This window comes from Chiloscyllium plagiosum, unplaced genomic scaffold (genome assembly GCF_037043375.1).
Source record: "Chiloscyllium plagiosum isolate Xiang-an unplaced genomic scaffold, Cpla_swu_hap1 HiC_scaffold_13, whole genome shotgun sequence".
Classification (NCBI taxonomy): Eukaryota; Metazoa; Chordata; class Chondrichthyes; order Orectolobiformes; family Hemiscylliidae; genus Chiloscyllium; species Chiloscyllium plagiosum.
Window position 1 is genome coordinate 48831824 of NW_028270151.1, and position 144179 is coordinate 48976002.

Sequence of the window (144179 nt, forward strand, 5' to 3'; positions counted from 1 at the left end):
CAAGAAATCCTTGACCTGGCACCTGGAAGGCAACCTACCATCCCGGAGTCTCATTTGTGGTCTCAAAAACGTCTCTATTCCCCTTACAATTGAATCCCCAATTCCTATAACCTCCCTACATTTATTCTACCCCTCAGGTGCAGCAGAAGCAACTGTGGTGCTACTTTTCTGAGACCATCGCACCATCCACTCCATAGTATCCAAAACAGAAGATTTGTTTTTCAGGGGAATAGTTACAGAAGTCTCCTTCACTGACTGCCTTCCTCTACTCTGCATGGTGGTCACCCACCACATTCCATTTGTTGACTATTTACCGGAGGTGAGACCACATTATTGAATCTGCTGACCACTGTAACCTCTGAATTATGGATGTTCCACAAGTCAGTCTAGCAACTCCACTCCAAAACACGGTTAGCTAACTCTACAATTGAGTCAGAGCTGTATGGCAAGGAAACAGACCCTTCCATCCCACCTGTGCACGTCAACCAGACATCCCAATCTGACCTAACCCCATTTGCTAGTATTTGGCCAATATCCCTCTAAACCCATCTATTCATGTACCTATTCAGCTTTGCAGGTACTTGCGATTGATAGCAGCACTGTAGTAGCATAGCAGTGATGATGAACTCCACTGAGTTTTTTTGGGCTGGTGACAAATCTACTTTGTTCAGACATTTTTCAAAACTACAAAAGAGAATATGTTACTACCAGTCTTCCCATTTAATTTTCCTCGAGGAAAATTAAGGGCTTTCACTGAAATGTTAAACCAAAGCAAAGCAGCAAATAGATTATCAGATCACATGCACACACATATACCATGTCATCAGTATACCATGGACAATCTAGTTAAACTGTACTGAACAAACTGATGGAAATAGTCAAATTTAGTTTGTAATTTTGTACTGTTTGCTTTTAATACCATGCATGCTTTCCAAGACCCCTCTGCTGTGAAGTTGTGTTTGTGCAGACTGAACACTTCAGGCATTGCCATTTGCACTTCATAATAAATTAAAGAAAATGCTATTATCAGAATTTAAAATTCATCTGTAAAGTATTCTAATCTCAACCTGGGTTAAATTTTTATCTGCAGAGAATGTTTCAATGCGTCAGGGATGGGCAGAATCCTTCCATACGAAGCTGTTTTTAGTTGACACAATTTAACATTCTGTTCCAATCTGCTTTTGATACTGAAGTCCTATTCAAATCTAAGCAAAATAACCCTATCAGTTTAATCTCGGTGATTCCCCTTGATGTTTGAAAATAGTCGTATTGGTAGTGGTGGTGGGTGGAGAGGGGTAATAAAATTGGGGGATAAAAGTCTAAATAAAGGACAAGCCATTTATGATCGAGATGAAGAGGAACTTATTCAGAGGGTCATGAATCTTTGGAATATTTTACCTCAGAAGACTGTGGAAGCTTAGTTATTAGTATCCATGAATTATTCATTCTCATGTGTGGCACACCAATTTCAGACTTTACACAAATTTGGAGGATTTTCTATAATCTTATGCAATGTCCACCATAAATACACAAATGACACCAAGCCTATCATCTAACATTTTCAGAAAGGCATGACTATCCCATTCTTAGCTTCGCATGCCTTCCAAATAATATTTTCTCCACCAACCCAGCAAGAATAATTTGCAATTATTATGTGTCTGGTTTCCTGGAAGCAGTCCTTCATTTGAAACTCCTTGGAATCGAAACATACCAGAATCTTCAATTATACTTGCGAAGAGGGTTACAATTCCTGCCTCTGATAACAAATTGAGACAACGTAGCTCAAATAATTTATTTGTACATTTAAATTGTACAGTTGTTTAAATATACATGCTGAAAGATCATCAACTTGGCTAATCCTTCACAAATGGATAAATCTAGTAACAGGGAACGCAGACAAGAAATTCAGGAAAACAGTCCAAAGAGTAGAAAATTTCATTTAAGATCAAATCCAGCTATGTACAACATGCGTTCATCAATGTCTGTCTAGTAAGCATCTTCCCATCTCTCTTCCATTTAATATAAATCAATGTGAAACCCTTTAAATGCAAATAATCTTGGTTAATTATTTTGCAAAGGCAGGACATACTGTGTAAATATTTCACACTGCTAAAATGGAAAATTTAAGGTTTAATTTATAAATTAAAAAGGATAGAATTTTCAAAATATTTCATGGAAATTCATGGTATAAAAATCCACTTACATCGTTTCTTTGTGCTTAGGTTGGAGTAACCTCAATGGAAATTACTGGTGCAACTCGGTTTAATCAATGAGTTGTTTGCTGATCAGGACATCTCTCAAAGTAGCTGGTCTATATTTTAGTGATTACTTTTAGAAACAAAAGTAGTCTTTTGAATACATTTTAAATATGTGCAGGTAAACCTCAAAAATATTATGGATCCATTCAACAAAAAAAAAACTGACTACTAAATTTAAATATCTGGAATCAATAACTCACTGTAGTTATTGCCTTAAATTTTATTCTTTAGTCTGTCCAGTAAACTGGTCTGATACCATGCCAGTTCTGCAACAAGCAACCAACATTTATGATTCACATTTATGCCGACTGTGATGTATTAAGCAAGTCTAAAGAACTGAACTTTTAAAGGACATTTCTAAATTATTTAAACTGTCTCAAAAATATTGTTTCTGTTAATCTATGGGCAATGTTGCAATTTGACTTGTAATCTGAAGTGGCAAAGCTGTACATGTGAAATTTAGACTCCAGTATTATGCTCTTGTTCAGCTTTAACTGAACATCATCAAAAGTTTCAATGAAGCGTTCTTAATGAGAATGATACGTGAGTCTGTATGTGGACTTCATGAAAACAGTTTGCAAATGCACTCAAAGTTGTTTCCAGTACTTGATTAAATTTTCTTTTGATCTCACTTACAAATTATATTAACATATTTACAATATTAGGAAAAGGCATTTGCAGCGTCTTGGGAATCCCTCAAATAATAATATTCTGGTTTCCATGCTGTCAAAACCAACTATACAGGATTTACTTTAATCTTATTGCTTTGCTTCCTTTATGTCCTTGCCCTATGTAATAATGACCAGTCATTTCGTACAAGATTAATTGTATGAAGTCCCATTCATACAAATTGTACTTGCAGGAAAGAGAAACATGAAACTTTTTATTTTGTACTGATTAAAGAAGGCAAATTTTCAAATGTCACAACAATTTATAGTGCGGGAGAGAAATGGTAACTGACAAGTACGTCACATATATCTACTTAATTCATAGGAGGTCCAAGGCTCAAATGTTTTTGTTTGCAGAGAATTGTCTCTGCACAATACATCTCACTTCTATCAAGTGTTAATAAGCCACCTTATGAGCTTGAATGATTACTTAAAATTGATTCTGCAGCAGTTAATGTACTCTGGATCGTTCACCAGTCGATATTTTGGATTTTGAAAGTGCGGTTGGTTGACCATGGTCTGTACTCTGCCAGCATGCTACTTCTGTGTTCATAATTGTTTGAGCACTGCCTACCTGTGCTTCCAAAACAAACTGTCTATTAAATCTCATCCTGTGATTGGGCAGCACTTGCTGAACAAACCAGAATGTATTAGCAGCTACAGTAATAACCAATTTAAAGTAAACAGTTTAGCTTGCAATGTGGCTCAATTGCATTTGATAGCAGTAAAACCCATTCATGTGCAGGAACTCACTCAATGCAACCAAAAGCCTATACAGTTTTAGAATTTTACAGGAGCTTGGGAAGCCCATTGCTCTTTCATGGGTTTGCCACCCTTAATCAGAGTCAACTTGCCAACCAATAAGCAATCTTTTCTCTTGCAGGATAATTGTTGCGTCTATTTGAAATTTGGCATTCTTGCAGTTGTCATAACTACAAATATAAAGCTTTGCTAACACTTCTCAGCAACATCTTTTTCCATGTATCAAAAATGTTTATATTAACCCAGTTATCTCAAGTGCTAATTTTGGCAGAAGGGAAAGCTTGCAAAATCATGATAAAACAAATACATGTAAATTTGCATAAGTGAGAATTTAAGGGTTCACATAGGTCAAATCTTTGTGACTAAAGGTTCCTGTGTTTTGATTAGGTTGTATATCCGCAATGGTAGATGCCTCTACAGCTTACCAACATGTTAACAATGTGTTTAGATAATGAACATGAAATGTACATTTTATCATACGATACTGTGTTAAGTAACAATATTTATTTTATTCCCTTTCTAGGTACACAGCAAATAGTTAATTACCTGTTCTTTTAAATGATCCACGTTAAGAAATTAATTTTCAACTGAAACAATTGTCAGATTCACAATCTGATATCAAACAATGCTCATCAATTACACTCCCTGGTATTTATCACAATGGCATTTACATCCTCTGCTAAATTATGATGCTGAATGTTTAAATTTTCTCACCATATTAAACACATCTATCAAGACATGGATAATCCCAGTCATCAATACCTTATTTTTAAGTAGGTGAATTTAAATGAATAGTGTGCGTCCTAATCTATATCTGGTAAGATTTCTGGAGGATTGAAAAAAGGATCCTGGAAAAATATTATTGTACATAGAGGGACTGGAAGTTTGTATTTTCCACACAGCACTGTGACAACATTAGTGACAATCCCCATCAGTGACGTTATGTGACTCATTTAGACTTTAAGTTTAGCAAATTTTCACTGGTTGGCTGCAGGTACTGCTTTGTAAATATGTCCAGTTCATTTTCCAGCCACGTTGCTTTGTTTCTGCAAACAAAAAAGTTAAATTAAAAACTCTCTCATTTAGATATGAATTAATTTTATGACACTATCTACTGGCTCCATCTTAAAACAAATAAAAATACAAATTGCCTACAATGTGAAATTACTAAAATAAACAAGTGCCTTTACTGTAAAAATATTTGTGCATTACAGGAATACTGCTATGCAAAATTAGAGATATTTGACCAAGATTTTAGTAATTTGTCCTAAGAGGTAGCCTTTCAGGTGCATTTTAAAGGAGGAAAGAGATGGAAAGAAGAAATTTAGGGAGAGAATTCCAGATCTTAGGGACCTAGAGAGGGGAAATATATAAAAGAGACCTAAGGGATCCTAACCCTAACCCTAACCTAGACATTATAACCATAATCTCAACATTTTTATGTATTAGTGATTTTTGAGAAGATTTGTAGCTCAGGTTGATGATAAGATCTTAGCAGATAAGGTCAAGCACCTCTGCCAGACCATCAGATTATGATTAAATTACATTAAATTAAAATTAATATTAATTCACTATCAACATCTAGCTGCCCATGCCTCAAAAATGTGATACTGTGGGTTTGCACATATAAAATCAAGATATTGTGTTTGACTTGTAAGGCTGAAAACACACTTCAGGTATACAGAAATTCCAGAAAATCGCTCTGGATTCTGTGTGTTCAGATTTTTCAGGAATTTATACAACTAGTTTATGTATTGGCCCAGGCCTTAGTGCATAGCCCTTACAAGAACCATGTATGCTTGATAAATGCAATTGAATATTATTTGCAATTTGAGAGATTCAGAGAAAGGGGATTTGTGAATTGCTTTCAGCAATTCTAATATTAAATGCCTTTGAATTCAGTATGCCAGTCTAAAATTATCATGCTAAGAATCATATTCCTTACTTCTATAAATTAATGGAAAAAGTGTTTCAGGGATTTGAATCTCCATCAGGACATTCATGATTCTGAAAAGTCCATAAAGTTTACATGACCAGTGATTTGGACAAAGTGTTTTGCAACTCCAAGACAGATTAGGGTTTCATGTTTGCATTTTTCAGAGGCATGAAATGGATGCTTGAGAGGGAGGTTCAAGCACTGCCAACAGGGACTGTTTAACAGCAGTTACCGAACAGATTATTTACTTCCCCAAAATAAATGTCCCAAGCTTCTTACGAGGTATTTGAATTATTATAAGTTTAATCAAAAGTATTGCAATGACAACATTTCATTGCAGGTGATACCTTTTTACTTGAGAATCAGAATACAAATAAGTCGTCTTGCCACTGGTTTTGATGAAATTCAACACTGACAAAACTCAGGCTATATTTATTATTCATCAGATCACCAACATACATTCTTGTCAGTACTATCAGGCAGTGTCAAAGTTTAAGGAATTGCCTTTGAATACCTAGCAAATTTGAGGGGTTGTTAATGGGTTTTCTTAGGTCCTGTTTCTGGTGTGAACTATCTTACCTATAATAGAGATTTCAGTAAATGTACTAAGTTCCAGTGTCATGTTCTCACAATGGGATTTTGTCCAACTGCAGGTGGCAGCAATTGTGATTATTGATTTTGTTTTGTAAAAGCCTTTGGTAGATGCTACAACTTTTAAATACTTTTTTTTGATGCAGTAGGAAACTCGCTGGAACATTGATAGCAGCTCATCCATGGCTTACAGTAAGTCCAGAGAGTAAATCAATTTTTTTTTTTAAAAAGAGGGCTGATACAGCCAAAAGTAGCTAAGGATTTTAATAATGGGCCTGTCGAGAGGAAGAGGATATCAGAACAGAACTTGAAGTGTCAAAGAAACTTCAAACAGACATCACTGTGATTTCGTATGACTACAAACCATTGCAAATACATCCCAGACTGTATACACATTTTATATATTTCCACAAATCCAGAGAGATTTTTTAAAAAGCTTTTAATTTTTTGGACTTATCTTCTGCAGGTAGTTCTTCTCTAACAATGTAGTTACGTTGCAGCCAAACCTCACTTAATAGAAAATGGCTTAATAGAAAAAAAGGGGGGCCTATGGGAAACATGGGGTTAGGGACAGAGCAGCAAAAAATATCACTCACGATTGCTCAAAATTCACCCAAAATTCTAATACAGCACAGCCTGAATGAAGGTTGAAATCATACTTATTATCAAAACAAAAGTAAATTTAATACAGTACATTTTTAAAAATGTCAGAACCTGCTCTCGGTACACTATCTCTGTCAGCAGCTGACATTGGTGCACGTGCAGAACGGCAGGAAGACTGATATTGCACATATGTACAATGGCACAGAGACTGTGGCGCTGACAGTGCACATGCGGAGAACAGCACATAAACATTGATAAAAATCACACAACACCAGGTTATAGTCCAACAGGTTTAATTGGAAGCACACCAGCTTTCGGAGCGACGCTCCTTCATTAGGTGATAGTGGAGGGCTCGATCGTAACACAGAATTTATAGCAAAAATTTGCAAAAATCTCCAAATCATAAACATTGATGCACTGCAGAATGGCAAGAAGACCGGCGCAGAACAGCACAGAAATTTCAGATCGCACGTCAGCGCATGTGCAGAATGAAGCACACAACAGATGCCTGCTGGAATCGCACTACTGCCAACGGAGGTAAGCTTTCTCCAAAATAGTGTTCCCTAATTCTTCAGTGACGTTATAGCCAAATCACACTGCCAAAATGCATGTTATCCCAGAACTACCTGTATTTAGACTGTGTCTGTGTGTTGCATTAGCATTTCTTCTCAAGCACAGTAATTAGTTAACTCTTTGTTAATTTAGGAAAGCCTGATTGAATTGGATCTTTTTAAAACATGAATTCATTTGGGTCTGGGAGAATGATAGCCACAAGAGATGGGATATGTTTAAAATTAATCTTGTTGCAACCAACCAAAGGGAATCAGTTCATCGGTCCACATCAGGAAGCTTAACAGTTTGGGACATGCCATCTGAAACTGAAATGAATTGGGAAACTTTGCCCTGGGTCAGATCCTAACACAGATTGCCAACAGAAATGGTTCAACAGAAAGAAACAATCAATAGACAATACAGGAGAGTATGACAGCAGAATGCACACCTAAAAACAAGATGTCAACCTTGCAAAGCTGCAACACAGGGCTACTTGTATGCCAAACCACGAAAGCAGCAGACAAGGGAAGGAGCTAAGCAATCCCATAACCAATATAAACTTCTGCAATCCTATCATATCCCACTGTAAATTGATATGACAAAGGCTTTAGGCCCTGCCAATATTCTGGGTAATAGTACGGTAGACATGTGCTTGAGAACTAGTCACAATCCTAAACTATTCCAGTACAGCACAGATACTGCCATCTAACTTATACAGTAGAAACTTGATTATCCGAACGAGATGGGTGGGCAGTATTTTGTTCGGATAATCGATTATTTGGAAAATCGATTAAATGCCTTTCCTCTGGGGCTCGGAATTTTAAAGTCTGCTCTCCATTCAGGAGATTACCAGCAGCACACAGCGCGAGCCCCCGCCCGCCCCCGCACAACCCACTGCACCCCCAGGTCCAACACTGCCCCCGCCCGCCCACCAACCCAGTCCAACACCCCCCCCCCGTCCTCCAACACTGTCCAACACCGCCGCCTGCTCCCCAACCTGGTCCAACTTCCACAAAGTGCGGGAGCCCCCACTTCCAACACAGTCCCCCCGCACCCACTCTCCGGGACAGCCAGACTGTACACAACGATAAGACTGCTGCTACTGCAGCTGCCTTTGTGGGATAAGTCTCCAAATAGCGCATGGACACAGCCACAGCCACACACACAAGTTTTTACAGCAAATTTATGACAGGTTCCGCATTTGCCCTACACAAGACAATGTTGGAGAGATTATTCCTGGAAAGCGGGGGGGGAAAGAGGTTACAGTACACCCCTCCAAGTAGGCAGCTCACCACCATCTTCTCAAGGTCAACAAAGAACAACAAATGCTGGCCTCACCAACAATATCCATATCCAGGAATAAATAAAAGAAAACTGATTTTCAATGTGTTTCTCAGACATTTACCCCAACAACAATCACTGAAGAAGTGCAGATACTTCACTGGATATTCATCCATTATTCTTCCTAAATTTCTAGATATTAAAAGAAATCTCAGATTGATTAAATTTAAAGAAAAAATATATTTACAATACAAAAGAACTGTTAATGAAATGTACATTTATATAATGACATAGAACCTTATCCCAATTTTGGTTATGGAAGAAGAAAGAAAAGCAGCAAGTGTAGGGGAGAAGATATTATTTGCAATATAGTTCAGGCACATGCAGCAGATGACAAATGCGGCAGTCATTACATTTTCATGTGTGTGTGAACTATGGGATTTTCACCACAAAGCGTGTTAAGCTAGCGTTTGTCACATATGCTTGCACTTTCATATTAATTAGGATCAACCAATTGTTAACTGTGATTTATTACAGGCTTTAGTAGGCTAATCCTGTATTTTCTGGATCAGATAAGCTTTTAAGCAAAGCAGAAAGGTTATAATAATTTATGCTAAAAATTGGATAAAATTAGAGATAATGGAATAAACTTGCTTGACAATAAAATCAGTTCAGAAATTAAGTAGTACAAGGGAAGTATGAAAAATATTTTACCTCAGCAGCTTTGATCGGTTTTGCGTAGATTCTAAGAGTTCAATCTTTTTGTTAAGGCTGGATATTGCTTCTTCTAAGTTTTTCTCAGTAACATCTACCTGCTGGCATAGTCGAGCAAAGGTACTGGACAGTTCCCTTCAGGAAAATGCAAAGGAGAAAAGGTCAAGTGTTATGATCCCAGCTGATGCTAACAAGTCAGATTCCAGAGTGAAACCTAGCTTGGGAAGGACATAAGTTTAATTTTCCTTTTGTTTACTGTGAGATCAGTCTCTGGCATATTCTTGTGGAAATATTCAATGTCCTTTGAACAAAATAAAACAAATTATTATACATAATACGAAGATGAACCATATTTTGCTCGACAAGAAAAACTAGAAGGATTCATTTCTTTTATCCCAACAATATACTTACATACATTCAAATGTTGGTGAAGATTTGAATGAACATGTAGGCCACACCAGATAAGGATGTCAGATTTCTTCCCCTCAAGGAATTAGCACAGCTGATGGGTTTGCATAGTTACCATTTTCAATTCCAGATTCTATTAATTCAATGTAAACTCCACCCAGTTGCCATGGTGATGTTTGAACTAGTGTCCCTAGCATTCCAGCCCGTGACTTCTGGATTACTCATCCAGTCAGAACATCAATGCATCCCTGTTTCTCCTTTAGTTTGGCATGTCTAATACATCATATCACTAAACTTCCAATTATTATTTTGTAGGTCCCCAAGAAATCTCAAATTACTTGCTAGGAGCCAGTACAGAAACCGTAGCTGTTGTTCATGTGCCTTAGCAACCAGTGAAGAGCTGCAGTGATGATGGCCAAGAAACAGAAACATTATTCCCTTTTGCTACACAGCTTAAGAGAGGACTCTAGTATGAGGCCTCTGGTTTGCGAGAGGCTATTTATTTGCATTGCAACACCACAGAGAGCACTTCCAGCACATGTGCAGCTGCAGTGTCAACATGTGAATGTATAAAGTGAGAGATATTTTTAAATGCAACTCTGCTTTGTTATTGAAATATGCATTGTTTAGTCAGTTTGTCCCTTTACAATTAAGACAGGCCTTATTTTGGATGGACCTTTATTTATGATGCAGAGTTTTACTTCAGGAAAAGCTTACAAATTATGCATTAAAGCAATACTGTTTCTCTTGTAGTCAATACAAGATGCCTGAGTGACAGGTAGATATTTAACCCCAGCAATTCATTAACAACTTAAAAGCATAAGATATTCTTAAAATGTTCAAGAAAAAAAATCAGGAACGCCTGTCCTGAAATCACAAACCTGGTATTATGAGTCTCATTATATATCAAGTGAACTCAGCTGTGAACAAACTGAAAAAGACAAACATCACATCTTGACTGTATCACTATATTTTGTTTTTTTTTTGGACAGAGTACATTTGTAAACACATCAGGTCACTTGGAATTTCTCAGCAATCTTGAAGTGCCACATAACATGAATTTGGGGTGGCCCCTATTTAGCTTGTCATTATTTTACTATATTTCCTTTTACTTACTGAAACAAATTCAAGCGGTCCAAGGTAAATCATGAAAGAACATCAAATAACTAAGCATGAAAATCTGAGAACTAAGAAAAAAGCTGCTTTAAGAGGCATACTTAATCCATTTAGCAAATCGTACATTCACTGAAATCAAGATGAAATAGAGCATTCATTTACAAACAAAATTAAAAATAACATCTACCCATTATTAGTTTAGGGGATAATTAGAATTTGCCTCAAGACCACATCTTCAAAAAAAAGGTGTTCCCTATGTTTTTAATCTGAAATTACAACACAAATCCCAGTATTTACTGAAACGTTTAGATTTTGAAAATGACTCAAGTAAATGGTCATACAAAGCTAATTAGACAGGTACAGACAAGCTGTCCATTGAGCCTATTGTAGTTTTGTTTTCATTCATGATCACCAACACTTTAAAACACCAGCAGCTAAGTAATCTTTTGGCAAATTCCAGCCTGAAAGCAATGTAAGGCAAAAGCAAAAGATACTTACTGATTTACTTGATGGCTACAATTTGCACTTGTAAAACTAACAACCATCTGTAATTTCTCTGTAGCATAGTCCACAAACTGATGCTTGAAAGCTCTCTCCTTTGCTTTTGTTGTCCATGTTAAACGCTCATACATGTACAATATACTGTACAGACTTAGAGCAATAGCTATAAGCCTCCAACCCACAGCTCTGAAAATCTATAGCAAGAACCATGAGAAAACATTAATTTAAAATAACAGTATTAAATAAAAACTACTGTAAATCTGGTAAGGTGCTCCTGCACCCAGAAATGAGGGACTGACTTGAATTTTGTCTGCTACATAGAGTAAAAGTTTGGGGTAAATCCTGTGCATTGTCTTTCTCATAACTTTTCATTAAATATTTCTGATTTTTGAAGTAGTCTCATCAAGGGCAACAACTATTAGCAACATCTTTCTGCACTGTTACAGTATAAATGGATAAATTGAGATATAACTGTTAACTCAATAGTTGCTACCAAATGTTGCAAAATGTAAACAGACAGAGATTGTGTTCGTCACAAATAAATACTAATTGAGGGAAAAAGTGTCAGGCCCATCTTGAGCTGAAACTTTTTTTTTCCCAGTCCTAATCTTGTTATATCCCCTGTAGGAGTTCTGTAAGGGCAAATTGTATCAATGGCAAAATGAAGCCAAAATGACTATTCCCACATCTTTGGAATGCAACTTGAAACATTCTGTGGCTTTGTTGGTAAATACAAATGCTCAAGGTACCAGCTCTCAATTTTCTTGAAGTTAATATGGGTGTGATGGACAATTTTATGAAGAAAGGTTAAACAAGAGGGACCTATACTTATTAGACTTTAGCAGAAAGAGAAATGCTCTGATTGAAGTTCACAAAAGCTTCTGAGGGGCTTGCCAGATACATGCTGAGAGTATTGTGATACTGTAAACTTCAGAATTTTAATAGCTGTTCATTGATCACAAGAATCAGCAATAACTCTTTATGGCATAATCTGTTAAGGGACAAGGACAAACTGTTATACAGGAATTGAAAGCAATTATATGTGCTTGGGAAAAGAAGGAGCCAAAGCTACGTAAACACAACTGTTTTAAGACTCTGTTGGTTGGAATTTTGGTAAATTCCATCATTAATCAGGTAATAGCCAAGTAGAGTTGTTAGGCTTAACTTGCTTACTTGAGGGGTCTTATTTTTGGTTGTGCTATGCAATAAAGTTTAAATGGGAGAAAGTGAGGGCTGCAGATGCTGGAGATCAGAGCTGAAAATGTGTTGCTGGAAAAGCGCAGCAGGTCAGGCAGCATCCAAGGAACAGGAGAATCGACGTTTCGGGCATAAGCCTGAATTCCTGAAGAAGGGCTTATGCCCGAAACGTCGATTCTCCTGTTCCTTGGATGCTGCCTGACCTGCTGCGCTTTTCCAGCAATACATTTTCAGCAATAAAGTTTAAATGTCTGTTTCAGGATTCGATTGTGAGATTTCTTAATAAGTAGTCAGATCAAAAAGTACTTTGTTGGGGGGGGGGGGGGGGGGGGGGGAGTCGAGGACTGGGAACACAGTTTGAAAATGAGGAGTCTCCCATTTAAGACAAAAACGAAGAGAAATTTCTCTAAGAGGGTTGCTGGTCTTTTGAATTCTCTTCTACAGAAAGCAGTGACTATATTCAAGGCTGAGTTAGATCAACAAGGCACTCACGAGTTATTGGAGAGTGGACGTGAGGGGTTTGATTAGATTACTTACAGTGTGGAAACAGGCCCTTTGGCCCAACAAGTCCACACCGACCCGCCGAAGCGCACCCACCCAGACCCATTCCCCGACATTTACCCTTGCACCTAACACTACGGGCAATTTAGCATGGCCAATTCACCTAACCCGCACATTTCTGGACTGTGGGAGGAAACCGGAGCACCCGAAGGAAACCCACGCAAACACGGGTAGAATGTGCAAACTCCACACAGTCAGTCGCCTGAGGTCTCTGGCGCTATGAGGCAGCAGTGCTAACCACTGTGCCACCCACATGTAGTCAGTTAAGGGGAGTTATGGCTACAATCAGATCGGCTATGCTGCAGCAGTTTGGAGAAGTTGAATTGCCTACTTCTGCTAATATTTCTGATAATTTTATAAAGAAGCAATCAAATTGCAAAGTTATGATATAAAAAACAGAGCTTGTGCAAATAATTTGGAATAATTACTAGTGCAGATACTGTCGAATGATACAGCACAAAAGGAAGCCAATAGGCCATCGCACCTGTGTCCATAATAAAAGACTGTTCTAATCTGTGATATTAGCTCAATTTTAGGAATATTCAAGAAACTACTTACCACTCCTCCAATAATGACAACGCCCACTGAAGTCCTAGATGTCAGAGAAGCTAATCCAGTGACTAGAGAGAGCATGAGTTCTTCCTGTGCCATGTTTTCTTGGGCAAGTGCAGGTGCATTCGTCACTGGTGGTGTTGTAGATAAAGGCCGAGGGATCTATAGTACAAGATTGCACAAGATGTAAATTTGCATTGTACATTGTGTAAAAATGAGTAAATACAGGAGTGTTGTAGACTATTTAGCTCCAAATGAAACATTCTGAACAGGAGATGAAGTGTTAGTGTTAGCACTATCAGCATTACAGGATGAATCTCTGAAAGTTGGCCTTACAAGATTGTTAAGGAGGTTAGGAAAGAGACTTAACTAGTAGATAATCCAGAAGTGCACCCACTACCCCCATTCCAAACTATAGCATAAATACTGTCCTCCACTTCAGCTCTGAAGAAGAGTCATTTAGACTCGAAACATTAGCTTGCTCTCTCTCCATGGATGCTGTCTGACCCGCTGTGATCTCCAGCATTTGTTGTTTCCAGTAGAATTTTGTTTTGTTCACTCTCAAGTATCTGATCAGTAAATTAATGAACTTTTTTGTTTCAGCCAATCACATTTGATTTCCTACAGCTGCGTTATTCCTTCTGCTGGGACATCTTTGAGAAATGACAAGTTACTAGATGTGCATTAAATACAACACTTACAATTTGTTGGATAAGTGTTGTCTTGATTTCAGCTGTTTAGTTACATTTAGAACTGAAATACAAAGACCTAAATCAACAGGATTGTAAATTACTAATGGCCAATTAGTTGTGCAAAGATGCATACTTGAATATGTTTGCCTGAATTGTAGTTGGTTCACAGCCAAGAGAAAAAGAAAAAAATCGACATACAGAGGAAAATGGAAATAAAACTAAATATACTGATCATGTATCCTCCAAAACTATTTTCTATGGCTTCTGAATGCAACAGTGTATTCATTAGGATGTCTTCTGAAAATAACTTATTTAAAATTACTCCTGTCACTTTTACAAAATTAAACCTTTGAATCACCAGCTGAAAAGTTATCAAAGAGTATTACATTTATAACATAAACCACAGTTCAGTGTACCTGAAAAGTTGGGTCACTAAGTCCCAGTAGAGCTCTACGGGCGGCCTTGGGTCCTAGGAAACGATTGACCAGTGAAGTCCAACCAAGGGAAAAATGGAATTCAACATTTTCTTGGAAATCTGCACATATTTTGTCACAATTCAGGTCATAGCTGAGGTCAAATTTATGGTATGGGAGCAGTGCATTGACTTGATTCTGAACATTTAGTGGAAGCAAAGGCTTGAGGTTCCCTGGAAAAGATATAGAATCTGATCAAGTGTCTGTGCCTAAATTAAGTAATAATTTTAAACAGAAATAGCTTCTCAGTATGAGGTGCACTAGGCGTGTTAATGTTGTCCCTCTTTGATCTATAAACTATAAATTTTGTTTGTACCATAGCATTAAAAATTTAAAAATAACTATTTTTAGGTTTGATGTTTATGCTTCCAAAAAAGTTTAAAAACGTTTTCCATAATTCTGAACAGGAGAGATTATCAAGACAATTTTAGTCGACCCAGATTGCTCAGCTTCTTTCCGCAATGTTTCAGAACACCAACTGTATGTTTACATTTCCTCAAATTCTTATAATCTGTCAAGTTACTTTTCAACCCTCAAGCTCAATCAGCATGTACATCAGCACTGTATTCCCTGATTTAAAAAAACCCAAAAGAACTGCATATGCTGGAAGTCAGAAACAAAAACAAAATTTGATCGAAAAGCTCAGCAGGTCTAACAGCCTCTGTGGAGAGAAATGTTTTGGGTTAGAACAAATGTATGCCCTGACGCTAATTTCAATTTAGGCATGCTTTCTCTGGTCCTTCCACCCAGGAACCAAAAAAAACCACATTCTTTTAACACACTTCATATTTTCAGATTTGTCTTTCTCTTCTTCCATCGGAAGAACTAAATTTAAGACACAAGTAAATACAATTTTACACTAAAGTAAATATGCGATATACTTTCACAAAAGCAAATCAAGTTTGTTATGGAATACTCTTCACTTGCTTGGATGGCTGTTCCAACATCACTCAAGAAGCTCAACACCATTTAGGACAAAGCAGTCTACTTGCTAGCCCTTCATCCAATAGCCTAAATATTCAATAGCATAACATAGTTAGAGTGAATAATATCTACAGGATACACTTAGCATCAGAGGTCTGGATGGAGTAGAATTTGTACGAAGCGTCCAGAAGAGTTTTCTGGAGCAGTATGTCAATAGTCTGATGAGGCAATGGGCCATTTTGGATCTGGTGCTGGGGAACGAGCCAGGACAAGTGGTAGAAGTTGTGGTTGGGGATTCTTTTGGGAACGGTGACCACAATTCTGTAAGTTTTAGAATGCTCGTAGATAAAGAAGAGAGTGGTCCTAAGGGAAGAGTACTAAAGTGGACCAAGGCCAATTATATCACTGGGAAATATGGATTGGACACAGCTATTTGAAGAGAAGTCCACATTTGAGATGTGGGAGGCTTTCAAAGATAGGTTAACGGTAGTGCAGGATAGGCAGTCCCGTTGAAGGCAAAGGACAGGAAGGGCAAGATTCATGAACCGTGGATGAGAGGAGAAATTGTGCGACTAGCCAAGAGGAAAAAGGAAGCGTACATAAGGTCTAGGCAGCTAAGATCAGAACGGGCTCTGGAGGAATATCGGAAGAGTAGGACAAGTCTTAAACAAGGAATCAAGTGGGCTAAAAGGGGTCATGAGATAGCTTTAGCGAGCAGAATTAAGGAAAATCCCAAAGCATTTCATTCTTATATAAGAAGCAAACGGGTAACTAGAGAAAGGATTGGTCCACTAAAAGATAATGAAGGAAGGCTGTGTGCCGATCCTGAGAGAATGGGTGAGATTCTAAATGATTACTTTGCATCAGTGTTCACTGAGGAGAGGAACATGATTAATGTTGAGATTAGAGAGAGAAGTTTGATTAGTCTGAATCACTTTGGCATAAGTAGGGAAGATGGGTATGTGTATGGATTGATCTGCCCGATGATGTGGTGGAGGCTGGTACAATTGCATCATTTAAGAGGCATTTGGATGGGTATATGAATAGGAAGGGATATGGGCCGGGTGCTGGCAGGTGGGACTAGGTTGGGTTGGGATATCTGTTCGGCATGGACGGGTTGGACCAAAGCGTCTGTTTTCATGCTGTACATCTCTATGACTCTATGTGTTGGGTATGCTAGAGGTTATTAAGGTGGACAAATTCCCAGGACCGGATGGGATCTATCCCAGATTGCTGATGGAGGCGAGAGAGGAAATAGCTGGGGCCCTGACAGATGTCTTTGTGGCATCCTTAAATACAGGTGAGGTGCTGGAGGACTGGAGGTTGCTCATGTTGTCCCTCTGTACAAGAAGGGTTGTAGGGATATTCCGGTAACTACAGACCAGTGAGCCTGACGTCAGAGGTGGGGGAAGTTGCTGGAGAGGTTACTGAGAGATGGGATCTATTCATATTTAGAAAAGAATGAGCTTATCAGCGATAGGCAACATGGTTTTGTGCGGGGGAGATCGTGCCTTACCAACTTAGTAGAGTTCTTTGAGGAAGTGATCAAGTTGTTAGATGAAGGAAGGGCTGTTGATGTCATATACGTGGACTTTAGTAAGGCGTTTGATAAGGCTCCCCATTGTAGACTAGGGGGGAAAGTGAAGTCACATGGTGTGCAGGGTGTTCTAGCTAGGTGGATAAAGAACTGGTTGAGCAACAGGAGACAGAGAGTAGTAATTGAAGGGAGTTTCTCGAAATGGAGAAAGGTGACCAGTGGTGTTCCACAGGGGTCAGTATTGAGGTCACTGTAGTTTGTAATATACATTAATGATCTAGAAGAGGGCACTGTTGGTATGATCAGCAAGTTTGCAGATGATCCAAAGATTGGTGGAGTAGCAGAAAGCATAAGGGACTGTCAGAGAATACATGAGGATATAGATAGACTGGAGAGTTGGGTGGAAAAGTGGCAGATGGCTTTCAATCCAGACAAATGTGAGGTGATGCATTTAGGCAAGTCCAATTCTAGAGCGAATTATACAATGAATGGAAGAGACTTGGGAAAAGTTGATGGGCAGAGAGATCTGGGAGTGCAGGTCCATTGTACCCTGAAGGTTGCTACATAGGTGGATAGAGTGGTCAAGAAGGCATATAGAATGCTTGCCTTCATTGGACGGGATTTTGAGTATAGGAGCTGGCAAGTCATGTTAAAATGTACAAGACATTGGTTTGGCTGCATTTAGAATACTATGTACAGTTCTGGTCGCCACATTACCAAAAAGGATGTGGACACTTTGGAGAGGGTACAGAGAAGGTTTACGAGGATGTTGCCTGGTATGGAAGGTGCTAGCTATGAAGAAAGGTTGAGTAGGTTAGATTTATTTTCACAGGAAAAAAAAGGAGATTGAGGGGGAACCTGAGTGAGGTTTACAAAATCATGAAGGGTATAGACAGGGTGGATAGAGACAAGCTTTTTCCCAGGATGAAGGATTCAATAACGAGAGGTCATGCTTTCAAGGTGAGAGATGGAAAGTTTAAGGGGGACACACGCGGCAAGTACCTCACACAGAGGGTGGTGGACGTTTGGAACACGTTGCCAGCAGTGATAGTAGAGGCAGGCACGGTAGATTCATTTAAGATGTGTCTGGACAGATGCATGAGTAGGTGGGGAGCAGAAGGATGCAAATGCTTAGGAATTGACAGACAGATTTAGACAATACATTTGGATCGGCTCAGGCTTGGAGGGCCGAAGGGCCTGTTCCTGGGCTGTAAATTTTCTTTGTTCTCTTGTACTTTGCAGGATCTCTGACTCTCAGAACCATAATGTAAAATCAAAGATTTTTCTGGTTCTACATATTTTTATGTAACAATTATCGATGGTACCAAAATAGGAGATAGAGCAAATAGAGGAACAAATCAAATCAGACCCAGGTTGGATTGAATCGTTATGTAACATCCAACAGATGGCTGATATTATCCAATGTGAAGCATAATAATAAGGGAACAAGGTAGGGAGCATGTAATATATGTTGTGGTTCTGTTCGCTGAGCTGGGAATGTGTGTTGCAGATGTTTCGTCCCCTGTCTAGGTGACATCCTCAGTGCTTGGGAGCCTCCTGTGAAGCACTTCTGTGATGTTTCCTCCAGCATTTATAGTGATTTGTATCTGCCGCTTCCGGTTGTCAGTTTCAGCTGTCCGCTGCAGTGACCGGTATATTGGGTCCAGGTCGATGGGCTTATTGATTGAATCTGTGGATGAGTGCCATGCCTCTAGGAATTCCATGGCTGTTCTCTGTTTGGCTTATCCTATAATAGTAGCGTTGTCCCAGTTGAACTCATGTTGTTTGTCATCTGTGTGTGTAGCTACTAAAGATAGCTAGTCATGTCGTTTCATGGCTAGTTGGTGTTCATGGATGCGGATCGTTAGCTGTCTTCCTGTTTGTCCTATGTAGTGTTTTGTGCAGTCCTTGCATGGGATTTTGTACACTTCGTTGGTTTTGCTCATGTTGGGTATCGGGTCCTTCGTCCTGGTGAGTTGTTGCCTGAGAGTGGCTGTTGGTTTGTGTGCTGTTATGAGTCCTAGTGGTCGCAGTAGTCTGGCTGTCAGTTCAGAAATGTTTTTGATGTATGGTAGTGTGGCTAGTCCTTTGGGTTGTGGCATGTCCTCATTCCGTTGTCTTTCCCTTAGGCATCTGTTGATGAAACTGCGGGGGTATCTGTTTTTGGCAAATACATTGTGTAAGTGTTCTTCTTCCTCTTTTTGCAGTTCTGGTGTACTGCAGTGTGTTGTGGCCCTTTTGAACAGTGTCTTGATACAACTTCTTTTGTGTGTGTTGGGGTGGTTGCTTTCGTAGTTTAGGACTTGATCTGTGTGTGTGGCTTTCCTGTATACCTTTGTGGTGAATTCTCCATTCGGTGTTCTCCGTACCATCACGTCTAGGAATGGGAGTTGGTTGTCCTTTTCTTCCTCTCTAGTGAATCAGATTCCTGTGAGTGTGGCGTTGATGATCCGGTGTGTGTTCTCTATTTCTGTGTTTTTAATGATTACAAAGGTATCATCTACATATCTGACACCAGGACGAAGGACCCGATACCCAACATGAGCAAAACCAATGTAGTGTACAAAATCCCTTGCAAGGACTGCACAAAACACTACATAGAACAAACAGGAAGACAGCTAACGATCCGCATCCATGAACACCAACTAGCCATGAAACGACATGACCAGCTATCTTTAGTAGCTACACACGCAGATGACAAGCAATGCGAGTTCGACTGGGACAACACTACTATTATAGGACAAGCCAAACAGAGAACAGCCAGGGAATTCCTAGAGGCATGGCACTCATCCACAGATTCAATCAATAAGCACATCAACCTGGACCCAATATACCGGCCACTGCAGCGGACAGCTGGAACTGACAACCGGAAGCGGCAGATACAAATCACTATAAATGCCGGAGGAAACATCACAGAAGCGCTTCACAGGAGGCTCCCAAGCACTGAGGATGTCACCTAGACAGGGGACGAAACATCTGCAACACAAATTCCCAGCTCGGCGAACAGAACCACAACAACGGGCACCCGAGCTACAAATCTTCTCCCAAACTCTGAGCATGTAATGTATGTTAACTAGGAAAGAGAACCAAGGGTTACAAGAGCTATTGTGCAAAATGGTAGTGTCCCTACCCGAGTCGGGAGGCCTGGGTACTCTGAACAGGCTGATTAGAAAATATTTAAAAAGGGCTACAGCTGATCAACACTGGTCCTTAGAGGCAATCCAAGAAGGTCCTTTTTGGTGCAAATACAATTAAACAAAGTGATATTGTTGCTGCAATATTCAAACCACTTTAGGAGACCAGACAGTAATCAGGAGGGGGATCATCAGAGAAAGGATTGGGAAGAGACTAAGTGGAGTCTGATGACTGCCTTTTGCATTCCAGTGGTGTAAGGACAACATCCTGTGGGACTTCACTGTTTGTCACATTGATTAAGTTTCAAGATACAAACACTGACTACTTTTGATACATCCTGGGGAAAGGTGAGAAGGTCCAACAAATATATACAAATTCTTTCTTTAAACAGTTTTTTTTGCCTATTTTTTCTCATCACTTTAGAACAAAATCAGACTCGAAAGGGTATATTTAACTTGTATCTAATCAGTACATTTTAAAAAATTTTAAGATGTAGACATTTCTAATAAGGACACAATTTATTGATAAATTTTCAATGGTGATTGCAGAATGTCTACGGCGGTCAGTATGGTGAGCTATTAGTGGTGCTTTCCAGAGTTGAATCTAGCATTAAGGATTTGAGTTGTGACTTGGAAGGAAACTTAGAAGAAATGCTGTTTATATGCATATGGTGCCTTTGTCTTTCTAGCTGAGTGTGGTCATTGGTTTGAGAGGTGCTGCCAAAGTAGAGGGGAAAGATTTTAAAAGGACCCAAGGTGGTGTGAGTATGGTACGAGCTACGAAGTGGAGGAGGCGGGTATAATTACAACATTTAAAAGACTTCTGGATAAGTTTATGAAGCATTTAGAGGGATATGGGCCAAATATTGGCAAATGGGACTAGGTCAGACTGGGATGTCTGGTCGGCATAAATGGATTAGACTGAAGGGTCTGTTTCTGTGCTATGGTCTTAGGGGATTGCTGCAGTGTATCCTATAGTAAGCATCCACTCTAAACTAAGCTATTAGATATTTAGACTAACAGGTGAAGGACTAATCAAGTAGACTGCTTTCTCTTGAATAATGTTAAGTTTCTAGAGTGTTTTTAGAACACTCACCCAAGCAAGTCATGAGTATTCCATTAAACACTTGACCTGAGTGCTACAGTTGGTGTCAGAGAGTTCAAAGATAAGCTATGCTCAATGAAATGTCTCATTATGATTATGTCAAAAGCTAAATCAGATGTTTCTAAATAATATGCATAAATGTAAGCAAGAATCTCCAACTTTAAAAACATTAACAATGTTTCATTCGTCCCAAAATATGTTCACCTTTCCCCTCTCCCTATTTATTTTCTTCACAAAACTGCAATTGCTAGAAATCTTGAATTCAAGTGTGTCAAAATCAAATCACCAGGCATATGAACTTATTTACCTGAACGTGCATTTCAGTTTTGTGAGCAAAAACACCAATGCAACTGATAACCCAAGATACAGTACAAATACTTAAATTTAATAACAGAACATTTTATAAATGGCAAGTTTATTTTGTCTAGGTCCATTTGGTATTACAAGGATTCAATGCCGGATAGCTCGGATTTTGCAGCAACAATGCCATTATTATCGAGGAAAACTGTAATATCCTTCAGTGGTGATTATATGGGTAGGTAGATATAGAACTCAAAATGTTACTGTCTGAATTGCCCTGCTCCTCTTCAAACTTTGCTACACAAGCTGTCCAAGAAACCTGTCATTTAAACACGTGAAGGACAAAAAGTTGTGGGACATACCTGCTACCCACTATGTATGCAATCATAAATTAGGGCTTTTCCATTTAAGTGTAAAACTGCATTCTTAGTAACATGAAAAATTATTTTCTGCTACATACCTTTTCTAATGTTAAAAATGATTTTTAAGTGCATTTTTAAAATATTTTAATTATTGTAAATGAAGAAAGGTTTTACTTTATCTCTTTTACCATATCTTATCTTTCAAAGCCATATTTCTTTTTCTCTCTAATCTGTTTTCTGTACATAATTCAAAGATGGAATTAAACATCATTATATACATTTCCTTTTAATTCTGTGCATCTCCATAAGGATATTTTATCATGATTGCCTCAGGAGTCACATCACTGCTTTCCTGGCTCACGAAGTGCCAGCTCCCCAGTAGAGGGTGCTGCACTGTTGTGATTAATAACCATAAACTGCAAAGTAAATGACAGAGAAATTCCATGTGGAAACAATGGAGTAATAAGTAATGAGACCACTCATTTGTTGTGTACTGCGAGATTCTGGCTGTTGTCTACCACTTCGGTAGTATTACCTAACGGCAAAAGACCATTCCAAAATTTGATTTGCTTTACAGATCTTAACTTTGTAAGAAAAGCTTTTAATGTGTCTGGAAGGGTTTTATTAAATCTGGATTCCCTAACTTCAGACTGGAGAACAGTCACATGGAGCTTGATGACATGTGTAAGACTGCAATTCTGTACTCTAAAATACAAGTATGCATTCCTCATAATTAAATCTTGCAACACAGTAGTTTTATTTTGTTAATTCCTAGATTTTTGTTGGGATTCAATTCCTGCTTTCCTAAAACCTTCATTAGATACTTATTAGGAGAAATATTTACTGAACAGCAGGATAGGTCTCAGTTTGAAAACTGAAATCAGATTTGAGAAAGTTTCTACTCTAGAATAAAACAAATTACCCCAATCTTATATCTTGGCATACTAACCTATCATTTGAAGCTGTGCTGTCTGCAATGCAGCATGGACTGCACTGGAACAGCGTTCAGCCAAGTTTCTCCCTAGTCCTTCTTCAATGTGTTTGTGCAGATCCTGTATAGAAATGTAATATATAAAATGTTAAAGATATCAATAAACTATTCCCTTTTCAATTATTAATATACTAAAAAAAGGAACTTTTCCTCACATTTTTATAAAACTTTAAAACTGCAGGGGAAGGATGGAAATCTCCATGAAATTCATCAACCAATATAGAAAGGCGGCAGATTTCATCAGTCATTGCAGCAGAAACCTGAAATACCAGTTCATGATGAAAAACGTTAAGCAGTTGCAACTAAATCACAGTTACAATATCTTTCAATTATATAATGCTTCAGAGATAATTTATTCAATTCATTGCAATGTATCTATGGGTAAGGATAGATAAATCTAACAATATTAAAGAAAATAAATTAAACCACAAGTTGAAGTATATAGCTCTAACCATGGCAAAGAAGGTTTTATAACTAGATTGTTCTTCTCAGAATGCTACTACTGACTTGATGCCGTGGGGGCAAGAATGTCCTCTCTGGTAATTTATGAAATAAAGTGAATTCAGGAATCAAATAAAAGCATGAATAAATTCATCATGCTCAAAGTCAAAATGACTAAGAGACCTGTTTCTATAAAATACCTAATGTCTCTCAAGACTCCATTTGCAATGAATGAGCCAACCTGACAATCTATAAAATCCTAGAAATAACGAAAAACTGATTGAGTAGCGAGTTCCAAAAATAGTCAAAGGAAAACTTTAGGTGGGGAAACTGGTCATACTGTCTATGAAGTATAGTATTCACCTGACAGATTCATGATCCATCTGAATCCAACAGATCCAAAGTGTCTCAGTCTTTAGTGTTAACCCTTATTTGCATCCATAGGTCATCAGAGAAACCATGTCTGTTTGTAAACCTTTTGATCCAAGGAAGAAATCTAGCATCCGAACTTAGAATAAAATGTCATTATAGCAGCCCAAATCTCTCTTTAGAGGATAACTTCATCTTCCTTTGAACTATGTTTGCATTTTGTTATGACAATTATTACTGTTTCTTTTGCCTAAAGTTATGAATTTTCAGACAAATATATTTAAAATTCTGAAGAAACTTTCTACTGAAGGATAATCAATGCTGTGACCATCAATTCCAGCAGCAGAACAATGGTAATTATTTGTTGTGAAAAAAACTTAATGTCAAATAATTTTTAATCTGTCAAGAATGAACTGGCTTTTCCCTCAGACTCAGAAACCTCACTCAACTATGTGCATGAGAACAAAAAGAAAAGCTGCTCCTCCATTTACAGGCTATTCCTCTCCAGTGAACTAATCAGCAACAAGCCTCAGAAGATGAGAATTAAGTTTCAAGGAGGGTTGGGATAAAAGAGAGAGAAAGAGAAACAATGAAGATGGGAAGAGAAGGCAGGTGAGTGGGAAAGAAAGGGAAAACATGAGGGGAAGAGAGAGAGAAAAGATTGAGGCTGCAGGTAGAGAGAGATGGAAGACGGAGGGGGGCAGGGGCAAGACAGAGGCAGCAATGGGAGGTTTGCAAGACATCAACACAAGGAATCTGGAATTAATCCTTCATTTGTTTACGTATTTTATAACAAATGCTCTATCTTTCTATGCAACGTTTACTTTCAATACAAAGACTTGAATCATAAAATTGTTTTAACCACTTTGTAACAAGTTTACTTGTTGATGGGAGGTAATGTTGCAGCTGTACAGGACATTGGTTAGGCCACTTTTGGAAGATATTGTGCAATTCTGATCTCTCTCCTACAGGAAGGATGTTGCGAAACTTGAACGGGTTCAGAAAAGATTTACAAGGATATTGGCAGGATTGGAGGGTTTCAGCTATAGGGAAGGTCTGAATAGGTCAGGGCTGTTTTCCCTGGAGCGTCAGAGGCTGAGGGGTGACCTTATAGAGGTTTACAAAGTCATGAGGGGCAGGGATAGGGTAAATGGACAAGGTGGAGACAGTGAGGTCTGCAGTTGCTGGAAACCATTCCTAATGAAGGGCTCCGGCCCGAATCATCGATTTTCCTGTTCCTCGGATGCTGCCTGACCTGCTGTGCTTTTCCAGCAACTCACTCTCAACACTAAATAGACAAGATCTTCTCTCTGCTGTGGGAGAGTCCAGAACTAGAAGGCATAGATTTGGGGTGAGAGGGGAAAGATATAAAAGAGGCCTAAGGGACAACTTTTTCATGCAAAGAGTGGAATGAGCTGCCAGAGGAAGTGGAGGAGGCTGGTACAATTACAATATCTAAAAGGAATCTGGATGGGTGCATGAATAGGGAAGATTTAAAGGGATATGGGCCAAATGCTGGCAAATGGAATTAGATTAATTTAGGATATCTGTTAGTAATGGGTGAGTTTGACCAAAGGGTCTGTTTCCATGATGTACATTTCTACGACTCTATGACTGGTTAGAGCTCTTGAACATTCTTTATTTTGTAATCTAAATTTTGTAATCCATAAGTCAAACGTAGCAAAGTTTGAAAACTCAAATTTATTTTCTTTCCACTTCCCTTAGGAAGACAATAAATTACACAGCCTCCCCCCAGTGCTTATGAGGAATTTTTGATTTATTTATTCTTTCATAAGATACAGGCATTGTGGGCAAGGCTAACAGTTGATATCCACCCCAAATTGCCCTTGAACTACTCAGCAATTTCACAAGATAGTTTTTAAAGATCACTGCCATGTGGTTGGAATCACATGGAGATCAGATTATACAAGGATAACAAATTTCCTTCCCTCACTGGTGAGCCAGATGGGGTTTTACAAACAATCAAAGTTTCAGGGTAATTTATTAATTAAATGAATTTAAATTTCACTAGTTCCCTTGTCCACAGGATTCTGGATTACAAATTCGATAACAGTCATACCATGCCACGGTCTTACTCCAAAATAATCGGAATCTAATTAATACAACTACCACAAACAGTTCACATCTCTTTTTGAAATCAATGACAAAGAATTTAGTATTATAAAGCTCATATGCATGAATCAGGCATTGCATTAATGCAATATTTTATCAGTTGAAGGCCAGCTGAATGACAAGAGTAGATCATGTGAAATTTCATGAGGGAAGGTCAGCCTATACAGCATAAAGTTTTCCTAAATAAGATTGACATCTCCCATTTGATTGGTTGTCTTATCACAGGGATAAATAAGAAAAATAAAAAATGTTATAATAAGACAAAAATGCTGGAAATACCCAGCAGACATGATAATGCTTCAATCCAATTTGCTACCTAAATTTTGTATTTTGCTTCCCTTAGTAGTGGCAACAATAAACCGAAAGCTACATGTTAAAAGCAAGCAATTTCTACGTGAAGAGGGCTACAACACTCACCTTGGCTTCTACTTCTTCGGTTACGAGTTTTATGCTTTTCTTACAGTCCTCGGTTAGCAAAGTTAACTGACTGCGTACAAACTCCAATCGATCAAGGTGGTCCTCCCGTTCCTCCAAGGAAAGAACTCTTGAGAGCAAAAAAGGCAAGTTTTATTCCAATGTTTACACATTGAGTGCATATTATATTGCATCTTTCACATATTACTGAAAATTGCTCACACGAAATTAAAAATAGCTTTCGTCATTCTTTAGGTAAAGGCTGAATAATATGTTATTCTGGCCATTAGCAAGTAAGGGAACTTTAGTTTTATATTCTGATTCTTCCACACTCAATTGTATATAAAGTCTCACACTGATGCAGTAATCTCCTGAGGAAAAAGCTTTCACCATGCACGCATCAACAACTGAAGATGACCTCCTTTAAGAAGCTTCTCTATATTGTGGAACTGAGTGTACGGCGGCACTGACTATTTAATCTAAAATACAACCAAAAATTTATTTGATGTAGCATCTCTAATACAGTAAAGGACCCCAAGACATTTAATAGAGCATTAACAGAGTTTAACAGACACAGAAAGAGGTATCAACAGATGACCTGAAGCATGGTCAAAAAGATACTTTTTAAATGTTATCTTAAAGGAAGAGAGTTAAGCACTTTTACAAAGGAATTCAAAACCTCACAGTCAAGGCAGCTTAATACACCCACCAATGGTGGAATGATGTATGATCAGGGACAAACAAGATGGTGGAACTAGTGGGGTATAGTGACATCAAGGTTTGTATTTTTGGTAGAATTTGCAGAGACATGGGCGAGTCTATGGTGGGATTTGAAAACAAGGTTAAAAATGATTGAAATTGAGGTTTGGTGAAAGATTAAACAATATGGGTCAGTGAACCAAAGAAGCAATGACTAGAATGGGACTTGGTGTGAATGAAGATACAGATAGGGTTTAGGCATTTACAAGATAGTAGAGGGTGGAAGATGGGAGTCAGTTGGGAGATCACTGGTAACTCCAATCTTGACTGTCCCAAAGGCATAAATATACTAAATGGTAAATAAACTAAATGTAATAAAATGATAAAAATGAAACTAGCATATAAAATACTCTTGAATGATTTCTGTTGCTGCAAAGGCAAATCTACCACTATGTTCCACCTAGAGGATGATGATTTTCCAGTCTCAAATTAGAAAAAAAGAGTCAAAGATTCGTTATGCTAGGTTTCCAAACCCTGTACATCACAAGTACTTCTTGGGTAACGCTCCCAAAGAATGTGCTCAAATATCCATTGTAAACGAGGAGGAAAATGCCAATTAAGGACAACAGACAAGAGTGTTGCTAGGACACATCCCTCCATTTCCCTGGCAGAGGCAAAAATGCTAAAATCTACAGGAAGTATATCACTGATTGGAGGATCGAACTTGGTCAAAATCTTACCTCCAAACAGCTTTTTAAAAAAATTTTTCAGGATGATAAATGAAGATTAGCTATTATCCCTAGATAGCAGCCAGAAGGATTTAAAAGGCATTGGCCAAATAACAGCTGCAGAGCTTAGAACTGCAACAGCTTTGCAGTTTTCTCAGATAATTCTACGCACGTTCTTGTCCCAAGGAGCATGATTGAGCTCAGGAAATAGTCAGCCATAGTAACTAATGCAAACCAGAGATACCCAATAATACAAGAGGAAATAATGGTGCAGTGATAATGTCACTAGCTAATTCTGTGACGTAGGTTCAAATCCGACCATAGCAAGCTGCCAGAATTTGAATTCAATTAATAAAATCCAGAATTGAAAGCTAGTCTCAGGAACAGTAACCATAGAACGATTGTTGATTGTCATAAAAACTCATCTGGTTTACTACTGATCTTTACAGAGGGAAACCTGCTGTCTTTATCTGGTTTTGCCTGCATTTAACTCAAACTCTCAGCAATATGGCTACGCTTAATTGGTCTCTGAAATGATGATGTGGCAAGCCAATCAGTTCAACAGCAACTAGGGATGGGCCAATATTCCATGAAATAATTTTTAAAAAATTTCCTTCTTAGGATATACCATAGTGTATTACTCAAAAGCTTCCTGGCTGAGGGAAGTGCAAAATAGAAGACAAGTTTTGTCTTTTATACTCAACAAAAGATTATTGCTATTACTAAGTTTTGTTTGATTTGGTAAAGTTTACTAGCATTATTAAGGTTTAATTAATTCATTGGTGGAGGAATGGCAGGGCTGCTCCAACCTCCGAATGTACATCCTGTACCATGTGGGAAAGAATCTTCCTGTGTCCTAGATAACCACTTGTGCAGGAAATGCCATCTGTTGCAGCAGCTTGAATTCAGGGTTTCAGAGCATCTAAATAGAGCTGAGGGTAAATTATTTCCAGGGCATGCTAATCCTATTAAACTAACTTGCAGGCGGTTAGGGAACTAGGAGATAATATCAGAGAGTAATGCTAAGGATCCAGAAGACAGAGATGGATAACATTTGAGTGGTTAAGTAAGTTAGAAACAGTTATAAGATCAGTGAGTTACAGATACTGATTGCTATATGGAAGTAGGATGGTGCAGCTATAATCGAGATCTGGCTTAAAGGAGGCCAAGATCAAATGTTCCTGGATGCAAGGAATTCAGGAAAGGTAGAAAAGAAAAAAAAGTGTGGGGTGGCACTATTGGTTAAGGAAATCAATGTAGTGTTGGAGACAGATGTCCTGGAAGGGTCAATGACAGAATCTGTTTAGCTAGAGCTAAGGAGTAGAAAAGGTGCAAGTACTTTGCTCAGTATAATCTATGCGCTGCCAGCCAGTGGACATTCAAAGAAGTTACAAAGATGTGCATGTATTATAGAGTATTATAAGGGGGAACTTCAATTATCTGAATATAGACTGAGATAGCATCGTAAAGGACAGATTGGGTCAAAAGTCCTGAAAGCATGCTCAGGAAAATTTTCAACATCAGTATAATTCCAGTGGAATGAGAAGGAAAACTTTGCTAGATCTGATACTTGGGAAGGTAGATCAAGTATCAGAAGCAGAACATTTAGGGGAGTGTTCATTGTGATAAGGTTTAAGTTGATTATGGAAAAGGACAAAGAACAGTTCAGAATAAGAATAATTAACTGAGAGAAAGCCATCTTCAATGGTAAAGGAGGATCTGTGTCATATAAATTAGAATCAAATGTTACCTTTAAAGAAGGGACAGTTCAGGTACAGCCAAGATATATTCCTATGAAGGTAAAAAGTAGGGCAATCAAAGCCTTAGCTCCATGGAAATAAATTGTATAGATGATATAAAGCTGATTAGAGACAAAGAAAAAGGATTTGTGCTTGGATATTACGGGCATGGCTGAGGTACTAAATACATCTTTTAAACCTATCTTTACCAAGGAAGAAGCTGCTGCCTCGGTCATGGTGAAAGAGAAGGTAATTCGGATTCAAGGGTTTAAAATTGATAGGACAATGATAGATAGCTGTATTAACTTAAAAGGTGATAAGGAATCAGGACCAGGTGGATACGGGGCCTGGGGGAAGTTAGTGTGGAACTTATGGAGGCATTGGTCATCTTCCTTCAATTTAGGAGTGGTGTCAGAGGCCTGGAGAATTGGAAATGTTACACCCTTGTTCAAAAGAGTGTGTCAAGATGAGCACAACAGCACAACAGCTACAGGTCTATCAGTTTAACCTCAGTGGTGGTGGTGGTGAAGCTTCCAGAAGCAAGGATTTGGAACAAAATTAGTATTCACTTGGGCAAAAATCAGGCTCATTAAAGAAAGAGATTAGTTTGGATTTTTTAGAAGAGGTAACAGAGAGGCTGAATGAGGACAATTTGGTGATGCGATGCACCTAGATTTCTAAAAGCCATTTGATAAAGTGTTGCACATGACCAACAAACAAAGTTATAGCTCATGGAATAGAAGTGACAGTAGCAACATGGATCAGAATTAGCTGAGGGATAGGGAATTGAAATAGAAACAACAGTTAATAAATGTTTAAACTGGAGGAAGGTTTGTAATGAGGTTCTTCAGCATCGTTGTTGGAACCCTTGCTCTTCCTGATATGTTACTTCCTTAGAGCTTGGTGCACAGGACAAATTTTCAAAATTTGCAGACAATGCAAAATTTATGAGCATTTTGAACTTTGGGGATGAAAATGTATAACTACAAAAGGATAAAGACAACTTGGAGGAATGTGCAGACCAGTGTCAGAATAAGTTCAATATGGATAAATCTTAATTGATTCATTTTGGTAGGAAGAACATTGAGAAACAATAAAGGGTACAATATAAGGGTGAGGGTGGATCAAAGAGTAGAGGGACCTGGATGTTTATGTTGTATAAATCATTGAAGGTGACAGGTCAAGTTGAGAGCAGTTAACAAAACATACACTCTTTATGAATAGAAGCATAAGATCAAGAAAGTTACGTTCAAAATAATATAACCACAACTGGAGCATACACCAAGGTAAGGGCATTACACTTTAGGAAGGATATGAAGATTTGACATTGTTTAGAAAATATTTTTAAAATGATTCCAGAGATGTGGTACTCATGCTACATGGATGGATTGGAAAAGAGGGGATTGTTTTACTGGAGATTTATAAGAGGTATTCAAAATAATTAGTGGTATGTATAACGTAGATAGAGAAAAACCGTTCCTACTGGTGGAAGGATCAAGAAAGAGACAGTACACATTTAATTACAAAAGCAACAACAGAGACAGGAAGAGAAACGTTTTGATGGAGTGAGAGGTTAAGATCTGGAATTCACTGTCAGTAGTAGTGGAGACAATTTCAATTAAGGTGTTCAAGAGAGAACTATATTATTATCTGAAAAGAAAGAATGCGCAGAGTCACGAGGAGAAGGTGTGGAAATGTGCTGAGTTACTCATTCCACAAACATAATCAACTGAATAGCTGCCTTCTGTGCTGAAACAGTTCTGAGATGCTGTAAAGTTAGTATAGGGTTAAGAAAGTTGCCTTCATTGTGCCTGGAGAATAAATATGAACTTTTCATTGTTCCAACACAATTCTTGACATAATTCAAGTTTCATAACATTTAAGCACAGTTTTTTTTTAAAAGAATCAAATCACACTTTAACTATCATTTGAACATATCTACTTGAAGCCATAAGCAACAACAAAGCTGACACTTTGTTAAAGATTCAACTTTGCCAACTGCTGCCTCGTATATGAATTAAGTCACTGAAGATTTTTCTTACCTTTTTTCTGCTGCAACCACATTGATGGATTCCATGATTTTTTTCACAGTGTCTATGATCTGTTTAGCTCTGATAGTGTGTTGTTCAAATTTTGTTTTCACTGCTGACTGCGAGATACACTCCTGCGAGGCCCAAGCAGTAACACATTACTGTGAAACTTTATATTGTTTACATTGGACAAATGTATGTTCAGATACAGGCTTGCTGCTGGTTCTAAATAAATATACAGAAACCTTAACAAACATAAATATAAACAGAATTTATAATGAACAAAAGTATAAAAACAGCAGCAAGGCAGTGTCTTGAATGAGAGATTTTTATTCACAGTAATGTGTCAACTTATAAAAATAAAATTATACATATGTATAAAATAATACAAAACATACTATTTTTCACTGCACATGTGGGCATAAACTATGTAAGGTTTATCTGTTGTGACTTATCAAATTATTTCCATGTGTTAAGTACAAAAACAATGAATGAAAGTGGCCTCAAGACACTGAAGATCTGACGTCAGCTGTCATAGCTTTTGGAAGGGCGTTAAGAAAAGCTGTGTTGAATATGTACTGCACTTCCTTTCTATTGCCTACTAATTTCCTTTTGACACAAATTTGCCAAACTTCTTCCGCATTATAATTTTCTATTCCAATATTTACAGAATCTGACTTGATGGCTTTGACTTCAATCTGAAAGGGTCTCTGTTGTTTCAACAAAATTTCAGGGCCTCTGAACACCAGCTTATTTTCTTGCAGGTGCAACCACTGACTTGTAGTTTAACTTTATGTTTGGAAAACAGATGATAGGAGAAAGACTATGATTCCCTTTGAACTACATATTCTTCTGTTCCCTCCTGTTTGCATTCCATCCCTACCATGTAACTCAAACTTCAAAAAACACTCAACTATAAAATGAAATGTGCAAGGACATATATATGAGCAGACAAGCAGCACATGGGATTTAGTACACAAAAGTGACAGAGGCAGTATGGAGAGGCAAGTGTATAGACGCAAATGGAAGCATGTCTGCATAAATCTCTGGAGGTGGTAGGACATATCGAGACAGGTGATTAACAAAACTTTGGAATGTTGCACTTCATTAAGAGACATTGAAAACAAAAGCAGTTGTTACACTGAACCCTGTATAAAACTCTAATTTGGCCACAACTCGAATACGGAATCCAGGATGTGAAGACTCTCAAGATTATGCAAATGAGATTTACCAAAACAATTCCAGTGATAGATGATTTTAGCTGCAAGGTTACTTTGGAGAAACAAAACCAGAAATGGCTGTAACTGTTCTGAAGAAGGGTCACTGGACCCGATACATTAACCTTTCTTTCTCCCCACAGGTATTGCCAGACCTGCTGAGTTTTTCCAGCAATTTATGTTTTTGTTTCTGATTTCCAACATTCACAGTCTTCGGTCTTTTTAGTTTAAAGAAGCTGGGCTTGCTCCATTTGGTCAAGAGATCTGATAGACGTTTACAAGGATATTACAGTTTAAGATAATGGTAGGGAAGGAAAAGAAAACTGTACACATTAGCTGATCATACAAGGTCCAAAGAACAAAGTTTTGGGAAAGAGTAATACAACTAGTGGCAATGAACTAGAACTTGCTGCCTATGAGGGTTGCATAAGTACCACAATCACTACTTTACAAAGAAAATTTTTGGAAACTTGAAAGGAAAAAGACTTACAGGGCTAAAGAAGCGATCGGGTAGGCAAAAATGACTGAAATAGTCTATGGAGACCTGGCAAGGACTCATCAGGTCAAATGAGCTTATTTTGCACCCTAAATGACTTTAATTTTAAATGGCATCATAGGAAATACAATTCAGAAACTGCTTTCAAGGGATGCTTTCTACTGGGCTGGACTATTTATAATTATTAAAATCTCCTTAATTTTGGTGAAAGAAGTAAACAGAAATAGAGCTGCAGGAAATACACAGAGCTGGGTGGAAGAGTACAGCTCAGGAAATGCAGTGGTATGTCATTTACTTTTGGGGACAAAAGAGGACAAAGATGGAATGAGATGCACAGAGCAGGAAGTGGGGTGAATATAGTAGGTTTTGGGGAAATCAATGCTATCAGAGGAAAGTTGAGAGTTGATTGGGTGGTGGGTACCTACTATTAGGAACTGTATGCAAAGTGCTGAAATTGAAGAGGGAGAAATCATATTTAAAAAAAAACTTTCAATAACCTAGCTTATAATTATTTAAGAGACTCTAGCAGAAGTGATTTCATTATTAATCTTATTTTTAAGTGGCAAAGTTTATTGGATTATATGGTTTAAATTAGAACAGTAAAGGATAGTGAGAAGAGAACTTAATTTTGATTAAGTATTAAACAATACACTTAATTGAAACACAATAAAGATAGCTGGGCAACAGATGTGCTGTGCTTCTTGACACCACAGTAATCCAAGACAAACACATATGCAGTTCAAGCATGCTTGGTCCAGGCTTTATGAGTTGATGACCAAACCACAGAAACTGACAACAGGGAATTAGGAATTTACCCAGATACTTTATTGCAGAATGTGGTTCCACCCATTCGGACAGGATCTTCTCATTTGGTCATTAGTCTAGGAAAGGCGGATGTGACTGTGAGTGAGACAGATAAGGGTACCCAGAGGGAAGGAGCCTCAGTCTTTGCTATTGTCCAACAGAATTGTTGTTCCTGTCCAATAATAAATACTCAAATTGATATATTAATAACAAAAGTACCCATCATGTGTCATCAGGAGAATTACTAAGATGCTGCCTGGACTGGAGGGCATGTTTTATGAAGAAAGGTTGAGTGAGTTAAGGCTTTTCTCAGTGGAGCCAAGAAGGGTGAGAGGTGACTTGATTGAGGTGTACAGGTTGACGAGAAGCATAGAGAGAATAATCAGAGACTTTTCTCCCAGAGCACAAATGGCTATCACAAGGGGGCATAATTTTAAGGCGACTGGAGGAAGGTTTAGGGGAGATGTCAGAGGTCGGTTCTTTACACAGAGTGGCAGGTGCGTGGAATGCACTGTCAGCAGTGGTAGTAGAGTTAGAAACATTAGGGACATTTAAGTAATTGTTGAATAGGTACATGGATGATAGTAAAATGCAGGATATGTTACTTTGATCTTAGAATGGGATAAAAAGTCAGCACAACATCAAGGGTGTTGTATTGTTCCATGATCTATGTTCCCCCAGCTTGTTTGCATGAGAGTGAGGGCTGCAGGGTAGAGAAGCTAACTGATCATGGCACTGTGATGCAGGAAGCCATTCAAGTTGCTAAAGCAAAAAATAATGTATTAGCAATCGGGGACAGTACAGTGAGTGGAATTAATACTGTTCTCTGCAGCAAACAGCGAGAGTCTAGAAGGCGTTGCAGGACATTAGCTTAGGAATGAAGAGCAACTTACAATGGGAGGGGGAGATCTAGTCATTGTGAACTACCAATGACATGGGAGGACAAAGAAGGACATTCTGCAGAATTAGGCACCATAATTAAGCAGAACATCAAAGTAATAACCTTTGGATTCATGCAAGCTAGTATAGGGCAAATGATATTACAGAAATCAATTAGTGGCTCAAAGACTGGTGCAGCAGCAGTGGATTCCTGCTCATGCAGCAGTGGAATCAGTAAAGGGAAAGTGGAGACAGTACTATTGAGCAGGTCTGCACCAGAACCATACTGGGATGACAATTCTGGTGAGCTGCACAACTAGGGAAGGAGCTAGGGCTTTAAATGAACTGTGGGGGCAAGGAATCAAATGTGGGAAATCAGAAGAGTAGAGTAGAGCCAAAGCAAGATAGAAAAGTATTGATATGGGAATTCATAAAGACACAGTGAAAAGAAGAGACAGATTGTACAAATCTAAGAGTAAATTAATAGATAAGGTTAGAGGCTACAAAATTAATTATAGGATACAAGTAAATGTGATTCTGTATCAGTGGATGTGGTGCATTTGGATTTTCAGCGAGCCTTTGATCAAGAGTTTAGCATACAAAATCAAAGCACATGGGATGACTGGTAACACACTAGCCAGTTGATGATCAGGTCGGAAACAGAGTAGGAATGACTGGGTTGTTTTTGGACTGATGGGTGATGGTGACATGGGGTATATCAGGGATTGGTGATTGGACCCAAGCTATTCACAGTATATTAAAGATTTGAATGAGAATTCAAATGTAATATTTCAAAATTTGCTGATGACACAAAACCAGTCGAGATTGTAAATGGTAAGGAGGATGTAACTGAGCTAGACAAATTGAGCGAAGGGGAAAATGGATGGCAGGTAAAACATCTTCACCAATCTGCCAAGATTGTATCAGGAGTAACTAATTCTCAGTTCTTGTGGAGACAAAGTCCCGTTTTCACATTGAGGATACTCTCCCTTATGTGTGGCATTATCACTGTGCTAAATGGGACAAACTTTGAACAAATCAAATAACTGAAAATGGGGCACCCATCAAGCATTCTGAATCATCATCAGTAGCAGAATTCTATTCAAACATAATTCAAAATCTTATGGCCCAGCATATCCCTTAATCTACCATTGTTATCAAGCCAAACAATAAACCCTGGCTCAATGAAGGGCTAAGGTGGCCATGACATCAGTATAACCAGGCAAGCCTAAAACTGATGTCAGTCAGTTTGAAGCTACAAAACAGAACTGCCTGCATGCCAAACAGCAAATGACAGACGAGGGCTAAGTGAGTCTAGAACCAATGGGCCAGTTCGAATCTCTGTACTTCTGACAACTCTATTCCTGAATGGTGGAGGGCAATTGGAGGTGGGGGCTCCGCAAATATTCCCATTCTCAATAATGGAAGAGCCCAGCATATCAATACAAAAGATAAGGCACAAAACATTTGCAACAATCTTCAGTTGGAAGCCTTGAGTGAACGATCCATCTCAGCTGCCTCCAGGGATCCACAGCATTACAGATAAATCTGTAATGTAATCTGTAAGTCTAAATCTAATTCAACTCTCTCGACGTGATATCGGGAAATGGCTGGAGGCACTGGATATAACAAAGTTATAAGGCTTGACAACATTGTGGCAATAATACTGACAGCATGTGCTCCAAGACTTGGTATGGCCAAGCTGTTCCAGTACAGATAATTGCTCATGTATGTTTTGCCATGGTTGTGGGTATGCTCGCTGAGCTGGCAAGTTGATCTGCAGATGTTTTGACCCCTGTCTAGTTGACATCTTCAGTGCTTTGGAGTCTCCTGTGAAGCACTGAAGACGTGACCTAGAGAGGGAACGAAATGTCTGCAAGTCAACTTTCCAGCTCGGTGAAATTACCCACAACCACGGCAATCAGCACCTGAGCTACAAATCTTTATGCAAACCTTGAACAGCTAATGATGAGACATGCGTGTCTTATACACAAATCAAGACAAATCTAAACTAGCCAAGTACCCCCCCCCCCATTATTACATACTCTATCATCAACTATGATCAAAACATGCTGGGAATTCTTTATTTGAAAACCTCGGGACCAAGTGTTTTATGGATAAAGGATATTTCCTGTTTTTGGATACACTTACTTTTAGGTCTGTTCAGGGCCTTTGTAAACAAAAGCTTCATTTGGCCTGAATGGACTGGAACAAACCTGCAGAGACACATGGAGTATGGGCCTTTGGAAAAGGACTTTGCATTAGGCACATTTGAGCTAAGCAAAGCGTTTTCTAAAGGGCTTGAGCTAAATATGTCTATAGGTATGCTAAGGTCCGCATTTGAAAAGACCTTTGGTTTTCAGACACGCAGATAAAGGACCCCTTATCTGTACTATTAAGCAGAACTTAACAGCCTGAATCTATTCACTGATGCCCATTTTTTGTTCTGCCAAAGTGGCACAGCTTCTGACCTCATTAGACCATTGGTTTAAACATGGACTAAAGTGCTCAGTTTCAGAAGTGAGGTGAGGTGAGAAGTGAGAGTGACTGCCCTTAACATAAAGGCTGCAGTTGACCAATGTAGCCTCAAGAAGCCCTTTTACAATTGTTTTCCTTTCAATTAATCAAAAGATTATGGGATATATTTTGTTTTAAATAAGTCATTGTTTGTACGAATTATAGAACAGGTGGATTCATTTTTAAGCATTTCTACACTAGAACTCCAAAAACAAAAACAAGATGAGAGAACTGAACCAAAGCAATCACCAACATATTTTCTGTCTATCCTGGTTTGAAGCAGCTAAAATATAACTATGCCCTATAGCATATAGAAAATGTGCTTTTCTAGTAATATTTAAATAGACTGTTTCTATTCCTATAAGGAAGTGGCATGGGGAACTAGTAGATGCCAAATATAATTGTCCATTTCAATTTCTGAATAAATACACAACAAAAATTTTAAAAGGAATTAAACAAGAATGATAACAGAACAGCAAAGTGTTAGTACACTAGAATAGTACTTGTAGCAGCACCTCGCCGAAGCAGGTCTAGATTTCAGCAATGAACACAAAAGATTGACTATTAATAGAACACACATTCAGAAATGTTAGGGTACAGCTATCGGAGAGAAGAAGCATCTCAAAGAGAAACTGAGACACAGTTAGGTAAAACGCTAATCAACTTTTTAACATTGCAGAGTTTAAGAAAAATGAAAGTTCAAGATAATATATTCCATCTCAAGCCCTATGTGTCATATTTACAAGTTAAAGAATAATTTTCTGAGCACAATTCTGAACAAATTCTATTGCAAACAGAAGACGAATATCACAGTCTATTGGTGAATAAAAACATTTGTAAATGTTTTCACAAAATTAACTGATTTTTTTTAAATTAAGTATGGAAACAATACTTTTAACCCTTGGACAGTATAGGCTGAGAATTATATTTTCTTGGCAAATCAGGGTAATAGAGTAATTGCATGTGACTAACCCTGAAAGGCTGTTTAGTCCTGTTAGTTGGAATTTTCATATGCTATATTTATATGCCTGCTACCTAAGAATGCAATCTCTCAAATTCAACAACTGAGGAAAATTGAAATGTCCCACCTGCCATTTAAACTACAAGATTTTCACCTGAAACAAATTAGTGGCTTTGGTCGAACGATTTCTAGAAAACAAAGGCCCAGCTTTTCTTTTCTCAATAATGACAAATTTCTGTGTTTGCTATCATTGAGGGGTGCAATAACAATGTAACCTCCAGGAAGTTCACTAACACAAAAATCCAGAAGTTGCAGCTACCACACCATTTTGGTGATCCTGCTTTTCCTAGTCACAGAGTCATGGAGTCATACAGCATGGAAACATCCTTCGTTCTAACCTGTCCATGCCAACCAGATTTCCCAAACTGAACTAGTCCCACTTGCCTGCTTTGGGCCCATATTCCCGAAACTTTGCCTATTCATATATCTATCCAAATGTCTTTTAAATATTATAACTGTACTTGCATCTACCACTTTCTCTGGCAGTTCATTCCACATACTTACCACCTTCTGCATGAAAACATTGCTCTTCCGATCTCAAATTTTTCTCCTCTCACCTTAAACCTATGCCCTCTAGTTTTGTACTGCCCTACCCTAGAGACCTTTGCTATTCACCTTATTTATGCCCCTCATGAATGATTTGCACTAACAAAAATGTTCAGGCCAAGGTGTCTCACTGCATACCATCAAATTTCACGATATTCTGCTGAACTGCAAGAAGAGAGGGAGAGATAGCCATCCTTGAACAATGAGATCACCTGCCACAGGAATCACTGGTGCTGACAGAAGATAACGGAAAACTGCTGCCTGCTCTACACAGAGACTGTGGATCCAAGTGCGCAAGAAAACTAAATCTGAAGACAGGAGAAAGTGAGGACTGCAGATGTGGGAGATCAGAGTCAAAAAGTGTGGTGGTGGAAAAGCACAGCCAGTCAGGCAGCACTCAAGGAGCAGAGTCGATGTTTCGAGCATAAGCCCTTTATCAGGAATTTGGAGGGGGAGGGGGGGGGTGGAGAGGAGACCAAGAGGGCTTAGAGATAAATGGGAATGGGGTGGGGTGGGGGAAGGTAGCTGGGAATGCACTAGTCAGGTGGAGATGGAGGATGATGGTGATAGTTTAGAGCCGAGGGTGGAGTGGATAGGTGAGAAGGAAGATGGACAGGTAGGACAGTTCAAGAGGGCGGTGCTGAGTTGGTTGGTTTGACTGAGAAAACTGGTGAAATCGACATTGACCCCATGTGATTGGAGGGTCCCATGGCAGAAGATGAGATGTTCTTCCTCCAGACGTCGGGTAGCTAAAATTTGGCAGTAGAGGTGGCCCAGGCCTTGCATGTCCTTGGCAGAGTGGGAGGGGGAAGTTGAATTGTTCGGCCACCGGATGGTGCAGTTGGCAGTGCATGTGCCAGAGATGTTCTCGAAAACTTCTGCAAATTGCCAGCCCCCAATGTAGAGGAGACCACATAGAGAGCAACAGACACAGTAGATGATGCATGTGGAGGTGCTCATCTTGCACCTTGGAACCCTCAAACCACACGGGATCAATGTCGATTTGACCAGTTTCCTCATCTCCCCTTCCCTGACCTTATCCCTGATCCAACCCTCCAACTCGGCACCACCTCTTGAACTATCCTACCTGTCAATCTTCCCTTTCACCAATCCCCTCCACACTATCACTATCACCCTCACCTTCATCTCCCTATCGGATTCCCAGCCACCTTCTCCCCCAGCCCCATCCCTCCCATTTATCTCTCAGACCAATTGGCCTCCCTTCACATTCCTGAAGAGCTTATGCTTGAAATGTCGACTCTCCTGTTCCTTGGATGCTGACTGACTGGCTGTGCTTTTCCAGCACCACACTTAAATCTGGAAGACAGCTAACTAAAGTAGGCAAACTCAGCACAAGGCATTCTCTCAGAATTCCTGCTACTCATCTAGAGTATTCAACAATTTTACAGCTTTTGAAAGCTAACATTGCATACTGTACAGAGAAAAAACAGATGTACATGTTTCAACCATGACCTGAAATCAAAACTGATGAATTTTCATGACCTGAAATGTTCACTGTTCCTTTTTGCACAGTTAAGACCAGACCAGATATTTCCAGAGTCTAATATCTGCTGTATTTCACTTGGTACTAAAATCTGAAACAGTTGTCACCCTGAACTTTGAAATCAAAGAAGTGTTTCACATCAAAATCTTGCTAACAATCTAAATGCATAATTCAGGTTACTGACACATAGGGTAGAGGTTACTATTTCAAGTTACAACACACTGTGAAGAGAAAATTGTGCAGGGTAGAGATATCACTTCTTTGCCTACTCCTAGTGATTACATAACGCTTTTTCCATTTTTTTGGAAAGGTAAATGTGTCTTTCAGATGTTTTGTGGTCTACGACTAGACGATATATGAATCCTCTCTGCTTCACATTTCATCTGCTCCCCTGAAGGTGCACATTTTGCATCAGCAAAGTGAAGCTTATATGATGTGTTAGGACCCTTTATTTAGGACATATAAGGAGAAAATGGGACCTGTGGAAGACGACGGAGAACAAAACATGGAGAGGGTAGGACAGTGACAAGAGAGTGAGAGGAGAGGAGAAATAGAATGGAATGTAAAAAAGGAGGGGAAGAAGAAGGAACATGAAGGGGAATGGAACAAGGGAGAGAAGAGGGACAATGAAGGAGGGCAGAATAGGACCAGTGAAGGTAGAATGAAAATAGGACCAGAGGGAGCTGAATGGTGTATGATGGCTTACTGGTTAGCATTGCCTCCCCACAGCGCCAGGGACGGATTCCAACCTCGGGCGACTGTGTCGACTTTGCACATTCTCCCTGTGTCTGTGTGAGTTTCCTATGGGTTCTCTGGTTTCCTCCTACATTCCAAAGATGTCCAGGTTAGCTGAATTGGCCATGCTAACTTGCCCATAGTGTTCAGGGATGTGTAGGTTAGGTGCAGAAGTCAGGGGTAGATATAGGATATTAGGGTAGGGTCAGTGTGGACTTGATGGACTGAAGGGCCTGTTTCCACACTGTAGGGAAACTATGATTCTATGTAGGGATTCTAGGGAGGTGAAGTAGTTTGGGACCAGACATAAAGATTGTGATAACTATGATTGTAGGAAGTCAATGGCAAAAGAACAATAAAAGTAGACTATTAAGTCATGTGAGCCTGTTCCAGCAATGAAGTAGATTTTGGCTGAACTGTACCATAAACCTCTTTACCCACAATATCCATACCCTTTATATTCTCATATCCTTGAGCACCATAAATCTGAAACTATTAAAACTGAAATCAACAATTAACCCACTAACCACAGCCCTTTCGTGAACAAAGTTCTGTTTTTGATTATTAGAGTCATAGAGATGTACAGCATGGAAACAGACCCTTCGGTCCAACCTGTCCATGCTGATCAGATACCCCAACCCATTCTAGTCCAACCTGCCAGAACCCAGCCCATATCCCTCCAAACCCTTCCTATTCATATACCTATCCAAATGCCTCTTAAATGTTGCGATTGTACCAGCCTCCACCACTTCCTTGGGCAGCTCATTCCATACATGTACCACCCTCTGTGTGGAAAAAGTTGGCCTTTAGGTCTCTTTTATATCTTTCCCCTCTCACCCTAAACCTATGCTTTCTAGTTCTGGACTCCCCGGCCCCAGGGAAAAGACTGCCTATTTACACTATCCATGCCCATCATAATTTTGTAAATCTCTATAACGTCATCCCTCAGCGTCCGATGCTCCAGGGAAAACAGTCCCAGCCTGTTCAGCCTCTCCCTATAGCTCAAATCCTCCAACCCTGGCAACATCCTTGTAAATCTTTTCCGAACTCTTTCAAGTTTCACAACATCTTTCCAATAGGAAGACCAGAATTGCGTGCAATATTCCAACAGTGGCCTAACCAATGTCCTGTACAGCCGCAACATGACCTCCCAACTCCTGTACTCAATACTCTCACAAATAAAAGAAAGCATACCAAATACCTTCTTCACTATCCTATCTACCTGTGACTCCATTGTCAAGGAGCTATGAACCTGCACTCCAAGGTCTCTTTGTTCAGCAACACTCTCTAGGACCTTACCATTAAGTGTATAAGTCCTGCTAAGATTTGCTTTCCCAAATGCAGCACCTCGCATTTATCTGAATTAAACTCCATCTGCCACTTCTCAGCCCATTGGCCCATCTGGTCAAGATCCTGTTGTAATCTAAGGTAAACCTCTTCGCTGTCCACTACACCTCCAATTTTGGTGTCATCTGCAAACTTACTAATTGTACCTCTTATGCTCGCACCCAAATCACTTATGTAAATGACAAAAAGTAGAGGACCCAGCACCGATCCTTGTGGCACTCCACTGGTCACAGGCCTCCAGTCTGAAAAACAACCCTCCACCACAACCCTCTGTCTTCTACTTTTAAGCCAGTTCTGTATCCAAACGGCTAGTTCTCCCTGTATTCCGTGAGATCTAACCTTGCTAATCAGTCTCCCATGGGGAACCTTGTCGAAAGCCTTACTGAAGTCTATATAGATCACATCTACCGTTCTGCCCTCATCAATCCTCTTTGTTGCTTCCTCAAAAAACTCTAAGTTTGTGAGACATGATTTCCCACGTACAAAGCCATGTTGACTATCCCTAATCAGAGTTTAAAAATGTGGTGCTGGAAAAACACAGCAGGCCAGGCAGCATCCGAGGAGCAGGAGAATCGAAGTTTCGGGCATAAGCCCTTCTTCAGGAAAGAGGCTGGTGTACCAAGTGGGCTGAGATAAAAGGTAGGAGGGAGGGAATTTGGAGGAGGGGCGCTGGGAATACGATAAGTGGAAGGAGATGAGGGTGAGGGTGATAGGCTGGAGAGGGGGTGGGGGCGGAGAGGTCGGGAAAAAGATTGCAGGTCAATAGGGCGGTGCTGAATCCGAGGGTTGGGACTGAGATAAGGTGGAGGGAGGGGAAATGAGGAAGCTAGAGAAATCTACATTCATCCCGTGTGGTTGGAGGGTTCCTAGGTGGAAGATGAGGCGCTCTTCCTCCAGGCGTTGTGTGGCCAGGGTCTAGCGATGGAGGAGGCCAAGGACCTGCATGTCATTGGCAAAGTGGGAGGGGGAGTTAAAGTGTTCAGCCACGGGGCAGTTGAGTTGGTTGGTGCGGGTGTCCCAGAGGTGTTCCCTGAAACGTTCTGCGAGTAGGCGGCCTGTCTCCCCAATGTAGAGGAGACCTCATCGGGTGCAGCGGATACAGTAAATGATGTGTGTGGAGGTGCAGGTGAATTTGGGGCCTTGGAGGGAGGTGAGGGGGGAGGTGTGGGCGCAAGTTTTGCACTTCTTGCGGTTGCAGGGGAAGGTGCCGGGAGTGGAGGTTGGGTTGGTGGGGGGGTGTGGACTTGACGAGGGAGTCGCGGAGGGAGTGGTCTCTCCTGAATGCTGATAGGGGTAGAGAGGGAAATGTATCCCTGGTGGTGGGGTCTGTCTGGAGGTGGCGGAAATGACGGAGGATAATATGATGTTTCCGGAGGTTGGTGGGGTGGAAGGTGAGGACCAGTGGGGTTCTGTCCTGGTGGCGACTGGAGGGGCGGGGTTCAAGGTTGGAGGTGCGGGAAGTGGAGGAGATGCGGTGGAGAGCGTCGTCGACCACGTTGGAGGGGAAATTGCGGTCTTTGAAGAAGGAGGCAATTTGAGTTGTTCGGTAGTGGAATTGGTCCCCCTGGGAGCAGATGCGGCAGAGGCGGAGGAATTGGGAATATGGGATGGCGTTTTTACAGGGGGCAGGGTGGGAGGAGGTGTAATCTCGGTAGCTGTGGGAGTCAGTCGGTTTGTAGTAAATGTCTGTGTTGAGTCGGTCGCCCGAGATAGAAATGGAGAGGTCTAGGAAGGGGAGGGAGGAGTCTGAGACGGTCCAGGTAAATTTGAGGTCGGGGTGCAAGGTGTTGGTAAAGTGGATGAACTGTTCAACCTCCTCATGGGAGCATGAGGTAGTGCCAATACAATCATCAATGTAGCGGAGGAAAAGATGGGGGGTGGTGCCAGTGTAGCTGCGGAAGATGGACTGTTCCACATATCCGACAAAGAGGTAGGCATAGCTGGGGCCCATGCGGGTGCCCATGGCTACTTCTTTGGTTTGGAGGAAGTGGGAAGATTGGAAGGAGAAGTTGTTAAGAGTGAGGACCAGTTCAGTCAGTTGAAGGAGGGTGGCAGTGAAAGGGTACTGGTTGGGTTGGCGGGAGAGGAAGAAGCGGAGGGTTTGGAGGCCTTCGTGATGGGGGATGGAAGTGTATAGGGACTGGATGTCCGTCGTGAAGATAAAGCTTTGGGGGCCGGGGAAGCGAAAATCATGGAGGAGGTGGAGGGCGTGGGTGGTGTCCCGAACATAGGTGGAGAGTTCTTGGACTAAGGGGGACAGGATAGTGTCGAGGTATGCAGAGGTGAGTTCGGTGGGGCAGGAGCAGGCTGAGACAATTGGTCGGCCAGGGCAGCTGGGTTTGTGGATTTTGGGGAGGAGGTAGAAACAGGCAGTGCGGGGTTGTGGGACTATTAGGTTGGAGGTAGTGGATGGGAGATCTCCTGAGGTGATGAGGTTATGGATGGTCTGGGAGATGATGGTTTGGTGGTGTGAGGTGGCGTCATGGTCAAGGGGGCAGTAGGAGGTGGTGTCCGCGAGTTGGCGTCTAGCTTCAGCGGTGTAAAGATCGGTGAACCAAACTACCACTGCGCCTCCCTTGTCTGCCGGTTTGATGGTGAGGTTGGGGTGGGAGTGGAGGGCTGCGTGTTGTGAGGGTGAGAGGTTGGAGTGGGTGAGAGGGGTGGACAGGTTGAGGCGGTCAATGTCGCGGCGGCAGTTGGATATGAAGAGATCGAGGGCGGGTAAGAGGCCAACACGGGGTGTCCAGGTGGATGGGGTGTGTTGGAGGCGGGAGAAGGGGTCGTCAGAGGGTGGGCGAGAGTCCTTTTTGAAGTAGGCACGGAGGTGAAGGCTGCAGAAGAAATGCTCGATACCTCGCCGCGTGTCGGACTCATTGATCCGGGAGGGTAGGGGGATGAAGGTATCCCTAATCAGTCCTTGCCTTTCCAAATGCATGTACATCCAGTCCCTCAGGATTCCCTCCATCAACTTGCCCACCACCGACATCAAGCTCACTGGTCTATAGTTCCCTGGCTTATCCTTACCACCCTTCTTAAACAGTGGCGCCACATTAGCCAACCTCCAGTCTTCTGGCACCACACCTGTGACCATCAATGATACAAATATCTCAGCAAGAGGCCCAGCAATCACTTCTCTAGCTTCCCACAGAGTTCTAGGGTACACCTGATCAGGTCCTGGGGATTTATCCACCTTTACCCGTTTCAAGACATCCAGCACTTTTCTGTATACAAAGAAGTGTTACTTCCCAATTTCATTACGGATTGGCTTGACTCTAAGATGGCCCTGCGTTCTGGCCTCCCTAACAAAGAAGAGTTTTTCATTACCAGATCAAATCAGTTCTCATTTTAAAACCTTAATTGTACAACTATACCAGGAAATCTCTGAAGTCATTCAGCAAAACAGGTTTGGTTTTTTAAACTGCATTCATAAGCTTCCTACCATGGGGTCAGGATTGGGGCCATTCACACAGAAATCATTCACTCTACTACATTTAACTCCTGTACATTGCTCCACCAATGAAGCAATACTTTGCAAGATGTGAAAATATCCATGTTCAGACGAGTAGATAACAGTCTTCCATTATCTCGGGCAATATCCATCTCCAATAAGGGACAATTCTAACTTTCAGTAACATCACTATTATCAGTTTTAAAAATGGAAGAAATAAACCAAGTAACCCCACGAGATCAGTAATTTTCTCAGTAGCTGGATAACTGTTAAAATACATAAACAGGGATTGAATAAATTATCACTTGGAAAAGTATAAATTATATGGTCCTCCAGGAATCACTGTTAGGTATAAGCTGTACTTAACTTCTTTACAATAATTCCACGTTTCCAGATGTTACAAAGTCAACAGAAATGGAAAGTTGTGAAGATTGTAAAAGAATTCTAATTGTATACACATAACAGGGTGAGCAGGACAATGCAGAAAAGATCTTAAAAATAAAAGATGTCACTTTCTTCCCCCACCCCCTCCCCCTTCAAGAATGAAGAATTGCAAACTTTAATGACTCATGTGTACCGATGCTACTTAGGATCCTCTTCCCCTTACATTTACCTCAGACGAAGACACCCAACCTACACATCCCTGAACAGTATGGGCAATTTTAACAGGGCCAATTCACCTAATCTGCACATCTTTGGATTGTGGGAGGAAACCAGAGTACGCAGAGGAAACCCACGCAGACAGGGGGAGAATGTGCAAACTCCACACAGACAGTTGCCCAAGGTAGGAATCGAATCCAGGTCCCTGACACCGTGAGGGAACAGTGCTAAACACTGAACCACCGTGCCGCCCCGCCACTTTCCTTTTCCCAACTGCACATTCATGATATAATTTGACCTTTTCTCTCTAGATCTGTTAGATTTCTCTTTCGCTAAGATCTCACCAACATCTTCTGTTGCCTTCACCTTCTTCAGCCAGAAAATCTATGGCTAAGATTGCACACAAGGAACCCTCTTATCCATTTGCAGAATTCACCCTAATCTGGATTCCTTACTCACCCCACATTTTTTCATTGATAACTGCTGACATAAGATTGGCCATCTCAACTTCTCTGCTCCCCTTACATGCTCTATTCGGTTTCCCTCTGAAATGATATTAATTACACTGATTTCAGAAATTCAACCTTAGCCTGTTGTTATTTGGCATTAGTAGAGGCAAAACATCAACTCTCTGACAATATCCTTCAATCCCTGTCTGCATCATGACCCAACAATGAACCTCAAGCCACTGTTTCCAAGACTATCACGGAGCACATCTTCCCTCAATGATCACCAGCCCCATATGGTCCCTCAACCATGAACAGCTGTCTTCTACCTCCCTTCCAAGATCCATAAACATGGTTGCCCTGTTAGATCCAATCTTTCAACTTGTTGCTGTATCACTGAACTGCTTTCTCACTACCTCACATATTTTTCCCCCTTGTGTCTAGTCTCTTCTCACCTACATCTGTGATTGTTCTGATTTTCTCTTTAAGTTTAACAGTTTCCTGACATTTACCATTGCATCACCATTATCTCTACCAGGAATGTCCAATTTCTCTGCTCTTCCATCCTCCCCTAAGATGGCTTAAGGGAACTCCACTTTTCTTCAAGGAAATCAAACCAATCTTTTCCCATGACTTTGCTACTCTTCCTGGCTGAGCTTCCTTTCACATTGAACCACCTCACCTTTAACTCCTCCCATATTTTCCCAAGTGAAAGACATTGCTATGGAAATGCACATAGGTTTGGTCTTGTCTGCCTTTGTGTGGGATACGTGAAACATGTTTGTTCCAGCCCATGGAGGCCCCCCTCACTCATCCTTGTCTGGTACTGTAGCAGTTGTCATTTTCTGTTCTCATCCAGAATTTGAAAATTTAAGCATTTTTTTCTTCCAATGTGCACCATTTGCCTTCCTTCACCATCCATTTTGGATGCTTCCCTTCCCAATAACTTTTCTGTCACCATTTCTAGGGGTAGGCTTTCAAGCAATGTTTACTATAAGCTTCAGCTATATTATCCTTAACCGAGGCCTCTGCCCCCACTATAATTGACAGGACCCTCAACTGTGCTCCATTCTATTTTTCTCATCTATCATCACTCCTTCGCCTCCCTCAAAGCCACTTTGGTCCTGAACTTCCACCCTACCAGCATTTGTTTTCAACTGATCACCCACCTCCATTTCCACTACCTCCAGCATAATACTACGTAAAATACATCATCCCTTTCCCTCCACTTTCTACATTCTGAAGGCAATGTTCCCTCCATTTTCTGTATCATGAAGGGATTGCTCCCTTCACGTTAGTATACTCGGCAATAATTCACAATCTACATTAGAGTGGTGCTGGAAAAGCACAGCAGGTCAAGTAGCATCCGAGGAGTAGGAAAATCGATGTTTCGGGCAAAAGCCCATTCACAACACTGTACCTTTTCCTTTGCATGTTATTCCTATGCAATAACATCTCCCCACCTAAGGTGAAACAGTGACTTGCTTCTTTCAATATAGCATTCTGTATTTACAGCTCATAACGTGACCACCTCTATACTAGAAAGACCAAAATGTCGATTAGATGACCACTTCAACACAGTCATTCTGCAACTGCACATTCAAATAGGAATTTAATACTAACTTACAGTCTTTTTATAGGCTCCAAATTTCTTTATTTCAATTTAGGAGCAAAGAAAACCTTAACTTCATGGAGCAATGATAAAAGATAGCTGTCCATCATGTACCTCAAATTGATGCTCAAAGTTCTGAAATTCAAAAAGCCTAGCTTGGAATCCATCTGCTAGTGCACCACCTGTAAACAAAATGCAAAAGCAACATGAAGTAGCTTTTAAGTATTTCATTGTAAAGAAATATGAAAAGATTAAAATATTACAACATGTAACTATCGAAGTCGCTGCTGTGGTAATTTTCAAATTGGAATTATCTATAAACATTACATTCGTTCATAGACGTCAATGCCATTAATTTCAAAATACTGCTGTTACACCAAATGACCAAAACTGTAGCACCTTCCAGTTACGTGGAAAAATATCTCAAGTCACTTCAGAATTACAAGGAAAAGCACACATTGTAATTTACACATATGTATACAAATGGATGTTAGGTTTATTAATGAAAAGTACTGATTTTTAACAACTTTTTCACAAATGCTATCCCATGACATCTAAAATGACCCTCTGCAAAACTGGCACTTCTTTATGTACACATCTACCCTAATTATCACAGTGCAGTGCCAGCTACTCAAAAGGAAGAATACACCATAACTGCAGAACACATTTCTGGTTGTATAGAACAAGAGTGGCAAGCCAACAAATAAGGAAAGCTACAAAAATCTGACAAGCTCATGGGATCCAGGGTAACTTAGCAAGTCAGATTCAAAATTGCCTTAGTTTCAGAAGACAGAGGGTAGTAGAAGAAGGCTGTTTGTGTGACTGGAGGCTGATGTGCAATGGCATATAACAGGAATCAATGCTGGGTCCTTTGTTGTTTGTGATAAATCATAAATGTTGTAGATAGGAACGTGGGGCAAGATGATAAGTAAATTTGTGGACGACCCAAAATTGGCCAGGTGGTTGACAGTGAGGAGGAAGGTTACAGGATGATATAAATGGATCATTCAGATGGGCACATCAGTGGCAGAAGGAATTTACCTGTGATAAATGAGAGATGATGCACTTTGGAAGAAGGAACAAGACAAGGGAGAGTACCCATGAAATGGCAAGACACTAGAAAACTCAGAGGAACAGAGGGATCTTGGGTTGCTACCATAAAGGCAACAGGATAGGTTAAGAGAGTAGTTAAAGAGGCACATGGGGTACTTGCCTTTATCAGTTGTGGCATGGATTATAAGAGCAGGGAAGTCATGTTGGGCCTTACTTTGGTTAGTCCACAGCTGGAGTACTGCGCACACCTCTGGTCACCACACTATAGGAAGGATACGATTGCACTGGAGGGGATGCAAAGGAGATTCACCAAGATGTTGCCTCTGATGGAGTTTTTCAGCTATGAAGACAGGCTGGATAAACTTGATTTGTTTTCTTTGGAACTGAGAAGGTTGAAGGTGAATCCGACAGAGATGTACAAGCTTAAGGACTGCATAAACAGGGTGAATAGAAAACAACTGATTGCCTTAGTCAAAGGGTCAATAACAAGGGGGCATAATTTTTAAATGAAAGGTACGAGATTCAGAGGCGATTTGAGGAAAAACATTTCCACCCAGGGAGGTTGGTGTGGATCTGGAACGCTCTGCCTGGGAGGGTTGTTGAAACAAGAAACCCCACAATCTTTAAAAAGCACAATACTTTGATAAGTACTTGAACTATCATAACAATCAAAGCTATAGGCCTAGTGTAGGAAAGTGGAACTAGTGTAGGTAACAGAATAGTTTTGGTGGTACAGACTCAATGGGCTGTATACTGTATGATTCTATGAAAAGATTAACTGCAGTAAGATAATACTTTAGGATGTCATTATCTAATAGCCACAGTCTTGGGACCCTAGTTCATACCCTCATCTAAAAAGTTAGAGAAAACAAACAAAAACAGAAATTGCTGGAAAAACCCAGCAAGTCTGGCAGCATCTGTGGAGAGAAAGCAAACTTTGGGTGGTTGGGTTGGTTGGTCCGGGTGTCCCAGAGGTGTTCTCTGAAACGACCACCCTGTGGCTCAACATTTCAATTCCCCCTCCCACTCCTCCATCGTCAGACCACAACAAAATGACGGTTGGAGGAAGAACGCCTCATCTTCCGCCTAGGAACCCTCCAACCACAAGGAATGAACTCAGATTTCACCAGTTTCCTCATTTCCCCTCCCCCCACCCAGTCTCAGTCAAATCCATCGAATTCAGCACCGCCTTCCTAACCTGCAATCTTCTTCCCGATCTCTCCGCCCCACCCCAGTCTGACCTATCACCCTCACCTTGACCTCTTTCCACCTATCACATTTCCGACGCCCCTCCCCCAAGTCCCTCCTCCCTACCTTTTATCTTAGCCTGCTGGACAAACTTTCCTCATTCCTGAAGAAGGGCTTATGCCCGAAACGTCGTTTCTCCTGTTCCCTGGATGCTGCCTGACCAGCTGCGCTTTTCCAGCAACACATTTTCAGCTCTGATCTCCAGCATCTGCAGACCTCACTTTCTCATCAAATTCCAGATGTTCACCAACCTCTGGGTGAATAGGGTTTTTTCCAATCATGTCTCCCATAATCTTTCTTCCAATCACCTTCAATCTCTGTCTCGTTATAATTTTTATCTCCGCTCGGAAAATAGGTATTTCCCGTCTACCCTATTCCCCCAACCATTCAATTTTGTACTACTAAGTAATCCCTTAGCTTTGTCTGCTATTTACATTCAAGACCTCTCTAATATTTAAAAACACTGCAACACTTACCTCCTTCTGGCATTCCCTGCGCTTTGTGAATTCTGGCATTAACAGCTTCCTTAGCAGAAACAAAAAATATGCGATTCTCAGCCTGTGCATGATCCACTACTCCAAGTTCATCAACAAGGAAACTAACACAGCGGTCAGTATGTTGCTGACGTACCTGAATAGTAAAAATGATATCGATTAATACCAAGACAAAAATCAACAGAAATATCACAATAAACAAATATCCAAAATTATGATGTAATCAACATCCAAGCAACTATACTTAACATTCTATAAGTACAGGAGTAATTTAGCCAGTGATATATTATTTTTACACTCAAAAGTTCTAAAAGAAACTATAATTACAGTGTACAACTTACTTCATCCATGTATTCTGGCTCAGAAGCAGAAGCATCCCAACGATTATTTAAGATAAAAATATTAGGCTTGGAAAGTCGCTCATTAACTTTATGAAAAAATTGTTTCTCCTGAAAGTGAAATGACAAAAATACTCAAAATCCAAAGTTCCCATTAAAATTGTAGAATCTATGTTTGAAAATAAGCTCAAGTAATAGATTCAATGTTAAGCTGTACTCTGCAATGAATAAACTGACATTCTTTTATACCCATGAACATTTGAATACAGACTTTATTTTAAACTAGTGGATTGGTTCTTTGCTGATAGCATTACAGAACTTGTAACCAAGCAACATGATCTAATGCTCCAATGACAGGAGTTCCAATCCCACTCAAGGAAGTTGGTGATTTTAAATTCAATTAATTAATAACAATCTGGAATAATATGCTAATCTCATTAGTAGTCATCATGAAACTACCAAATTGTAATTGATGTCATAGGATTTGTTAAAAGTCGTTCAGGAGAGAAAATCTACCATCCATCCTGATCTTGCCTAAATGTGATGCCCTATCACAACAAATAGTTGGATGGGTTATATCAACTACTATGAAAGCATCATGTACCTACACTATAATGACTGCACAGCAAAGATGGTTCACCATCATCTTAAAACTAATGAGCGATGTGAAATAAATGTCTGCAATGTCTAAAACCCTTAATTAATTTTTAAATATCAGCTGGAGACAATATGAAGTTGTTAAATGGATACCAAAACAGTTTAGTACACAAATTCTGGGTTTGTTGCAGTGTTTGATTTAACTCAATTTTTATTTTCAAAATTAGTACACATCCACTATATTACAACTTTCATAATTGTTAAATTATTTTTATTCAGCAATTTACACGAAAGCTCTTTTTTTAGTTTCAATTAACAAAGAAACATCGATGGAAAGAAGTAGAAAGGAGTAACTTTTTTAAAAAAGTATAAATGGGACAAACACAAAAACGTAACACTTACAGTCTGCATAAGTGTCGATTCTGAATTTGCTACTAACACAAAGACATCAGCATCCAGACAAAACTTGTCAATCCAGCTATCCAACTCTGTGGTGACATCAGTACCAGGGCTAAAATCAAGAAACATCAGTTAGACTTGACACTAAATGTATTAATATATGAATATTTTAAAATGCTAAACATTTATTAACTTTTACAAATATTTACAACCATCACAGTCAAACATCACAATCAGAACAGCTTTTCAAATAATGTGCTTTTGCTTCTGCTTAGTTGCAAAAAAAAACATTGCTCTAGACAATATTACTATTGACTAATTCATAAATTCATCAATTTCAAATTATTCTGAGATATTTCACACCTGTCCATCAACACCAAGTCATCTCGAAGAAGAGCACATTTCGATTTTGGCCAAAAAACACGGACTAGACAACCAGCATCTAAATATTCATTCTGATGCAGGGCATGTGCCAGTTGGTTCACAGTCTAAAAATACAGAAGGAATTTTTTTTTTTTAAAACACTGTACTATTGCATTATTAACAAATATTGTCGGCTGGAAGCAAAATAAACACTAATAGAGAAAAATAACAAAAATTAGAGGAAAAATACTTGAACATCTAGATTTCATTATATTTATATGACAATACAAACTCTCTCTTCAAGGAGATTCAAATACCTATACATCCTCCTCTGTTATTAATACCTCTAATTTGTAATTAATACTAGTGAACATATTCACACCCTGCTGCATTTTTCAAGAGTTCTAAAGGGGTTTGAAAATCTAGATAAATGTACAAACGTGCACTTACATATATAACTGGCTTCTGCCTATAATTTAAGGTCTTAAAGTTGCATACCAATTCCTCTCAAGTTGTTGCCCCCGGCCTGTACATTAAATGATTCTTGATCCTTCTGGATTTCAACAACCATTCACAACTGTTTTTCACATTTATTGCCTCCTGTTCCCACTCAATCATTCTTCTTATACAAACTCACTTACATATATGTGAAACCATATCACCATCAAATCTTCTCTGTAAGCATGAATGCAACCTCCCACAAGTCTTTCATATCTCTTAACACCTATATCACCCTCCTCCAATGATTGTTCTCGCTATATGTTCATGTGACGTTTCTCCCCAGACTCCCTTGTGAAGTCATTTTCACACTACTAATCTCATTCTGTCTGGTATTACATTATCACAATATTTACTTGTCCTTTTCCCTTTGTTTCAATGCCCATCATACCAGTAAACAGTCTCTTATCTTTGCCACTGCCACAGGTACAATCTTAATTTTTGCCAGATTTAAGTCAGAAGTGCAGACAACATTAACATAACTGGTACATAAATGACTATAAAAATCCTGGTAAACGCCTACATCAGCAAAACCGAGTGAAGCTCCCTGGTGCAGGAAATGAGGTGGGCAGGAATATTGAATTGCATAAGTGCCAGCTTCGCAATAGCATGCTGAAAGTCGAGAAAAAAGTCCAGCATTATTAGCGTAGGGTGAGTTGCCAATAGCAACCAACATTAACCTTTTTTTCATACATTAGCATGTTATTAGTATGTACAATAAACCAAGTGATCACCAGTTTAAAGCATACCTCTGCAATTAAATCTGCAAATGAGAAACATTTGGATTCAGATCCAAGTTGGCGAACAGCAGGAAAGGCAGTCTTCCTGCTGGAGGATTTGTAACAAGTAGGATCTCTCTGCTGTGTGGGGACCTTTGTTGGAATGTGGAAGAGAAGGCTAAACTGTTGCATTGAACTTGGGTGGTAGCTTTCAAGACCATCAATAATACCCTTACTTGCATAAAATTCACTAAAGAAGAGGAAAACAACAACAAACTGCCATTCCTGGATATCATAGTAGAGCGAACAGCCAATGGGGAACTGCAAACCAGCGATTACAGGAAAACAACACATACTGACCAAATATTGAACGACCGAAGCAATCATTCCAACATCCACAAATGAAGCAGCATCAGAACATTATTTCAATGAGCCAACACACACTGCAGCACAGAGGAACTACACAGAGCAGAGGAAAAATCACCTATACCATGTATTCAAAAAGAATGGGTATTCAAAAAAACAGTCCGCCGATTTCTCAGCAACAAACCGAAACAAACAGACAAAACACGTCCAGAAACCCTAGCCACTCTCCCCTACATCAAAGACATGTCTGAAATGATTGCCAGACTACTCAGACCCCTTGGCATCATGGTAGTCCACAAGCCCACCGACACACTAAAGCAGCAGCTAATGAACTTGAAAGACCCTATACAGACAACAAGCCAAACTAATGACATTTACAAAATACCGTGCAAGAACTGTAACAAACACTATATTGGACAAACAGGCAGAAAACTAGCCACCAGGATACATAAACATCATCTAGCCACAAAACGACATGACCCCCTCTCACTGGTATCCTTACATACAGATAAGGATACCACTTTGATTAGGACAACACATGCATCCTAGGACAAGTCAGAGACACGCACGAGAATTCCTAGAAGCATGGCATTCCAACCGGAACCCTATCTACCACCCCGAGAGAAAGAACAGGAAATGGCATCACCAACCCATATAAATATAAAGCAGGAATCATCAACAGTGCTTCGCCCGGAGGCCCACTGAAGATGTTACCTAGTAGGGTGACAAAGCGTCTGGGAATGAACCTTCCAGCTTAGCAAGCAGCTCTTTTCAGGTTCCAAGGCCCCCCTTTCAAACAGGAATACAACACGAACAGATAGACAGAAAATCATTTCACAGTTTTCAGTCTGTGACCCCCTTCAAATGTGCCAGGGTCCCTAAAAGGGCTATATGGTCCCCCATTGAGAACGGCTGGATGCTGAGGTTGGGTATTTTCTGTTTGCCTCCGCAAATGGTTAGGCCTCCTTACAGTGCTTTGCCAATCGAGTCATAGAGATGTACAGCACAGAAACAGACCCTTCGGTCCAACTCGTCCATACCGACCAGATATCCCAACCCAATCTAGTCCAACCTGCCAGCACCCGGCCCATATCCCTCCAAACCCTTCCTATTCATATACCCATCCAGATGCTTTTAAATTTTGCGATTGTACTAGCCTCCATCACTTCCTCTGGCTGCTCATTCCATACACGTACCACCCTCTGCGTGAAAAAGTTGCCACTTAGGTCTCTTTTTTGTCTTTCCCCTCTCACCCTAAACCTATACCCTCTAGTTCTGGACTCCTCCACCCCAGGGAAAAGACTTTGCATATTTATCCTATCCACGCCCCTCAATTTAATAAACGTCTATAAGGTCACCCCTCAGCCTACGACGTTCCAGAGAAAACAGCCCCAGCCTGTTCAACCTCTCCCTGTAGCTCAAATCCTCCAACCCGGGCAACATCATTGAAAAGTCTTTTCTGAATCCCTTCAAGTTTCACAACACCTTTCCGATAGGAAGGAGACCAGAATTGCACGCAATATTCCAAAAGTGACCTAACCAATGTCCTGAACAGCCACAACATGACCTCCCAACTCCTGTACTCAATACTCTGACCAATAAAGGAAAACCTACCAAACAGCTTCTTCACCATCCTATCTACCTGCCACTCCACTTTCAAGGAGCTACGAACCTGCACTCCATGGTCTCTCTGTTCAACAACACTCCTGAGGATCTTACCATTAAGTGTATAAGCCCTGCTAAGATTTGGTTTCCCAAAATGCAACACTTCACATTTATCTTTATCAGCCCATTGGTCCATCTGATCAAGATCCCGTTGCAATCGGAGGTAACCTTCTTCGCTGTCCACTACACCTTCAGTTTTGGTGTCATCTGCAAACTTACTAACTATACCTCTTATGCTCACATCCAAATCATTTATGTAAATGATGAAAAGCACTGGACCAATCCTTGTGGCACTCCCCTGGTCACAGGCCTCCAGTCTGAAAAACAACTCTCCACCACAAACCTCTGTCTTCTACCATTGAGCCAGTTCAGTAACCAAATGGCTAGTTCTCCCTATATTCTGTGAGATCTAACCTTGCTAACCGTTGTCCCATGGGGAACCTTGTCAAATGCCTTACTGAAGTCCATATAAATCACATCTACGACTCTGCCCTCATCAATCCCCTTTGTTACTTCTTCAAAAAACTCAATCAAGTTTGTGAGACATGATTTCCCACACACAAAGCCATGTTCACTATCCCTAATCAGTCCTTGCCTTTCCAAATACATGTACATCCTTGTCCCTCAGGATTCCCTCCAATAACTTGCCCACCACCGACGTCAGGCTCACTGGTCTATAGTTCCCTGGCTTGTCCTTACCATCTTTCTTAAACAATGGTACCATGTCAGCCAACCTCCAGTCTTCCGGCACCTCACCTGTGACTATCGATGATCAAATATCTCAGCAAAAGGCCCAGCAATCACTTCTTTAGCTTCCCACAGAGTTCTCGGGTACACCTTAACAGGTCCTGAGGATTTATCCACTTTTATGCATTGCAAGACATCCAGCACTTCTCCTCTGTAATATGGACATTTTTCAAAATATCACCATCTATTTCCCTACATTAAATACTGATGCAAAATACTCGTTTAGTATCTCCCCCATCTCCTGCGACTCCAAACAAAGGCTACCTTGCTGATCTTTGAGGGGCTATATTCTCTCCCTGGTTTCCCTTTTGTCTTTAATGTATTTGTAAAAACTTTTTGGGTTCTCCTTAACTCCATTTGCCAAAGCTATCTCATTTCCCATTTTTGCCTTCCTGATTTCTCTCTTAAGTATACTCCTACTGCCTTTATACTCTCCTAAGGATTCACTGGATCTATCCTGTCAATACCTGACATATGCTTCCTTCTTTTTCTTAACCAAAACCTCAATTTCTTTAGTCATCCAGCGTTCCCTATACCTACCAGCCTTTCGCTTCACCCTAACAGGCATATACTTTCTCTAGATTCTCGTTATCTCATTTCTGAAGGCTTCCCATTTTCCAGCCGTCCCTTTATCTGTGAACATCTGCACCCAATCAGCTTTTGAAAGTTCTTGCCTAATACCATCAAAATTGGCCTTTTTCACCAGCGGTTGGCTGATGCAGGATTGCATTTGACCGTTGTACTGCCTCTAACTGGAATTCCCATTTACTTCCCATCCCATTAGCCCACTTGCCACTGCAGCAAGTTTCTGCCCATTGAAGCTTTCTACTAACTAACAGGAAATAACTCAATTACTAAAGCCGTCTGTAAACCTCTTCAACTTCACCGATTCATTTTCAATGCTGTTCTTTAAAGCACCAAGTAAAAACAGCTGAGAGGTGACTTGGTGGGGAATTGTTGTTTGGACTTTCATTGACAAAATGTTTTATTAATTTGAAAAGTGTAAAAGGGGCATGAAGTTAAAAGGCAGACTTCCAACAGAAATCCAGCTGGGCAAGAAATCAGACAGCTCATGTGGGAACTAAGTCAAAATACATCACAGAGAGGCACACAAAGTTAAGTGAAACAGGATTACTGCATACCAACCCACTATTTGGCCACCATCTGTGGAATATTCAGAAGCTTTCAAAAGGTCCTAGGGCTTGGCCCACCTCAATGACATCTTTTGTAACTGGTCTACTGGAATGATAGTGAGGCAATGATTGGGTCAAATCAGTTTCCACAGACTTTATTTGTGAAGTATAAAAGAGGAGATTCTCACAACACAAGATTTGTATAAATTTTACATATTGGACTGACTGATAGCACAGTACTTAGGGAAGACAAGGCAATTTTTCTGTGGAGATTGTCTCTCAAATTAGAGGGGAAGATAATACATTCCAAAATACTAGTGTTATGACACTACAGTCTCAAACATTAGCATGCATCAGGTCTAATCTACACTAAATAAAGAACAACATTAAAATTTGGGAATTTTGTACCTTGATTTTCTAACTTGGCCTATCCATTTACTGCTAGGCCTACCTTCACTACTCAAAGAATGCAATGTTTTACTTTTCTCTGTCAAAATTGTTTAGTATTTTAGAATAATCATTAAATGTCAAGATAGCCACAGGATCTTCTTTTTCAGTGGCCACCTTTAAACCGTTCTGCTTCCCATTGACCTTAAACTCAATGTAAAAGACGTTAAACCCAGAAAGAGGGATGTAGAGCTATCGCGTCTGTACCCTCAGTTCCTTGCCTACTTCAGCACAAACAAGCACTGCCATAGTTACTTCAACTACCTCTTGGGACATATCACTTACTTTTCAACTGAATCAAACAAACTGCTTCCTCAATTCCATTTTCAAACTCACATAGTTAATAATATTGAGATTATCGCACTTCTCAGAAACAGTACTCTCCCCATTCAAATCACTGCCTTTCCAAAAACAAAACTTTTCACCATTCTGTCTTTAATCTGTGATCTTATCTTCAACCTCCTTTCCTTCTCAGAGATTCCAAAACAGTTGTCACTTCCTTGCATCATTTTCATCTCTCATGAAACACTCCAGTTTGGCTTTCCTTAAAATGAATTAGCTAAACCAAAAATATCAGCATCTTCAATTATTATTAGCAGGAATGCACTACCCATCTTCACCTTCATTATAGTGTTAAGCATTGTACTGTCACCCACCAATACTCCACTTCCTTCATACAGCTCTGAGACTACCCTTGTAGAATTCTAATCTCAGGTATGCAAATGTAGTCAGTGCATCTAAAGTAACAGTCTTTCTCCTTCCCACAGTGCAATCTTGAGCTTCCACAAGGATCTTTGTCTACATGTTCTCCATCAGATCATCATTCATTGGCAGAACAACTTTCAATAGATGCTGACACCAACGTTTGTTATGGAGCAGGCCAGACCCCTCAAAACATTTCAAGAAGGTCATCCAGACCCCAACTTTGCTGGTTGTCTTAAGCAGGTGAAGAGGGAAATGGCACGGGGCAGGGTGACACTAGGCACAAGGACACACAAGATGGCCACTGAGCCATCAGTTTGCCAACTTGACACACAAGATGGCTGCCAGATCACAATATGTGGAAAAACAGCAGAGCAGATACAGATACTGCCTTGGACTACCAGAATGCCAACACAATACACTCATAACCCAGTTGATTAGTTTAAGGTGGGTGGAGGAGAGAATACACATGAGTAACAAACATTGCCCGAACAGTCTTGGTCCAGCCAACACCTCTTACAGAAATGCTAATAGCCAGAGCTACAGTAATCGTCCTTCTCAGGAAGAGCGATTAGCGCCCATTACTACAGCAATGGATTTCCGTACAGTCAGTGAAACTGAATGTCTACACTGAAACTGACAATGACCAGGCAGAAATTAACAAAGGCTGCGCTGGAACTGACAAAGACTGTATCAAAATTATCAACAATTCTGCAATGATTGCCATAAACAAACCATATTACAAAGACAATAATCTCAACACCGACCTAAAAGTACTTGACGTGTACTCCGGGTCGAGAGAAGACTCTCAGCTGACCCTTGTTCTGTTTGCCTCTCTCTCCCCAGAGCTCCAGTATTTTCTTGTGCAATAAACTCTGTCATTGAACCCTGATTCCGACTCCGAGACTGATGTTTTTCCCACAACACAGGTGTAAAGTGGATATTCCAGGAGAGCTGCCACTGGTAAAACCACTTAGTTTTAAACGAAACATAATTTATTTACTGGATCCGTGCAGGGACCACTGTTGTTTGTGATATATATAAATGTCCTGGAGAAACATATAGGTGGTCTGATTACCAAGTTTGCAGATGACACTAAGATTGGTGGAGTAGCAGATAGTGAAGGGGACTGTCAGAGAATGCATAAGAATTTGGAGATAGGAGAGTTTGGCAGAGAAACAGCAAAAGGTGTTCAATCCAGGCAAATGCAAGGTGATACATTTTGGAACATCCAATTCAAAAGTGAACTGTATAGTAAATGGAAAATCCCTGCAGAAAATTAATGTACAGAGAGAGATGTGGGTGTTCAGATCCGTTGTACCCTGAAGGTGGCAACGCAGGTCGACAAAATGGTCAAAGGCGGCATACGGCACACTTTCCTTCATCAGGTTGGGTATGGAGTACAAGAGTTGGTAGGTCATGTTACGGTTGTATAGGACTTTGGTTTGGTCACATTTGGAACACTGCGTACAGTTCTGGTCGCCACATTATCAAAGGAAGTGGATGCTTTGAAGAGAGTACACAGGAGGTTCACCAGGATGTTGAGATGGAAATGTGTTGCTGGAAAAACGCAGCAGGTCAGGCAGCATCTAGGGAACAGGAGAATCGACGTTTCGGGCATTAGCCCTTCTTCCTGAAGAAGGGCTAATGCCCGAAACGTCGATTCTCCTGTTCCCTAGATGCTGCCTGACCTGCTGCGCTTTTCCAGCAACACATTTCCATCTCTGATCTCCAGCATCTGCAGACCTCACTTTCTCCTCACCAGGATGTTGCCAGGTAAGGAAAACGCTAGCTACGAACAGAGGTTGAATAGGTTAGGTTTATTTTCATTAGAAAGACAGAAGATGAGGGGAGACCTGATTGAGGTCCACAAAATCAAGAGAGGGGTGGATAGCAAGAAGCTTTTTCCCTAGAGTGGGGGACTCAATTACAAGGGGTCACAAGTTCAAGGTGAGAGAGAATAAGTTTAAGAGAGATATATATGGAAACTTATTTACGCAAAGGGTGGTGGGTGCCTGGAACACATTGCCACCTGAGGTCAAGATGTACAGCATGGAAACAGATCCTTCAGTCCAACTCGTCCATGCAGATATCCCAACCCATTTTAGTCCCACCTAGCAGCACCCGGCCCATATCCCTCCAAACCCTTCCTATTCATATACCCATCCAGATGCCTTTTAAATGTTGCAATTGTACCAGCCTCCACCACTTCGTCCGGCAGCTCATTGCATACATGCACCACCCTCTGCGTGGAAAGGTTGCCCCTTAGGTCTCTTTTATATCTTTCCCCTCTCACCCTAAATCTATGCCCTCTAGTTCTGGAATCCCCCATTCCAGGGAAGAGACTTTGTGTATTTATCCTATCCATGCCTCTCATTTTTTAAACCTCTATAAAGGTCACCCCTCAGCCTTCGACACTCCAGGGAAAACATAGCCTAGCTTACTCAATCTCTTCCTGTAGCTCAAATCCTCCAACCCTGGCAACATCCTTGTAAATCTTTTCTGAATCCTTTCAAGTTTGAATTGAATTGAATTGAATTTATTGTCACATGTACCGAGACACAGTGAAAAGCTTTGTCTTGCAAGCAACACAGGCAGATCACAGAGTTAAGTAGCATAGGTGAATAAATAATAGGTAAACAGCAGTAAAAACAAAAACACAGGTACAGGCGAATACAGTTTGAGAGTCCATTCAGTATTCTAACAACAATAGGGTAGAAACTGTTTCGACCGGCTGGTGCATGTGTTCAGGCTTCTGTACCTTGTCCTCAACGGTAGAGGTTGTAGAAAAACATCATCAGGGTGGGATGGATCTTTGAGAATGCTGGCAAACTTTCCTTGACAGCAGGTCTGGTAGATAAGATTCTATAGATGGGAAGTTAAAAATCACACAACACCGGGTTATAGTCCAACAGCATTAGCTTTCAGAGCACTGCTCTTTCATCAGGTGGTTGTGGTATAGATGGGAAGTTGGCCTTTGGATTGTCTGGGCCGAGTTCACCACTCTCTGTAACCATCTCCGATCTTGAATGGTACAGTTGCCATACCAGGTAGTCATACATTCAAGAATACTCTCGATGATGCACCTATAAAAGTTGGCAAGGGTATTCGCGCCATCATGCCTAATTACCTCAGCTGTCCGAGGAAGAAGAGACGTTGTTGGGCCTCTGTAGCCAGTGCGTCCACATGAAAAGTCCAAGAAAGCTTGTTGTGGATGACCACTCCCAGGAGCTTGACACTCTCCACTCGTTCCACCTCTGTGCTGTTAATGTGTAGGGGGCATGAGTAACATCAATAATGAGTTTCTTGGTTATGCTGGCATTGAGACCTAGGTAGTTCTCAGTGCACCATTTTTCCAGGTCTTCCACCTCCCGTCTGTAGTCTGTTTGTCTGTAGTCTGAGATTTGACTGACTATGGTGGTATCATCAGTGAACTTGTAAATGGCATTAGTCTGGTATTTGGCAACACAGTCATGGGTATACAGTGAGTACAGTTGAGGGGTTGAGTACCCCCCCCCCCACTACTCCAGTGTTGAGTGTTAGTGGGGATGAAGTATTGTCCCCAATCTTCACTGATTGTGGCCTGTGGTCCAGGAAACCGAGGATCCAGTTGCAGAGAGTGGGGCTTAGTCCGAAATCACTAAGTTTAGTAATCGGTGTTGAGGGGATAATATTGTTGAAGGCTGAACTGTAGTCAATGAGTAGGATTCTTACGCGGCTGTTCTTGGTACCAAGATGTTCGAGAGAGGAGTGAAGGGCAAAGTGATATGGCATCTGATGTGATCTGTTTGTCCGATAGGCAAATTGGAGTGGATCAAGAGTAGTGGGGAGGCTGGAGTTGATTAATGCCATGACCAGCCTTTCAAAGCACTTCATGACTACCAAAGTTAGGACCACTGGCGGTAGCCATTCAGACTGCTGCATGAGCCTTCTTAGGCACAGGGATATATTGGCCGTCTTGAAACAGGCAGAGACAGTGGTCTGCTGCAGGGAGAGGTTGATGATGTCCGAGAAGACCTCTGCTTGTGCATGCACTGAGTCCACGGCCTGGTACTCCCCCTGGTCCTGTCGCTTTCCTTGGATTCACACAAAAACTGATCTGATCTCTGATGCTGTGACTGTTGGGATAGGTTCGTCAGGACTTGTTGTCGTCAGGACCTCTCCACTGAAATTCTGCTCAAAGCAAGCATAGAAGGCATTGAGATGGTCTGGGAGGGATGTGTCATCGTCTGTTATCTTGCACTGTTTCTTTTTAAAACCTGTGATGTCATTCAGTCCTTGCCATGGTCGTCAGGTGTCTGTCTGGGTGTCTAGTTTGGATCGGTATTGGTCCTTGGCTGTCTTAATGGCTCTGCGAAGGTCATACTTGGATTCCTTATATCTGAGTGGGTCTCCTGCTATGAAGGCCTCATGCCTTATTTTAGCAGGTTCTGTATGTCCTGAACCATCCAGGGTTTCCTGTTGGGGAACACCCAGATTGACTTCCTCGCTATGCAGTCCTCCACACACTTGCTGATAAAGTCTATGACGATGGTGGCGTACTCGTCCAAGGTACCTGCAGACTGTGTGAACATGGCCCATTTAGCCAATTCCAAACAGCACTAGAGTTGATCCTCTGCCTCCTCAGACTAGCACTGTACCCATATCTGCGGGAGGGTCTCCTACTTGAGCTTTTGCCTGAAAGCTGGGATAAGAAACACGACATTGTAGTCGGAGTTCCCGAAATGAGGGAACTCCGACTACAACCCTTAACAGTAGTATAATAGTGGTCTAAAATGTTTGGGCCCATGGTGGGGCAGGTAATGTTCTCTTTTAGATTGGCCAGTTACAATAAACAGGGCCTCAGAGTGTCCCGTCTCCATGGTGTTACTGGTGGAGTACAGCACATCCAGAGTTTCCTCAACCTTTGCTTGCAGCGGTATGTACACAGCAGTTAATATAGCAGGAGTAAATTCCCGTGGCAGATAGAAGGGGTGGCATTTGATGGTGAGGGGTTCAAGGTTTGGGGAGCAATAGCTGCCCAGAGTTGCAATGTTGGTGTACCACAAGTTGTTGTTTCACAACATCCTTCCGATAGGAAGGAGACCAGAATCACACGCAATATTCCAAAACTGATGTCCTGTACAGCCGCAACATGACCTCCCAACTCCTGTACTCAATACTCTGACCAATAAAGGAAAGCATACCAAACACCTTCTTCACTATACTATCTACCTGCAACTCCACTTTCAAGGAGCTATGAACTTGCACTCCAAGGTCTCTTTGTTCAGCAATATTCCCTCGAACCTTACCATTAAGTGCATAAGTACTGCTAAGATTTGCTTGCCCAAAATGCAGCGCCTCGCATTTATCTAAGTTAAATGACACTATCAGGCAGTTGGAGTTTGAGATGTATCTAGACCGATACATGAATGGGCATGGTGCAGAGGGATACAAACCTTTAGAAAATAGGGGTCAGGTTTTGATAAAGGATCTGGATCGGCACAGGTTTGGAGGGCCAAAGGGTTTGTTCCTGTGCCGTAATTTTCTTTGTTCTTTGTTATTACCGAATGAAACACAAGCAAAAGAGAACAGTATACAGAATAACTTAACCTATCCGAAAACCCAACAGATTATCCCAATTTAATGATGTTGTTCCCAATACTTGCAACAAGCCCCATAAACACCCCTTAGCACAAAAGGAAAAAAAAACACAGGGTCTTACAGGAGAGAGGTCAGAGACAGCATCATGGACCTGCTTCTTTGGGTCCAGCAGCTTTTATAGCACCACTGCTACAAATCAAACCAAACCAGAGAAAAGCTGAGCTGGGAGAACTGGCCACTCCCCTTTCATTGTACAAGTTTTTTTTTAAAACTTAAAAGCCTTTTGCCTGAGGCAGTATGTTAGCTATAATCAAGTTGGCCCTTCAAACCTAGACCTTCCGGAGTCGGTGTCTTTTATGACCTCTCTGAAAATAAACCAAGGACAACATAACCTTGTTCAAGGACCAGAATCATCACAATTTCCTCTCCACCATTTTTACTCAATCCAATAGAAATGCTTCAATATGCAGAGTTCAATAAGCCTTACTTCAACTAATTATGAATTATTTACAATAGTTCAAACCTAAGGAACTCCAGTCCCTTACCAAATTCCATACCTTACCCTCTCTACAGTCTTAAATTTAGTGTCCTGCTCAACCTGAATTGAGCTAGAAACAAAACATTCTTTCTACCACCAAAACTGCTTGTTTTCAACATCACAATACTATCATGCCCCACTCCAGGATTTGTGAACAAAAGCTCAAGGCCAATACTGTATCACAGTACTGACGACATGTTACACTGTCAGAGGGCGTGTCTTCTCAGTGAGAGATAAAATATTTCATGGCACTATTTCAAAGAAGCATAAGAGACTGTTCCCTGGTATCCTAAACAATATTTAGCCCTCAATTAATGTCACAAAATTTAATTATCTACTTATTATAACACTGATATTTGGGAAATCTTGCTGTGTGCAAATTCGCTATGTACATTAAACAATTATTACATTTCAAAAGTACTTCAGTGGCTGTAAAATATGTTAGGATCTAGTGTCGTTATTTATACAAGTGTAACTTTTTTCTACTAGTGAAACCTTGTCAAGTTTGTTTTTGTCTGTTTGAGAATCCACTATTATATGTTCTCTTGCTGACCTTCCAATCTTTAATGTTAACTTTCGCAAAATTCTGATGAACCTTCTCTTAACCCATGTCACGTCTATTTGCCCATCATCTTTGCCATTATTCATAAGTATGGTCTGCCTGTTCTTATGTGCCTTGGGTTTGCAAACAGGAGAGTTGACAAAATGCATTGGTTAATATGAGATTCATCTCAGGCAAGAAGGGTTGCAAAAGGCTTCCAGGATAGATGAAATTAAAAATAGGATGCAAGAGACTGAGGCTAAGAAGCAATGGGGTTTGCATTGAAGCAAGAGCCAATAGAAAAGCATCTGATTGTGGTTTAGGAATAGGCACAGCATAACTGACATATTAGGGGGAATAAAAGGCATAAAGAGGGAAAGAAAAGCACTTTATGAGACAACAATAAGAATCTTGCTTTTATATTCCTCTGTAAATACTGGAATATGCGTTGGGGTGCAGACTTACTGGCATCCCCCAATATTTCACGCAGATAAGCATTCTCCATTGCAAATGAGGAAATAAGAGGAGACTACTATATCAACAGTATAGTCATAAGGCTTATCTAAACAAATTGCACAATTTGAAAAATCATTTTTCCACAATGAATTACTTGGCTCTAAACAACAAACACCCCTCCCTTCCCTTCCCCCGGCCCCCCCCCCGGCCCCCCCCCCCCCCCTCCCTCCCCCTCCTATGTTAATGCCACATATTTAGACAGAAACAGGTCTTTACTTTAACATTCTTTTTTTCCTCAGAGTCCTCGGTCATCAAATAGGCCTTCTCCCCATCTGTTCCTTCAACACTAAGGAAGCAGTTGGTTGTGTGTCCAATGCCACTGGGCAGTACCTTGTCCCATAGCATAGCGTTGATCACTGTACTCTTCCCATTACTTGTTCTGTGACATTTGAAACACAAAAACTTTAAAAAAGTCTTTTGTTCAAAATTAGTAACTCATAAAACGTCTGCTCAAATAAAACAAAATTCTCAAAGGCCAACAACTTATTTGTTTAATGATGACAGTATTATAATGATGTTCAAGGTAAGAAAAAGAAATGGAGACGGGGGAATTCTGAACTATTTTTAGGAAGGAGGATCATATTATAAGAAAATAAAGCTAGGGTCACAAGTTCTGAGACAGTATATCACTGTCTGACAAAGGCTCAAAAGCACATGAATATCCCTGCTGATGGTTACAAGTCAGATCTCAGAGTGAAATCTGACTTGATAGTTATATTTTTCAGGTATTTAATTACAACACATTCACACTAGGCTGTCAATGTTCATACAAAAATAACCCATTATACATGTTTATTAAACAAAAACAAAATTACAATTATTAAAAGACAGTTTAGAAAAAATAAACCATTTTGAGAAACTGCTGGAGAGAAGTCAATGTAATATTTTGAGTCTGGTCACCCTTCTTTACGTTAACTCTGATTTCTCTCTACAGATGCTGCCAGAACTGCTGAGTTTCCCCACCAATTTGTTTTTGTTTTTGTTTCAGATTTGCACATCCAGAGGTTCAATTATAACGATTTTCAACCAGTTTGCCATCAATATCCTTTAGAGATACTCAAGCCCAGTGAAGGGTCACACCAATCTTAATTCCTTACTTACATGACTCTTTCTAGGTTTGGTGGCCCAATTCTAATGACCTAAATTTCCTTTCAGTTCTGAGACCTTGAAAACTTCTATATAAACTCTCACAGTTTAGAAACTTCACAAACTAATCCTTATGGGAGGGTGAAATTGTTCACCTGAACTGGAACCTGATTCTGAACTGAACTGCCAATCACTTGTGGTACCTAGTCTGTTTTCTCTGTCATAAAAGTTCAATTTGTAAACATTGAATTAAAAGCACAGTTATCCTATTCAATGCTTAACTGTAGTCATATTCTTTAATGGAATTATGCAGTCAGTTCACTGTTCCAAATATCTTTATTACTTCTTTAAAATAAAAACCATTCACAGAGTTCTACTTTAAATCCAAAATCCCAAAAAATATAATTATAATTTATCACAAAGCAACAATTTCAGCTCTTAATTTTATTTTTTTTTAGGATTTCATTTGGAAAATTGTTACTGTAAACATTGTTGCTTTCACTTCTTCAATGCTATCTTTATCTGCCAAGACTAAAATATATTTTAGAGTTGTTTGTAATCCTATTAGGATAAATTCTATCAACTAGATAAAATATACAAGACAACTGTGATTTAACAAGTAGCACCTTTTCTCACCTTTAACCTCAGACCTTCTGCAATCTGTCATAACTTCTTTTGAAGTTTCAAACATATTGCTTTACAGCAATAACAGGGAAAAATGTATCTCTTACTTTGACTCCTCTCTCAGCTAAAAACTGCAAAAAAATGTTTTTTGGAAGGCTTTTTCTTCACAAACTTAAAAGCTAGATATAAAAATTCCAAGCAAGATAGCAGCTGTTTCTTGATTTATCTACGCTGTGCTCCTACTTCTGTGAATTTTGGTACCAACATCATCAATAGGTTTGTTGCTCCTTCAGCAAGCATACACTTCCAATCATAAAATATGACCTTCCTCTCTGTACTTAATGAAGAATCTATTATTAGTATCCATAATTTAATATTTTGCATCTCACCTTCCAAAAAAGGCCACTTTCATGTGTCTACGTGCCAGCACCTCACCGATTCCAGCCACTTTAGTTGCAAACATTTCTATTTCTCCTAACTGCTGCTGCGTCGTTATCTTCTCCAATCCTTCATTTTGGTGAGATTCTAAGAGTCAAATCATCAGGAATATATATATATAAAAAAACAAAAACAAATTGGATTTAAAAACTTTCTTCAACTTAACTGAGATGCCTCAAGTTACTTCACAAGAATGCTGAGACAGAAACTGACAGAGGCTGTCAAAACAGAGAGGTTTTAAAAATTATTTCAAGAAGATAAAGAGAAACATGGCAGGGGAGGTTTAGGGAGAGAACTAGAAAAAAAACAAGATCAGCAAAGGTAGAATGAAACAAGTCAAGGATGCACAAGAGACCACACCTGGAAGAACTGTAGGGCTTGCACGATATGACAAAGGAGGGAGGCCACGTAGGATTTAAACAAAAGATTGAGAATTTCTAAATTCAATCTATAGATAGACCAGAAACTAATACTTATATATAGATCTGTAAGGACAGAAGTGATGGATAAATAAGACACTATGCAAGTTAGGATGCGGACAGTGGACCTTTGGGTGTGCTTAATTTTATGGAAGGTGGCAGGCTGGCTAGGAGTCCATTGTTGTTGAGTCTGGAGGCGACAAAATCACAGGTGAGAGTTTCAGAAGCAGATGGAGGAGGCAGAGATGAACAAATTGTAGCAATAGGCGGTTATGCTGATTGAAGAGAATGTGAAGTCAAAAACACAACCAAATATATTGATTCAGACTGAGACAATAACATGGGGAATAGTGGCTGCAAATTGGGGCTTGTGGAGGCAGTCAAAAGACATTAGAAGATACAGATTAGATAAAAGAAACATTTACTGCAGAATGATAACTCTGATACAGACAAGGTGATTCTATTGAAGATGCGTGCCTCAACATTTGTTCTAGTCTATACCACATTGAATTACTATTACTTAATATCAACCAAAGCACCGGTAATTGATATCAAACCTTTAATAAAGCTTGCTCCTTCATTAACATATTCCAACAGTTGATCAAAAATTGAGTTAATCTTCTTTTTAGCCTGTACAAAGTGCTTCAATGGTGATGAACTGGTGTCTGCCATGATTCAACTGTGTAGAAAATTCACAAATGTTATGAACGGAACAACACCTACATTTAAACAGTTCTACAAAATCCAATTTTACCTTCACATTTTTGATGATCACAAACTAGTTAATAGGTAAAATTTGGCAGCTACTACAGGTTAAGATTTGCCTTGAAGTAAACAGTATATCCTGGCTTGGTGCTTTAAACACATATCAATCACTGATCCAATCACACCTGTCAAGACTTCAAGTCTCAATTTACAAACATTGTGTGGTGGAGGCAGGTTTAATTCAGGAATTCAAGACAGCATTTGATGATCACTTAACAGAAACAATATTCAGGGTTATGGGGGGAATAAAAGAGAATGGCACCAAGTCATGATACTCATTCAGACAGCCAAAGATAACATGAATTACAGAATCAAAGAGTACAGAAGAGGCAACTTTGCTCATCAACATTTCGGGCACACATCCAAGTACTTCTCAGAAGTTGTGACATTTCCTGCCTCAATTACCCTGAACGCTGAGACAGACACTTCTGAGTTAGGTTTCAGCAAAAACAGAAAATGAAACTTTTTCTTAAAGAGAAAACTGAAACATAAAGGAGGGGAGAAAAAAAAAGTGAAGAATCCCCCACCCAAGCAAGCAGATGGGACATCAGTTTAACATCTTATCTGAAAAACAGCACCTCTAACAGTACTACTTCAACACAACACTAGACTGTCAGCCTTGATTTTTGCACTTAATGCAGCAATGAGATCAAACCCAGAACATTATAACTCAGAAATGAGAGTGGTTCCAACTGCTAAGTTGAATTTAATTAATGGTTGGATTACATTAGATCAGTTTTTTTAAAAATAGGACTTATTTTCAAAACATATGAAGAATAGAGAATCACATGTTCAGAAGTAAATTCAGGCACACTTGGAACGGGAAATCTATTCAGCCTGAAAGCCTACTCCTTACACAGAATACATGGTATATATTTTGGTGGAGGTATAAAAGTATATACTGTCACACATATATAACATATATCCACACACACCTTTATTTCATTTTATAAAATATAGGTGTAAGGTTATACTCACACTACTACATAAAGTTCCTCAAGATGACAATCACAAAGGAGAGGTACTTTGTGTAGGGACAGAGTGAATGAAAAGAGAGTAACAATGGCCTAACTGGAAACTCCAGAATAAAGAAATAATCCAATTTTAGAATAGAATATATAAGAATATAAGTCATGAGATAAAGTGCCCAGACAGAAAAAAAGAGGAAAAAGGGATAGGCAAAGGGGTTATTGATAATAAGCCAAGATAGAGATAATTGCTAAGTGGGGTGCGAATGAGAAATGAAAATGTTTGAAATTGGGTTGGCTGTGCTGGGAGCAACCCAGAAAGGATGTGGCTAAGGGGTGTGGGGCAAGGGAACAAACAAGGGAAATAGTGTCCACTTTCTGAAATTATGAAACTCCACATACAGTCCTGAAGGCTGTAACATGCATAGGCAGAATTAGAGGTGTTTTTTTCTGCAGCTTGAGTTAGGCCTAGCTGGAACAGCACAGTCGTCCTGAGATTGAAATGGGAACAAGGTGGTGTCCAAATGTCTATATTCTATCTGTAAAAGACTCCAAGTTTTCAGTTGTTTGCCACTTCAACAGACCATCACAATTCAGGCCTACCTAGACAGATTCAGCCTTTTAAGTCACATAAAGAACTCTTTCTCAAAGACTTTTGGCAAAAACTGATGACCCTGAACAATTTATTTCTCAAATTCAAGTAGCTCATGACAGCCATTTCAAACTACAGACATTGGTGTAATTTCAGAAAAATGGTTGCCAATTTGCATAGTAACTCCAAAAACAGCAATGCTAGAATGACCAGATCTTTTTTTTTGTGAGATGTTAACAAGGGATATTTAGAGAATAAAGGCCCCATTTCTTCAAAATAGTGTCTAAGATCTTTACATCCACTCGGGGCAGAGTAGGCTTCAGTTTAACACTTCATTCAAAATATGGCACCCCAACAGGGCAGCACTCCCTCAGTCTCACATTAGTCTGCGAGTCCTGATTTTTATGCTCAAGTTTTGGAATGGGACTTGAATTCCTGAGTCAATGACAATGCTACTAACTGAGCCATAACTGACGCGTCTTTCTTGGATAGGAGAGAGAAAATGAAGAAATTAAGTGTAGAAGCACAAATGGAAAGGAAGAGAAACTGTTTGCAAAGGAAAAAAAGTCAGCATTATTGACTCATGTTAGCTCACCCAACATTTAAATCCAGTCTTAACATCTGAACGATATTTTGCCTCCTCGACAACAATTCAGTCTACTACTCCAGGTTCAACCAGGAGCAAGAGGACAATCCTAGACTTTCATCATTCTGTTATTTCAACGACTGCTTCCTCGATTTCCTACCTACTTAATTTGGATCATTTCTGATATTTTCAAACTAGGAGTTGATCGATATCACTGATTAGGCCTCTACTAGAATATTCTGTCAGTTATTGGGCACCACATTTATGGAAGGATCCCAAAGTGTAGGAGAGGGTTTACAGAAAATCTATCAGCATGATATAAATGATCCAGACTTTCAAACATTTGTAAACCTAAGGAATCTGGGATTGGTATTCTTAGAGCAAAGAAAATTAAGTGGACAGTTAGGAGGAATATTCCAAATGCTAAATATTTCATATAACCACTGAACAGTTGAAGCACAGAGAGGGCCACTTGGCCTGATAAAGTGTATGCTGGTTCTCTACATGAACTCAGCAACCAATTCCTCATCCTCACTCCATACACCAAAAAACTCACATGCTTTATGTGCTTATGAATTCCCTTTCGAAAACCATAATTCAATCTACCTCCATCGCAATCACAGATTATACATTCCAGATCATGCACTGCCTATAGGAAGGACGTTGTGAAATTTGAAAGGGTTCAGAAAAGAGTTGTAACAGTATTGTCAGAATTGGAGGATTTGAGCTATAGGGAGAGGCTGAATAGGCAGGGGCTCTTTTTCCTGGAGCGTCAGAGGCTCAAGGGTAACCTTACACAGGTTCATGAAATGATAAGGGGCATGGGATAGAGTAAATAGGAAATGTCTTTTCTCTGGATTGTGGAAATCCAGAATTAGAGGGCATAGGTTTATGTGAGAGGGGAAATATTTAAAAGGGACCCAAGGGCCACTTTTTTCGCACAAAGGGTGGTGCATGTATGGACTGAGCTGAAGTAGTGGAGATGCAATAACAATATTTAAAAGACATCTGGAAGGGTATATGAATAGGGAGGGTTCAGAGGGATGTGGGCCAAGTGCTGGCAAATGGGACTAGGATAATTTAGGGTATCTGGTTAGCATGGAGGAGTTGGACCGAAGAGTCTGTTTCCATGCTGTACATCTCTATAAGAAATTTTGCATGTCACCCTTGGTTCCTTTATTAATTATGTTAATATCCTCTGATTCTCAACCCAGTGGGGACAGTTTCCTTCAATCTATTCCAAATTGAGATGGTTCAGACAAACTGCAACAATTTCATGGCCCTCATTAAATCAATTTACCTAATCAAAAACTCAACCAAGTTGGTTAAACTCAATTTCAACAAATCCTTACGGATTTTTGATGAATTCATACTTATCTAAGTGATAGCGATTTTTCACCCAAATTATTATTTCTGTAAGTTCTCCCACCAGAGCTTAAATAAATGTCCTGTAGCAGCTGAGTTTACATTATGGCTTTTTTGAGTAAGAGTGTAATATTTCCAATTTTCCAGTCATCTGGGACCATCTTATTTCTGAAGAGAAATTGACAATTACATGTCTCTCCCTACTTCCCTCAGTACTGTCTAATGCACCTAGTTCATTCCTGGTGACTGATCAACTTTTAATTATAGCTTCTTCAGTATATCCTCCATGATATTTTAAGCAATCCATTGTTTCAAATATACACTCTTTCAGCATGACACGCTCCCTAGCTAAGATAGATACAAATTATTAATTACACCCTGCTGGCTCCAAGTGTAGACTTCGCTCAATTGGTAGGTGACAATGAGGTCTGCAGATGCTGGAGGTCAGAGTTGAGAGTATGTTGGATGTAGGTTTGATCGCTGAGCTGGAAGGTTCATTTTCAGGTGTTTCATCACCATACTAGGTAACATCTTCAGTGAGCCTCCAGATGAAGCATTGCTGATGATTTCTGCTTTCTATTTATATGTTTGGGTTTCTATAAGTAAAGCAGGAATCATCAGCAATGCTTCATCCGGAGGCTCACTGAAGATGTTACCTAGTATGGTGCCGAAACATCTGAAAATGAACCTTCCAGCTCAGCGAGCAAACCTACATCCAGAACCTCAACGTGAGCTACAAATCTTCTCAAAACCCGCTTCAGAGTGTGTTGCTGGAAAAGCACAGCAGGTCAGGCAGCATCTGAGGAACCGGAAAACTGAAATTTCGGGCTGGAGCCCTTCATCAGGAATTCCTGACTAAGGGCTCCAGCCCAAAATGTCAATTTTCCTGCTCCTTGGATACTGTCTGACCTGCTGTGCTTTTCCAGCACCACTCTAATCTAGAATCTGTTGCACGTAGTCTTTTTCTGTTTCAAGTTACTCTTTAAATCCTTTGTCAGGATCTCTGGCTCTATCTGCCTATCTGGTCCCCCAGTGAAAATGCATCTCAATTATGCCCAAAAGCAGCCCACCGTTGTTACACGTATTCCAGCTAATCTTTGATTTGAACCTACCTTTGATGAAAAAAAAATCAGGAGAAACTGTTCAATACCAATACAATACCAGATACCAAAGTGATACATTCCAACTACTATCAGATTGTACCAAACAGCACATCCCTTTGGCTGTACTCAATTAGCTGGTGCTTGAAAAACTCAGAACACAATGTCTAACATTAGCTGCAATTCTACAACTTAACAGCTCCTGAACAATCCAGCATATGCTAAGAATTAAAATAACCAATTAATTGGTTGTACCAATTAAGGTCAGTCAGGCTTGCAACATGGCTTATTTGTGCTTGCTACATATAGTCAAACACAGAGACCTAACATCTGAAGGTACAAGTAGTACACCTAGTCAATGGAGATTTTTAAATTAAACAAAAGCATGGAAATTAATGCATAGTTCCTTGGTGCATTAATGATTGTAGTGCAGAAGATCTAAACAGGACTTAAGGTGAACATGGAAAGGATGTTTCCTCCTGTAAACTTCTCTGGAAATATTTCTCTAAGATTTGTGTAAACTTGGAACTCCCTATGTCCGAAGCTGATGGAGACAGGGTTATTGAATGACATACGGCAGAGGTAGATGGATACTTGTAGGGACGGGAATTAAATGTTGTTGGAGTTTGAGACACAAATAGATCAGCCAAAGTCTTAGTGAATGGCACAGCATGCTGATTGCAGGCCCATTTCTGCTTCTTTCTATGTCTATGGTGTTGGCCAACATGGAAGTCGATTCTCTTTGCACATGATAACATAGGAAAGTGATATACTTAACTTAATTTCCAAACAGTCTTGATGAATTTCTGCAATGCATCTTGCAGATGGCAGACACTGCTGCCACTATGCAATGATGATTAAGGGAGTACATATCTGTGGATATGGTGCCTACCAAGCTGATGGCTTTGTCCTGGGTTGTAGGCAAAAATGAGGACTGCAGATGCTGGAAACCAGAATTTAGATCCGAGTGGTGCTGGAAAAGCACAGCAGGTCAGGCAGCATCCGAGGAGCAGGAAAAAAATCGACATTTCGTGCAAAAGCCCTTCAGGAACTTGTCCTGGATTGTGTCAGGCAAAGAGTATTCTTGGTGCTGCACTCATACAGGCAAATGGGGAGTTTCTATCACATAGTAGAAAGTGAGGACTGCAGATGCTGGAGATCAGAGCTGAAAAATATGGTGCTGGAAAAGCACAGCAGGTCAGGCAGCATCCAAGGAGCAGGAGAATCGACGTTTAGGGCATAAGAAGGGCTTATGCCCAAAACGTCGATTCTCCTGTTCCTTGGATGCTGCCTGACCTGCTGCGCTTTTCCAGCACCACATTTTTCAGTTTCTATCACATGCCTGACTTTGGCTTGTAAGTGGTGGACAGACATGAGCAAGTCAAGAGCTGAACTAACTGCAGGATTTCCTATCCTCTGACATGTTCTTGGAACTAAAATATCCATATGGCTAGTTCATTCAGCTCTTTGATCAATCGTCACCCTAAGGAGGCTGATAAGCGAGGGAATTCAGTGATGGCAATGCCTTTGAACATCAAGGCACACTGCTACTTGTCAGCCTGGGTTTTGTCCAGATCTTGCTGTATTTGAACATGAACTGCTTCAGTATGCGGATTCAAAAAATGGTGCTGAACATTATGCAATCAACAGCAAATATCTGCATTTATGGCTATACAATCAAGAAAGCTAATCGATGAAGCAATTTGAAATGGCTGGGCCTCAAATTCCTGCAGAGATATCCCGAGCTGAATCACTAACCTCTCACAATCACAATCAACTGAAGGCAAGTGAGCAGGTTATTGCTGAGCCAGTGTTGCTTGAAAGCACTGTTCACAACCCCTTCGACTGATGATCGAGACTAGAATGATCTAGGGAAGTTGATCGGATTGGATATGTTCTAATTTGTATTTAGGACGTACAGTACTCGGGACATTCCACAGTTTGGGTAAGTGGTAGTCGTACTAGAACAGCATGGCTAGGGGCACGCCTTCTGAAACCGAAATCCAATAATAGCTTACTGACCATACATTCAATAATGTCTCAAAAGTTTCACTTTGAACTTGTGTTGGAACATTAACAACGGTAGCCAGAATCAACGAAAAGTTTTGGGGACTAGTTTGGGAATGGTTGTATTTGCCGGTGTCCTTTGGCACTGCCGACTCAAAATACTAACTCATCTAACATTCTCCACAACCACCTGAGGAAGGTGCAGCACTTCGAAACCTCATGTTTTCAAATAAACCTGTTGGACCATATCCTGGTGTTGTGAGAGCTTTTAGATTAGTAACAGCAAGGCGTATAATTCGCGCAACTATTTCACAGCAGATAAATCACTCCTCACCTTAATTTTCAATAACTTAACCTGTTGTGCAAATAAAACACTAGAGAGAGAGAGAGAGAGTGCATGAAATTGGATGCAACATATTATTCCCTGCCTGATTACAGTATTACTGGTTTTCCAGACAATTGTTTGGCTCCAACTAACGTGATGCTTCATCACGAAATCACACAACCCACGCATTCCGCCAGTCGGTCAAAGTAACCCAAGCACACAATACAGCGTGGGGAAATAAATGACACATTTCCATCACAATACCCGTGGTTGAGGAATCAGCAGTCCACTTAGCCCCGTTACCTTCAATAGGCCGCATCCATCCAGCTGTCTAATGTCAGTCCACGCACGCACCAACTAGCCCACCACGCATGCTCCAACCGGCCCACTACGCATGCTCCAACCGGCCCACCACGCGCGCACCAACCAGCCCACTACGCATGCTCCAACCGGCCCACCACGCGCGCACCAACCAGCCCACTACGCATGCTCCAACCGGCCCACCATGCACGCTCCAACCGCCCCGAGACGCACATAAACCAATTTCCCGAGTTCCAAGTTGAGATCACTGGTGATGCGCAAGCGCCGCTTCAGAATCATTTAACTTTACAGCAACACATTAATATGCTTATCCAGAAAAACTGTTCCTCAATTTTAATTACTTAGTATCTTGACAATATGTTTGCAGGACATTCCAGAGTTTTGAATGACTACTGTAGATTCTTCTTCTGTGACTCTCTTTTAATGCGAAGTATTATTTTCTGTCTCCTTACCATTGTCTCCTGAATGCCGTCCCTATCTTGCAAAACCATCCCAGGATACATCCTCAGCATGCAGGCACTGCCAATCTCTCTATCTATCCAGTGAAGTGGGCATCAAGTCCAAATGAAGGTTTATAAACTAGTTTGTAGATAGCTTTATCAGAGTTAATATATATAAAGAATGAAAGAGATTTGAAAAATGACAACCTACCTGCTTCCTCCCTTATTGCTACCATTTAGTCATCGTCTGCGATTCTTTAAGATAAGTTACTTTTTTAAAAATTATGAACTTGTGTCATGCAGATATGTCATAATACCCCGAATTCATGTGGTATGATTGCCCTGTTTTCATTGGGTGGTGGAGCTTATATCATCAATATTAATTAGTGAAACATGCAATTAATGTTTACACTGCTCGTAATTTCCATCGGCTAAGCATTTGTTGAAATACCCTTTAACTTAAGACAAAGTATTCTTAGTATTTCTTACATCAATCAATCTCCTGTGACTTTGCGCAGAGCAAGCCAACACAAAAGGAAGTCTTCAAATGAATAGTTATGGATAATTGAACTAGGGGACACAGTTTTAGTTTTGTTCCTAGTTTTATATATTTCTGTCCTAAATTCCTATTTCCATATTTTTAATAGAAATTGGTTGTAGAAATCCGTCAGACTGTAATTACACCCTGTCACCAGTAGTGATATTGAAGCACTGGCATCGGTGGGAGGTATAATTATGGCGTGACAAACTTACATTGTCAGTTTCTATTAGAAATGCAGCTACAGAATTTATAATAGTAAAACACTGAAAGGAAGTGCACACAGATATTTTTAAAAATCTTACAATTTGGTTATACAGTTATAAGGTAATTCTGTGTGCCTGAACAGTTTTTTTCTGAAAATACAAGTGTGGTGTGTAGCTCGAGCTGACGAATCCTGGTGCTTTGTACTTTTGATATTACAATAAAACATAAATGCTATTGGGGAGGTATCAATGAAATAGGGAAGGGGGAAAATGGAGGCAAGTGAGAGCATTACGTTGCTCAATACACTCAGTGAAGAACAATACTTAACAGTTATTGAACACACATTCCGGCTTTATCATACTTGTCAAAACTTCATTGTCAAAGCTAAGTGATCTCCTACATAGCAGCTTTGAAGACGATGTTGATGACAGCATAAAATTACATACAAACAGGATATTGATAGATTAGGTGAATGGGCAAAGCTGTGGCAGGTGGAATTTAATATAAGCAAGTCTGAGGCTATTCAATTCAGACCAACAAAGGACAAACCCAGGTATTTTTTTTAGATGGCACAAAGTTAAATACAGTGGATGTCCAATGAGATTTGGGGTTCAGGCGCAGTGCTCTTTAAAATGCCACAAACAGGTACAGAAAATAATCAAGAAGATTAATAAAATGCTGGCATTCATACCTAAAGGAGATAGGAATGCAGACATTATAGTGCAGTTATACAAAACCCTAGTTGGACCACACTTAAGAGTACTATGAGCAGATCTGGGCACCACACCATGGTAAGGATATTTTGACCATGGAGGGAGTTCAGAGCAATTTTACAAAGATGATATTTGGACTTCCGGGATTAAGTTTTAAGGAAAGATAAAACCAATTGGGCCTTTATTCTCTAGAATTTAGAAGGTTAAGGGGTGATCTAGGAGAAAGTGAGGACTGCAGATGCTGGAGATCAGAGTTGAAAATGTGTTGCTGGAAAAGCGCAGCAGGTCAGGCAGCATCCAAGGAGCAGGAGAATCGACGTTTCGGGCAGGATTCCTGAAGAAGGGCTCATGCCCGAAACGTGAATTCTCCTGCTCCTTGGATGCTGCCTGACCTGCTGTGCTTTTCCAGCAACACATTTTCAGTTAAGGGATAGAACATAGAACATAGAAGAATACAGCGCAGTACAGGCCCTTTGGCCCTCGATGTTGCATCGATCCAAGCCCACCTAACCTACACTAGCCCACTATCCTCCATATGCCTATCCAATGCCAGCTTAAATGCCCATAAAGAGGTAGAGTCCACCACTGCTACTGGCAGGGCATTCCATGAACTCACGACTCGCTGAGTAAAGAACCTACCCCTAACATCTGTCCTATACCTACCACCCCTTAATTTAAAGCTATGCCCCCTCGTAATAGCTGACTCCATATGTGGAAAAAGGTTCTCACGGTCAACCCTATCTAAACCCCTAATCATCTTGTACACCTCTATCAAGTCACCCCTAAACCTTCTTTTCTCCAATGAAAACAACCCCAAGTGCCTCAGCCTTTCCTCATACAATCTTCCTACCATACCAGGCAACATCCTCTGCACCCGTTCCAGTGCCTCCACATCCTCCCCATAGTATGGCGACCAAAACTGCACACAATACTCCAGATGCGGCCGCACCAGAGTCTTATACAACTGCAACATGACCTCAGGACTCCGGAACTCAATTCCTCTACCAATAAAAGCCAGTACGCCATATGCCTTCTTCACCGCACTATTTACCTGGGTGGCAACTTTCAAGGATGTGTGTACATGGACACCAAGATCCCTCTGCTCATCCACACTACCAAGTATCCGACCATTAGCCCAGTACCCCATCTTTTTGTTACACTTACCAAAGTGAATCACCTCACACTTAGCTACATTGAACTCCATTTGCCACCTTTCTGCCCAGTTCTGCAGCTTATCTATATCCCGCTGTAACCTGCCACATCCTTCCTCACTGTCAACAACTCCTCCGACTTTCGTATCATCCGCAAACTTGCTCACCCAACCTTCTAGCCCCTCCTCCAGGTCATTTATAAAAATGACAAACAGCAATGGTCCCAAAACAGATCCTTGCGGAACACTGCTAGTAACAGCACTCCAAGATGAACCTTTACCATCAACTACTACCCTCTGTCTTCTTCCAGCCAGCCAATTCCTAATCCAAACCTCCAACTACTCAAGGTCATTAGAATATTAACAGGGGAAAACAAAATAGATAAACATAAGATATTTGCACTGATTGAAGATTCTAGAATCAGGGTGCATAGTCTTAGAATTAGGGCCAGGCCTTTGGGACAGATGTTGGGAATAACTTCTACAAGCAAAGAGTAGTGAAGGTTTGCATCTCTGTTCTTCAAAATGTGGTTGAAGATTTAAATGTTAACTTTAAATCTGAGATTAACAATTTTTTTATTAAGCAACGGTATCAAGGGAAATGGGCCCAAGACTGGGATGTAGAGTTAGGCCACATATCAAGGGGCAAGTGAGGACTGCAGATGCTGCAGATGCTGAAGAGTGTGGTGCTGGAAAACCACGGCCAGGCAGCATCTGAGGAGCAGGAAAATCGACGTTTTGAGCATAAGCCCTTCATCAGGAATGAGGCTTGTGGCCCAAGGGGGCTAAGAGATAAATGGGAGGGGGTTGGGGCTGGGGTGGGGGGAAGGTAGCTGGGAAAGCGATAAGTTAATGAAGGTGGAGGTAAAAGTGATAGATCGGAGAGGAGGGTGGAGTGGATGGGTGGGCAGAAGGATGGACAGGTAGGACAGTTCAAGAGGGCAGTGCGGGGTTGGAAGGTTGGATCTGGGATAAACTGGGTGGGAGGGGAAATGAGGAAACTGGTAAAATGCACATTGTGTGGTTGAAGATTCCCAAGGCAGAAGATGAGGCATTCTTCCTCCAGGCGTTGGGTGGTTAGGATTTGGCGGTGGACGAGGCCCAGGATTTGCAGTCCTTGGTGGAGTTGGGGGTGGGAGTTAAAGTGTTCAGCCACCAGGTAGTGGGGTTGTTTAGTGCATGTGTCCCAGAGATGTTCCTTAAAAGGTTCCACAAGTTAGCATCCTGTCTTCCCAATGGAGAGGAGACTACATCGGGAGCAATGGACACAGTAGATGACGTGTGTGGAAGTACAGGTAAATCTCAGATGTGGATGGATCCTAGAGGGCCTTGGACAGAGGTGAGGAAGGAGGTGTGGGTGCAGGTTTTGCACTTCTTGTGGTGACAGGCGAAAGTGCTATGAGTGGAGGGTGGGTTGGTGGGATGCGGGCATGGATCTACTAAGGGTGCCATGGAGGGATTGGTCTCTCCAGAACACAGATAGGGGTGAGGAGGGAAATATATCCCTGATGGCGGGGTCTCTTTGTAGGTTGAAGAAATGGCAGAGGATGATGCAATGTATGTGGGGAGACAGGAAGCCAACTTGTGGAACATTTCAGAGAACATCTCTGGGACACACACACGAAACAACCCCACTGCCCGGTGGCCGAACACTTTAACTCCCCCTCTCACTCCACCAAGGACATGCAATTCCTGGGCTCCTCCACTGCCAAACCCTAATCATTTGATGTCTGGAGGAAGAATGCCTCATCTTCCGCCTTGGAACCCTCCAACCACAAGGGGTCAATGTGCATTTCACCAGTTTCCTCATTTTCCCTCCACCCAGCTTATCCCAGATCCAACTTTCCAACTCGGCATCATCCCCTTGAACTGTTCTTCCTGTCCATCTTCCTTCCCGCCTATCTGCTCCACCCTCCTCTACGACCTATCACCTTCACCCCCACCTCATTTACCCATCGCATTCTCAGCTACTTTCCTCCCAGCACCACCCCCTCCCATTTATCTTTCAGCTCCCTTGGGCCACAAGCCTCTTTTCTGATGAAGGGCCTATGCTCGAAATGTCGGTTCTTCTGTTCCTCGAATGCTGCCTGACTGGCTGTGCTTTTCCAGCACCACACTCTTCGACTAGGCCTCATATCAGTCATAATCTTATTGAATGGCAGAACAAGCTCAAGGTTTAATGGCTTACTCCTTTCCTATGTTCCTATATATCTCTCCCCTTATTGCTATCAGATAATCATTGTATGTAGTCCTTCATGAAAGTTTGAGATAACATGCAAAAGAAGGCATCTGAAAAAACATCAAGTCAAAATGTCACACGCAATTGTATTGCAGATGATAGGTGGTGGGTGTAACTCAGTTGACAGCATAGGCTGGAATGAGGTCTATATAGTGAAATGGTTGAAGTCCTGAAGAAACTGAACAGGAAAGTTATCCTTCAGAGTGATACTCTTCTGTGGGTAGCATTGGGAAATAAGAGCATTTCTTTGGTTGAATCAGAGAATTTAAAGCTTAGCAATGGAGGTGTGCCTCTTTATTAGAACGTATAAAATGTGTTGATTGGCTGCACTCACAGCTGACTTGAAAAATCATGTTTTCTTCTTCAGATTGTATTTAGATCATTTTAATAAATCAACACAGCATATAGTATATTCATTTTTAGATTATTTTAATAAATCAATAAAGCATATAATACATTCATCATTTCTCAAACATGAGACTGTGTTAAAGGTAGGTGCATTCCTCCACAATTCCTTTAATACATTTGGAGCTAAAATAGCCATGACAAGCCAATTAATGTGCATGAAACATTAGAGCACCATCTTCAGGTGTAACTAGTCATAGAGTCATAGAGATGTACAGCATGGAAACAGACCCTTCGGTCCAACCTGTCCATGCCGACCAGATATCTCAACCCAATCTAGTCCCACTTGCCAGCACCCGGCCCATATCCCTCCAAACCCTTCCTATTCATATACCCATCCAAATGTCTTTTAAATGTTGCAATTGTACCAGCCTCCACCACATCTTCTGGCAGCTCATTCCATACACGTACCACCCTCTGCGTGAAAATGTTGCCCCTTAGGTCTCTTTTCTATCTTTCCCCTCTCACCCTAAACCTATGCCCTCTAGTTCTGGACTCCCCGACCCCAGGGAAAAGACTTTGCCTATTTATCCTATCCATGCCCCTCATAATTTTGTAAACCACTATAAGGTCACCCCTCAGCCTCCGACGCTCCAGGGAAAACAGCCCCAGCTTGTTCAGCCTCTCCCTGTAGATCAGATCCTCCAACCCTGGCAACATCCTTGTAAATCTTTTCTGAACCCTTTCAAGTTTCACAACATCTTTCCGATAGGAAGGAGACCAGAATTGAACGCAATATTCCAACAGTGGCCAAACCAATGTCCTATACAGTCGCAACATGACCTCCTAACTCCTGTACTCAATACTCTGACCAATAAAGGAAAGCATACCAAACGCCTTCTTCACTATCCTATCTACCTGCGACTCCACTTTCAAGGAGCTATGAACCTGCACTCCAAGGTCTCTTTGTTCAGCAACACTCCCTAGGACCTTACCATTAAGTGTATAAGTCCTGCTAAGGTTTGCTTTCCCAAAATGCAGCACCTCGCAATTATCTGAATTAAACTCCAACTGCCACTTCTCAGCCCATTGGCCCATCTGGTCCAGATCCTGTTGTGATCTGAAGTAGCCCTCTTCACTGTGCACTTCACCTCCAATTTTGGTGTCATCTGCAAACTTACTAATTGTACCTCTTATGCTCGCATCTAAATCATTTATGTAAATGACAAAAAGTAGAGGACCCAGCACCGATCCTTGTGGCACTCCACTGGTCATAGGCCTCCAGTCTGAAAAACAACCCTCCACCACCACCCTCTGTCTCTACCTTTGAGCCAGTCTGTATCCAAATGGGTAGTTCTTCCTGTATTCCATGAGATCTAATCTTGCTAATCAGTCTCCCATGGGAAACCTTGTCGAACGCCTTACTGAAGTCCATATAGATCACATCTACTGCTCTGCCCTCATCAATCTTCTTTGTTACTTCATCAAAAAACTCAATCAAGTTTGTGAGACATGATTTCCCACGCACAAAGCCAAGTTGATTATCTCGAATCAGTCCCTGCCTTTCCAAATACATGTACATGCTGTCCCTCAGGATTCCCTCCAACAACTTGCCCACCACCGACGTCAGGCTCACCAGTCTATAGTTGCCTGGCTTGTCTTTACCACCCTTCTTAAACAGTGGCACCACGTTTGCCAACCTCCAGTCTTCCAGCACCTCACCTGTGTCTATCGATGATACAAATATCTCAGCAAGAGGCCCAGCAATCACTTCTCTAGCTTCCCACAGAGTTCTCGGGTACACCTGATCAGGTCCTGGGGATTTATCCACTTTTAACCGTTTCAAGACATCCAGCACTTCCTCTCTATAATCTGGACATTTTGCACTAGTGCTATAAGTAAAATTTTTAAACAGATTTTATCAGTCAGACAAACCTCAAAGAAGAATTTTTCAATGATATTTGAAATGAAATGTAGCACAGACAGGAACTTTGTTTTATAGTTTGTTAGGGGGTGGACAGGGAGAAAGTAAGCAAATACCAATGGGCAAGTATGAAGGATCAAATGGAGAATTAAGTGGAAGGAGTCTAGGTAAAAGTGGAGGGAAGGCAGAAAAGATGTTTTCAGAGGAATTAAGTGAAGGTCATTGAGGACCAATGACAAGACAAATCTTAAGGGGTGGCCAAAGTTATCACTTGAGCAGATGAGGGTTGGCAGTTTCTGAGTCCCCACAATTCCTCTCACGAGTTATGGGAGTTTTGTAAAAGACAAGGTGGCCTTTATTATATTTCAGAATTGAAATAAATTAAACAGCTGTATTAGGAGCAGCATTTTCTCAAAGTAATTGAAATTTAAATGCAGGAAAATCTTTCAAGAAGCAATATGTTAGAGAAGTAGTAATATAATTAAATAAATGGATACCAAGTTAAAGAGTATTCAATAACTAAAAATGTAGTCAAAGAGGTATCATGGAAAGCCATCAAACATTTGTGGTTCTTAAAAATTGAAACATAGTAAGTAGTAGATCCCTCAATCACTTTTGCACAATGAAAGTACTTAATTGATTAAATTGAAGGGTTCATATAAAAAAATTAGATTACAATAATATTGTGCTACCTCTGAGCCTGTAAACTGCAGAGTCAAAAATTAGATGGCAAGATTAGAATTATACAGTGAGTTCTGATCATTATTTCATTTGCCTCATCCCAATTTAGGCAGAGTCAGGAAAATTTGGATGAAGTGGGTCAACTGCACAATTCTGCAGGTGATCAAGAAGTAGCTGCTTTTCAAATGTTGAAAAGATCTATGGGTAAAAACCACAGATTGCACCCCTCAGATGTCATAGGTCTTCTACATCATCCACCTCCCTGAGATATATAAATAGAAACCTGGTTCTGTGGGCACATTTTATGTAATGAACCATTAACACAAATGTTGGATATGGGTCTGAAGGGTCAATACTGCCATAAGCACTACCCATTATGATAATGTAATATAAACAAACCCCTAAGCAGGAAGCTTAGGATCTTGAAGAAGTGAGACCTAACATCTGGTCCTTCTCAAAGTTTCTATAACAATTTCTATCAATGCAATATATAACTAGTTGTTGCATGCGATAAACCATGGGCAGGAATTTGCCACATCTTGAATGGCATGAGTAATGGGAAAATATGGTGAGAATAGAGTTGCAATGTCAAGAAAAAATGTCTGATTCTTTCCTTAAGGTTTCAATGGTAAGTTTCAAATTTCACTAATGAGTTAGGACTACCTTATTAATTCATACATTTGAATCTCATGTATAGCTAATCTCACTTTATTTGTATACAGGTCCCAATTCTCCTCTCCTTCTCCTGAGAAACTAGACAGCAACAATTCTTGACATCAAAGTCACAGCAATTACCTGGTTCCACATGTTGATGCTTGCTTCTTCTGGGCTTTCAGCCAGCTTACCTTCATCATTGCTCCACTTGCTTAATAGTCATAGTCTTCTTGCATACAAATAGAAAGATGAAATCTCATGGAGCATAGCACAGGACAGAAGAGCTGCAGGCATTAGTAGCAAAATCCACAATCACCCTCGCCTTAATATGAAAAGATGTATGGCCAACCATTCTCAAAACCGCTGGCTCAGGAGATAAATGGGAAATATCAACAGCAATATATAAAAAAAAACATAAACAGAAGGAAGCTGAAAGGTGATTGGAGATGCAGAAAAAGTAAATCAAAAGGAGACATGAAAGAGAACAGCTAAAGTATTGTGTGCAGTTCTGGGTCACTACACTATAGGAAGGATATGATTGCACTAGAGAGGATGCAAAATAGATTCACCAGGATGTTACCTTGGCTGGGGAAATTCAGCTATGAAGCAAGACTAAATAGGCTGGGTTGTTTTCCTCAGAGCAGCAAAAGCTGAGGGGTGATCTGATCGAGGTATACAAACGTCTGGAGGGGATAGACAGGGTAGATGTAAATATTTCCTTTTATTAAAGGTGTCAGTAAACAGGGAACAAGATATTTAAGGGGTGGAGATTAAAGAGAAAAAAAATCAATCCACAGAGTTGTTGATATCTAGAAATCACTATCTAAAAGGGAAGAATTCACTTGAAAATGTGAAAAACTGCAGGGCAAATGGGATTAGAGTAGATTGATATTTGCTGACACAATAGGTTCAAGGACTTCTTTGTATGCTGTACAAACTCTATGAAGAATGGGGAAGATCATTAGTCTCAGGTAGAGTCTTCAACTCATTCATAAGGACACAAAATTGAAACCTTGCCACCTTGACTTCAAACACTGTTATGGACTAAGCCAGACCACTCAAAACATTCTTAAGCAGGCAGCTCAGACCATAACTTTGCAATTTGTTTTGGTAAGTGTACAGTGAAAATTACCCAGATTAAGTTAACTAGGTTAACTAATAGATTTTAAAACAGACAAAAAATTATTCACAAAATTACACAATGAAACACAAAGAACAGAAGAACCCCCTACAGAACTCAACCTATCCAACTAGACTTAACTATGCTGTTCTGAATACACACAACAATGCCAATAATCACACTCCCTTTAAAAACCAATATAAATGGAACACATGCTTACAGGTTGAAATTAGAAAGGCAGAAAGAGAGAGCTTCCTGTTGAACTTCTCACCATGTCACACGGAACTAAAACTGCCCAGCTCAGCTAGCCAGAGAGCTGACCACTCCCCTTTCCTTATACAAGTCATTTCTAAAACATGACCATCCTGGCCTGAAGTCTCATCTGTTCACATATAAACAAAAGGCCTCTCAAAATCCTTTTCATCTTTGTACCAAACCAGACTGATTGGAGCCCAGCCCAGTTTATAACTCCTGTGAAAAAAATCAGGAACAGAGTATCCTTGAGCCAAGGAACAGCTTTTAGAAAAAAAGGGACTAGCTTTGTGACACAACTATGTGGTAAGGGGACAAAATGGATGCCACTGCATGCAGAGTGGGTAGAGTCAGTTATTGTACTTTTCTTCATGGGCAGAATACAATCATTTATGTCTGACATGTTGCTAGGGACAATTGTATTAAACGTGCATGAAATGAGTTTGTAATGCCACTCGTTTGTCATCAAGTTGGAGTCTTTTGGCAACCATAAACATTACAAATTAAGGCACTAAGCAATCATGACCGCTATATACTTTGCATCATTTGGGCCCAATGTGTTAGATATGCAAAGTAATGCAAAGACACACTGAAGTCTCACCTGCTTTACTCTTTCTACATCACTTTTCATTCCTGAAACTGGAAAACGATACTTCTGAGCTGTCACATTCCACACCTAATTGTAAGCAAAGTATAACTCCAGGCTAACAGTCTCTCTGCTTTGGAATACCCTTGACTGAGGTTCCCACTCTTCTGATCTTCTGACCTTCTTGATTTCACTTGTGAAGGGACAACAATGGCGGCGCCTTCCTTACTAATGCACAGGATTTGCATGATCCCACTTTGTCCTCAATCTGGGAGTCCATATTCGGTGACCAAAAGTAACTCCTCACTATTTCTTTAATTTGCACTATACCAAGGTACCCTTGGTGCACTTGTTCCAGCACTTCAGATCTTAACGGAGGAGGGTTAACAACTCTCATTCCCCACATTAAACACCCGTCTGGTATGAATAACTCCCACCTCCTACAGGTAAAAGTGTAATTCTGGGCAGTTTCTATGACAAGTCTTCTTCTCAGGACTAAGTCCATCATCAGAAGCATTTAAACAATGCAGGGTAGTTGCCCTTCACTACATATAGAGGCAGTTTGGTTCACTGGTCCCTTAGCTGTACTTTTACTTGTACAAAGCCCTTCAGTGGCACCACTTGTTCCTAATATGTCCATAGTGTAATCTTGGTAGGCTTCAATGGCAGTGCCTTTAATTTTTCCCTACATATTGATTCGGGAATCAGAGACACCACTGCACTTGTACCCACTTCTATCTTTACTGTCTTATCCTCTAATTGGGAAGGACCCAGAAACAATCAGCTTCATCCCATATTGATAGGATGTTTGACCAAAACTCAGCTGCCTCTGGGCCTTCTGCTCCTCCCACAGAACAAGCTGACTCTCTGTCTACTTGCTGGCTGGCGGCATGTATCTTACGCCATGTCCTCTGATTTGTTGCCTTTAAGCACCCCTTCTCTTGCTTGTGTTATACTTGGTAATTTAGGGCAAAATTGCCCATTTGGTACACCTCTGGCATTGGGCTTCTCAAAGCCAACACATTGACTCCTTGGTGGCCACTCCTGCCACATTGGCAGCATTCTACACTTTGTACTGCACTCCGTTTTGTTTCCGCTATTTTATGCACCTAGGTATCGTCACTCAACTGTACTAATTTGCTGGCACCAGTTCCATTGAGGTAGCAATTTCGAACGCTGCATTGAAATCCAGGTCTCTCCTTGTTAGTAGCTTCTATTGGATGGCTCCATGTTGGAGGCCACAAATCAAATCACCCCATATGGCGTCTAGGAGGAACCCTCCAAATTTGCAATATTCCTCTAACCTCTTTAAGGCAGCCACAACGTGGGTGATGGGCTCCTGGATTCCTGATGAAGGGCTCCTACCCAAAACATCAATTTTCCTGCTCCTCAGACGCTATCTGATCTGCTATGCTTTTCCAGCACCACTCTAATCTTGACATAGTTCTTGGCATGTCTTCTCCATGGGATTCGCTAGTTGTAACAGACTCCTTAGAATCATAAAGGTTTTGCTTCCAATAGTACTCAAGAAAACTGGTACCATTACGTCTTCAGCCACATTACATAGGCATCAAAATGTTCAGTGTACAGAGTCTAACATCCTGTCTCTTCATCAAATGGTCCCATCACTCCAAATTGGCCCATCATGTTGTTTTCCCACCAGCAGAATTTTTTCCCACTACTCGAGTCTAGTAACTGTTCCTGGCCGTGTCCCCTCAGTGAATGCTCTCTGTGGTGTACACTTCCTCACTGACTATGTTAGCATACTGTACTTCCCTAAAGATGCCCATAGCCCCAGTTCCCATGCGGCCGGTCTCCATGATAACTTTGGTAAGCTCCCAGGTGATTGCTCCTCTCTTCAGCCATCGGCTATGGCCCGAGTCCCCTCATGACTACCACTTTCAGCCCACTTTCTGGTGCATGCAATTCTTCCTTGGTGCCCTCCACAGCTCAAGTCTCCTTGCGACCATTTCTCTTAACATTACTTTCACAATTTCACGTAATTTCTGAAGTCCAATGACATCTTTCCTCCAAACAAAGAAAAAGCCAGCGTTGGCACATAATTTGTTGGCTGGATTCCACACCTGTTGTCAGTTATTGTGTTTGAAGTTCACTAGCTAAAATGCAACATTGCCTACAGAAATATGCTGAATCATCACTAATTCTGACATTTCACTCAGAGTGGGTGCAGGTGCGGATGTGATAATGTGGATGTGTGGATAGTAAGCCCTACGATAGTCCTTGCACGGTGCTTGTAGCCATGGTGTTGTTGACATTAAAGTGCAACACTTTAGCTGCAGTATTCAGAATCACGTACAAGGATCCCCGACATCTAAAGTTAACTGCAATCAAAAAATTAGATGCTTGTGAGAGATAAGGATCTATTTTTCAACCGGAACCACTTATATGCACTTAGCAAGTTTACTATCTTCCTTCCTCTCCCACTATGTCTAAGTGTAGTCCCAATATCCATAGCTGAGGTGGAGGGATCCAGCTGTGTAGTTGACCCTGTTGGCTTTGAAGACTTAGTTGGTTGTCCTCAGGGAGTCCTCTCAGAGTGTCATGCTCAGATGCAGGCTCGCTTTCCACAACTTGGCACCTTGGCACCAGAAAAGATAACAGCAGAAACAGTCCTGTCGATCCTGCAAAGTCCTCCTTACTAATATCTGGGAGCTAGTGCCAAAATTGGGAGAGCTGTCTCACAGACTAGTCAAGCAACAACCTGACATAGTCATACTCACGGAATCATACCTTACAGAACAATGTCACAGACATTACCATCACCATCACTGGATATGTCCTGTCCCAACAGCAGGTCAGACCCAGTAGAGGTAGCAGCACAGTGATATAAGTGAGAGGGAGTTGCCCTAGGAATCCTCAACATTGGCTCTGGACCTCAGCTTCAGGTTAAACACGAGCAAGGAAACTTTCTGCTGATTACCATGTATTTTCGTCCCTCGGCCGATGAATCAGTACACCTCCATGTTGAACAACACTTTGAGGAAGCACAGAGGATGGCAAGGACACAAAATGTACTCTGGGTGGGGGATTTCAATGTCCATCACCAAGAGTGCCTCTGCAGCAGTACTACTGATTGAGCTGGTCATGTCCTAAATTGCTGCTAGACTGGGTCTGCAACAGGTGATGAGGGTACCAACATAAGGGAAAAAAATACTTGACCTCATCCTTACCAATCTGCCAGCTGCAAATGCATCTGTCCATGACAGTACCAGTAAGAGTGATCACTGCACAGCCCTTATGGAGACAAAGTTCCACCTTATTGAGAATAATCTCTGTTGTGTTTTGTGGCACTATCACCGTACTAAATGGGACAGACTTCAAACAGATCTAGCATCTTAAGACTGGGCATCCATGGGGTGCTGGGGGCCATCAACAGTAGTGGAATTGTACTCCCGCACAATCTGTACTCTAGTGGAGGATATGATGCCAGGAGCAGAACCAGGCATACCTGAAAATGAGGTATCAACGTGGTGAAGCCACCAAACAGAACTACTTCCATGCCAAATAGCATAGGCAACAAGTGATAGACAGAGCCAAGCGATGCCACAACTGATGGATGAGATCTAAGGTCTGCAGTCCTTCCACATTCATTTGTGAATGGTGTTGCATACTTAACTCACTGGAGGAGAAAGCTCCACAAATATTCCAATCCTCAATGATGGAAGAGCCCAGCACATCAGTGTAAAAAATAAGGCTAAAGCTTTTGCAATAACCTTCAGCCAGAAGTGCCAAGTGGATAATCCATCTCAGCCTACTCCAGTTGTCCCTGTTAACATTCCGGCAATAGTATTGAAGGCTTTTGCTCCAGAACTTGATGCTCCCCTAGCCAAGCTCTTCCAGTACAGTTACAGCACTGGCATCTACCTGACAATATGGAAAATTGCCCGGTTATGTCCTGTTCATAAAAAGCAGGATGAATCCAACCTAGCCAATTACCACCCCGTCAGTCTACTCTCGATCATCAAAATGATGGAAGGTGTCATCAATAGTGCTATCCAGCAGCACCTACTCAATAATAGCCTGCTCATTGATGACCAGTTTGGGTTCCACAGGGCTACTCAGCTCCTGGCCTCATTATAGCCTTGGTTCAAACAAAACAGCTGATTTCCAAAGGGCAGGTGAAAGTGACAGCCCTTGATATCAAGGCTGCATTCGACTAAGTGTGGCATCAAGGAGCCATAGCAAAACTCGAATCAATGGGTATCAGGCAAATTCTTCGGCACAGAGGAAGATAGCATGGTTGTTGGACGTCAGTCATTTCAGGTCCAGAACATCTCTGCAGGAGTTCCTCAGGATAGTGTCATAGGCCCAACCATTTCCAGCTGTTTCATCAATAACCTTCCCTCCATCATAAGGTCAGAAGTTGGGATGTTTACTAATGATTGCACAATATTCCACACCATTTGCAGTTCATCAGATACTGAAGCAGTCCTTGATGAAATGTAACTAAATCTGGATAATTTCCAGGCTTGAGCTGACAAGTAACATTCACACTACACAAATGTCTGGCTATGACCATCACCAATAAGAGACAATCTAACCACCACCCCTTGACATGGTGTTACCATCACTGAATTCCCCACTAGACTCACCATGTAAACACAGTGGCTACAAAGGCAGGTCAGAGGCTAGGAATACTGAGGCAAGTTACCCATATGCTGATTTCACAAAGCCTGTACACCATCTATAAGACACAAGTCAGGAACATGATGAAATACTGACCACTTACCTGGATGAGGGCAACTCCAACGACACTTAAGAAGCTTGACACCATCCAGGACAAAGCAGCCTGTTGATTGGCACTACATCTGCAAGCATCCACTCCCTCCAATACCAGTGCTCAAGCAGCAGCAATTTACAAGATGCACTGCAGAAATTCACCAAAGATCCTCAGACAGCACCATCCAAACCCATGATCACTTGCATTTGAAAAGGAAAACGACAGCAGATACATGCGAACAATACCACCTTCAAGTTCCCCACCAAGCCACTCACCATCCTGACTTGGATATATATTGCTGTTCCTTCACTGTTGTCAGATTAAAATCCTGGTAGCCATTCTCTAATAGCATTGTGGTCAACCCACAGCAGGTGGACGGCAGCGGTTCAAAAAGGTAGCTCACCACCACCTTCTCATGGGCAACCACGGATGGGGAATAAATACTGGCCAGCCAATGACACTCACATCCCACAAATGAAAAAAAAATACAAAAGCTAGGTTTCAGAGGTAAATTTTAAGGAACAGCACAAAGCAACAACAAAAATGTGAAGTCAGATGAAATTTAGGACTAGCTGATTGGAGATATACAAGATGCGGAAGAGAAAAACGTAGAGTCATAGAAATGTACAGCATGGAAATAGACCCAGTGGCCCAACTCGTCCATGCCAACCAGATATCCCAACCCAATCTAGTCCCACCTGCCAGCACCCAGCCCATATCCCTCCAAACTCTTCCCATTCATATACCCATTCAGATGCCTTTTAAATGTTGCTATCGTACTAGTCTCCACCACTTCCTCTGGCAGTTCATTCCATACACACACGACCTTCTGTGTGAAAAGGTTGCCCCTTAGGTTTCTTTTATATCTTTCCGCTCTTACCCTAAATCTATGCCTTCTAGTTTTGGACTCCCCGACCCAGGGAAAGACTTTGTCTATTTATCCTATCTATGCCCCTCATGATTTTATAAACTTCTATGATTTACTCCTCAGTCACCGACATTCCAGGGAAAAACAGCCCCAACCTCTCCTTATAGCTAAAATCCTCCAATGAACATCCCTATACATCTTTTTTGAAACCTTTCAAATTTCACAACATCCTTCCGATAGGAAGACCAGAATCTCATGCAATTTTCCAACAGTGGCCTAACCAATGTCCTCTACAGCTGCAACATGACCTCCCAACTCCTGTACTCAATACTCTGATCAGTAAAGGAAAGCATACCAAACACCTGCTTCGCTATCCCTCCATCAACTTGCCCACCATTGACTTCAGGCTCACCAGTCTATGGTTCCCTGGCTTGTCCTTACCACCTTTTAAAATAGTGGCACCACATTAGCCAATCTCCAGTCTTCCAGCATCTCACCTTGACTATCGATGATACCAAATGTCTCAGCAAAGGGCCCAGCAATCACTTCTCTAGCTACCTGTGATTCTACTTTTAAGGAGTTATGAACTTGCACTCCAAGGTCTCTTTGTTCAGCATCACTCCCAAGGATCTTACCTTTAAATGTATTAATCCTGCTAAGATTTGCTTTCCCAAAATGCAGCACCTCACATTTATCTAAATTAAGCTCCATGTGCTACTCCTCAGCCCATTGGCCCATCTGATCAAGATCTTGTTGTAATTTGAGGTAATCTTCTTCGCTGTGCAAATTTACTAACTATATCTGTTATGCTCACTTTCAAATCATTTATATAAATGACGAAAAGTAATGGACCCAACACTGATCCTTGTGGCACTCCACTGGTCACAGTCTGAAAACAATCTCCACCACCACCCTCTGTCTTGTACCTTTGAGCCAGTTCTGTATTCAAATGGCTAGTTCTCCCTGTATTCCATGAGACCTAATCTTCCTAACCAGGATCCCATGGGGAACCTTGTTGAATGCCTTACTGAAATCCCTCTAGATCATGTCTCCTGCTCTGTCCTCATCAATCCTCTTTGTTACTTCTTCAAAAAACACAATCAAATTTGTGAGACATGATTTCTCATGCACAAAGCCATGTTGACTATCCCTAATCAGTCCTTGCCTTTCCAAGTACATATACATCCTGTCCCTCAGGATTCCCTCCATCAACTTGCCCACCATTGACTTCAGGCTCACCGGTCTATGGTTCCCTGGCTTGTCCTTACCACCTTTTAAAATAGTGGCACCACATTAGCCAACCTCCAGTCTTCCAGCATCTCACCTTGACTATCGATGATACCAAATGTCTCAGCAAAGGGCCCAGCAATCACTTCTCTAGCTTCCCACAGAGTTCTCGGGTACACCTGATCAGGGTCCTGGGGATTCATCCACTTTCATGACTTTCAAGACATCCAACACTTCTTCTCTGTAATATGGTCATTTTACAAGATGTCACCATCTATTTCACTACATCATGTATCTTCCATGTCCTTTTCCACAGTAAACACTGATGCAAAATACTCATTTAGTATCTCCCCCATCTCCTGCTGCTCCACACAAAGGTCGTCTTGCTTAGCTTTCAGGGGTCCTATTCTCTCCCTCGTTATCCTTTTGTCCTTAATGTATTTGTAAAAACCCTTTGGATTCTCCTTAACTCTATTTGCCAAAGCTATCTCATGTCCCCTTCTCACTCTCCTGATTTCCCTCTTAAGTATACTCCTACTGCCTTTATACTCTTCTGAGGATTCACATGATCCACCCTGTCTTTACCTGACATATGCTTCCCTGTTTATCTTAACCAAACCCTCAATTTCTTTGGTCATCCAGCATTCCCTATATCTATCAGCCTTTCCTTTCATCCTAACAGGAATATACTGTCTGTGGATTCTCATTATCTCATTTCTGAAGGGTCAGAGGAATAGAGTTCATGGGAATTGGGAGAGGGGATGTGAGATTGGAGCATATTACAGATTGCATTGAAATATTTGAGCAAATAAACAAGAATTTTAAACATGAGCAGTGGAGGATTGGAAGTCAGCACAGACTAGTGAGAATGAAGATAAAGGTGCTGGAGAAGTGCCACATAGCACAGAATAAGGGACAAAGAGTTTTGGATAATTATCAAGGCTGCTGGAGCTTATGTTGGGTGGAAGGTAGCAGAACAGCACATAAATTATTGGAGTAATTGAATTTGGAGACATGGTGAAAGTACACATGAAGGTTTAATTGGAGATGGGCTGAATTAAGATAGGCGGGCAAAGTAACAGAGAACATGAGAATAGAAATTGAACTTTGAGCAAAACAGGACACAGAAGTTGTGAAGTCCAGTACAGCCTGAGATAGTGGGAGGGAAAAGGAGTTGAGCTTGTGTTTAGAGCTGAGGTCATTGGGTTCTATCTTCCCCACATTTAGCTTTAGGAACTTAAGGCTCATCCAATACTGAATGCTGAACAACTTTATTGACAGAGATATTGAGAAAGTCAAAACAAGTGAAGCTCATCAAGGAATATATGGAAACCAACCCTATAATTTGTCATAGGGTGATATCTAAATAAGGAAGAGGAGTGACCAAGGATGAATCTTCAGCAGACCTCCAAAGTGACAGTACATATTGAAAACCATTGCAAAAGAGATGCTCTGGTCATAACTGTATAGGTAAGAGTGGGCCTCCATTGAATTGGGCAAGTAGTGGAATCTCTGGAAAAAGATGCAATGGTGCTGATATACAAACTCACACAAACGGTTTTTTAATTTCTGAGTCAAAGAATTGAGATCAAGGACTGTTAAGATGTATTATTTGTTGGAGCTTTCAACAATTCCAATAACAGCCCTATACAAAGGTGGAAAGTTTGACAAATGGATTATATATTAGTAATCAACCGAACCCAGACAGCAGCAAAAAAAACAATGTTTTCTAACTTAGCCTCATTCCCCTTACCATTGAATAGCATCTTGCTGGTGGCACTGTATTGTATGGGAAATGAAAGACTAAATTCAACCTAAAATCTATTACATGTATCTCCACCCCTAACATACGTCAGCTACACGAGGATACTTCATAAGGATACCAAAATCAATGCCAGTTGTAAAATACATGTACAGCTGAGTGAATTCATAAAAGCATTGTTAACATAGAACTATACTCAATTTTATCTGAGATCTGCAGTGTGGATGTTTGCCGATAATTGCAGTTTCAACACCACTCATAATTCATAGGATAATGAAGCAGTTCGTCCCCACACGCAGAAAGACGTTTTTAAAAACAATTAGGCTTGGGCTAATGAGTGGCAAGTAAGATATGTGTAAACCAATGACGATCCCCAACAGGTCAAAATCTAAACATTTACCTTAACATTTATAATACAATGTGAACAATATTACCATCACTGAATCCATCATCAACATTCTGGAGATTACCATTGACCAAAAACTGAAGCATCTATATGATTACGTGGCTCCAAGAGCAAAAGCAAATCAGGGGCTGATCTGCTGATAATTGTGCAATGATTTTGCTCCCCAAAGCCTGAACACCATCTACAAAGCACAAGGCGATAGTCTGATAACATTTTGTCTACTTTCCTGGATGTGTGCACCTGCAGCAACACTCAAGAAGCTTAACATCAAATGGGGTGTTTGATGGGTAGCCTATCTGCCCCCTTAAACATTCCGTCCATCACCGGCAAAGAAACAAAGTTGCTACCTGGTATCAAGGGGGTCTCAAACACAAGTTGTTTATTAATGGCGACACTGACGCCATTAATAAACATGATGTGAGATCGAGATCAGTTATGGGCTCGAGACCAATAGCTGTTAAATGTAATAAATGCTACTCATCTACATCCCCTCCTTGAAGGATACCGACGTAACATTAAATACTTCAAAAAGTTATTGTCTCAGGTATGCGGAGGCTGTGCCTCTTCCTTTATTCTGTCAACCAACTTCAGCTACAAACATCGCTAACAGTATGCCCGCCCTTAGCCCCATTGCCATGCAGGTTCTCCCGGTCAATCACAACCTCCTAGCGCCGTTAACGAATCACTGAGGCTTCACCATAGTAACCATGTTCCCTCCCTCTGTGGCAGGAGGCAGCGCCTAATCGCCTGCTTTTCGCTGCCGCCCGGCGCCACCGTTAGCCGGAGCCTCGGGCTCGCTCGGACGCCTCGAGCCCGGACAATCGCTTTGAAAGGAATGGAATGTGGAAGGTGCCCGCGTGCTCTTCCCGGCATCCTCCTGGCCGCCCGCACGATGCCAGGTGGAAGCGGCAGCGCTATCCCCGTCTGATCAATCCGCCAGTGCCCGGCTCCCAGAGGCTACCGCCGCTCCTTCATCCATCATACTCTGCCCCTTTCCCTTCACGGTAAGAGATCTGGTGTGAGTGTGGAGGACGGGGTCTCACCCTGCGTTCCCCGTAATTGCCGGCCATCCGATCTGTTTGTTGGAAGCTGTAAATAATTTCTCAGAGGACACGGTGCACGGGGAAAATGGCGATGAATGTAAGGCAGTCAAAGCTATAAGCAAAAATAACTGCAGAAATTGCCAGCTGCAGAAATATTTGTGCATCAGGATTTGCAGCAGACAAGGTTAATGGGTATATCTAAGGACTCCTTAGAAATTACCATAAAATGCAGCGTTTATTTTCGTTGAATAAGTAATATCCTGATATTCAAAGCGCTCTCGTTAACTTTGATAACTACTTGGTTACATTGGATTTTTGATGCATCGAAACAAGAGATGTTGACATTGAAGGCACTGTTGCTCGAAAGATGAGATTGCCTTTTTTTCTTTTTGAGCTCTATGGAAGCCAACGTTAATTCCCTGTACATTGAATCTGAATCCCTTTCCCACCGTTTTACTTATTTCCAAAGACAGAATTCTAATAAAAACAAGACTGCTTCCAATTGCTCTCGGGTTAGGAAAATACATCAATCGTCATCTGTTTCTATTGCTTTTATAATATGTCATTTTTCTTTTAAAAATCATCCGGGAAATACCGAAGACCACTTAAAATTATTGATTCTTTTCTCACTCATTCCCAGGCAATGTCTTGTTCCTAAATTAAGTTAAAAAATTATCTACGTATATACAGTATCCCAGCTGATATCCTTTCGCATTGCTCAGTTTGTCAGAGGGTAATGAGAGGAAATAATTGTGACATTTCCTGAAGTGGGCGTCATTGAAAAGACTGGTACAAGTGCTTTTTTTGAGGCGACTTGAAATATATTGTTTTAGAATGATGAAGTTAGTTAAATAATAACTACAGACCAACAGCTATCCTTGGGTTGGCAGAGTAAACAAATATTAAGTGAAGTAATATCAAAATTTGTTAGAGAAATAAAAAAACAAAGCTACTATTGGCAGAATGAAAAAAATTACAGAGCTGAACCCTTCAGCCACAGAGGTAAGTAAATAATGTTGGAGCAGGAGACACATGAATAAGGATGCCAGGCCAGTAACTAAATAAATAGTTACAGAGCTGGCTGGACTTTTTGTCAGGTAGTAAGTGAGGAGGAGGGGAGATTTTTGGTGCATCTGAGTCAGACCTTCAGGTTTTAAATCCCACCTAAGAACTTGATGGCCAAGGAAGGTGCATTCATAACTAAACAATCTACAAATTCTTTCAACACACATCAATGACAGATGGTAAGAACAAAGGAAATTCATGGTCAAATACATATGGAAAGACCTTTGGAGCCTCTTTCATAGTATTCATAGGTCCAAGCTACAACATACTTGTAAAAGTGTTTGTTGCTGCAGCACCTTGGACTGTGAGTGAACTGCAACACAACATGCAATGTGGATATATCTATATTTTCCATTGAAAGTGGAGGATTTAATTTATTTTTTAAAAGAAAAATAATACTATTAAATAAAATTAGATAGCAATTAATTAAGCTGGCAACAATGACTAAATCAGAAACACCCTTTTTAAAGAAGCATGTAAACTGAACTAACTTAACAAATAATTCAATTTGGCTTATTGGGGATCTGGAAGAAGAGGAGAGCACATTGGAAATTGTGGTGTGGTCCTGAGCAACACTTGCCATAATGTAATTGATAATGATCAAACAGACAGAATAACCTGATAAACTTTGTAACTCAACCACTGGTGCAGGCAAAAGTGTATAATAGTGTTGGTCCCTAACCCAAATAAATGGGTAGGAAAAGATGCAGGAAAGTAGGTTCTTGAGTAATAAGGGGATTAAGGGATTACGGAGAGAAAGTGGGAGGATGGGGTTGAGAAATTTATCAGCCACGATTGAATGGCGGAGCAGTCTCGATGGGCTGAATGGCCTAATTTCTGCTCCTTATTCTTATGGTCTTATAGCATCCAGCTGTAAAATCACCCATCAAATCCAAAGAAAAGTAACAATAATTACAAATATTGCAGCAAGCAAAATGGGAGAAGCAGAAAAAGGTGAGTCAGAGGGACTTTGATACCAGAAATGGCAATGTTTCTTTTACCTCTATGTCTGTTTGTTGTGAGAAGGTAGTTGAGGTATTTTGCAGAGTACTCAAAATCAACCATATATTAGACTGATGGAATAGAACCACTGCTGAGTCAGGTCTAGCAGCAGATGCAGATACTCTTTTTTGAAAAACACTGTGAACTAGTTCAATTTTTGCCTTATCTGGTTTTATTTTTGGGATGTAAAATAATTCTGTTTCACAGTTCTGTACACCTTATTGTAACTATTGGAATTGTTGTTCCAGTAATAATGGAAATCATTTACTTTTTCTTTAACAGATAATACTATATGGATACTGGAGGATAAAACACTGTTGAAGGCTGCACATCCGGAAAGTAGAATATCAGGTACATTCAGATAAGTTGCAGTCCTTCATGTTTCATATGTATATATTTCACCTTTCACTGAAAAGAAAACTCTATTACTTCAGAATGCTCCAGTAATTCTCTGTGCATATTTGAATGATGTCATATGGATTTTAGTGACAAAGTTTTGTAGAAAACTAATCAACTGCAGTGGAATTAAAGAATACAACCAAAAAAGCTGGACTTTCACTCACCATGCTGGCTCAGAGCCACATTGTCAGATATGCTTTGCAACCTCTCCCATTTGCCTGTAGCAGGAGGTATGTTGGAGAGTTGCTTTCTCTCTTCCTCATCATGACCAAGCTTGCTGATTTCCATATATTGGCCTGACTCCAGGTGTTCTATTGATTTCCCTCCTCCAACAGCAAATAAACTTTCCTCCTTTATGTACCAACAGTTCCAACTTCAAGATACAATAGGTAACAAAACCATTGAATGTGTGGACTCAGCTATTCCCATGACATGGTTAATGGCAATTCCTGGATGCATAGCAGTGCATGCAATAGGTTGGCAACTAAGACATTTGGGCATTGCATCAGAGATTCAGAGGAGATGCCATTGGAAGCCCATCCTGCCACCACCTCAATGAGGTATACTGTATCCTTATTGGAACAGAATGTACTGTATGCTACAGAGCTGCTGTCCAGCATATGAGACTTTTTTTAATATGGTACTTACAAAAAAACCAAAGCACCCATACCTCTCTAATGTGGCACTTGCAGAAATCTTAAGCACCAACATTGCAAACTGTCGTAAGAAGAACTGTCTTCATGTACTGCAAACTAGCAAGGAGAGGGAACCAAAAATCTACCTGATTAAGAACACAGCTAATCTTCTTGCTGAACAAATATAAGGAGGTAGCTGTTGAAATAAATAATCATGACAATGAAGGACATCATAGAAATATCTTTACTTTCAGCCCTAAAAACACAAAGAAAAATAAATTCAGCCTTCTTTACCTAAAACACCCTGAAATCTATCTTACACTTTGGCAACTGATTTGAATCTACATTGAACAATCCACAGGATGCTGACTCTCAATCGAAATTAAGGCATTGAGAAAGTTAACAACTTCCAATCTAAAATGTTTATTGGGACCAAATTAAAAGTGAGTAGGCAACTAGATATCAATTTTTGTTCACATTTTCCTGAGCTTCAATGAATGCACAAAACTGTTAATGTAATAAAAAAAAGTCTATTGCTCAAGCATTGAATAATGAATGCTATAATCTGCCAAGCTTAAAACCTTGAAGTTGTTTGACACTCTAAGAGTGCTGTCATTGTCTGAAAAAGAAAGGCATTAAAAACCACAGTGGTGGGAGGATACCTGATACCTGATCACAAGCTGGCAACAGCAATATGGACAGAAACCAGATAAAACAAAAGCGCCTCTTCCTGAAGGTGAATCATATCACAAATTACTTGGTGATATTACCTCCAATGTGAAAACTGTACAATAAATTTCAACATGCTACCATGGCAACACAACCACCCAAGAAGTCTTCAAACTTCAAGATTATCACCTCCAGAGGTGATATAGAAGTGTACAAAAGTGTTATAATATTTTATTGTTACATAGGCAGAGCCCTGACTACATGGAAAAAGAAATCATAAGTTGGGAATGGTAATGAAAAATTGCAACAAATCTATTTGAGTGAAAGAACCTGACACTGTATCAACCATTTCATGAAGCTTGAATATTTAGCTCAGAATCTGAATTGGATCGAAGGAAGGGCAGTTGAGCTTTAGCCATAATCTGCAGATTAACTTTCTAAGGAGTTCCAAAGAACTATAGCTAATGAGTGGTGAAAAGGGACTAAATCTTGTTCACAACAATTAGGTTTGCTCAACATGTGCTCACAGAGGCAACACTTCAGTGTCCTGAAGAAGGGTTACACCCAAAATGTTGACTTCTCCACCACTTGATGCTGCCTGGCTTGCTGTGTTCTTCCAGCCTCCTGCTTATCTACCTTACAGAGGCAAGACATAAAGAGTTCTAGCCTACAAAATATTAGAAAATATGGACTCTTCAGGTTATAATATGGCCAAACATTTAAAAACTGTTAATGTCAATTAGCAGAAAACGAGTTCAGACATTTTGAAAAAGAACAGTATATCTTTATTGACTATATATATAAAGCACTAAGATCTCTGCATTTCATATAGCACTATTTTGAATGTTATGTCCTCTGTGAGGGGGGCGGGGGGGGTGATAATGTGTGTGCTCTTTCCCCAAGCCTCAGCAGGTTCCTGCCAGTGTAACACCCTGAGCATGTACCCATGGAAGTCTTAAGACTGGTGCTGAGACCTGGAGTTCTAAATGTCTAAAATGTACTCTTGGGCCATAATTTGTCAAAACCAAAGGTCATTTGTTCTCCATCTTGACTTGTGTAGCTAATTCATAAACTAAGAAAGCTTTTCCTCTCTATATGTTTTATATACACACACTATCAGGATCCTTGAAATTTGAAATTTAGTTATTCTAATACAGCGAAAGGATATTTATGCATCCTGTAGGCCCATGTTATTCTCTCAAATTATGGCTTTCAGTCCAGGTTCAATCATCACTGCTTCCCATTTTAGAATACTTATCAGTGAGAAAAACAACATTGCTATGCACCATTGCAATAAGAAGAACACACTTGCTGCAGTTTTCACTGTCTTGTATCATCACAACGGCAAGAATGTACTCATTGGTGTTGCTGCTAATTGCTGAAAAGGCTTTTGAATGTGTAGGTTAAGATTTTGTCACTAGTAACTTCTGGTGGCCTTGAAATCTGTGCATGAATATCTTCTGAAATATATGATGGAAATTCCTAGATTCTTCATGGCACAATAGATCCAGCACACAGCAGCAGGGATGTCAGTGAACAGGTAAACAATCAAGCTTATTGAAATATTCATAACCATCAAACCAAAAATTAAAAGCAGAATAAAAGTTTGTAAATATGTAAAACTTCTAATCATGATAAAATTTGAAAATTCCTCAAATTTAAAATGAACGTTTCAGGACTGGTAAGGCTATTGCACAGTAATTATGAAGTATGCCATTAAAATTTCAGTTACATGCCAATCAACAAGGTGTGACATTTTTGGAAGTTTTTACACTGAATCTATATGCCAATAATGTGCCACGTGTTGGTGGGAAACTTCCTGGGAGTTCACCAAGGATGGAAATACTCCTGATTTAAGGAAATGGAACAGAGCTCTGCATAAGTTGCTCTTCGGATGGTCGGTGTGTACTTGTTGGGCCGAAGAGCCTGTTTCCACACTGTAGGTAATCTAAAACAAAAAAACATAAGGTCTGGGGGATACTATTCACTTTCCTATTTAGGAATATTAAAACCGCAAAGATATCTTGAGCTCTCTGTTTGTTCAGAGTCATCTGGACATGTACTCATTGAAGTACTGTAATTTCTGAACTGCATTACAAATGAATAGCATCAGGAACACTGAAACAACATAAGGAAGCACATCCGTCTTTGTGAAGCTCAATTTATCTCTGTTCTCTTGTGTCCCACAGTAATTTGCATGAAATTTCCTTTCCCATCTCATGCTCCTCCTCTCCACATTCATTTTCCATCTTCCCCCAGCTTTTACCCTATCCATTCTCCATGAGGTGGGAGGCCAAAGTTGCATAATTTGGTTGGAGAGGGGGTGGATATTAAAAAGAGTTGTACAAATAAGCTTAGGTAAGTACTTCCCTGTGACTGGAATGGCAATTGCATGGCATCATTGTTCATGCAAGTGTAATGGAGTGTCATTTCAACAATTATGGAAATTCTGCTCCTTATAGGGAGCATATAATTGTGGAAGAAGGGTCTTTCGAGCAGTGTGATATGCCTACCTCAGGGCAGAAAGTCCAGATTTCAGTCCCACATGCCTGGGAGAGTGCTATAGCACATCCAAAGAGATGAATAAAAATTATTTATTATCATAAGAAGAATAATCAGTAGCGGGGGTTACTAGGAGAAAATGTTCCTTGCTTTAATGTAAATTTCTTCAAAAGTGGAAGTCCTGTTCAGTAAGAAGCTGGGTCACAAAAACAGTAGGGGTATGAGGATGAGGTGGGGGCATGGAAAGAAGGATGATGGATTTGGAGAGGAAGTTATTGCAGAGTTTGTGAGGGTGGGAGTTGGGATTTGCAGTGCATCGCTCCGATATATTTGACAAAAAGATTGCTATAAAATATTTGGGAGTACCTATTGCATCATAGGGAAGACTGGATAACATGAGACCTCCAAAATACTGGATCTTACCAGGTTGATTGAACTTGACTATTTTAACAGACCATCTTGAAAATTTATGTATTGGGAATGAAAACTGGTTTCTCACTGATGAAAATGGGGTGATCACAGTGAGTTGTAGCAGGAGAACTTGTGGTTTCTAAATAAACTGGGCCGAAGAGATAACTGCAGTTTAGACTTTAAATATAAGAAAGAAAATGTGAAAAATAAAAGATATAGTATTTTGGTGTTACACTTCATGGCCATGCCAGTTAATGGTTGCATTTTTTTGTCAACTTTATTTGTTATAAATTCCTATGTGTAAATTATAATCTATGATTCCTTGTTGCATTGATTGCCAGCCACTAATACGCTGTCTAATAATTATTAGATCTCAGATTAAAACTTCGTGAGTCAGGTTGGTATCTCAGCTGATAAACAGCCTAGAAAATCCTGGCAGTCAGTGTGATCGGGTATTTAACAGTATCAATGCCAATGTACTTGTAATTTATAACGAGTACAGTTGACAAACATAAAGTCGAGTAATGCAAACACCAAGTACAAGATCAAAATTGTAGATGCTGGAAATCTATAATCAGAACAGAAAATGCTGGAAGCACATAGGTTATGCAGTATTTCTGCTGAGAGAGAAGCAATTGACTTTCCGTGGAGATAATTTTTTAACAGACAGGAAGTGCAGGCAAACAACAGTATATTATAAATATTTAATTTTGCTTTTTTGTTTAGCCCCAGAAACAAAGATAAAGTCTGCTTCTGGATCAACGTTCTGGATCAACAATGTGCCAACAGCCATATCGCCACACAACTCTGCCCCAGACTTTGCAACCTCTTGCTATTGAACCTCTACTCTTAAAGCAACCCCAGAATCTTCAGTCTACCTCATCTGCAGTGATGTCACGATCCTCACAGTTGTTACCCGCACAGATGTGTAAACCATCTCAATCAGAGCTTGTTATTTTGTCACAAGAGAAAGTACCTTCCTTTGATGCACCCCAAGATCCTATTTTAGCAGACCTCTGTAGGCCATTACTTTGTAAATTGTGCAATGTATCCCTGAATTCAACACAGCAAGCACAGGCACATTATCAGGTGAGTTGGCCAGCAAGAAATTGTGTGTATACGTATGCATTATCTTTAATTACAATATAGAGATATATATAGAGATAAACGTGTATGGAAAAGAATACAACTCTAAGCATAAATTTCTAACTGGCATTATTTGTTTAAAATAAATGAGTGAATACCAATATTAAAATAAAATTAATGAGAAAATCCAGATTTAAATCCTAATCTGGAACTGTGAATACCATCTGTCCAGTATGTTGAAATGCATTGCTTTTGCCTAGCTGCATTTCTTGATATGTAAAGGCTTTGTGCTTTGAGATTAAGAATTGTTTCTGGCAAGATTGATTAGCATTTTTTATTAATATTAATTCTAAAGATATCACATATAAGTTAAGGCACTGTGAATGAAGTAAAAACCGAAATTGCCGGAGAAACTCAGCAGGTTTGGCAGCATCTGTGTGAAGAAAGCAGTTAGCATTCCTGTCTGGTAACTCTTCATCAGAAGGGTTTATCTAGCAATTTGTGTTTTTGTTTCAGATCTTCAGCATCCACAGTTTTTTGTATGTTATTGTGAATGATATCTTGCTTGATATCAAGTAGGCACATCAAATACCAAGCCGTGGTTTGCAATAGTTTTTTCAAATGTACGGGTAGCATTTACCTTGTATTGAATTTCTTTCCAGTTATGTTAATAGCTTATGTGTTAACTGTTAGAAGTGAATTTATGTATAAACAAATTAACCTTTCAGGTTGTGCACAGAATTAAAATCAAGAAATCAATAGTGATATCTTGAAAAGTGTCCATTTTACAAAAGAAGACGTGCTGGAGGTCTTAAAACACATAAAGATCGATAAATCCTCAAGACCTAATCAGGTGTATCCTGGAACTTTGTGGGAAGCTAGACAAGTGATTTCTGGGCCCTTTGCTGAGATATTTGTATCATCGATTTCCATGGTTGAAGGACTGGAAGACTGGATAGTGGCTATATGAAGCTATCATTCAAGAAAGGTGGTAAGGAAAAGCCAGGGAGCTATATACCTGTGAGCCGAATGTCAATGGTGGGAAGATTTTTGGAGAGGATTCTGAGGGACAAGATTACATATATTTAGAAAGGCAAGGACTGATTATGGATAGTCAACATGGCTTTATGCATGGGAAATCATGTGTCACTAACTTGATTGAGGTTTTTGAAGAAGAGACAAAGATGATCAATGAAGGCAGAGCAGTGGACAATGTCTATTTGAACTTCTGCAAGGGGTTTGACAAGGTTCTGCATGGGAAACTGGTTAGCAAATTTAGATCATAAGGAATCAAAGGAGAGCTAGCCATTTGGATACAAAATTGGCTTTAAGGTAGGAGACAGAGGGTGGATGGTTGATTTTTGGATTGGAGGCCTGTGACCGGCAGTTTGCCACAAGGGTTGGTGTTGGATCCACTGCTTTTTGTCATTTATGTAAATGATTTGGATGTGAAAATTAGATTTGCAGATGTCATCAAAATAGGTGATGTGGTGGACAGTGAAGAAGGTTATCTTGGAATACAACAGGGCCTTGATCAGATGGAAATGTGTTGCTGGAAAAGCGCAGCAGGTCAGGCAGCATCCAGGGAACAGGAGAATCGACGTTTAGGGCATAAGCCCTTCTTCAGGAATGGGGAAAGTTTGTCCAGCAGGCTAAGATAAAAGGTAGGGAGGAGGGACTTGGGAGAGGGGCGTCGGAAATGTGATAGGTGGAAAGAGGTCAAGGTGAGGGTGATAGGTCAGACTGGGGTGGGGGCGGAGAGATCGGGAAGAAGATCTCAGGTTAGGAAGGCGGTGCTGAATTTGATGGATTTGACTGAGACAGGGTGGGGGGAGGGGAAATGAGGAAACTGGTGAAATCCGAGTTCATCCCTTGTGGTTGGAGGGTTCCTAGGCGGAAGATGAGGCGTTCTTCCTCCAACCGTCGTTTTGTTGTGGTCTGATGATGGAGGAGTCCAAAGACCTGCATATCCTTGGTGGAGTGGGAGGGGGAATTGAAATGTTGAGCGACAGGGTGGTTGGGTTGGTTGGTCCGGGTGTCCCAGAGGTGTTCTCTGAAACGCTCCGCAAGTAGCCGGCCTGTCTCCCCAATATAGAGGAGGCCACATCGGGTGCAGAGGATGCAATAGATGATATGTGTGGAGGTGCAGGTGAATCTGTGGCGGATATGGAAGTTTCCTTTGGGGCCTTGGAGGGAGGTGAGGGGGGAGGTGTGGGCGCAAGTCTTGCACCTCCTGCGGTTGCAGGGGAAGGTGCCGGGAGTGGAGGTTGGGTTGGTGGGGGGTGTGGATCTGACGAGGGAGTCACGGAGGGAGTGGTCTTTACAGAATGCTGATAGGGGAGGGGAAGGAAATATATCCTTGGTGGTGGGGTCCGTTTGGAGGTAGCGGAAATGACGGCGGATGATGCGCTGTACATGGAGATTGGTGGGGTGGTAGGTGAGGACCAGTGGGGTTCTGTCCTGGTGGCGGTTGGAGGGGCGGGGTTCAAGGGCGGAGGAGCGGGAAGTGGAAGAGATGCGGTGGAGGGCATCGTCGACCACGTCGGGGGGGAAATTGCGGTCCTTGAAGAAGGAGGCCATCTGTGTTGTGCGTTTTTGGAACTGGTCCTCCTGGGAGCAGATGCGGCGGAGTCGAAGGAATTGGGAGAATGGGATGGCGTTTTTACAGGGGGCAGGATGGGAAGAGGTGTAGTCCAGGTAGCTGTGGGAGTCGGTCGGTTTGTAGTAGATGTCCGTGTTGATTCGGTCGCCTGAGATGGAAATAGAAAGGTCGAGGAAGGGGAGGGAGGAATCTGAGACTGTCCAGGTGAATTTGAGGTCGGGGTGGAAGGTGTTGGTGAAGTGGATGAACTGTTCAACTTCCTCGTGGGAGCACGAGGCGGCGCCGATACAGTCATCGATGTAGCGGAGGAAAAGGTGGGGGGTGGGGCCAGTATAGTTGCGGAAGATGGATAGTTCCACATATCCTACGAAGAGGCAGGCATAGCTGGGGCCCATGCGGGTGCCCATGGCTACTCCTTTCGTTTGGAGGAAGTGGGAGGATTGGAAGGAGAAGTTGTTCAGGGTGAGGACCAGTTCAATCAGTCGAAGGAGGGTGTCAGTGGAAGGGTACTGGTCGGTACGGCGGGAAAGAAAGAAGCGGAGGGCTTTGAGTCCTTCGTGATGGGGGATGGAGGTGTACAGGGACTGGATGTCCATGGTGAAAATAAGGCGTTGGGGACCGGGGAAGCGAAAATCATGATCAGATGGGCCAAGGGGTGGTAGATGGAGTTTAATTTAGATAAATGTGAGGTGTTGCATTTTGGTAAGGCAAATGAGGGCAGGACTGATGCACTGAATGGTAGTATCCGGGGGGAGTGTTGCAAGACAAAGAGACCTTGGAGTGCGGGTTCATAGTTCCTTGAAGGTGGAGTGTAAAAAGTGTCTGTTATGGTTGCCTTTATTGGTCAGTGCATTGACTGTAACAGTTGGGATGTCATGTTGAGGCTGTCCAGGACATTGGTTAGGCCACTTTTGGAATACTGCATTCAATTCAGGTCTCCCTGCCACAAAAAGGATGTGGTTAAATTTTAAAAGGTGCAAAAGAAAATTAGAAGGATGTTGCTGTATTTGGACAGTTTGAGCTATGGAGAGAGGCTGAATAAGCTGGGGCTATTTTCACTGGAGCATCAGAGGCTGAAGGGTTATCTTATTGAAGTTTATAAAATCATGAGGGGCATGGAAAGGATGAATAGCCAAGGTCTTTTTTCCTAGGGTAGAGGAGTCCAAAACTGCGTGGCATAAGTTTAAGGCGAGAGGGAAAGATTTGAAAGGAACCTAAGGGGCAACCTTTACACACAGAGGATGGTGCATGTATGGAATGAGCTGCCAGAAGATGTGGTGGAATCTGGCACAATTGCAACATTTAAAAGGGATCTGGATGGGTACTTGAATAGGAAGGGATATGGGCCAAATCCTGGCAAATGAGACCAGACTAATTTAGAATATCTGATTGGCATGCAAGAGTCAAACTGAAGAGTATGTTTCCATGCTCCATGATGCTGACTCTACATGTTGTCATCAGGTGAAGTGAGACGAGAAGGTGGAAATATTGGAGCAGATGTAATTCAACCATTGTTTTATGTGTAAATTGGACTGCAACTCCTGACAACTACATATATGCAGTTAACCATAGCAACCAGAATGCTTCTCCAAAGCTCCACCAATATCCAGCAGTGAAGCTCAGCATTAAGGTATGTGATAGGGCACAAAATTGGGGAACATAGATGAACAGTGAGTAGCAACTAAAATCTACAGAAACAGTTTGGGCTTGTGTGAATTCCAGTGTAATTCCAATTAATAACATGGTAATTACTTATGCTAAGGAAACTCTGAAAATGAACTTTTACAAATGTGGATTCACATCCCTTCTGATTTCCTATCTTTCTTTCCCCTTCCTTTTGATTGGGCATTTAATTCAGTGTTCTTGCTGATACTTTCAGATTCAAACTCTGCATTGTGCAATGATAATTTTTCATTTTGATTGATTACAGAGATACACAGTTTTGCTCATATAGATCACATCCATTGAATAAAGCAACACTCCAGTTAGCCAGAGCTCAAAATAATAAGTAGCAATTTCATACAGTTTGTTGGAAATCACCTACCTCAAAAAATCTAGATGAAATTGTTTAATGAATATTTTGAGCTATAGACAGTTGAATTTATTTTTGTGTGTACCATCCTCCCTTTAGGTTCTTGATTCTGATTTATCCAACAAGCTAGTTGCTAGAGGGGAAGTCACTTACTGGATAGCTGTTGAATGGAGTTAGTGGAGGCTGACATCTATCTCCTCTGCATTTGAGAATCTACCACCCTGGTGAATGAGGCAGGTCTTTCAGTGCTGTGTATATCTGTACTGTTTTGTAGGTACAAAGCCTGGCCCTTGAAGAAAGTGGAAGGATGATTAGTCATGGCAGAGATGAGGATGTTAAGATGAATTTGTTATGCCTTGAGAAGGCCTAGATTTGCAGCAACCGGCAGAAAATCCAGGTTACAGAAGTGTTCAGGAAGGATCAGGAGAGGAGACTGAGATAATATGGGCTTATTTAACAAAAAACGGAAAATCACATTCTAAGAAAGATATTCAGTGAACCCTACTGGAAAGATAAGAACAAGAAGGTGGATGCTCGCGATCTGAAAGGTTCTGGAGGAGAAGGGCTTCAAGATGCTTGATGAAACAGAGGCCAGTATCTTGTCACCAAGTCACCCTTTATTTACATGCGGAGTGACCTTGACACTGCTCCAACTCCCTCAGAGCCAGCTCTGAAATGAACAGAACCTCTGGCACTTCTGTTTATACCTGTCTCCATCAAACATGCTCAGGACAAGGACAGGATGGGGTTAGATACAGAGTAAAGCTCCCTCTACACTATCTATCTGACAGCCCCAATCAGGGAAATCATATTCTATGAGGTCCACCTAGCTGACTTCATTACAATCACTAAACTTAAAACTTGGGGGACATGGAGAAAAGCTAATGTGAGTCCTGGCCCCACTTAATGGGAAAAACAAGAGCAAAAGAAGAAGGTCTAAATCACCTTCTGTTTCCCTTTTCTAGCATAATGATCAGGTGATTTTGGCCCTTTCATAACTGTAAAATTTCACTTCACTTTAACTCTACTCTACAACCTTGCTGGCTGGGTAACCTTTGATAGACTTCCTTATGCGATATTGTTCTGCCATGTTGGGTAAGAAGTAGAGAAGACTGTGGGACAAAGAGAATACGCAAGGATCTTAGAAAAAGGCAGGGAGAGATCATTAGACAATTGATTGTGGAGGAATGAGGGGAGAAAGGATTCATAGGAGGAGAGAGAAAAAGGGGAGAAATGAAAGTGAGAGAAGAATGAAGGGTCAGTCCCTGGGGTGAAATGGAGGAGAAGATAGAGAAGAGGAGAAAAATAGAGCATTGTCTAAGGAGATTTAAGGCATTGAAGAGTAGAGATAATAGTATGAAATGAGAGAAGGAATTTTAAAATATGACTATCTCTGACAAGAGAATCTTAACACATTCCTTTGATATTCATCAGTTTTACCATGCCTGATATCCCCACCATCAAGATCTTGTTGTGGCCAGAAACTTAACTGAACAAGCCATTAGAAATGTCTGGTTATCAGATCAGGTCTGTGAATTCTGTGGCAAATAATTCACCACCTAAATTCCAAAAGTCTGCTATCAACAAGTCAGAAGTGTGTTGGAATAATCCCCTTTCTTGAATGAGTGTGCTTCCAGCAGCACTTCTGAAACTAAGAAGGTGAGCAGTATCCATAATAAAGTAGCTTGTATGATTGGAATTTCATCCCTTACTCTAAACATTTATTCCTTTCACCATCAGTGCACTGGGGTAGCATTTTGTTCAATCTATAGAATGCACTAGTACAATTTGTCAAGACTGCTTTGATAACACTACCTACCATTACATAGAAAAGCAAGCTCACATACCACCGTAACGTGGAAATATGTTGTCTTTCCTTCAGCGTCACTGTGTCAAAACTTGGAACTTTCTTCCTAACAGCACTGTCACTGTACCCATATTATTTGGACTGAAGTGGTCCAACAGCAATTAGGAGTGAGCAGTAAATGCTAGCTTTGCTGGTGAAGCCTAGATCCCATGAATGAATATGAAAAAGGGGATTATTAAAATAGCTTTCCCTTTCTCCTTATATATCTCTACCCCACCCTATCTGCTGTCTTTCTTATCATAGAATCAAACAGTCATACAGCATGGAAACAGACCCTTCAGTCCAACCAGTCCATGTTGACTGTAATCCAAATCTAAACTAGTCCCCCCTGTCTGCGCTTGGCCCATATACCTCCAAACATTTAATAATCATGCTTTTCTAAATGTCTTTTAAACATTGTATCCACCACTTCCTTTGAAAGTTCATTTCACACATGAATCACTTTGTGTAAAAACAAAAATTGCCCCTTGTCTTTTTAAAATCTTTCTCCTCTCACCTTAAAAATATGCTCCCTGGTCTTGAAATTCCCCACCCTAGGGAAAAGACACTTGCCATTCACTTTAGCTATACCCCTTATGACTTGATAAACTTCTATAAAGTCACTCCTGAACCTCCTATGCTCTGTTGAGAAAGGTCTCAGCCTGTCTAGTCTCGCCCCATAATTCAAGCACTCCATTCCTGGCAGCATCCTAGTAAATCTCCTCTGAACCCTCTCCAGCTTGATAATATCCTTCCTATAAATGGCAACCAGAACGGGACACAGTTCTCCAGAAATGGCCTCATCAACGTCCCATACAACCCAAACATAACATCCCAACTCGTATGCTCAGAGGTCTGAGCGATGAAAGCAAGTGTGCTAAACGCCTTCTTAACCATTCTATCTATATATGATGCAAACTTTAAATAATTATTAGTTCTACAACACTGCCCTACTTTTAATTGTAGAAGTCCTACCGTTGTTTGTTTCACCAAAATGCAATTTATCCAAATTAAAACTCCATCTCTTCAGCCCATTCATTCAATTGATCAAGATCTCTTTATAATCTTAGATAACCTTCTTCACTGTCCACAATGCCACCAATCAGGAGACTGACAATCTGCAAACTTACTAACCATGCCTTATATATTCTCATCAAAATCATTTATATAAATGACCATCAAAATGGACCCAGCACCAATTCCTGTGGAACATTACTGATCACAGGCCTTCAATCCATTATCATGCCTTCCTCTCTTTCCTGTACTACAGCTGAAAACTGTACTTGAACTTGACTCTGCCTTTGGAATTCCCTTAGTTAATGATTAGCTTATTGTTAAATAGCAAATCTTTACCTAATCAGGGACATGAAAAAGTAGAGTTAGCCCCAGCATAAGAGTTTCTTTGAATTCGTAGCCAAGTAGCTAAAATGCTATTATTGGCAGTAGGCTGTGGTTATACCTTGAAAACCTCGAATATGGAGTTCTGTTATAAATGTGAAAATGCAATTTTTTTATATAAGCATGTGAACATTTAAACTTTTGGTATAATAAAAATAAAAGTCCTTTGCAGTTGCACAATTCAGATTACTATTGATTGAAAATGTAGGTTCAGTGTTATAAGAACTACATTTCACAATCTGAAATCCCTTTATGGCTGAAAACTTGTATTATTTTGATTGTGACAAAAGTGCATAGTTACTTGAAATGCTACTGTAAAAATAAAGCAAATAATTTTCATTGTAAGCATAACTTTAGCATAGCAGAAGGTTCCTGTTTGTATTTTTAAAAAGTGGCAGGCTTCCTAAACAAGTCAATTGAAAGAACTATAGAATTCAAATCCTGATGGCTTCTGTCTGAATTAATATAAAGGAGGCCAAGTAGCATACATTCTGTTGAATAGCAACTTGAACAATACCAAGATATGATGTGGAGGAGCTGGTGTTGGATTGGGATGGGCAAAGTTAAAAATCACACAACACCAGGTTATAGTCCAAGAGGTTTATTTGGAAGCACTAGATTTCGGAGCACTGCACCTTCGTCGGCTAGCTGTGGACCATAAGACACAGAATTCATAGCAGAAGATTACAGTATCATGCAACTGAAATGATATGTTGAACATGCGCTGTATTGTTCGATGTTCTACGTTCTATAAACCTAGATTACTGTTCAGTCTCCCATCTTTTAGAATGGGTTGCAGGTTTAGGTTCATTAATATGTAAATCCTAGAATTTCTTTTAAGTCACATTCTTGAGATAATGTAAGATTTTATAAAAAATGGTGACATCTCAGATCAGATAATGCATTAAAGGTGAGAGGTTAGAGACTGTCTGTATCCCAATCTTGAACCAGACTGGTTCTGTTTCCGAGGTGGAATTTATAAAATATTACATGGTTTGTCTGCCTACAGATTGTGCGCTTTTTGAGCAAAATAGAATGTATCTGCAAATATAATTCTTCAAATGCAAATTCATCCCATAGACTTATATGTGTGTGTGCATGCATAAGAGAGAATGAGCGTGTGCATGTGAGTGTGTGTGTGTTTGTGTGTGTACATGCTTGTTAAAATGTGTGTGCGAATTTGATGGAGTATAAGCCTGTGAGAAGATGTGAGTGTGGGGGTGTATGTGTGTGTGTGAGAGACGGTCTGTGTAAGTATGTGAGAGTGTATGTATATATGTGCGTGTGTGTGTGCGTGAGAGAGAGTGTCTGGTGTAGTGAGATCATCTGTCATGTGAAATAAACCCAATGTCCCAGCTGAGGCCATCCTCATGGGTACCGAACTTGGCTATCAGCCTCTGCTTGACCACTCTGCGTTGTTGCGTATCCCGAAGTCTGTCTTGGAGGACGGTCACCCGAAGATCCAAGGCCAAATGTCCCTGACTGCTGAAGTGTTCCCCGACTGGGAGGGAACATGCCTGTCTGTTGATTGTTGTGCAGTGTCCATTCAACCGTAGTCATAGCGTCTGCTTGGTCACACTAACGTGCCATGCCTCAGGGCATCCTTGCCTGCAGCATATGAGATAGACAACATTGGCCGAGTCTCATGAGCACCTGCCACATACATGGTGGATGTTGTCCCCAAGTGTAATGGTGGTATCCATGCTGACACTCAAATACATCTTGCAGTGGTTGCCATGACAGGGTTATGTGGTGTTGTGTGGTTGATGTTGGCTTGAAGCCTGGGCAGTTTGCAGCGAACAATGACCTGTTTAAGGTTTGGCAGTTTTTTAAAGGTGAGAAGTGGAGGCATAGTGAAGATCTTGGTGAGATGCTCATCATCATCGATAATGTGTTGCAGGCTTAGAGGAACAATGTGTAGTTTCTCCGTTCCTGGAAAGTACTGGACAACGAAGGGTTCCCGATCAGTTGTATCCCATGACTGTCTCTAGGGAAGGTCAAAATGGTTTCTCATTGTGACCAAGATTGCATTCCCAGTTTCAAAATGGTTTTTAAAGATTCTTGATGTTAGCAGTTCCTTTCCATTTTTATTCATGTTACCCTAACCTTACCTCTCAGTTAGTCGTGAATGGATTATCGATGAGATTTCGCACATCAATGGTATTTCGTCAATGATTGTGATTAGTTGTAGCCAGATTAAGTCCAGGAGCCCATGGTCAGCCTGTGCTGCAAGCAGGAAACTATATTTCATGTTAATAGCAAAAACAGAAAATGCTGAAAATATTCAGCAGATAAGGTAATATGTAGACAGAGAAATATATGATTAGCCTTTTGTCTCAGCTTAGCAGTTATATTGATTATCAACTTTGGAGGTGTAGTGGACAGCGAAGAAAGCTATCTCAGATTACAATGGGATCTTGATCAGATGGGCCAATGGACTGGGGAGTGGCAGATGGAGTTTAATGTTGATAAATACAAGATGCTGCATTTTGGAAAAGCAAATCAGAGCAGGACTTATTCACTTAATGGTAAGATCCTAGGGAGTGTTGCTGAACAAAGAGACCTTGGAGTGCAGGTTCATAGTTCCTTGAAAGTAGAGGATAGTCAAGAAGGCATTTAGTATGCTTTCCTTTATTGGTCAGAGCATTGAGTATAGAAGTTGTGAGGTAATGTTGCAGCTATAAAGGACATTGGTACAATTCTAGTCTCCTTCCTATCGGAAGGATGTTGTGAAACTTGAAAACATTCAGAAAAGATTTACAAGGATGTTGCCAGGGTTGGAGGATTTGTGCTATAGGGAGAGGCTGAATAGGCTGGGGCTGTTTTCCCTGGAGTGTCAGAGGCTGAAGGGTGACCTTATAGATGTTAATAAAATCATGAGGGGCAAGGATAGGATAAACAGACAAGGTCTTTTTCCTGGAGTGAGTGAGTCCAGAACCAGAGTGCATAGGTTCAGGGTGAGAGGGCAAGTATATAAAAGGGATCAAAGAGGCAATGTTTTCACACAGAGGGTGGTGCGTGTTTAGAATGAGCTGCTAGAGGATGTGATGGAGACTGGTACAATTATAGCATTTAAAAGGCACTTGGATGGGTATATGAATAGTAAGGATTAGGGATATGTGTCAAGTGCTGGCAAATGGGACTAGATTATATTAGGATAACTGATCGGCATGGTCGAGTTGGACCGAAGGGTGTGTTTCTGTGCTATACATCTCTATGACTCTATGACTTGACAAATGCTTTTGTATTAATGAGTAAAAGATGTCTTCATAGCCTCTTTTACTTGTCTTGTCAGATTCATTTTGGAGCTAATGGAGATAAGCACTAGGAGGATATTAAAATGGGGGAAAGGGTCTGTAAAATTGTTTTAGGTCAATGATCTACAGGCAAGAAAGGCAAAGATGACAGAAACAACACACTGGTTATTTCTTGAGTGAAGTATTTTGCTATTCACAGGTGAAGATATTTTTGTGCATATCATATCAGTATATTACCTTGTGTGGAGTGTTTATGTTCCTCCGACCCAAATAATTTGTGAATATTTGTTTATCTTAGGGCAAAAACCACTCAAAGAAACTTCGTAATTATTACGCTGGGCATCAGTGTGTGGCTACTCCCAAACTGACTCATTTTGTAGATCAACCAGGCATACAACTTCACCCACCAGCATCCCAGGTAATGTAAATATATGCTATTAGTAGAGAACATCCAGATTTAGAGAAATTGCTGAAAATATAGCTGTCATTTTTCCCCTGCCAAACTGTATAAGTCACTTATCACCACTGTAATTGAATTTAAACTATGCATTCATACTATGATCATGTAGCCAATTTCCAACATTTGCTACACCTTCGAAAACAAGGAACTTGCCCTTACATATGGCATCTTTCATTCACCTTAGGTTGTTCCAAACCTCCAGAGACCCACTGCAGCAGTAGGTGTTAAATTATCTAACATGTACAAAAAAGATTCTGAATAGTGTGATTCAGCAACAAAAATAAAGCAGCTTTCACGTTTGTCTTGTATTAATCGTTATCCACACTGCAGATAAACCTCAGTGTAAATCCATTATTATGTGCTTCAACATACAATGAGTGTCTAGGTTCCCCCTCCTTTTAGCGCAGATATCTCATAGCTCTCAAAAGAGATAAATCTTTACTTAAAACTTCATTTTAATAGCTATCTTTGGAGGTTTTCTTATTAATTAACACAGACCAGCTATAATGTGGTTGCACTACTTGAACCACAGTATGGCCATTATAATGGGCTGTTTCGACCAAAATCTAGTTTGAGTAGCTAAAACTACAATAGTATACTTATTAACAATCCAGTCTTGATAGTCTGCTGCAGTAAAGAATTCCCACAGATTCACTACAGTCGGACAGAAAAGTTCCTCCTCATCTCTGTTTGAAATAGGCAATCTGTTAACCAGAGCATATGCCATTTGGTCCAAAACACTCTCACAAGGGAAAACAGCCTCTCAATATCTATTCTGCCAAGCTACCTAAGAATCCTGTATGTTTCAATAAGGTCATCTCTAATTCGTCTATACACCACTACGTACAAGACCAATCTACACAATCCTCATAAGAAAATCCCTCCATACCCGGAATCAACCGAGTGAGCCTCTAGACTGCCTTCAATGCCAGTATACCTTTCCTTTAGATAAGGGGACCGAAACTATTCAGTGTTTCAGATGTAGTTTGCAAATTTTTTGTAAAGCACTTTTTATACATATTCCCTTTTAAACAAAGATCAATAATCCATATGTCTTTCCTATTACCCATTGAACTTGAATGCTAGCTTTTCATGATTCATGTGACTCCCAAAGCCCTCTGCAGTTTTTCCCCATTTAAATAATACTCCGTTCTTCTATTCTTCTTGCCAACATGCTTATTGCATCTGCCAAGTTTTTGTCCACCAATTCAGCCTGTTTATATCCCTTTGTAGACTCATTGTGTTATCCTCATTATTATCCTTATCGATATATGTTATTTTCCATTCAGTCAGGATCCTCCAAGACGGCAGGTCGTGTGATACTGGCCACAGCAAATGATTACTGCAAACTCTGCGATGCTTCTTTTAGCTCCCCAGCTGTGGCACAGGCACATTATCAAGGAAAGAACCATGCCAAGAGACTGCGGCTAGCAGAGGCTCAGAAATCCAATTCATTTTTGTATGTATTCTGATAGTTGAAAATTCTTTAACAGGATATTTAATGTGTTTTTTATATGATATCTACTTTTTGTTGCATCATCTTTTTTGAAACAAGTAAATAGATAATTCACCTCTAAACATAGAAAACCTAAATAATTTTTGTTTTAATGATAGGCATCTAAATATCAGTTGTTTCTTTTACTGTCTACAGACAAAGGTGATTCTTCCTCATGCGTTCATCCTCTACATACCTTAGGACAGGCCTATCATCCAGCTGGCAGTCAATCATTGGAACAGTGCCCTCTTGGGAATTTTGAATTTTTTGGTATTTTGATCACCCTAACCCCACTCCCCAGTTGCACATTACAGATAATGCTAATCCACAGCAATTTCTCTCTCATTTTGGCAGCAACATTGGAGCATTTTTACGCTGTCAGTAGGAACAGCTTTTGTAAACTAGTCTGTTTTGACATTAGGTATTTCCAACCTTTGGAACTATGGTTCACGTCTTATCCCAGAAACCTTCAATAGAATTTTTCACATGAGAAATATGCTAGGGTTCAAATTTTATATGCAGTAGTCAAATTTTCTCCCAGATTACAGAAAAGAGTTTGAACACTTTTCATTAGGAATCGAGATCTCTGCAATCTAATTCTGGAAATAAGCATAGGTAATTAATTGCTGAGAGAGTTCTTTCTTTCATAGAAGACATTGAACTTAATTGTGGTGCTGACCCATTTAAAGGATATTTGTTTTGGAGAAATGAATATGACTGTAAACAAAGCCAGTATTTGTTTCCAATTGTCACATCTTTCTTCAGCTTGTCCACTAAATTCATTTTTGTCTTTAACGTATTTTTCCAGTCAGCCTGTTCAGAGATGCTCCACATCTGGAGTAGATGGGACTTGAACCCAGACCACCCAGTCTGTAGGTAGGGACACTATCACTGTGCCACAACTGAACCTTTATATCAGGAAAAGCCAAGGAACATTTTGTACAATGTAGTTTTGCACTATGAAATAACTTCACAAAGGCCTGTATCCTGTTACCAAGTCACCTTGTATTTATACGTGGAGAAAGTGAGGACTGCAGATGCTGGAGGTCAACGTCAAGAGTGTGGTGCTGGAAAAGCACAGCAGGTCAGGCAACATCCGAGGACCAGGAGAATCGATGTTTTGGGCATAACCCTTCATCAGGAATGAGGCTTGTGGGCTGGGGGGCTGAGAGATAAATGGGAGGGGGGGTGGGCTGGAGGGAAGGTAGCTGAGAATGCAATAGGTAGATGAAGGTCGTGGAGAAGGTGATAGGACGAAGAGGAGGGTGAAGTGGTTAGATGGGAAAGGCGATGGACTGGTCAACAGGGCAGTGCCAGGTTGGAGGCTTGGGACTGGGATAATGTGGGTGAAGGGGAAATGAGGAAAATGGTGAAATCCACACTGATGTCGTGTGGTTGGAGGGTCCCAAGGCAGAAGATGAGGCATTCTTCCACCAGGCATCAGGTGGTTTGGGTTTGTCAATGGAGGAGGCCCAGGACTTGCATGTCCTTGGCAGAGTGGGAGGGGGAGTTGAAGTGTTCAGCCATGGGGCGGTGGGGTTGGTTAATGCGGGTGTCACAGAGATGTTTTTTTGAAACGATCTGCAAGTTGTCTGCCGAATGTAAAGGAGACCACATTGGGTGCAATGGATACAGTAGGTGACATTGTGGAGTACAGATAAATTTCTGTTGGATGTGTAAGGATTCTTTGAAGCCTTGGACTGAGGTGAGGGGGGAGGTGTGGGCGCAGGTTTTATATGTAGAGAGTCCTTGACATCAAGCTCCCTCAGAGAGAACAGGATGTCTGACACTTTCGTTCTTATCTGTCAGACAGGGTTCCTTGAATGGACCAGAATAACAGCCCCAATCAGGGAAATCATATTCTATGAGGCCCACCTGGCTGACTTCGTTACAGTCAATACAGATTATCTGCCACACGATTGCATTCAGTAATTTCTAAGCTTTTTTTTTACTTGATTTCTTATAGAGGTAGAACGTCTGGCACGGTGGCACAGTGGTTAGCACTGCTGCCTCACAGCACCAGAGACCAGGGTTCAATTCCCACCTCAGGTGACTGACTGTGTGGAGTTTGCACATTCTCCCCGTGTCTGCGTGGGTTTCCTCCGGGTGCTCCGGTTTCCTCCCTCAGTCCAAAAATGTGCAGGTTAGGTGAATTGGCCATGCTAAATTGCCCGTACTGTTAGGTGAAGGGGTAAATGTAGAGGAATGGGTCTGGGTGGGTTGTGCTTCGGCGGGTCGGTGTGGACTTGTTGGGCCAAAGGGCCTGTTTCCACACAGTAAGTAATCTAACCCAAGAACTCAATCTGATTTGGGAACTGTGATGACCACAATTCATGACCATGACTTAAACATATCTTTGAACAGTAGTAATCAACCTTACATGTATGGATTTTTAAAAAAATGATATATAAACAACACAGGCAAGACTGTATTTGCTGACCACACCTATTGCCTTGATGAGGCCTTTCCCTTGAACCTCTGAAGTTCTTATGCATCATAGTGATGATCTTTAGGTAATTCCAACATTGAGATGAAGGAACAGCAGTATAATTTAAAGTAAGTGATTTGTGAACTGGAAGGGATCCTTGATTTCATGCTTCTCAGTGTTAGAGGTCCCAGGTCAGGGCGGTGCTGTCACAGTATCCATCAGGTGTTAGTGTGTCAACTTTGAGAAATCTTTAAATTGAAGTCCTGATTGAGGCTCAAAACTCCCAGATCATAACTAGCTAGAATTAGTTAGTTAAAAATCACACAACACCAGGTTATAGTCCAACAGGCTTCCAATTAAACCTGTTGGACTATAATCTGGTGTTGTGTGATTTTTAACTTTGTACACCCCAGTCCAACACCGGCATCTCCGAATTAGAATTAGTTATGTTGTGCTGTCTGGTGAATACAGCAATCTTCTTCATCTGTCATAAAAAATGCTTTATTGATGAAAGTTGGCCTCAAAAATTTCATATTGGTTTCAGCTACTACTCTAATATATCTACTTTTGCAGTACTCATTCTGCTTAATCTGATTTGCTCAGAGGTTTTGACATCCTTGTCATTCACTGTAATCTTCTAATTTACTAACAATGAGAAGAGCTAAGTGTAAATTGCTTTTTGATACCTCCTATGTAGACGCAAATGCTATTGATGTCTAATATTCTTGCAATATCATGACATGCATTACAGATTTGTGTTGAGTGGTATCAAATGGGGCACGTGTCATGTATCCAGCCCATAGTTAGTTCCACTAAAATCAGTTAAACTAAATATTGGAAATTGCATTTAATAGATGGGTGAAACTTTGCCAGTTTAATGCAATTTAACTCCGAAGACAAGCCTTTTTCTACCTGTACACCTCAATTTCAAAGGTATTGTAATTAACCATCACCTATAAGTTTTCATCAATTTCCTTTCTGACAAATACCCCTTTGGAAAACAATATGAAGAGATGCAGGAGTATTGTATGCAAAAGAAAACTTACCTGTTAGTGAAAGGCCAGCTTCTGCTTCATCGTTTCCTGATTTAATCAGAACCTTCACCACAGTAATTATTCCCATGGTATTTGCAAAAAAATGTTTTATGAATGGCTTTGAACTATTGTTTACTTCAGAGTTGAGGAGCAGCTTCTTGTATATAAGATTTAAGAAACAAATTGCAAGTCAGGCCAGATGGTAAATTGTGGTATTTGTTCTTTGAGCTTTGCTGTGATAAATTTATGTATCTTTACAGGCAGCAAATATTGTGAACTCATTGGAGGACATAACATAATCTTGCATCACGTGAACTGTTTGCTTCTCATAAATAATTCCTGTTAGATCTTTAGATAGTTAGCAGGCAAAACCAAGTCCTTTTTCTATCTAATTTATCATAAGCTCGGCACACTGTCTCAGAATGTCAGTTAATCTCGTCATTTTCCACGATCTGATACAGATAATTTTGTTGTTGAGAAAACAAACTTTCAAATCGATGCTTGTCAAATAATTTTTAATGTAGAAAATAAGTTCAAAACATTCACCACCAAATGATAGTTGTTTAATGGTGTGAGATCTTGCAGTCATAAATTATGATATTCTAACAAAATATATTTGCAATATTTATTTCACTCAAGCCTCAAAACTGATAATATCACAGATGATTGAAGGCACATATTCTGTGTAAACTTACTGCTTTTACATTTTATAGGATTAATTGTTAAGTGAAGGTCATTTAGGTTTTGTAGCAATAAAACTTGAGATTACCACTTCATAAAGCTAAGGACCATAGAATATTTATCTTTGTGAGAAAAGGTCAGTTCAACACATATATCTTAATGGCTTAACATCAATATAGATGTTTTAGATTGTTTTTGAGGGAAGACATTTGATTAAAGTGAACACCTTTATTACTCCGTGAACTTTTATCCAAAGCCTCTCTGTTGTAAGTTGATTCAGAAACTGTAACCTTAAATCAAAGTAACTTTGTCGCTAATTGCTAAGGTCATTTTTGTTATTGGCATAGAGGCAATACTGGCAAGGCGATGTATATTGCCTTTTGAGAATGGCAATTTTTTTACCGCATGTTCTTATGAGAGTGGTAATTAAGGCAAATCAAGATTTTTGACCCAACAACAGTGAAGGGATATTGCTAAATTGAGAGAAATGTTCTATGAGGAGAGATTGAGTTGAGTAAACCTACATTTCCTCAAACCAAGGAAAATGAAACGCAACCTAATTGGAACGTGTATAATTCTTAAGGGATTTAACAGAACAGATTTTGGATGGATGTTTCCCTGTTTAGAGAGTATAGAACTATGGGTGAGAGTCTTAGAATAAGATTTTGACCATTTAGGACTGTGAGTGAAGAGATTTCTCCTAGTCAAAAGGTTGAGAACCCCCGACCCCAGAGCTGTGGTCCTCAGTCATTGAATATATTCAAGAAACAGATTAATAGATAGTTGGGTATTAAGGGTTGTGGGGATACTGTGGGATGGTGGAGTTGAGGTAGATGATGAATCATGATCATATTGGATGACTGAGCAGATTTTAGGGCTAATTCTAGGTAATCCAAGATGGAGGACGGTAAATATTTCTGGCTGTAACAGGCTGTGCCGTTTTTGAGGTATTTTAGGTGTTGGAGATGATTTCCTCAAATTCCAGGAGCAGCAGTTACTGTTTTATATGCTATTGCATTGTTTGGAACTTTGGAGAAAAAATAGTCAAAATAACAGCACTTTTAAAAGCGAAAGGAACAGACAAAGGCAGCACAAGGTGAGACCAGTGCAGGAGAGAGAACAAAAAAGAAACCCACACTGCTAACTGACAGAGCAGTGAACCTGCGAAGTTACTGCCTTTGCTGTTTGAATTCATGTATCGCTGGACATCGGAGTGCATCTGGGAAAATTAACAAGAACAATGAAATTCAAACTAATCTTGAAGGAACCTGTTTGGGAGCGGTCACAGCACAGAAACAGATATGTGAATATTTTTAAGTGTGGCCTACAGAAAGTCTGCAGTAGTGAGTAGAGCTGGTTCTTTCTTGGTCATATGTTTTATTGAGATATGTCTCTTGACTAAACTTAAAAACATAAACCATAAGTATTAACTTAGCCCGGAGCAGTGTTTTATAGAGGAATAAGACAGTGCTATTTTCTGGGTCTGTAGACTAAAGAAGCAAAAATGGTCTTTGTAGAGTGATATACTCTTCTTGTCAGATGTGGGAGTTTAGGGAGAATTTACGTGTTACTGAGGATTATATCTGCAATAAATGCTGTTGGTTGTGAATCTTATCAGATCAAATGGATCAGTTGAAGAGACAGTTAGAGGTAATGAGAAATTTACAAAAGCAAGGGGGTGTGATGGATGGCAGTTATATGAAAGGAAAAAAGTTGCAGATGCAGCACATAGATGGGTTAACTCCAGGAAAGGTAACAGAGATAGGCAGGTAGTGCAGTAGTCTTCTGTTATATCCCCATTTCAATAAAGTATGCTGTTTTGGAAAATGTAGGGGTTGATGGAATGTAGCACAAACTGTCAAGTTTCTGGTATTGAGACTGGCTGTAATGCAACGAGCGGTACGTCGGCTTCCAAGAGATCAATTGTGTTGGTGACTCTCTCGTCCGAGACACAGACAGATGTTACTGTGGCCATCAGTGAAAAATCAGAATGGTATGTTGCCTCCTTGATGCCAGGATCAAGGATGTCTCAGAGAGGGTGCAGAATGTTCTCAAAGGGTAGAGGGGCCAGCAGGAGGTCATTGTACACTTTGGAACCAATGACATAGGAAGGGAAAAATGAGATTCTGAAGGGAGAATATAGAGAGTTAGGCAGGAAGTTAAAAAGGAGATCCTTGAGAGAAGTAGTGGGACCCAGGGAGATAGTGAGGAAAGAGATCAATCTGAGACTGGTACATTTGAGAAAAGAAGTGAGTCAAACTGTCAGGATAGGCAGGGACAAAGCAGAGAACAAGTTAGGACTGATAAATTAAACTGCATTTATTTCAATGCAAGAGGCATAACAGGGAAGGTGGATGAACTCAGGGCATGGTTAGGAACATGAGACTGGGATATCATAGCAATTACAGAAATGTGGCTCAGGGATGGACAGGGCTGGCAATTTAATGTTCCAGGATACAAATGTTACTGAAAGGACAGAAAGGGAGGCAAGAGAGGAGGAGGAGTGGCATTTTTGATAAGGGATAGCATTACAGCTGTACTGAGGGAGGATATTCGTGAAAATACATCCAGGGAAGTTATTTGGGTGGAACTGAGAAATAAGAAAGGGATGATCACCTTATTGAGATTATATTATACCCCTCATACTAAGAGAAAAGTTGAGAAACAGATTTTTAAGGACATCTCGGTCATCTGTAAGCATAATAGAGTGGTTTTGACTTTCATGACATAGACTGGGAACTACCATAGTGTGAAGGGTTTAGATGGAGAAGAATTTGTTAAGCATTTACAAGAAAACTTTCTGATTCAATATGTGGATGTACCTACTAGAGAAGGTGCAAAACTTGACTTACTCTTGGGAAATAAGGCAGGGCAGGTGACTGAGGTGTCAGTGGAGGAGCACTTTGGGGCCAGTGACCATAATTCTATTAGTTTTAAAATAGTGATGGAAAAGGATAGATCAGACCTAAAAGTTGAAGTTCTAAATTGGAGGAAGGCTAATTTTGCCAGTATGAGGCAAGAACTTTCAAAAGCTGATTGGGGGCAGATGTTCACAGGTAAAGGGACGACTGGAAAATGGGAAGCCTTCAGAAATGAGATAACGAGAGTCCAGAGACAGTGTACTCCTGTTAGGGTGAAAGGAAAGGCTGGTAGGTATAGGGAATGCTGGATGACTAAAGAAATTGAGGTTTTGGTTAAGAAAAAGAAGGAAGCATATGTCAAGTATAGACAAGATATATCAAATGAATCCTTAGAAGAGTATAAAGGAAGTAGGAGTATACTTAAGAGAGAAATCAGGAGGGCAAAAATGGGACATGAGATAGCTTTGACAAATAGAGTTGAGAATCCAAAGGATTTTTACAAATACATTAAGGACAAAAGGGTAACTAGGGAGAGAATAGGGCCCCTCAAAGATCAGAGGATAAAGTGAGGACTGCAGATGCTGGAGATTCCTGAAGAAGGGCTCATGCCTGAAACGTCGATTCTCCTGCTCCTTAGATGCTGCCTGACCTGCTGCGTTTTCCAGCAACACATTTCCAGCCCCTCAAAGATCAGTGAGGCAGCCTTTGTGTGGAACTGCGGGAAATGGACGAGATACTAAACAAGTATTTAGTATTTTGCATCAGTGTTTGCTGTGGAAAAGGACATGGAAGATATAGCATGTAGTGAAACAGGTGGTGATATCTTGAAAAATGTCCATATTACAGAGGAGGAAGTTCTTGATGTCTTGAAACGCATAAAAGTAGATAAATCCCCAGGACCTGATCAGGTGTACCCTAGAACTCCATGGGATGATAGGGAACTCTTTGCTGGGCCCCTTGCTAAGATATTTGTATTGTTGATCATCACAGATGAGGTGCCAGAAGACTGGAGGTTGACTAACGTGGTGCAACTGTTTACAAAGGGTGGTAAGAACAAGCCAGGGAACTATAGACCAGTGAGTCTGATGTTGGTGGTGGGCAGGTTCTTGGAGGGAATCCTGAGGGACAGGATGTACATGTATTTGGAAAGGCAAGGACTAATTAAGGATAGTCAACATGGCTTAGTGCATGGGAAATTATGTCTCACAAACTTGATTGAGTTTTTTGAAGAAGTAACAAAGAGAATTGATGAGGGCAGAGCGTTGGTTGTGATTTATGTGGACTTCAGTAAGGTGTCCGACAATGCTCCCCATGGGACACTGGTTAGCAAAGTTAGATCTCATGGAATACAGGTAGAACTAGCCATTTGGATTCAGAACTGGCTCAAAGGTAGAAGACAGAGGGTGGTGGTGGAGGGTTGTTTTTCAGAGTGGAGGCCTGTGACCAGTGGAGAGCCACAAGGATTGGTGCTGAGCCCATTACTTTTTGTCATTTATATAAATGATTTGGATGTGAGCATAAGAGGTAAAGTTAGTAAGTTTGCAGATGACATCAAAATTGGAGGTGTAGTTGACAGCGAAGAAGGTTACCTCAGATTACAACGGGATCTTGATCAGATGGGCCAATGGGCTGAGTAGCGGCAAATGGAGTTTAATTTAGATAAATGTGAGATGCTGCATTTTGGGAAAGCAGAGCTTAGTAGGACTTATACACATAATGGTAACATCCCTCATAGCTCCTTGAAAGTGGAGTCACAGGTAGATAGGATAGTGAAAAAGGCATTTGGTGTGCTTTCCTTTATTGGTCAGAGTATTGAGTACAGGAGTTAGGAGAAAGTGAGGGCTACAGATGCTAGAGTACCAGAGTTGAAAAATGTGGTGCTGGAAAAACACAGCAGGCCAGGCAGCATCTGAGGAGCAGGAGAATCGACGTTTCGGACACAAGGCCTTCTCCAAGCCCTTCTTCCTCATTCCTGAAGAAGGGCTTGTGCCCGAAACATCGATTCTCCTGCTCCTCGGATGCTGCCTGGCCTGCTGTGTTTTTCCAGCACAACATTTTTCAACTACAGGAGTTAGGAGGTCATGTTGAGGCTGTACAAGCCATTGGTTCAGTCACTTTTGGAATATTGTGTGTAATTCTGGTCTTCCTATCGGAAGGATGTTGTGAAAGTTGAAAGGGTTCAGAAAAGATTTACAAGGATTTACGGTAAGAGGGGAAAGATATAAATGAGATCTGAGGGGCAACGTTTTCATGCAGAAAGTGGTACATCTGTGGAATGAGCTGCCAGAGGAAGTATTTGAGGTTAGTACGATTGCAACATTTAAAAGGCATCTGGATTGATATATGAATAGAAAGGATTTGGAGGGATATGGACCGTGTGCTGGCAGGTGGGACTAGATTGGGTTGGGATATCTGGTCAGCATGGATGGTTTGGACCAAAGTGTCTCTTTCCATGCTGTACATCTCTGTGACTCTAAATGACCTATCCTTGCTCTTTTTCCCTCAGCTGTTACATTGATATATGCACAAGTCAAGATACTGTGTGCTTTGGAGGGGAATTTGTTTGATGGTAAAGTTTTCAGGGTTAGGAAATGCTGTTGAAGTAAGCTTTGTGAGTTATGGTAGAACATACCGCAACCACTGTGATCCAGTGATGAATATCAATGGCAGAGGAGTTGATCAAATAGGCTGTTTTCTTCTGAATCGTTGAGTTTATTTCCTGTTGCTGTTACTTCAATCATCCAGGCAAATTGTGGACATTCTATCCCAATCCTCATTTGAGGTAGTTACGAGGTTTAGATGCATCATGAAATTAATCATTCAAAGCAGTATACCCACTTCTGCCCTTCTCTTGTTACCACTGAATTGATCTGATCAATCCATTTAGCTTTTTTGAGTAATGGTAATCCTCAAGATATTGATTATGTAGAAATTTGGCAATTGAGTAGTTGCTACTGTATGCCGTGGTTAATGGCTGACATTTGTTTTTTGAAGGTGGTCATTTCCAGTATTTATGTGATATATATTACCTGCATTTGTCAGGTCAAGCCTGGATATATCCAGGATCATACTGTAGTTGACATGGGTTGCTTCATTTACAGAGCCATTGTGAAAGGAGTTGAAAAAAAAAGTAGGAACAACAGCAAACAGCCCCATTGCTGACATTATCATGGAGGGGAGATCACTGATCAAGCAGCTGTAAGTGGTTAGGCTGAGGATCTAAGGTCTGTGAAGGAAAAACGAGTAAGGAAGAAATTAAGACCACACCTCCTGAATAATCTTCCTCATTCTTGAAATGTATTTTATTTTCAACATACCTTTCAACATACCTCCGATACTACTTCTAACTCGATCTCAAGTATATTTATTGTTTAATACTGTTTTCGTTTTCCTCTCTGAGCAGTGATGCCTTCAGTTCAATCTTACAGTATTGAGGATTGGTCTGTAGGCATACCGTTTTGTTTTAGAGTACTGAGGAAAATTAGTCGGCTTTATGATTTCAATAAGCGTAAAACCCCTCCAAGGGGCACTGGTCTATTGATTTTTACCCTCTCCCAGAAAAAAAAGGCATATCCTAAGGTACATGGTGGATAAACTACATTTGAAGAATAAGGAGGACCATATCAAAGGTAACTAATCTTACTTTATATCTATTTTCAGCATCTTGAAGATATAAAACAATAAAAAGGGTATTTGGTTAGTTTGCTTGCTAAAACTGACAATGATTATCATATATTATGAGTGAAGTATCCATATTAATTCTTATGAAGGCTTACATTTCAAAAACTATTCCAATAGTAGCATTTAAGTTAAACTCATTGATCATCTTGTTAGAAAATGATGATTTCTTTTTCATGATTTGTAGTAAATGAAAACTTTGCAATTGTCTAAAGTGTAAAATGATGTCTTCAAAATGTCAGTTACTCTGATTGGTAATCAATGGACATAGCTGTGTTATTCTGTGTGCAACTGCAATAAGTCAGCTTCCTAGAGATGCTCTCCTCCCCATGGGCTTTAGTGTGCTTCGTAGTCTCCAACATTGAACTGCCATTTCTGCATTGATGAATACATGAAATCAATCCTTTATTCTTTTGAAAATGGCAATTAAGAGCAATTATGTTATAAATTGATACAGAATTAATAAGCTGAAATCACACCAGACATGTCAATGGTGAATTGCCCATATTTTGGACTTCTTGAATATAGGAAAGTAGTTTGAGTACATTTTAACCTGAACAACAAGCACACATGACTGATGATGGGAAATGAGACAAAGGTATTGCAATAGAATGTAAATTTTGCTGATTAACTGCTTGATAAATTCTCTGCTGCACATTGAAAGAAGTTATTTGTTATCTTTTTTTGAGGTTGTACTTTTATACATGTTCTAGCAGAAAAAACTTTGTGACCATGTGATTAAATACCTTATCATTTTATGAATTACCCAACAGCTTAAATAAAATGTATGGTCTCAGCTTGGCTTAATGATAGCATTCTAACTCTTGAGTCAAACATTTGTGGGTTGAAGCCCCTTTTGAGGATCTGAACACATAAACAACACTTCATCACAGCAAAAAAGGAATGTTGCATCTTTTGGAAGCATCATCTTTCAGATAGAACATGAAACCGAGTTTCCTTCTATTCACCTGACCATAAAAAAGGCCTGAAGCCAATGCTCCAAATTACTTGCCCAGCAATTCACCTTTAATCAGCATTCCCGAAAAACAAATGATCTTGCTAATTGTGAGATAATCAGAACAACATAAATGCAAATTTGACCAAAGATTTATCAATGTGATCAACCCAATGAGAAATTGTTTTTAAATGTAGAATGTAATACGGCTGGAATAATCTGATAGGAAATGATTCACCTGCCAGTACTTTATTCAATTACATTTTATGGTGTTAAATTAGCCACTTAGCTTTGATTTATTTTAAAATAATCTCCTCTTAACCTCTCATATCTAAGCAAGAAAGAAATATTTGAAATTATTTGTATTTTTAAAACCTAGGCTGTTCCAATGGGCTTTGCAGTCAATGAAGTGCTCCTGAATGTTGTAAAGTAGGAGAATCTGCGGTTAATTTGTGCTCAGCAAGCTTCCATAAACAACAAGATGATAATGGTCAGATATTTTGTTTCCATGGTGTTTTTTGAGGGATAATATTGTCTAGGATATCAATACTAATTCTTTTGCTAGTTTTCAAAATAGTGACAAGGAATATGTTACATCCACTGAAAAGTTAAAAATCACACAACACCAGGTTATAGTCCAACAGGTTTAATTGGAAGTACTAGCTTCCAATTAAACCGGTTGGACTATAACCTGGTGTTGTGTGATTTTTAACTTTGTACACCCCAGTCCAACACCGGCATCTCCAAATCATCCACTGAAAAGGTATAGGGGACTTCGATTTAAATTAATATCTGAAAGATGGCACATTTAACAGTGTAGCTTTTCACTGGAGTGTTAATCTAGATTCTTTTGCTTTAGTACCTGGAGTAGTAACACCAGCTTAACATAGGTTAACACCTCAGCTAAAATGATGAAGAGAAGGTTTTTGGACAAACATGTATTTGTAACCTACTGCATCATTTTAAAGCCCAGAACATTTATCAGAAAAATACAGTAATCCTTCTGATCACTTAGAGATCTTATTCACTGGTTACATCAATCATAAGGTTTGATCGTAATTTTCTTTAAGTGATCTCAAGCTGGACACTGTCCAGTGTGGGGAGAATTAGTCAAGAGACCCAGTTTTAATCACGCTCTGCAGAATATGGATAAGAACAGGATCACAATTTATCTGTGGTCAAAGGCCTGTAAATATACACTCACAAACCCGGAATCTTCCAATTTGTACTAAGATAATTGCTTGGGATAAAGAAGACAGTAAAACATAACAACAATCTTTCTGTCAGGCTTGTGTTTGGTGAAAAAGCCTGAAGATATGTATGTTGGTGATGATTCTTCCTGTCATCAACTTGGTTCTGGTTGGAATGGATTACTAGGCTTATTTTAAAGTGGTGCTATTCAGAGCATGCATGCCATTATGTATTTTCTGTAATCATAAATGGTATGCAGAAACTCTCAAATTTAGCATTCTTCCAGTTTATCCGTATTAAATTCTGATGAGATACCACTTGTATTGAGCACTTTTATTTGCAAATTCATTTGAAGGAATATTTAATTGAAAATTGTGCTGTCAATTACGCACATTGTAAACTGTTCTTGTTAATAACAGAACAAAGGTCAAAGCTTTGCACTTGCTAAATATTCTAATCAGAATAAAATAAAAAGAGGATTGCTATGAACTATTTAAACAAATTGTGCACTTGTTAAATATTTGACTAACAATTATCTTAATTTTGCAGAGAGGCAACAGAGCTCACAAAGAGAAGACCAAGGAAAGAAGGGAATGAATTTAAAATTGTGCCAAATCGTCGCAATCTACATGGAGTTCAAAATACACTAGGTATCTACTACTTTCTATTTCCAAACATGTTAAATATTTGCAATATAGAAACATACAGCAACAAGATAAATAATTTTAGTCATGTTCAGTACAATCCAAGAACTCCCTTTTTGTTCAAATATCTTTTGCATCCACTTGAGAAGGTAGATAGGAATTAGGTTTAATGTTTCATCTGAAAGATAGCACTTCTCACAGTATCCCCTTAAAGCTGTACTGAAGTGTTAGCCTAGATTATGTACTCAAATCCCTGGAGTATGACTTAAATCCTTTACATTCTGATTTTGAGATGAAAGTGCTACCATAAGGATGTGGCAGATACCTAATACTTGCATAATTCAGTTGACAAAGCTATAGATTTTAATTTGATACTTTTGAAGGCAGCATCATGAAAATTTTGGTTTCTTTTAATATTAATTGCAATTGTGAACAATAAATTACTGCTTGAATTCCATTTTGTGCAAAGTTCCTATCACCAATTTGGGTATAGACCAAGAATTGAGAGAGAAATAATTGATTGTGAAACTTTCCATTTTCTAAAGAAATTAGGGAACAATAAAATTACATTTGTAAAACACACTTCTTTTGAATCCCCCTATTTTCCATGCCCAATTAACTTATCTTTTCTCTTGCTCACTTAATGATTGCTACATTGATTTCCAATACTCTAGGACTTCACACGAGTAGATATTTTTCATGCGATCCTGGACAAAAGATGTCTGTAGGTCTCTGATAATAGGAATGGGGAGTCCAATCCTGTTCTCACCTACAGTCAAGTAATTTTTAAAAGAAAAAGTCAATTCTTAACTGTCGAGAAGGAATTGAGGTTTTTTTCTACATTCCCTCTTCAGTTCAAAAATGAGGTCTGATAAATAAATTCTAGTAACTTACTGCTATCTGAGGTAAAATTAGCCAACTCAGCATGTGTCATTGAATATTACCTTTATATCTTCCTATCATTGTAGTGGCACGGTGGCTCAATGGTTAGCACTGCTACCTCACAGTGCCAGAGATCTGGGTTTGACTCTACGCTTGGGGGACTGTCTGCATGGAGCTTGCACGTTTTCCCTGTGTCTGTGTGGGTCCCCTCTGGGTACTCTGGTTTCTTCCCACAGTCCAATGATGGTTAGGTTAAGTGGATTGGCCATGGGAAATGCATGGCTACAGGAATAGGGTAGGGGGGTGGGTCTGAGTGAAATGCTGTTTGGAGGCTCAGTGTGGGCTGAATGGCCTGCTTCCACACTGTAGGAATTTTATGATTAAGGCTAGTCTTCAATACATGCTGATTATGAAGTCATAAGATGTAGGAACAGAAGTAGGTCATGACTAATCTGATAATTCTCAAATCCACTTTCCTGCTTTTTCTCTACAACCCTTGATTCCCTTGCTGATTAAAAATCTGTCTCAGCCTTGAATATACATAACAACCCAGCCGTGACATCACTCTGGAATTTCAGGTTCACTACCCTCTTTCAGAGAAGAAATGTATTAAATTCTGCCAATTCTTAGGAAGGAGAGGAATTTATATTACACTCCTGATAAAGTTACCTAACATCGGATTATAATTAGAATTGCTTGATTATACAAATTGAGCAGACCATTTGGACTAACTGTTTATGTCTATGTTTATGTTCCATATGAGGCTCCTCTGCATTTAACTGTTATTAGCATACCTTTTTCCTCAAATGGCGATGGCTAGCACAAGGGGACATAGCTTTAAATTGAGGGGTGATAGATATAGGACAGATGTTAGAGGTAGTTTCTTTAGTCAGAGAGTAGTATGGGCGTGGAATGCACTGCTTGCAACAGTAATAGACTCGCCAACTTTAAGGGCATTTAAATGGTCATTGGATAGGCATATGGACAAAAATGAATAATATAAGTTAGATGGGCTTCAGATTGGTTTCACAGGTCAGCGCAACATCGAGGGCAGAAGGGCCTGTTCTGTGCTGTAATGTTCTATGTTCTATATGTACCTTTTATTGCTTCTTTACAAGCTTATTTATTTTTCTCCTTCAAAAAATATTTTTCCTATCATTGGGTCTTATGAATTTTGTCCCTTCGATTTGTCGTTGTACTTACTTCAATCCATGTCATGGAGTGGCTTTTTATTCCATGTGTCAAGCCATAATTTATACTGAAGCCAGTCAGTTTGTGTCAAAATTGCTACATTGGAATAACTTCTGTAATGTTGACAGATCTATACCATTGATGCCAGTTTGACAGGATTAGGACATTATTTAAAGATAGTGGTCTTTTTATTAAATAAGGAAGTCTCATGCAAGTAAATATAATTTCTAGTTGTTTACTATTAGCACGAGGCTTGGAATTTGACCTTCATTACAAGTTTGTGATGAGATATTTTGATATATTGCAAGGTATCTCATGGAAAAGATGCATAATTGTTTGAAAGGATTGGAACTTCTCACTTGAAGATCTGCAATGATTCAAAATATGCTGTTATTTGATGCAAATAGAAACTTTATTATGCTAGTGGGCTTCATACCACCTAAATCTGTTTCAAGATCTGGACCTGCAAACTTGTTAAATTTGTTAATGACATTAAAGTGGGGAAGCAATAGAAGCAAAAGACACAACAATGGATTTCATGAATTGTCAATGCAATTCCAGTTTTAAAGATGGGTCACTGGACCCAAAATGTTAAGTTTGCTTTTCAGCAGTTTTTGTTTGTGAATATAATTTGGAAGACTGGCGATAAATTATATATCTATCAAAGCTAACTTTAAAATTTTATGTATTTTAAAAAAAAGATATAAAAAATGGTAAATAATATGAATTTTTGCAGCGACATAGATTCAAATTTGAGCATAATAGCAGATATGTCACAAAGGCCCAACGTGAACACATATTGTGTTCAGTTTTGATAACTGCATCATACTTCCACAAAAAAACTTATAAAAGGGGTTATGTAACAATTAGCTAGTTTTTTCACAACTGTTAATAGAAATAGAACAAATTAAAGAATCTTAAACTCTTTAATTCTAGAACATAAGTTGTTGGAGGCACTTTGTCACATGTTTCTCCAAATTATTGAAGATCAATTTATGTTATCCTATCATTATGTAGGTCCTTACTCTAATCCACGCTCCCGTCAGCGGATTCCACGTGACCTAGCAATGTGTGTGACACCAAGTGGACAGTTCTACTGTTCAATGTGTAATATTGGTGCAAGTGAGGAACAAGAATTTCGGCTTCATCTTGAAAGCAAACTGCATAAGAGCAAGGTGTCAGAGCAACGATACCGCAATGAGATGGAAAATCTTGGCTATGCATGAAGCCTTGGAAATAAGTGCATCTTGAAACTTTATGAGATGGTTATAATTGTTGATGACACATTCACAATTTCTGTGTAGAAAATGTAAAGACTTGATCATTAAGAAAAAGAATCATTGAATCCATTTTTTAATTGTACAGAGGTTTGTTGTTAATTGTCAAAATGTACTTTGTATTCTCTTAACATTTTAATTTAATGTTTAATGCTAATTTGTGTCTAGAAAACCTCCATCTGTTGCTACGATTTATCCCTTAAAGGGATGTCTGTGAAACTGGTCACATGCTGCTTCTACAGATGGTTTGGTAGCATTTAAGTGATGTAACATTTGTTTTGCTCATGGAATATTTTCTAACAAAATGTTCAGCTTTCTTGGAATTTTAATGTAATTTTAAGCAGTCTCTTTAATATTTGATTTCCTTTTGATTTGCAGCTTATAATGATCCTCTGCAATTGATTCAAAAGGTGGTATACAAATAAATTCAACACTGAATCATTCATGTATTGTTGAATGATCTTTGTATAGAGAGTTTCACCATTGGTTTTCCTATGGAAAAGGTAGATGTGAAAAGTGCAATAATACGTTAATACCTGTTGTTCTGTTTTCTTTAATTCATTGTTGAAAATTTTGTTTGAAATGTGTTAATGACACTATTGTGGAGTGATGCAAACTTTGAAGGGTTGATAAGCTTGATGATATGATGTTGATAAATTAACAAAGTTGAAGCATTCCAGAATTTATGTTATTATATTAGCATATAAAATGTATATAATTGAGTTTTTTCACAATTGGACTCAGTAATTTAGCCACCAGCTGCATTATTAGCATGCATGCACTACTAAACAGTCACCATCAGAAAAATTAAGGAATATTGTGGTTATTCTTGTGAACCTTGAAACTACCTGGTCTTATTTAAAAGGATCCGAATAATAACATGTTTCTTTTAAGACTGATTTCACTATACCAAATCTGACAAAGTCCACTGAAGGCTAACTTTAAAAATAAATAGTGAAGGCCAAAATTAAGGAAAAGGTATATATGCTATCCTTTAGTGAGCCAGTCAGTTTAATATCAGCAATTAGTGGATAAAATTCTTTCCAAACCTAAGATAGATGACTGATTGAGTTTGTGCCAGAGTTTGGGAAAGGTAAGTTTGTGAATTACATTATGGAAAATAAACCTAGTAAAGCTAAGATAAAATAATAATGAGTGAAAATGTCAATTGTGTGAGATATGCTGCAAAGTTTACATTTTATTGATGAAAAATGAATATTTTCATTAATTAAAAGCAACTTTTTTGTATTCTGACCTTCTCGCCCCTTTCACCAGTTACCAAGGCTTCAAGAAAAAAACAATGTCCACCTTTTAATAGAACCAACATTTATGCATGAATGTTCTTTCTCAAATTATAGTTCACTTTTTTGTCATTTATTGTCGCTGTATTTTTTTTTACAAAAAAAAGGTTAAAAGATTTAAGTCTCCATCCCACGGCATTTTTTTTTCACTGGTTAAATTTTACTAAATTTTCCAATCATTGTCATCTTTTTCTCTACATGAAAATTAATCTGTTTTAATGCCTTAAGTTTTAAAAGACAGTCAAATTGTGCCTTTGAGGCTTACATAATGATATTGATACGAAAAAGAAATTACATTTATAAATCAATCTGTGTCCACTGCAACAGTGTATTTATTTGGACTGTGACTGTGGGTTGACTGTGGATACAGTCCGCAGGCTAACATTTCCATTTCAAACATGGATTCACTTCTGGTCTTATTTTTAATATTCTGCCTCACTAATAATTTATGGGCGGCACGGTGGCACAGTGGTTAGCACTGCAGCCTCACAGCGCCAGAGACCCGGGTTCAATTCCATTCTCAGGCGACTCTCTGTGTGGAGTTTGCACATTTTCCCCGTGTCTGCGTGGGTTTCCTCCGGGTGCTCCGGTTTCCTCCCACAATCCAAAAATGTGCAGGTTAGGTGAATTGGTCATGCTAAAATTGCCCGTAGTGTTAGGTGAAGGGGTAAATGTAGGAGTATGGGTCTGGGTGGTATACGCTTCGGCGGGTCGGTGTGGACTTGTTGGGCCGAAGGGCCTGTTTCCACACTGTAAGTAATCTAATCTAATCTAAAAGAACAGTTACAAAATGCCACACAGAAAGGACCTAAAAATAAATTTATACAGTGACATTTTGATGACAGTTTGATTTATAAGATATATATATTTCACAAAAATATTTTTTCTTAGTTTATTACCACATACATCACAGAAATAAGAAATTTAATTTAGAAGAATAAAATAAAACAGAAAATGCAGGAAATAGAAGACCAAACAACAACTGTAGATGAAACCTTTCATCAAAATTAGAAATATTTAAAGATTTAAAATATTGAACAATTCCTAAATCATCTCCAACAGACTTTTTGTAATGACTCGTGTCCATGCATGTGCAGAAAACATCTCTTCCTGTTCCATCCTCTCCACGGCCCATGCCTCCACTGTTCACAATGCAGATTGCATGACTGCATTGCAGAACACATTTGTTCACAAGCTTCTTGTCACCTGCCATTTTAATTCTCTGCTCCACCATACACTGACTGTTGCTCCTTACTGTTTGAGTGAATTCAATGTAAGCTTGAGGAACAGCAAATACACTTACAATTAAGGCATTTTACGGTGTTCTGGTTTTAACATTGAAGTCAACAATTACGTTGACTCATACAGTACAGAAACAGGCCCTTTGGCCCAACTCATCAATGCTGACCAGATTTTCTGACTGAACTGAGTCCCATTTGCCTGCATTTGGCCCATATCTGTCTAAACCTTTTCTATCAATGTACCTGTACAAAGTCTTTTAAATGCTGTAATTGTACCCTCCTCCACCACTTTCTCTGGTAAGCTCATTCTATATATACGCCAACCTGAGTTGCCCCTCAGGTCCCTTTTAAATCTTTCCCTCTCACCTTAAATCTATGCCCTCTAGTTTTGGATTCCCCAACTCTGGGGAAAAGACCTTGGCTATTCACCCAATCTACCCCCCTCAGAATTTTATAAACCTCTATCTGGTCACTCCCCAGCCTCTCAAGCCACAAGGAAAAAGTCCAGCCTCTCCTTAGAAGTACTACTTCTGCCCTATTTTGTTTCCTTTTGGATGACAAAATAATTCTGTTTGCCATTCACATCTCATTCTGACCCATCTTTTGTTTCTTGTTCCGTTATCATTTTTCTTTTGCCTTGCATCATCATCCCTATTATCATTTAATCTCTTGCCTTTCATGTTTTAGAGATGTCATTCCCCTACTCTCCCTTTGTGCTTTTACTTTCTTAGCTAAAACCTGTTTTTCCAGTTCTGATACAAGGTCATTGATCTGAAATAAATACTGTTAGTCTTTCTCTACACATACAACTGATCTTCAGAATGTTGACAGCATTTCCTGTTTTAATTTTCAATTTCCAGCATTTACAGTATTTTTCTTTTGAAAGGATGGATTGCTGAAAGTACCTTTGAATTTCTTTTATTTGACAATTTTACATTATTCTTCTATAAAACTTACATTTATGGAATAAAATAATTTCTTGTTCTTTTAGTAGCATTTATTTGTGGTTCTATTTTGTCCTAATGTATGAATGCCAAAACAATCTGTGTAACTAAAGCAAAACTTTTAAACCTAAGTGGTCATTCACTATTTTTCCTCAAATTACTGCATAAGCGTATCCTTCTCTAAGAAAATATGTGTAAGTCCAGAATCTTTAGGCATTCATGCATTTATGTATTCAGCCTAATTATATTAGGACATAGAATAGTACAGCACAGTACAGGCCCTTCTGTCCTCGATGTTGTACCGACCTTTTATCCTACTCCAAGATCAGACTAACCTACATACCCTTCACTGTATGATTTTCCATGTGCCTATCCAAGAGTCGCTTAAATGTCCCTAATGTATCTGACTCTACTACCACTGCTGGCAGTGCATTCTACGCATCCACCACTGTCTGTGTAAAGAACCTACTACAGACAATACATACTTTCCTTAACCCTGTCTACACAGGAACAATCTCATTTGATGGAGTATATGGTCAATTCAATCAAAACTTCTTCACTCCAGCCTACAGTTTTAAATCTATATCCAACCTGTATTCAAATTATTTTTAAGGGAATCATTGGCACTGCTTCAACTTACTTTGTTTCACCTAAAACTTGAGGAAAAGAAGAACTCTGATAAACTTGGCACAATTTTATGTTCATCTTTTATCTTCCAGTTCTGTACTCATCCAAGACAGATAATAAGGTCATCTACTGCTCTTGTCATTTAAAAGACCTTAACCATATCATCTATCAATGTTTTTCAAGATAAGTTTAGATTCATGAGCTCATAACTTGGAACCTTAAGTCTCAGAAACATTAAATTCATTATACTGAAATTGTCTAAATGATCCAAATTGGGTATCCTGGTCTTTCATCAGCTGATTAGCTTGTGTGACATCAAGATAGTCCTCTTTCATAGTTTCTGGTGCATGCTTTGCTGGAAGTGACTAATGGCTCTGTGTGTCCCAGAGTAATACAGCTAAACTTTCACAGTTCTGCAAGAAGCAAGCACTCAGCTGCATGATGAATCACATGCTACCTTTTTTTTTAGGAAAAGGACCAAGCATATATCGTGGAGATAAAATAATTTATGCAAACTTTTGTATTTGGCACTGTGGATGTACTCTAGAATATATTGGAGCTGTTATGGTCAGTTCTTGGATTTGCAAGTACTGCTGAATCTTCACAGTGAAAACAAAGGATTAGTTGGCTTATCCACTCGGTGATTAGAAAAGGTACGAGGGGAGTAATGTCAGTACCTGTATGTCAGCATACAGAGATGAAGCAAAAGCTGTGGAGAGGGCAAGCTCTGTACATGCCCTCCCATCTTGGAGCCAATTCCTCTGTTCTTGACAGTGACTGGTCTTTACCTAGCAGATCAGATAATTTACCCAGTATCACAGTGTGCAAACACATTGATGGTCTCCTGTATGTACTCCCATTGAAGAGTCCTTTGCAGTCAAACTCATCTACAATTTCATTCTTTGTTGAATTCATAATCCTTTTCCCCGACTTCACTTGCAGCCCACTCTTACCTGGATGCACATGTGCTGAACCAACCTGATAATAGCAGCTTAGGTTTATGCAGTATCTAAACTGATTACTGCAAATGTTATTGTTTTCTGTTCCTCCCTGAAACTGCTGTAGCTTAACAGAGTAGCTTGAGTTGAGATGGAGCATAAAGTAGGACTTAGAAGATGCTGTGTCCTTGTATCTTGTCAGTTGCACTCCACTCACTTCTATTATACAGCGTCTTGTTCTGCAAGAGGAGTGAAGGAATGTCAGTGATTTTGCAGTGTTACATTCGAGTAATGCGCTGAATAGCTGTTGGTATGTGGACGCACTGAGGAATGAGTGAGAGTCTGATGGTATGTGTGGTTGAGGTGGAGCTTCTGGATGTTAGGCCTGAGCTCTGAATGCCATAGAATGCTGCTGGATAAATGGTGAGAGTGTAGGGCATTGAACAGCATGACAAGTTCATGGTATTGTTGATAGTTGTCTGGTAAAGATGTATTCACTGAACCTGTCATCCTCCATGAGGTAATTAAATTTATTAAGGCTTTGAGTTGATTTCTCAGACCTACCTACCTCCTCTTCCACCTGAGGCTGGGCTGAGAAAGCCTCCTAGCCTCTACTGGAACCATGAATTCTTCTCTCATGTCAATCCACACAGTCTCGGTTCCCATTTTGAAAAATCCTGCAATATTCTTCAATACAACTTTTCTTTAAGCAGTAGCAACTGGCTTTAAGAAGAGTAGGCTGACTATTCTCAGCACAATGCCATTCACTCCCTGTTGAGTACAGAAAAAAAGCAATTTGGCCCCATGTTAAAATCTTAATAATGAGGTGGTAGACTAAGGTCAGGTGTTGCCCACTTCCAAAGGAATTGGTCCAATCAGATTACTATTGCAACACCACAAAGAAAAGGGGATGCATTTTTAGTCTCTTCTATTAAGTGTTGAAGATCACATGACAGTATACCTGACTCCGAACTAAAAGGTCTGGGTTCAAATCCCAGCTTGGACTTGACAGTAAAGAAAACATTCATAATGCAGCCAAACAGGATGAGTAGCAACTTACAATTTTTCCAACATGTGCAAATAGCAGTTGGCAAGAGAGGGAAGAGTTTTCTGATCAGGCTTGTGATAGAAACAAGAAAATTGGAACCTCCACTATCACCATCCATATTCCAGGCTACAATGTACAAGTAAAAGTACACGTTGCCACAGCAAAAAACTGGTGTGCCAATCAGCTGAGTTGGCTGAGTGGCCATGTGAATCACATTGGTACTGATAGCATTCAGTTCAATCCCTGTTCTGGCTGGGATGGCTTTGGGATCTGCTTCCTTATGTGTGCCTTCCAACAAAGCACTCTGAAAGAAGGTATTAACTATTAGATTGCAATACAAGGGAATGAATGAGAAGAAATCCACAATTTTAGAACAATGTACACTAAGAATGAATGGTAAATAGTTCAACAATACAAATCCATGCAAAAATATAATTTGGTAATGGTTCAGTAATGTTGGAAAGCTAGGGCTACTCTTACGTTTGACCACCTGGCAGAACATTATTCACTGATATTCTTTTCGATTTCTGCAATCTTCCACCTTAAAATGTTACTCTGATAATAAGGGGGAGGACTCTTGCTGCAAACTAGCGCTGATCTGCTTTAAGAATGTAGAATGATTCGGATTACAGTATGTCCTTGCGGCTTGACTTACTTTATCAGATAGCTTGAGTGAGCAAGTTGTGCGGATTCCTAATTGATGAACCCAGCAGGATAAAGAGGTTGGGTCACAGGAAGTGTGAATTGAAAGACCTATCCTGCCTGATCTTCCCACAACTAACGCAAGATCTCCATATGTATCCCTGTCTGCACTTTCCCAAAATATAAGCCATTCCTGCTGCCCATCATTTCATCTGAGACCACTAATCTGCTGTTTCTTTAAGTTTTTATACAGATAGCTGATTGAGGAATGCAAATGATGCCTGGGAGTTAAAATTGCTAGGCCCTAGTGCTGGTGAGCTCAGGATAATGTGGTGTTCACTTCAGCTCCCACCTGTCAGGGGCCAGAGTTAAAATTAGGGTTGCTGTGTTTAGGGAAGAAAAAGGTTTATTTTAGAGTTGACTAAACATGTCAGGTACTAATAGACAGGTGCTTTTTGTTTCTTTATGGTATGTTTGTAAAGTGGTACACAAACAACTCTGATTTTCACGTGTTGGTACGATTCTGTGGTGTCATTGTCATCTAATGATTTCTGAAAAAGTTATAATTTTTATTTTTGTTCTGCATCAATCCCAGCCCTAAATAAGTGCATGTATTATGATTTTTATGAGCAACTGAATGCCATTTCCTCAAGAAGTTTAATTTCTAATCATGATATTACTAAATGAGTAGGAAAAATAGAACTCATTCTTTACAAGTAGATAATCTGTATGCAAAAATGTAAGTTGATTTGCTAGGACCTGACAATGCTGAAATTGCTTGCAATTATTGCACAGTCAGTGATGGTAACTTTTTCAAACTCAGATGCTTGGCTTAGGATTTCTTATGCAGTCAAAATAAATCAGTTTATAATTAAACTAGCTTTGAAATCCAGTGAGCTGCTCCTGCAAATTATTGCACTAGAAATGTTAAACACAGAAAATATTCTACATCAGAATTGTTTCCATTTCTTTTGACTTTACCTTTTATACAAGTGTGAAAAGTTGAACAGCAAACCAACTCAAACTTTACAAAGTTAAAAATAATGCAACGCCAGATTATAGTCCAACAGGTTTATTTGGAAGCACTAGCTTTCGGAGCACTGCTCCTTCATCAGGGGGTTGGTGTTGTGTGATTTTTAACTTTGTACAGCCCAGTCCAATACCGGCATCTCCGAATCGAACTTCACAGGAACAATTGCAATTCATGGGATCACCATTGGATGGCAGTGTTAGACAACAATATCATTTATAACTAAACCAATATTATTGCATTAAAAATCACACAACACCAGGTTATAGTCCAACAGGTTTAATTGGAAGCACACTAGCTTCAGGTGATGAAGGAGCGTCACTCTGAAAGCTAGTGTGCTTCCAA

At 40.2% G+C, this 144179-nt stretch overlaps 2 protein-coding genes across 3 annotated transcripts; one reads left to right on the plus strand and one right to left on the minus strand.

The window, feature by feature from the left end:
• Positions 1 to 1778: 1778 nt before the first annotated feature.
• LOC122555938 (mitofusin-1-like) lies at positions 1779 to 77585 on the minus strand. The gene is made up of 18 exons (XM_043702232.2): positions 77469 to 77585; positions 70015 to 70136; positions 68990 to 69125; positions 67107 to 67269; positions 53436 to 53560; positions 53076 to 53184; positions 52080 to 52187; positions 51721 to 51874; positions 49058 to 49125; positions 31784 to 31905; positions 26579 to 26705; positions 23374 to 23478; positions 23177 to 23279; positions 14809 to 15038; positions 13707 to 13862; positions 11388 to 11584; positions 9366 to 9500; positions 1779 to 4734 (listed from the first exon to the last, which is right to left on the minus strand). Exons 2-18 carry the CDS (start codon positions 70127 to 70129, stop codon positions 4638 to 4640), a joined length of 2250 nt encoding a protein of 749 aa, XP_043558167.1. The 5' UTR covers positions 70130 to 70136; positions 77469 to 77585; the 3' UTR covers positions 1779 to 4637.
• A 20301-nt stretch (positions 77586 to 97886) lies between these two features.
• zmat3 (zinc finger, matrin-type 3) lies at positions 97887 to 136786 on the plus strand. 2 transcript variants are annotated; one of them, XM_043702231.2, is made up of 8 exons: positions 97887 to 98343; positions 100732 to 100800; positions 105792 to 106154; positions 117585 to 117704; positions 119036 to 119205; positions 129804 to 129874; positions 132619 to 132719; positions 135804 to 135838. In XM_043702231.2, exons 3-7 carry the CDS (start codon positions 105843 to 105845, stop codon positions 132717 to 132719), a joined length of 774 nt encoding a protein of 257 aa, XP_043558166.1. In that variant the 5' UTR covers positions 97887 to 98343; positions 100732 to 100800; positions 105792 to 105842; the 3' UTR covers positions 135804 to 135838. The 2 variants fall into 2 exon arrangements, with proteins under 2 accessions (XP_043558166.1, XP_043558165.1); XM_043702230.2 differs by lacking the exon at positions 129804 to 129874 and having other exon boundaries at positions 135804 to 136786.
• The last annotated feature ends 7393 nt before the right edge of the window (positions 136787 to 144179 follow it).

Excerpts from the sequence above, each read along its gene's own strand:
- LOC122555938 (XM_043702232.2), bottom strand. The coding sequence starts at position 70,129 with ATGGCAGACACCAGTTCATCACCATTGAAGCACTTTGTACAGGCTAAA. Across the intron at positions 51,875-52,079 it reads AGCCAGAATACATGGATGAA|GTACGTCAGCAACATACTGA; the intron begins GTAAGTTGTACA and ends TTTACTATTCAG. Across the intron at positions 13,863-14,808 it reads TTAGTGACCCAACTTTTCAG|ATCCCTCGGCCTTTATCTAC; the intron begins GTACACTGAACT and ends CTTGTACTATAG.
- zmat3 (XM_043702230.2), top strand. The coding sequence starts at position 105,843 with ATGTGCCAACAGCCATATCGCCACACAACTCTGCCCCAGACTTTGCAA. Across the intron at positions 117,705-119,035 it reads TTCACCCACCAGCATCCCAG|TCAGGATCCTCCAAGACGGC; the intron begins GTAATGTAAATA and ends TTTTCCATTCAG. Across the intron at positions 119,206-132,618 it reads CAGAAATCCAATTCATTTTT|AGAGGCAACAGAGCTCACAA; the intron begins GTATGTATTCTG and ends TTAATTTTGCAG.